Source organism: Pinus tabuliformis, chromosome 7 (assembly GCF_031772625.1).
Source record: "Pinus tabuliformis cultivar Carrire ecotype Pingquan chromosome 7, CPIR1, whole genome shotgun sequence".
Lineage (NCBI taxonomy): Eukaryota > Viridiplantae > Streptophyta > Pinopsida > Pinales > Pinaceae > Pinus > Pinus tabuliformis.
In genome coordinates, this window is record NC_142293.1 from 472,314,953 (window position 1) to 472,459,131 (window position 144,179).

Genomic DNA, 144,179 nt, shown 5'->3' on the forward strand with positions numbered 1-144,179 from the left:
TCACGGATCTCCCTTATCACAAAGCTGAACCGGTTGATGTTTCTTTCGGGCGGGCTTTAGAGACCTTCTTACCTTTACTCCTTTCCTATTTTCACAACCTCAGCAACCCAGGTTATGTGCTTCCTGAATTCACAAACTTCACGTTCAGTGCCTAATTGCTTAGGGAGGGAGGCACTTTTACCATTGCTAGAAACTTTAGCCTATTGCATTACTTAAATCGACGACCTACCGCTACCAACCAACCTGTTTTCTTTTCCGCCCTTACATAGGCTCACAGATCTGAACTTTGATTAGCATTCACGCACTTGCCTTTACTTGGGTGCATGGGCCATTGGAGCCTTTTACCTATCTATCTTACCTTTACTGGTGCACCTACGTGTACATGTGTCTACCTCCATTCTGGTGTACCTACCTGTTTCTTTGTAAGTAAGTAAGTGTGGCGAGGTTATCCCGTAGACCAAGAGGGGAGGAACAGAGGTACAAAACTTCCCAACTGAAATAGGGGGGCAAGAACACAAGGGGGTAGGGAACTCTTTAGGGAGCTGTAGGGAAATAAGGATGTATTAAGGGCCTAGTTTGTTGGGCTCCCCCCTAACTACTAACATAGATTGTAGGACAGGCGTATTTGATTTCTCGCCTCTTTGCTATGATTGTAGGCCGCAAGCGCAAGCACAACATTAGAATTCCTAATAATAAGTTTTTGCTGGATTGAGATGCAAGGTCTTGACATGTTACAGTCCTTACTTTTTATAGGTCCTTACTGGGAGACATGCTTGTACCATCCATCCTTATAAAGGGATAACCCAAGTGGCCTTGCAGGTCCTTACTGGGAGACATGCTTGTATAGCCTTTTGCCCTCCCGCCGCCCCACAAGCACGGAAGCCAGAAAGGCATGCATAATACTATAAAAGGAAGGAATATTGTATATAAGAAGGTTGGGAGAAGATTAGAAAGATCAAAGGTATGGTTTCAATATAGCAATAACACAAATTTTATTGAACTAAGAACTAAAGAGGAGGATATAAGAATTCATTAATCAGATTATAGGCATGCATAAGACTATAAAAGGAAGGAATATTGTATATAAGAAGGTTGGGAGAAGATTAGAAAGATCATAGGTATGGTTTCAATAAAGGAATAACACAAATCTTATTGAACTAAGAACTAAGGAAGAGGATATAAGAATTCGTTAATCAGATTATAGATACTAAGGTTGGGAGAATAATAGAACCAGAATATCAAAATCAGAATATTAGAATTGGAAGCTCAAAGAAAAGAAATGGAATGGAAGCTTAAACAACAACAAGAAGAGGTACAAAGTCGCTCGACCAATGGGAGAGGTATGGTTAGGAAAGAAGGAATACGGCTAATTTGTATTTTCTTTCTTTCGACTTGGTAAATCATAAAGCATTATAACATATATGATATGCTATCGCTTACCTACTAAATAGACTTAATGTGATCATCGTAGATTAGCAAATTGTTTCCCTGAAGGTCTGCAAAGGTATAACAAGCTTTGTGGTGGCATCATCCCCGGTCCCCCCTCCCCCCACTGGTAACATCCTGCTAGGGCGGGAAGTGCGTGAATGAAATTGTAAAGGCATCCTTGTAAGTTGGATAGCTATAACTAGTGAGGAACCTAAAGCTCGTTCGAAAGCCAAATGCAGAACCTAAAGAACTTCCAGCAACAAACAGATCCTCACATTCGAGTGGTATAGCCCCCGACATCCCTTCGCGTGCGTGATTCCATTAGTTCCATTTCGAGAAAAATTCATTCATGACCTCGCTCGCAGAGAGAAAGATCCTCCATTGCCAGTAGACCACCAATAAGTGGTTTCACCCGTAAGAGGTGTTTAACCCACCCAGTTGACTCGGTTGAAGCAGAAGAAGCATAAGTGGTTGGTTGACTCAGTAGCTTCAAAAATAGCTTATAAAGCAGTGGACTCAGTCTATTATGTAGCTATCGAACAAGTCTAAATAGTATGATATCCACTTGCAGGAGAAGCATAGGCATTACTAATAAATAATGTGAGCATAATATGAAATGAAGGTACCTAAGGGGAGTATAGGTTTCGTTCCTTTCCTTATATATGAGAGTATCCATACATAGTGGAACTTATTATCCTTAAAGGTATTTCTCATAATTTCAATGACCCGCCTTGTGTCCTTCTACGCTCAGAAGAATACCAAAGTTAACAGGCCAATTAGGCTTTGCTGGCATTTCTTTTGTTGTATTTTGATGGCCTCACTTTGTATTGCCATAATTCTGAGATCATCTTATATCTAGAAATCCTTATGTGGCCAATCAGTTATACCCTCCCCCTCCCGTTTGGACATTTCATCATAGTTACAACACGACAAGGTTGGGTTATGACATACCTTTATGGGATAACAAAGAGGGCATGGCCGATTGTCTGATTTATTGCTCTTTGGGAACGAAGTGGTGGTCTATTACTTTCCATTTTTTTGAGTGGGTCGAAGGCATATCAGATCCACCAGGGTCTCGAACTTGCATTTTCATTAAGCCAAATCGATGAATAAATGCAGTGAAGGTTCTTCGTTCTAATCACGCAGGGGGCAGGATAAGGAGGGCTTAAATTGTTTGGATTGACCCCCAAATGCCTATATTCAAACAGTAAGTAAACGTGTATGTCTGACCTAAAGCTTGTTTCAAAATGAAGTAATTGGATGTCACCCAAAAGGAGGGTTCTAAAGAAGATACCAAATGCGGTACCCAGTTGGTGGCGTCAAAACACTATTTATCTTAAATAAGTTGATAAAGCCTAGTAGTGTCTGCCTCACCATATTAAACTAAAGGTGGGGTGCTCAATAATAAGAAACAAAAGGCCGGGTTGGGTCAAAACACAAACACAAAAAAAGAGACATTAGCAATTTCTGAATACTATCCTCCTGGCATAGCATATGAAGTGGAGTGCTTGATAAGATTCAAGAGAAGGTACATAGTAGGTTTTCAAAAAGAATATCCAAAGGGTGAGGCACGAAGTGATAAGAGAATCCAAAAGTTTAGGAATGAAGTCAAGAATATTCCATTAAAGATGACGAGGGGTCTAAAGACTATATCTTCTATAAGTGGGGTGAAGAGACTAGTCCCGTCCAATATAAGACTAAAAGGTAGGGTGTATAGATAAGATAATCCTCGAGTTGAGGTTCGTAGAGAAGATAATTTGAAAGGTGATAGTATCATCCATCTAATCCTAAAGGTGAAGGGAGAAGCTAAAGAATCAACCCCTGCCCCAGAATATACAAAAACTCTAAGGTTCAGTAGGGGTCAGAAGAAGATCCAGAATAAGTTTATAAAGAATATTCCCATACTGGCACCCTAATGCCCCTCTATAGAGAGAGTTGTTGTGGCAGGGAAGAAAGTATGAGACCGATATAGGGCTGGCGGGGCTAGTGGTTCAACACGATCAGATGCAATGATGTGTGTTGGCAAGCATAGAATTTCTAACCACTAATAGGCTTGCACTTACTATCATCTTCATAGGCCACCTTTCGCTAGAAAATTGACCATATGAATAGGTCCAAAAGGTCTTGAACAGGTCAATTTTAGATGGCCTCTCGAGGTGGTAAATTCAGTACATAAAGGTGGCGTTGCCCCAAGTAAATAAAATAAAGTGCCTGACCTTCCTACCTCAGGAAAGCGCCGAGTACCTCAAGAAGCGGAGCACTAAATATTGCTTCCCCCATGAGGTGAGTGTAAGAAGGAGAAAACCTTAACCTCCTTATGAAGGTGTTCGGGGAGCCAACTCCTTCAGATTATTCTCTCCCACCCCATAAATAAAGGAAGTGGGTTCAAAGTGTAATTCTCTTTTTTTCGTTACTACGCTTTTGACCCTTGCCATCCCCTTTTTTGCAAGCAATCCTTCCATCCAAAGACAGACGGGAGGGGGATGTTGAAGCGCTTTGGGGTTACACCACTTAGAAGGGAATGTTAACACGCTACTAGGAGAAGGCTTAGAATGGCATGTACAGGTGCACGCATCCAAATACTAACTTAGAAGGGGATGTTAAAGCGCTCCCATCCAGCCATCCACATGGATACAAAGCCTACCTATTTGGGTGGTCAATCCTATTGATTAACCCGGCTATGTGGGGTGGGGAATTAATTGTTATAAGGTGGCATATGGGGGTAGTGATAGGGATAGAACGTTTCCAAAGTAAAGGTGGTAATTTTCCTAATAAAAGGTATTTATTGCTCGTCCTTCATAGGGCGAGGTGGCCTGCCCACTTCAATGGCCCAATAGATTGGAAATTCAGTAAGCAAAGGTAGCATATAGGGTGGAAAATCTACTCAATTCACCTGGCCTCATGGGGAAATGGCATTTGACACGAACACGAGCTAAACCCTGTACAAAACAAGTAAGGTAGGGGGTGGTTCGTGTTCTACTCGTAAGTAATGATTCTCCGGGCGCTAGCCCGGGCCAGCAAAGTGTATAAAGCCTAGGTGTTATAAGATAATAAATAAAGCTACTATAGTTCGGTTCATCTCTAGTTGAATAGCATATCGAGGGGGGTCTATCTTCACAGTGTATCGTGTGCTCCAGAGGGAGTGTACATGGCCAATTCAAACTCTCGGTAGGGTGGTAATTGGATCAATGAGAAGCTCTCGGTAGGTGTTCTGTAGGTAGATTGGTAAGTGTCTGAATTCAAAGCTCTCGGTAGGGTGGTAAGTAGTATAAAAGCTAAGTTAATTCAATCTCTAAGCTAGGAAATCGCTCGTTCATCATCTGGAGTTATTAAAAGTCTTTGTCGATTTCGTTCACAACGCCACCTTTTCTTTAGCGAATTTCCCATCTTAAAGACTAGGCTCATGCTCGTCAAGAGGCCACCTTTGCTGACTAAATTTCCCGTATGAGTAAGGCCGGGTGAACAGAGGAGAACTTGATAGGCCATGTTTCACTCTCTATCATCTCACAACGCCAGGTTATAACTAGAAAATTTACCACCAGTTGAAGACCAGGTGAACATTCTCTCTCTATCATCTTGATACGCCCACTTTGATTTTTTCATTTACCATCTCGATAGGACGCGTTCGCATTCTCTCTCTATTCTATCATCCCCAAACGCCACCCTTGAACTAGTGAATTTCCCACTTCAAAGCCAGATTCACATAGAGGAGAACTTGATAGGCCACGTTCACACTTTCTATGATCTGGATACACCACCCTTGCTTCCTGAATTTACCACTTCAAGGAGCCGTAAGGCCGCTCTATTGTTAAATAGAGGAGGGAAGGTCCAATAGGTCTTGCCCTTCATAGCGAAAGGATAGGTGAGGAAATGTAAATTGACCAGAGATAAGGCCAACTTATTGATTGATAATTCACATAGAAAATAAAGTTTAAAGGGCGCCTTTTTGCTCCCACAGCTCTGGTGAGAGTTATATCGATGGATTGATCAAGGTGGCTAGAGTTTGGCTACAATGTGTAGGTAGTGGCTAGATGTTAGGCTTGATAAAAGAACCCAAAGAAGTTGGTTGAAATCACTCGAAGCTTGTTGGTCGAACCCGACTAGGTTGGTCCAAGAAACAATGACGACACGGGCTAGCTCGTGGGGCAAGAAACAACGAAAATAGAGGGTTGTTGGTCAAATTGAATCAACCGGGGCGGGTTAGGAGAGAGAGAAAAAACCAATAGGTGGAATGCTTTTACATACATAATTATTACTGGATGGATTTAAAACCTCGGCGGATGCACCTTGGAAACTCTTTAGCTGGTTCGCAGGGGAGCTAGAACTGGAGAAGGAAGCTGACGCAGAGCAGAGGAAAAAGATTTTTAGAAGGAAATAAAAATTCATAACTGATTTGGGTGGGCCCATTCGAGCACGCTTTCAACTCTTTTTTGAACCTAATATGATCGTACTCATTGGGGCATCTAAAGTAGAGTTATTCTTCACACAAAATTGCATTTCAGAAACATAAGAACTATTATGAGAGGGGGGGACAACATCTCATTCATTTTCTTTCGTTGCTTGCTCGCTAGATTTTTCTTTTGTGGGTGGATCAAGGCGGGCACACACTTTTGCTAAAACATATTCTTTCAAAAATTCCCCTACTACTATGTAGTAATGAATCCCTCCGAGTCCTTCTCATCTGATGTTTTTCCTTTCACCAAACTTGTTTTTGATGGGGCCGAGAACCAACATCTCATCGGGGCAAAATGGATTTTTTTCTTATTGAGCATGGCATTTTCTTACGGTTTACCTATTAGAGGCAAAATGTCCAGCTGGCAAAGCTAGGATTGATACAATTGTTGATCCTTGCTCGCTAGTCAATGAACCAAGGGATGGATGGGGGGGATTAATTAGAGATCTCCCTCGAATAATTTCTTTTTAGGGTTGCTAATCCAAATATTATTCTGAAAATAAGCTTGAGGAGATAAAATCTAGAAGTTTATTATGCACGAGTTTGTGTGGATATGCACAATATAATGTGAAATAACATTTTGGAATATACCGATAGGCTAAGCCCTAGACCCTTGAGCCTATGCCCTTTGCCTTGGGAAGAACTTAATCTATGCCTTAATATCCTTTGGAACCTATGCCTCATACCTCACCTTGGGGCACCCTATGAATCGTACCTCTGTTTTGGGAAACTCATAAACTTTAGTCTATTGGAAATATACACTCAGTCTTCCTTGGTACCTGCAACCTTTAGTGGGACTAGACTTTAGAATTCATACTTTTGTGGAAATAGCTTTTGGAACCTATGCCGTACCTCGCCTTACTGACCCCTTTTACTACCCTTTACTTCCGAACGATCTTTGCCCTCCTTCTTAAGTCGTTGGGCAAGCCATACCCTCGCTCCTTGTCCAAGGAACCTTGCCTTATGCTTTCAGTTCGACATAGGAAGTCAATTAGCCCTGTTGTCGCACAGATTGACACGACAACGCTCAGACCGGGGGCTGTCACCCTGATCCCCGATCTCTCCGTTTAAGCCTGTCTCCTGCGGCTAAGGGGGGTAGACCCTATGAGGTGATGAAGACCCACTGTCGACCAGTTGGGTTGGGAGACACGAAGAAACAAGCACTAAATAGATTTTTGCTAAGTTAAAAGACCAGTGCCTTATGGGATTGATGGCTGAACAATTATCTATCAAATGTTGCGGAAAGATGAAATCATTAACAATCATTTACCATCCAATAACTTGAACGATGCAAGATATCCAGTAAAACCACAATGACTACCAAAATGAGAGAAAATGCTTAAACGATGATCCAGCGATTAAAGCTTCAAAAGATGAAATTCGATTTTAAACGCTAACCAGATATCACATTTATGATGATCCAAGCATGCTAAATCCCACAAAGATAGACATTAATTCCACATCGAAAATTTTGGCCTTAGCAGAAAAGATATGATGAATCTGACAAAAAATTTCCACAAATTTTTTATTTATTTATTTATTCTTTTTATGATTTAAAAAAAAAAATGAAAATCTAATTTAATCAAATAAAAATCAAATCTAAACTAACATGAAACTAAAGCTCAAACTAAAACTAATCTAAGTTAAAATAAAGTATAAAGCTCTAACTAAAACCCAACGCAAATCCCCTTTTTTTATATATATTATTTTTAAAATAAAACAAAAACTAAAATAGAAATAAAAAATTAAGACTAAAATTAAATCTAAATTTATGAACCTAAAAATCTAAAATCTATCTAAAACCCTAGACTAAATCTTAAACTAAATGAAATCAAAATTAAAACTAACAACTGACCCACAAAAAAAAATTTCTATAAAATTAAATCCTAAATAAAAATCAAAATAAAATGTAAAATCAAATCTAACCCTTTTTTTTTTAATATTTTAATATATATCTTTTTTAAATGAAACTTTTAGCCTAAAACTTAAACAAAATTAAGATCTAAATAAAATCTAAATTAAAACTAACACCTAATCTATGAAACAATATAAAATCTAAAATCTAAATAAAACCAAAATCTAAACTAAACTAAAAGAAACATAATAATTATTATTATTATTATTATTTTATTTTTTATTTATTTTTTTTATAACTTAAAATCAAATATAGAATAAAGCTAAAGTCTAAAGTAATTAAATTTCAATCTAAGCTTAATGGAAAAGTAATTTTAAAACAAACACTAAATGAAAATATATCTAGTGCTAAGATTAAAGCGTAACCAATCTCTTTTTTTTTTTTTTTAAATTAATTCTAAAACCAAGATCTAAACTAAGTAAAAATATATATATAAAGTCTAATTCTAACACTTCATCGAATCAAAATATAACCAAAAAGAAAAGTGAAAATCAATTTCTTAAATTTTATTCATTATTATTTTTTTTAAATCAAACCATACTAACCCAAACTATCTTAACGCAAATAAAAAAACTGGAGCGCAAGTGTATTGTTGTTTGATTTAACGCAGGTGTGACGGGCAATGAGGCTGCAGAAAGGTGCTTCGACGGCAGCGAGGGTTTCTTGACCGTACGCAGGTGGATGAGGACTGGCAGAAATGTGACTGCGTAGGTCGTATGTGCAGGTTGGACAGTGTGTATTTGCAACATGAAGAAGTGTGCAGGCAGAGAGAGACGGTGGCAGCGTGTTTTTTTTTGTTTTATTTTTTTTTATTTCTTTTGTTTGCAGGCGGTGTGTTTGACAGTCCTGAGGACGTGCAGATGAGATCACAGTGATACGATGATCCTTACATGCGTTGCTAGCAGAGATCAAAAAATTCATTAAACGTTTTAGAGCTTACTTGAGTGTTCTCACGAATTACTGTTATTACCTCACGTAGAACAGCTAATCATTTCCTCGTCTGCAGGAGCATATAAATGCGTGCACAAGAAACTCGGCCAGCATCTACGTCCTGTTGTTTTGTGCAGGCTCTAATGGCGATTTACCATGCAATATGACCAATGTATAACCCAGAAAACATAAGCGTATGATATGTTGAGAGCCAAGGGACGCAGACAACTTTGAACTAATAATCTTTGTGTTGAACTTACCAATGCGCCGATACAGTAAACCAATTGCCTTAGAAACCCAAAAAAAAACTACAGTTTTCCACAAAAATTATATTTGAAATTCCCGGCTCAAAAAATTGCCTGATGAAACCCCGAAAATTTCTAGATCACATGTACCTGTTATCTGCAAGAGAAAAGAAAAACCCCAACATAATACATGCATAAAACAAAATTTGAAACCCCAAAAAGTTGGTTAATTTACAGATTGTGACCCTTTAACAGCCAGATTTAGCAATAACAACAGTAATATTTTCAGAATATTAGAAGCTTCAAATTTGCTGTGAAAAGGCTTAGAAAAATCTCTCATGCAAACCAGAAAAGTAAATTTAAATGATTAACCCAGGGTAAAAATTAGCTGGGCTCTGCAAGGAAGAGCCTGTGGGAGTTGGCTGGTTCAGCCTAGAACTTCCCCAAACGCCCACCAATCTTCTTCAGTAAGGGTTTTCTGCACAGCTCACTTTAACCATCAGTAAAGAGAGAGAAAATAATACTAGATCTCAAAAAGCAATGGAGATACCTGCCATTACTCCAGAAACCCTAATACCATTCAAACCCTAGCAAGTGAACAAGATACCTGTGCTCACAATACTCTATAATAAGCTGTTATTAATGGCTGAAAAATAAAATATGCAGAAAATAAAATAGCTCACAGCACTTCCAGAGAGTAACACCAGCAAGATTTGAACCCCAAAGTCTTTCTTTATTAGCACCAGAAAAGTTTACAAGAGAGCTTCTTCAGCACAAGACTCTAAGATCGAATCTCTCAAATGACCCCTAGCACCCTATTTAAAGGAAAAGATCCCAACGGCTAGTTCGAGTGATCCATGTCGAAATGATCTCGACCGTCGATGAGAATCAAGATATCTCTTAATCTCATCTGTCGAATTAGTTAATTCATTAAAAAAATGAAATTTTGCATGTATTTACTCAAAATATTATTATTTTATTATTTTTTAGGGTTTTTTGCTTTATTTTATAATTTTTTATTTTTTATTATTTATTTATTATTTTATTTTTCAGTTATTTATTTATTTATTTTTTAATTTTTTAATTTTTAATTCATTTTTTAAAATGGATCCTCGAACCTAGCCTTTGGAAAAATCACCTAGGACCTAGGACTTAAGACTCATGAGGGGATTTAAAACATTTTCCAACCCTCAAGACACTTTACATCATGACTTTTACAATTTTACATCTTAAGGGGAAAAACCCATTTAGCATAGACCCTCATAAACCACCCAGTTCTGCGACACCACTATAATCTAGCAGATTAACACACTAGGATTCTCCTAAGATTCTAGTGACAAAATCCATCCCGGCTTTGGGGTTAGGTTGAAGGAAAACTCTACCGATCATGGATCGGTGAGACGAAAAACCTTCCGGGACGTAGATTATCACTTAGAAAATTAGGTCCACCTAGGCAATTTACAGACATGACTCATATCTACTAAGATTATTTACAATTTATACATGCAGACTGGGTTTACAACATAAATTGATCAAGCTGTCGATGACTGCAGAATGGCACGGACATGTCGATCGAGCACTACCCTTTTTGCAAAGAAAAGGGGGTGTACTGCTATGGGCAGTTGACCGGTAGTGGTCAACATCTGGCTCTACTTGGGGACACGTTGCTGCACTGTAGGAATGTGAGAATCCAAAATCTGCACCCATGCAACACACAACAAAACATAAATAGCGTCCATTAAAAAATCATCCATTAAGCACATGAAAGATATAAGCTCTTCATTTATTTAACTAATTTAGAAAAGCAAATCTAATCCTAAAACCAAAATGAAAATGCTGAAATGACAAGGAGTGGGGTTAGAAATACAATACAAAGGATGCCCCATGGCATCAGATATGTTCAATATAGTGTATACTGAGCATTTCCCTGCTTTCAGGCAAATCTGTCGACTGCATGTCGGATGTGCCATGTCCAATTCTACATATGGTAGGACTTTTTCCTATCCGAAAATCAAGCTGCTCGCGGCCGTCTGATGCATCAAATCTTCTTCTCATTTTCTTTCTCTTGCGCTTTTTCTTTGTGGCAGGTTGTATCACTGATGACATGAAACTTTCTGTTTCAAAGCTATCAGATGAAGTATGTAAGATATGTGTGACATGTCTTTCTTTATCCTGGATCTGATCTTTATCATTTTTAAGTCTATCTGGATCACCTTCAATTAACCATTTTTCAATCGAACCAATGACCTCCTCATAATAAGATGGAACTTGTTGCAACAAATGAGAAGGCTCCTGATCTGTTGATGTCCCCTGGTTTCTCTCATCCTTTGACCATTGTTGAAACTTTTGAACCTGTATTTTAATGGCATCCATCTGACTAGAGTGTTCAACCTTTATAGCACTGATTTGCCTGGCATGGTCTTCTTCCATATCTTTTATTACTTTATCGTTCTTTTCCTTTATATTCATCAAGCAATACTGCATGGAGTTTATTTCTTCTTTATGATTTGCTTGCATGGTGGCCAACTGATTATTATGATCGAACGTCATGATAGTCATTTCTTCGTCCGTAGTTAATAACTTGTTTTGCATAGAATTAATTTTCCTATCATGATCAGCTTTCATGGTCATCATATTTTCCTCTAAGCCTGATAACTTGCTTTGCATAAATCTAATTTCTGTGTCATGATTAGTCTTCATGGCCTCAATTTCTTTAGCATGCTGATTTTGCATAATCTCCATCTCCCTATTACGTTTTTCCAGGTGGGTGCATAAAGTTCTCACATCATTGACGTAATTAGTTTGATTAATCTCCATATTTTTTACCAGCAGCATTAGTTCTTGTATAATTTGCTTTTGATCTTCCTTTTCGTTGTCATTTGTCCCTGCTTTTCCACTATCATGGACTTGATCTGAAATAGTACAGGTGGACGACACATTCTGATATGAAGAATCGTCTTGGAATCTTTCACCGACAGCTGGACCTTTTATCAAATTACTTTCATTCTGTTGCACAATTTTAGGGGCAGAAGGCAAGCTGTTTGGATTACCATATCTATCTTTAAAAGCATTGACAATGTCTTGTAAAGAAGTGAAAGAATCCTTAGGAAAATTGTTAAACCAATTCAAAGCATCACCCTCTAAAGAAAAGACAAAAAGACGCATTTTGATATCTTCATGATTAAACTGAGGGGGTCTACAATATATGATCACTATACGAGCAAACAAGCCTAGATGCCTTTTAACAGCGATTGAATCACCACCCGAGAACACAGGTAATTTAGAAATGGCCTCCTCCGGAAAATCATGGAGACGGTCAGTAAAATGACATGGTTTAAATGAATAATCCATGATGAATAATAAGGGATCAAATGGATGATAGAACGAGATCTCTGCTCAAGAAAATCAATAGATGAAAGAAATGGAGTCGCCACTTGAACAATGAGTTTAATTCTAGGATCCAAAAAGGAAACACAAGCAGATATGAGGAAGGCTTCTTGTCTGGGAAAAATGAAAAATGGAGTCGCCACCCAAACAAGAAACAAACCGAAGAGATGCTGCTGATATGACGAAAAATAAGGCAATAAAAGATCCAAATGATAACCCCAAAGGTTGAATCTGCCAGCTCAAATGAGAGATGAGAAAGATGAGAAGATGAATGATAAATGTCGTTGAAATGCCATGGCTCGAAAAACTTTGTCCCCGGCAACGGCGCCAAAAAATGTTGGCGTTGTCGGCTCAAATGATAGAAAGATGAACAATGAATGATAAATAGTCGTTGAAACACCGAGAATAAAGTGTCCCCGGCAACGGCGCCAAAAAATGTTGGCGTTGCCGGGCCAGATGAAAAGATAAGAAATGAGAAGGATATTTGTCGTTGAAATGCCGAGAATAAAATGTCCCCGGCAACGGCGCCAAAAAATGTCGTCGCACAGATTGACACGACAACGCTTAGACCGGGGGCTGTCACCCTGATCCCCGATCTCTCCGTTTAAGCCTGTCTCCCGTGGCTAAGGGGGGTAGACCCTATGAGGTGATGAAGACCCACTGTCGACCAGTTGGGTTGGGAGACACGAAGAAACAAGCACTAAATAGATTTTTGCTAAGTTAAAAGACCAGTGCCTTATGGGATTGATGGCTGAACAATTATCTATCAAATGCCGCGGAAAGATGAAATCATTAACAATCGTTTACCATCCAATAACTTGAACGATGCAAGATATCCAGTAAAACCACAATGACTACCAAAACGAGAGAAAATGCTTAAACGATGATCCAGCGATTAAAGCTTCAAAAGATGAAATTCGATTTTAAACGCTAACCAAATATCACATTTATGATGATCCAAGCATGCTAAATCCCACAAAGATAGACATTAATTCCACATCGAAAATTTTGGTCTTAGCAGAAAAGATATGATGAATCTGGCAAAAATTTTCCACAAATTTTTTATTTATTTTATGATTTTAAAAAAATAAAAAAAAAATGAAAATCTAATTTAATCAAATAAAAATCAAATCTAAACTAACATGAAACTAAAGCTCAAAATAAAAATCTAGTTAACTTTAAAAATTAAAACTAAAACTAATCTAAGTTAAAATAAAGTATAAAGATCTAACTAAAACCCAACGCAAATCCCCCTTTTTTTTATATATATTATTTTTAAAATAAAACAAAAACTAAAATACACATAAAAAATTAAGACCAAAATTAAATCTAAATTTATGAATGTAAAAATCTAAAATCTATCTAAAACCCTAGACTAAATCTTAAACTAAATGAAATCAAAATTAAAACTAACACCTGACCCAAAAAAAAAAAATCTATAAAATCAAATCCTAAATAAAAATCAAAATAAAATGTAAAATCAAATCTAAACCCTTTTCCTTTTAATATTTTAATATATATATATATTTTTTAAATGAAACTTTTAGCCTAAAAATTAAACAAAATTAATATCTAAATAAAATCTAAATTAAAACTAACACCTAATCTATGAAACAATATAAAATCTAAAATCTAAATAAAACCAAAATCTAAACTAAATTAAAAGAAACATTATTATTATTATTATTATTATTATTTTATTATTTTATTTAATTTTTTTATAACTTAAAATCAAATATAGAATAAAGCTAAAGTCTAAAGTAATTAAATTTCAATCTAAACTTAATGAAAATGTAATTTTAAAACAAACACTAAATGAAAATATATCTAGTGCTAAGATTAAAGCGTAACCAATCTTTTTTTTTTTAATTAATTCTAAAACCAAGATCTAAACTAAGTAAAAATATATATAAAAGGTCTAATTCTAACACTTCATCAAATCAAAATATAACCAAAAAGAAAAGTGAAAATCGATTTCTTAAATTTTATTCATTTTTAATTTTTTTTTTTTTAATCAAACCATACTAACCCAAACTATCTTAACGCAAATAAAAAAACTGGAGCGCAAGTGTATTGTTGTTTGATTTAACGCAGGTGTGACGGGCAATGAGGCTGCAGAAAGGTGCTTCGACGGCAGCGAGGGTTTCTTGACCGTACGTAGGTGGATGAGGACTGGCAAAAATGTGACTGCGTAGGCGGTATGTGCAGGCTGGACAGTGTGTATTTGCAACATGAAGAAATGTGACAGGCAGAGAGAGACGGTGGCAGCGTGTTTTTTTTGTGTTTTTTTTTTTTTTTCTCTTTTGTTTGCAGGCGGTGTGTTTGGCAGTCCTGAGGACGTGCAGATGAGATCACAGTGATACGATGATCCTTACATGCGTTGCCAGCAGAGATCAAAAAATTCATTAAACGTTTTAGAGCTTACCTGAGTGTTCTCACGAATTACTGTTATTACCTCACGCAGAACAGCTGATCATTTCCTCGTCTGCAGGAGCATATAAATGCGTGCACAAGAAACTCGGCCAGCATCTACGTCCTGCTGTTTTGTGCAGGCTCTAATGGCGATTTACCATGCAATATGACCAATGTATAACCCAGAAAACACAAGCGTATGATATGCTGAGAGCCAAGGGACGCAGGCAGCTTTGAACTAATAATCTTTGTGCTGAACTTACCAATGCGCCGATACAGTAAACCAATTGCCTTAGAAACCCAAAAAAAACTGCAGTTTTCCACAAAAATTATATTTGAAATTCCCGGCTCAAAAAATTGCCTGATGAAACCCCGAAAATTTCTAGATCACATGTACCTGTTATCTGCAAGAGAAAAGAAAAACCCCAACATAATACATGCATAAAACAAAATTTGAAACCCCAAAAAGCTGATTAATTTACAGATTGTGACCCTTTAACAGCCAGATTTAGCAATAACAGCAGTAATATTTTCAGAATATTAGAAGCTTCAAATTTGCTGTGAAAAGGCTTAGAAAAATCTCTCATGCAAACCAGAAAAGTAAATTTAAATGATTAACCCAGGGTAAAAATTAGTTGGGCTCTGCAAGGAAGACCCTGTGGGAGTTGGCTGGGTCAGCCTAGAACTTCTCCAAACGCCCACCAATCTTCTTTAGTAAGGGTTTTCTGCACCGCTCACTTTAACCATCAGTAAAGAGAGAAAATAATACTAGATCTCAAAAAGCAATGGAGATACCTGCTATTACTTCAGAAACCCTAATACCATTCAAACCCTAGCAAGTGAACAAGATACCTGTGCTCACAATACTCTATAATAAGCTGTTATTAATGGTTGAAAAATAAAATATGCAGAAAATAAAATAGCTCACAGCACTTCCAGAGAGTAACACCAGCAAGATTTGAACCCCAAAGTCTTTCTTTATTAGCACCAGAAAAGTTTACAAGAGAGCTTCTTCAGCACAAGACTCCAAGATCGAATCTCTCAAATGACCCCTAGCACCCTGTTTAAAGGAAAAGATCCCAACGGCTAGTTCGAGTGATCCATGTCGAAATGATCTCAACCGTCGATGAGAATCAAGATATCTCTTAATCTCATTCGTCGAATTAGTTAATTCATTAAAAAAATGAAAATTTGCATGTATTTACTCAAAATATTATTATTTTATTATTTTTTAGGGTTTTTTGCTTTATTTTATAATTTTTTATTATTTATTTATTATTTTATTTTTCAGTTATTTATTTATTTATTTATTTATTAATTTTTAATTTTTAATTCATTTTTTTAAATGGATCCTCAAACTTAGCCTTTGGAAAAATCACCTAGGACCTAGGACTTAGGACTCATGAGGGGATTTAAAACATTTTCCAACCCTCAAGACACTTTACATCATAATTTTTACAATTTTACATCTTAAGGGGAAAAACCCATTTAGCATAGACCCTCATAAACCACCCAGTTCTGCGACACCACTATAATCTAGCAGATTAACACGCTAGGATTCTCCTAAGATTCTAGTGACAAAATCCATCCCGGCTTTGGGGTTAGGTTGAAGGAAAGCTCTGCCGATCATGGATCGGTGAGACGAAAAACCTTCTGGGACATAGATTATCACTTAAAAAATTAGGTCCACCTAGGCAATTTACAGACATGACTCATATCTGCTAAGATTATTTACAATTTATACATGCAGACTGGGTTTACAACATAAATTGATCAAGCTGCCGATGACTGTAGAATGGCATGGACATGTCAATCGAGCGCTACCCTTTTTGCAAAGAAAAGGGGGTGTACTGCTATGGGCAGTTGACCGGTAGTGGTTAACAAGCCCCATTAAGTTAGCCAAATTAAGTTAGCTTTTAGTCAGTCAGCTACCTAAAATTTCCTCCCACTTTAAAATATTGCTTACCCAGAGAGCGCAGGTTCGGTGATGCCAACTGAAGCAGAAAACACAAAGATCTCGCTAGGGACCTGCCTTCAATCTCTCGTTGCATGGCTTTGATTGACCTTGACGACTTATTGCGAAGACCTTGCTCATGCCTTCGAAGGTTCAACTATATGAACCCTCTTTTCTATCTTCTTTACGAATCAACCTTTTCTGCCCTATATTGCTTATAAACCTTATTATTGGCCTACCACTGCACAATTTATTGTCTTTGCACAAACAACCAAACAACGTTAAATGCTTACAGAATCTACGAACTTCACCACTTTGCGCCTTATTGCCTTGAGGGAGGACCTGGTTCAGAGCCTACAGAATGAATGTTAGTTGGACAGGTTGGATCATTTTTAAAACTGCCCTATGAATTAACTACTTCCTTAACTCCAGAGATTTCATAAATGGGGGTCGGTCAGCACTTATAACATTCTTATTTACCTTTTACTACAGGAAAAATTTTAGTTGGACTGCTAGGTACCCTATTATTTCCCCCTCATTTAGGAACTACACTTGGAAGGGCTTGCTTGCTTGGTTACTTTGACAGGATACTTGTCTGGGCTCCCGGGATCCAGTTTGGTTTACTGGCTTTGGATGCTAGGTTTGGATACTCGGACTTGGATACTCAATGTTGGCTACTTGGATCGAATACCGGTTCTAGAAAATAGACTCATTAACAGTTTTAGTCTTATATAATAACATCTTTTGGTGGTATAAGGCTAGTCATTGCGGGTGATAAAATGAATTTGTTCTTAATGAAGATTGGAATTTCAGAAACTTTCTATATAAGCGCGGGATTAATTCAATTTTGAAAACATCCTTTGGCAGGGGTGGGGTGATACTGTGAAAATTTCTAAACTGAAATTCTATCACTGCAGCAATTGATTTATTTCACCTACTTATTATTCTCAATAAGTTATTTACGAAATTCCTTCAGCAAATATTAAAATAAATTATATTCCAGTTATCACACAATTACCCAGAGAAAAATACATGCACAAGAATCAATCGCATCGACACAGTTATTTTGGACAATTGTCCTCGGAAAAACCCAATGCGGGAAAACCGGTGCAGTAGATGAGGGCTTTATTAATCTTCAGCAGCAATTTCTTTTACAAGGAATGATTTTACAGAGAAACTGAAATAAAACACCTGATACTTTCCCTCTGAGACCATCTGACACTTTGGAGACCCTGCTCCCACTTCTGCATCACCCCTGCATCACTCTCGTTGACCCAACGTGGCTTTGAGTGGCTTTGCGTCCCTCTGTGTCAGCCTACGTATGCCCTGCTTCTCTCCCTTGGACTACATCTCTCTTTCTGTGTTGTCTTCCACTGCCCCTGCATCACCTCCTCCTCGATCACTGCCTTCTATTGAAGCCCTCCTCTTCCTCCACCCTACAACTCCCTCTCAAATCAATCTCCTCTTCCTTAAGAATCGAATTTCCTTGAGATACTGAGTATCTGTCGGTGTGTCTCCAAATGACCCTCAAGTCTTCTCTTATACTTTCCCTGTTGATGAATCAACGTCCGAGATTAAGTCCCTAATCAACAACTAAGATTAAAACAGACTTGATCCTCGTCTCTTAGAAGCTTCTCATCCTTATCTTTATTAATACCCATTAATATTTTTATTTTCTTAAGTTTAGACTTAGGAACCCATTAAAAATATTAATTATTTTAATAACTCCTCATCCAGATGGAATTTCTCAAAAATATTTCTAGGTCTTGGAGATCTCATGTGCCTTAGCGTCTCCTCCAAATTTCAAGGCTAGAGCACATCTGATGCTACCAAAAATCAACACTCCCTCTTAGCGAGGAATGTGCTCTAACAATGTTTCACTATAGAATCATCACACTGATCTTCCGCATCAGTACCTGTGTTGATGCTTGGCTTGCTGCCACACATCCCCTACACTACTGCTTCGTGTACTGCTGCCCATGACATTGCCACTGTCATTGTTGCTCCTGAACTGCAACTCCCTCTCAACCTGTTGCATCATGTTGCCCATAGCACTGCCACTACTAACTGCTACACTACAACTTCTGATACTTATCCATTATTGAAATGGATTCTTTACCATCCCCATCTTCTCTCTGAATTGAACAAACTTTGTTCTTCCTAGAGCCTTGGTGAGGATGTCTGCCACCTGTTCTCCTACACCGCCCCTCGTTGGACACAGTCTTTATCAAAGTGACACCTAATATCAATGTGCTTCGACCAATCATGAAATAATGGATTCTCAGAGAGCTTGATGCAACTCTGATTATAACACATGATCCTAGTCGCTTTCATCTTTCTCCTAAATAGATTCACAAGCAATTTCATAAGCCATATGGCTTCGCACGAAGCTGTGCTAGCTACCATATATTCCTGCTTCAGCCTAGCTCAAAGCCACAAATTTATGTTTCCTACTGCACCAAGAGGTCATTCTTGATCCAATGTTGAAACAATACCCAGTTGTACTTTTCCGATCTACTGAACTTCCAGCCCAATCTGCGTCAGTGAACCCACTCGGCCTAATGTCATTGCCTCTAGTGTACAATAGTCTGTGCTCGACTGTTCCTTGTATATACCTGAGAACATGTTTGGTTGTTGCCTAGTGTGCCCTCTTAGGTTCTACCATGAACTGACTGAGGGTGTTGATAGCGTAACAAATGTTTGGTCTGGTATTGACCAGATACATCACGGACCCCTATGAGCTGCCTGTACAAGGTAGGATCAACATTTTTATCTTCTAATGCATCAATCCTCTTCCAATTGGTGATCATAGGAGTATCCATAGGTCTACAGTCCTGCATCCTAAATCTCTTCAAGATATATGTAGCATATCTCCCTTGTCCCAGGAAGATCTCACCCTTCTGTTGCCAAACTTCTAACCCCAAAAAATAATGCATCTGTCCTAAATCTTTCATGTCTAATTTTGTGGTTAGGTTCTTATTGCAGTATTTGATGAGCTTGGATGATCCTGTCAGGAAGAGATCATCCACATATAACACTAGGATTAGAGGCTCATTCTCTACAACCAGATAGCATAGCTTAGGTTTACGTCACTCTTGACGAACCCCATCTTCTGCAAGTAGCCATCAATTCGATTGTACCATGCCCTAGGTGCTTGTTTCAACCCATACAAGGATTTCTTTAATCTGCATACATGATATTTCTTCTCATGTATGTCAAAACCTTCTGGTTGTTTGATGTATACTTCTTCTATTACCCCGTTCAAGAATACCGTCTTGACATCCATCTGATGGATCTCCCACCCCATCTGCACTGCAAGAGATATCACGGTCCTAATAGAAGTATACCTGGCTACTGGGGCGAAGGTTTCTTCATAGTCTATCTCTTCTTTCTGAGCATACCCCTTAGCCACGAACCTAGCTTTGTATTCCTCCACACTACCGTAAGCAGCATATTTGACCTTATAGATCCATCTCGAACCTACCACTGATCTGTCCTGAGGCCTAAGTACCACTTCCTAGACATCATTGACCATTATAGAGTTGTATTCCTCCACCATAGCATCTACCCATACTTGATGCTAAACGGCCTCCTGAAAACTAGAAGGTTCCCCAACCTGAGCTACTAAGGCTTGGTATCTGTCTAGTTGTCTTCGCTCCCTTTTACTATTCCTAGGTGCACTAATGAAATCTTCTGCATCCCGTAGAATCTGTCGGAGTTCCCGGCTCGTTCTTCCACTGGTAGTAGGTACATCTATCAACTCCTCTTCTTCCTGAGATTCCTCCTATTCTAAAGCCTTGTCTTCAGGAGGGTTTCTAGTACCAGTTTCCGCTGGTTGAAGTGGTCTGACCAACGGCTCGTCTTTCGACTACTCCTTGAAGGCATTTCTTGGGATTTTCTGAAAGCTCTATCCTCCATGAACTTTACATCCTGCCGAACTACTACCTTCCTACTCCCTAGAAGATAGACTCTATATGCCTTAGCATTCTCGCTATATCCCACAAGATATCCTTTCTCAGCAGTTTGATCTAATTTCTTTCTCTTCTCTTCGGGTATACGACAATATGCTAAACTCCCAAATATCCTGAAATGACTGACTTCAGGTGTCTTCCCAGTGAAGACCTTCTCCGGAGTGATTTTGCCCAATGCCCTGTGAGGAGTCTTGTTCTGGACATAAACTGTCGTGTTGCATGCTTCTACCCACAGGAATTTAGGCATATCCTGATCATACAGCATTGCCCTAGTTGCTTCCACAATAGTCCTGTTTTTCCTTTTTGCTACTCCATTCTGCTCCAGATTGTAGGGAGTTGTCCACTCTCTTCTAACACCTTCCTTGGCACAAAAATCAGTGAAGTCCTTGTCAATATACTCTCCATCATTGTCTGAGCGCAACACTTTTATCTTCTTTCCTGTCAGATTCTCCACTAGAGCCTTGAACTCTTTGAATCGACCGAAAACCTCATCCTTGGTTTTCAGAAAGTAGATCCAAGTCTTCCTAGAATGGTCATTGATGAAGGTGACAAAGTAGTTGGCACCACTAAGAGATTTTGTGGACATCAGTCCACAGAAGTCTGAGTGTATCAACCCTAGCACACTCTTCGCCCTATTGTCACTTCTGGAAAACGCAGCTTTGGCATACTTGCTCAGAGCGCACCCTCTGCATACATCATCTCATTCAGTACTTAGTTCTGGAACTCCTTATACTATTTTCCTGAGAATTCTCAGAGCCCCATGGTGTAAGTGTCCCATCCTCCTGTGCCATAGCTCATTCAAGTCTTTGTCTCCATTACTGCCTATCAGTGCCATTGGTGATTCTAGCTCTAACCTGTACAACCTGTTACTTCTGATTCCAATCTGAGCCTTCTGTGTTTGACATATACTTTCTCCTTAATGAAAGAAATGTCATAGCCCTTGTTTTGAAGTTGAGATACGGAAAGTAAGTTCATCCCCAATCCCGGCACATGCAACACATTGGTTGCCTGAAGTCACTCTCCTGCTTCGGTTTGAAAAACTATGGTACCTCTTCCTACTGGAGTACACTTTGCCTCATTCCCCATGGTGATCTAAAAATTCATTCTTTCTTCCTAATAATCTGAAACGCATTCTCGGATTCCTGTCATATGCCAAGAAGCTCCACTGTCTATATACCAAACCTCCGAGGAGGCAGAGCTTGCAAGGTAAGCGGCTTCTTCTTCCAATCTGGAAGCTAACATCAGATATTCATCCTTTGTGCATTCTTTTGAAAATTTGCGCGAGTCCCCTTGAGTGGATGCCTCTGCATCATGCTCTTGACCCATAATCGATTTTCCTTTCCTATTGTCGGATCTCTGCTCTGATACCATGTGAAATTTCTAAACTGAAATTCTATCACTGCAACAACTGATTGATTTCACCTACTTATTATTCTCAATAAGTTATTTACGAAATTCCTTCAACAAATATTAAAATAAATTCTACTTCAGTTATCACACAATTACCCAAAGGAAAATACATGCACAAGAATCAATCACATCGACACAATTATTTTGGACAATTGTCCCCGGAAAAACCCAATGCGGGAAAACCGGTGCAGCAGATGCGGGATTTATTAATCTTCAGCAACAATTGCTTTTACAAGAATGATTATACAGAGAAACTGAGAGAAAACACCTGAGACTTTCCCTCTAAGACCATCTGACACTTTGGAGACCCTGCTCCCACTTTTGCGTTACCCCTGCATCACTCTCATTGACCTAGCGTGGCTCTAAGTGGCTCTGCATCCATCTGCGTTAACCTGCGTAGGCCCTGCGTCTCTCTTTCTGTGTTTTATTCCACTGCCCCAGCATCACCTCCTCCTCGATCACTACCTACTGCTAAAGCCCTCCTCTTCCTCGAGAATCGAATTTCTTTGAGATACTGAGTATCTGTTGGTGTGTCTCCAAATGTTCCTCAAGTCTTCTCTTATGCTTTTCTGTTGATCAATCAACAACCGAGATTAAGTCCCTAATCAACGGCTAAGATCAAACAGACTTGATCCTTGTCTCTTAGAAGCTTCTCATCCTTATTTTTACTAATACCCATTAATATTTTTATTTTCCTAAGTTTAGACCTAGGAACCCATTAAAAATATTAATTATTTTAATAACTCCTCATCCGGATGGAATTTATCAAAACGATTTCTAAGTCTTGGAGATCTCATGTGCCTTAGCCTCTCCTCCAAATTTCAAGGCTAGAGCACATCCGATGCTACCAAAAATCAACAGATATTACAAACAGATTAATTCAAATTGAACACAAGAAAAAAGGAAGTATATGTAAGTTACCCATAGTTTTGATTCAGTATCTTCTACAAAGTTTTTCAATTTAATAAAAATTCAATACGCTTTCAGCCCACTTTCACTTCAATCCGCATCAGCCTACATCTATTGAGAAAAGCGTTCCCAAATGCCACATATTACAGAATAGGCGTTCTCACCAAAAGCATAAAACATCGTCCGAGATAATAGGTCGTCAGACACAAGCAACATCGACCGAGATAAGGCCATACAGACTCATTAGCTTTCTTAATCGATTCTTACCTTTCGTACCCATAAACACCATATTCACATCCTGATAAGAGGGAATATCCGCAAAGAAGGCACTACTCCACACCCCAAACTCCCACCACAACTGCCTCATCTTACGGGAAAGGCATTGATTGGATTGGATTTCTCAACAAATTTTTCTTCTGATGAGGCCCAAGAAGGAGCAGACAAAGGCGAAAAATTAGGAGTCTTTTGGAGAAGGGCGCACCATAGGATGGCGACCAACAGACATTGTGACAGGAAGCCTTTGATTGATTAACTTAAGAACGTCCAATATTGGCATTACCACCAGCAATAGAAAACATCATATACCGCGAGGGGCGACGAAGGCAGGCGCCAAAAGAAAACAACAGATAGATTGATCCCATACGGGACATGGGGAACAAATAAAATGGATAAGCTCATATATAATGCAAGTGACCACACCTATACCTTGAACGAGCCTTATTCCAGTGGATCCACTTATGGCTACCATTTTTAGCACCCACATTGGAGAAGGTACAATGTCTTGTTGCAACAAATCTTTTCAAATATTATCATTTGCCATTTTCATCTAATAATATTACCTTTTTCTTATAGGTCCGACAATCCCAGCCTGCCAGTAAGATAAGCCAGCAAGGAGCAATCCCGGCAATCCTAGCTTTAGCATCCGGCCTATCTGTGTGAAACGTTGTAAAAGGCCATTCTTCAAAAAGAAAAAGTCAATTTCAAATGTCAGTTGGGCTTTAATTTCAAATAAGGTGAAAATTTGCGTTTTCAGAAAGCTCAAAATGTCAATCCAATCATTTTCTCACATCTCCTTTGTGTTCCCCTTGCTTATGCACTGCCAGCCTTTGATCTATCCATCGAATCCATCAAGTTATTCCTTCATCTCCAGGGAGCCCAAGATCTCTCCTCGAGAAGATTGAAGGCAAGAGGGATAGAAGAATAGATCAGTTCGAAGGATCGATTTGATTTAGTCTCCTACCTTGCTTCTTTCTCCTTTAATAATTTGATTACTTCAAGGTCTATAATGGGAACCATCTCTTGGAGATTCCACCTTTCAATACCTAATTTCTCATCTAGATAGGTCTGATAAGTCTTGACCATGCCACCTTTGCTTCCTGAATTTACCAGTTTTGCAAGGCCCATAATGGGGGAATAAACCAGCTACTTTATAGGTCACCCTTTCACTCGCGAATTTCCCATTTGTTTGTTGCTCAGTTCAACAATCAATGACGCCACCTTTCCTTTATTAATTTACAATCAACAAGACTAGGCTCATGCTCGTGAAGAGGCCACCCTTATGGTATGAAATTTACCACCTGTATAGGTCCTACGGTGCTTACCCTTTGATAGACCTTTCAGTATTGAAATTACCATATCTCAAGGTGTGTGTCATACAGCCAGTCTTGCTTGTTGGTATGACTAGATGGGGTAGACCCCCTTCCCCTTCCTTCCCATATTGTGCAGTGGCATCTCCCATGCCAGTGTCTATGGCTACTTATCAGTACATGAGATGGGTAATGATGAATCAATTGTAACTTGTTTCTTAAGATGGGTCAATTTTGAAGTTTATCACTATATATGTTATTATACAAAAATGGGCTAAGCACCTTCTCGAGGTGCACCGTAAGTAAATGATAATGTATTAATTTGAGAACGTTTCCCTTATTTCTATATTGTAGCGCTATTAGGTATAGCTATAGTTCGAGGATTATATCTAGGTCTAGGAAGATATAGGGCTATGGTTTCGTTGAAGGTCAAGAGGGATATGTAGGCAGCTCTAGCAAATGAAAACCTCCTTTATTGGGGCAACTTCCTTATTGGGACTATCTCCTGTTGATTGGTGACCTCCTTGTTCCAAAACATCCAAGAAGGCATTGAAACAAGACATTTATTTTTCATCGAGTATCAACATTGAGTGGATCGACTAGCGGCTAAGGTGGTTGGTTGGCACAAAAATCTAGGACTACCTGCGATTATTATTAGCAACCTACTATTTTCTATAGAAAATTACCTGTTGGGTCTCTACTATGATCGACTATTGACTATGACTAGAGCTCCTAGCATGGAGTACACTTATATCACAAAAAATCGCAGCAATGACTAGCACTTACAAGATACTATGATTCCTAGGAAGAAATGCATCTATTGGCAAGCTCTAAGTTGATGACTTCCTGACAAGAACTCCCTTCTTCACTACTTCAATTTACTAAATGTATTTTCTCTTCGCTTCTCTCGTCAATTAGAAAATACAAGTACTCTCGGCATAAACAATTGAATTGACTATAAGTGAATACAACACTAGGATATGTAATCGACTATGACTGACATCTCCACATACGTGGGTTAACCTCTTGGGAGAAAGTAAAAGCATTAACCTCTTGTATCTATAGAAAATCCTGTAGATTCACAAGCTCATGCAATGTACTAAAGTATGAGACAAGAATCTAATTCTACTCTTTACAGCAGAAGCACATAAAGATCAAGAAAAACAATAATTGACAAGAGGAAGAACATCAATGGCACATAACACAATAAATATCCGGGGAAAGCCACAGCTCAAAACCCCACTATCTGTATTGCATTAATCATAAATCCAAGATGATAATACAATTCTTGTTCTCACAAGAACAATCCCAACACTCAATAAAATCAATCTCCAGCTCACAAGCAAGCTCAAGCCAAATCCAGGCCTCTTCTCTGCTCTCCAAGCCTCTTATTTCCTTGCGCCCTTGGTCAAAGAATTCGGATGAATACAATATGCTCTGCTCAACCTTGAGCTTAACCTGCACAAGTATTTCCTATCCTCCACTTGATGACTTCCTTTGGCCAATACTTAGCCAAATTTCCAAGCCACCAAGCTTCTAATTCTTTGCACAATTCCTGAGAGAATTAGCTCGTATTTAAAGGGAAATTCCTCATCCATAATTGTGCAATCCCTTCTAGGTTCAGTTCCTGATTGCATGCACCATTTGTACAACTCAGAAAATTATACAACAAATAGTACCCTATCCCTGCACTCTAGTCTCAACTGGGTCTTTCTCAGAATTGACATGCATGATTTTCTGATGAGGGAATCTTCAATTAACTGGAGTAGCACTAGTTGAGTGCACTAATGCATCAACTGACTGTTAACTCACTATTAGTTCCTCGAACAATTTGGAACTAACTTAACTGGACTTAACTCAGTAAACTGAGTTAACTAATTATAACTCATAACTAAGAATAAAATTCGATTTTAATTCTCAGTTTAATTCAAGGACAAATTAAACTAGAATTTCTGGATTCTATTTTTATCATTTCTTGTTGCTATTTTCAATAGTATCACCAACATATAGTTTCCAGCATTGAGTACCGACATTTCTTTAGCGCCAATGATAACGGGCTATGAGTTGCAATGACCTTAAGTAATTATCTTAGGGCCTTATTCCATGAGACCAGGGCCTTAGTACAAAGGGTATCCCGGTTATAATCTGTGCATTCCATTCACGTCTATTCACCTCAAAAAAACATCCCTCTCCCCTAAGTAAGCAAGGTGCTTAACCACCTCAACGCAAATGATTGCATCCCACGACTCATATATAAACATCCTTGCCCTTGGAAGGACGAGTGGCTTCACTCCTCTCCCTTATGGTCAAGAAACTAAAGTTCCTGAAATGACATAGTTTCAGTTTAGTAATAAGAAAATACAGTTATGACGTGTTCCGAAAGGAGATTCTTTGTCCCTCATAAAAAGGTGATTTTATTTACTAAAAAATAGCGATTGATAAGTTTTGAAAAGATTTGTTCTAAGCAAACTGAGTGCCTGCGCTGAATCTAGTAGGCCCTCATTGATAACTATCATCCTGGTAAGCATAACCCACTTCCTGGTGGCTCTCGTTGACCATGGTTCTCGGCTACGCTCGGCCATAATAGATAAACATTGTAAAGGGGGCAAGGATAGGGGTCGTCGACCCCAAGGGAGAGGGCCTATTTCGTAAAGAAGAAAATTTATTTTCTTGGTCTGATGAGAATTATGCTTTTTGCTACCCAAAAGAGTGGTTTTATAGATTAAAACCCATGATAGGAGGACCCATAGGGACTCTTAGGTATGCCCCCCACCTGATAAGTAACTTAGGGTGTTTTTAGAATTTGATTCAACGAGACTGAGTTATGGCCTGGCCCAAATGTTGGTGCTTAAGATGGTAGCCCTAAGCAGATCCACTTGAAATGGGCCCCTTGAGATATAGGTGTTGCGGCAACATGCATTATATATGATATGATAAAAATTGGAAATATTTTCTCTGGCGATAAGTACTTCTTTAACCTTAAGTAAGGACTACGAAGATTGGAAGCAATGCTTGTAAATGACACCTGGCAATCCTAGGTAAACGTACTAAAAATTCGTGTTTCAGTAACAAATAAATCCACTTTAAGTGCCTTGACCTTATGAGTGAACAATTGTGCCTATGCTAACCTGAGGCACTAACTAAATAAATGAAATCAAATGGAATCAATAAATCAATCCACTATGAGGTGACACCTCTCTCTGAATGTCACAACCTTTTCCTAGTGTGAATGAACCCATGTGGCGATGATCCTAAGGTGCATTGTAAAAAGTAAGCATCGTAATTCTTTATGTCTATTCAAAGTGGAGCATTCTTGTGTTTCCATATTGGTACGTGAAGGAAGATAGAAAGCAAGACCTTAGGGCAAGTACTCCCCGAAAAATAGAACTGGAAATGAGAACTGACTATGAGTGGCACTGACCATAGCTTCTATCACTAATCAGACTTTCTAACTTCACTGATTAGAGCTTCAACAAAAAGAGCTTCATTTTCGCACTAACCCCATAGCTTGTTTTCTAGGTGATGAGTATCAAGCCAAGTTGGGTAGCTAATCTTAATGACGACAGACATCCAAGTGTCGAGTAGCCAAGGAAAGCAATGACCCAGGCTGGCTATGATCGACTGGCTCTGACAGGTATGATTGGTAATGACTTCCTGGCTATGGCGACCACCTCTTGGTTATCAGCTTCCCGGCACTAACAACTGGAAATTATTCCCTTCTAGCGATCATCAACTATAGGGAGCAGACCTCTCGACAAACTGGCCAGGTTGGGTGGATGTGTTGTAATGTTTACTTGGGTATGCGATGAAGGTGCCTCAGGTATGTATGCAGTAACATGGGGGCATTATCTGTTGGGCATCTTTTAATGGTAGGAGTATTTATAATGGTTCTTTCTATTTTTTATTGTCTATTATAAACAACTTGGAATGGTTGAGTTTGTGGCATGGGTACACCTCACACTGGCGCTAAACCCTCCTTCACTGGCAACACTACCTTCCCCTCACTGAATGTTTCTATAATGTCCTCTCTATCGCGGAATGTTTCTATATAAACTTGCCCTCCCACCTAGATGGCTCAATGTGTATGGCACATGATGCTCAACAGATGAATCTTATATAACTCGCAGGATTAGCTCGCTGTTGTTAGGAAGGTATACCATCAAAATAGCAGTTGTTCACAGCATGCACATAGCCATTGTTCACAGCACATCGTATTATGTTGTTCTTTGCCCCCCCTTGCTTTCCTCTCTATGGGATAACTCACTACTTCATGCAGCTCACTTATCTGATTCTTTTCCATTTGGCTTTCCACTTTACTGAATGGCAATGCCGTGTCATTCACTTACTGCATGAAGTCGTACACTTTAACATGCACTTAAGTTGTTCCACTAACCATTGTTAACTGAGCCATTCACTGATGGCCGATGGGCGAGGGTATTCAATATGGCATTGCATCAGCGTTTGAAAACACTTGAAAAACTAATCATTCTTGGTATGGCACTCTCCTTCCTCCCTACTCATATCTTTGCAATGGAAAGGTACGATTCAGCAATTGCACTGCCTTATTTTATTTATATGATGTGAAATCAAGTAAGATACAGTTTTTTCCGAATCAGAGGACCCGGAGGGGGTGAGGGGGTGAGGTACGAACCTTGAACCTGAGGTGAGATACGAACTCATTCGCCAAAAGTGGTCGAGGGCGAAAGATGAAATCTAAGGTGCGAGGGTGAGGGAAAAAAGGGCTAAAATGAATGCGAAAAAAATGGATAGAATTATCAAGAAAATCGAATGAATTTCAAGGGAAAACGCAAAAAAAGCGTAATATTGGTAACTGTCAAAATGTGTTTTTAAGGGTGGTCTATCGCTAATAGCCAACTTCATTTCATCTAACTTGATCGAAATTTGTTATTGCACGTCGAAGTAATGATCCCAAAATAGCACGATGTGGGGTGACCGGTTAGTTTCTCTTTTTCGACAACTCAATAGAGAGATCGCACCTTCATTCAAACAATGAAATTTTGTTATTACATCTTGAAGAATGACCAGCTGCCCACCTAACTAATTTAGAACATGCTTGTAAGTAATATACTTTTGAGTAGGCATGTATGGCAGTGATAAGTCATGCAAGGGTCTTCTCTTGATTGAATTTGACTACGGAGCTTTCCCTTTCGTAGGTACTACTTGAATTCTCAGGATCCTTCGTGTAGCTCAGGTAGGTCAGGTACTTACCGGGGCTGGGTATTCGAAGGGTTGGGATATGAGTATCAAGGTAGGTTGGATGCTTTCAAGCCAGAAAGTGTTTCATAAGGAGAGCCCCAGGGGTCTTTATACTACGAGAAGGTTGCATGAACTAGCCACCCGCTATCGGAATAATCATACCATCCCAGGCGGGAATAATAAACGCTACCATCTTGTCCCAGACAAAAAAAACAAAAAGTTGTTGAAAATAGGTAGATTGCCTATCGACTAACTAAATAAAGGGCTCATTGAACAGAAATGGGCATAATAAAGGGCTCATCGGACACAGAGGAATGGGTACATAATTGCGCCTTCTCTCATTTTTGTTTGTTATTTACCCACCCACCCCAATCCCCCGAAGTCGCTTGTCTGCATCGGGCAAGGCTATCGCAGTGAATCAAAAAGTGATCGGAGTTACCAAGGGGAAATACTTCGTCAGAGATTTGTTGTATTGTATATTTAATTACGTCATTCTCCTATAGACAAAACCAACTCCACGAAGTGGGCAGGCAATCTCACCTGAGCATCTTACCTTTTCAATTGTCCTTCATTCAAGATAGATAAAACCTTACCATTTATTTCTACCCTACTATTGGTTGTTGGTAGTTTCGCTACAAATTTGCTTGAAACTACCGAATCATATTCAAATCACCTACCCTCAAAGCCCAGTACATATTCAGTACTTTCGCTACAAATTGGCTAAGAAACTACTGAAATAATATTCATTTGATTTCTACCCTACTATTGGTTGTTGGTAGTTTTGCTACAAATTTGCTTGAAACTACCGAAAAATAGAAATCTTTGGTACTTTTGCTACAAATTTGCTTGAAACTATCGAAATAATATTCATTTGATTATGTTAATTGAATTGCGCTAGTGTCATATCCATATATCCTCCATTCATTTCATTTAAGACATTTTGTCCTATATCCGCAAAGTAGGCAAGCAGGTTGATCCCGAAGGGGCGTAAAGTAATAGTATCTCGGTGAACGGGTGAGCCAGAAACCGCTAAAATGGGCATTTGCATGTGTTCTATTGCTACTTGAACCCTTCAAAGGTCATAATGTTTGTGACCACCTAAAAATGAGATTTATCTGAAATAAAATAGCAAATGAGGATGCGAAGCATGGCTCGACCGTAAGGGAGAGGAGTCCCTAATAGGGCTCGATTAACAGGAGAGGAAACACACCAAATGAGATGGTTTTAGAACCTTATCCAACTTCACTTCTTGTCACCTAGTGAGCCAAACCAGAAGTGCTCTCTCTACCTATAACCAGAGGCTCTCCATTTAGTTCATTATGATTGGCTTTCCTGTGCTTATTACCTGCTGGATATTATACTGAATCATGGCTATCCAGAGAGAAACAATAGGACAGGGTAGAGTTCCTTACATAGAAATTCCAGTTTCTTGTCCCGATAAGTAACCCTCTCTTACCCCTTGAAAATGACATCTTCTTTTTCCAAAATGGCCAATGATACCGTTTTTTAATTACAATTCCACCACTTACTTCACCTATTTTGAGGGAACCATAAATGGCAACTTACACTAGGGAATTTATTAGAATAACCTAGGGGGGAATAACAAGCACTATGCACTTATGGCTATCATAGAAAAACAATAGGAGGACTCATGGCTATCAGAGAGAAATGATAGGAAAGGTATATATAGTTGATGAAAAAGAATCTACTTTTTATATACCCGATGAGTTGGGATTCATATCCAATGAGATGAGCAAAGGTTTCAATTGATGACCCACAAAAACCAACACCCATGGAGATTCAAGTTTGGCATTCACGCAAGAGGGCCCATTGGATTGTCTTCTTTGTGGCGTGCTGATACTGCAGCAGAGAGAGTTCTTCCACGTGGGTACAGGTGGAGAGATCTTCCAGGAGAGATACATTGATCGAGCTCGATTGATTGGCTTGATAACGTATGTCGAGAGAATGAAAATTATAACTTACTGCCAAAGGAGGGAGATGGGAATATATAGAAACCCACTTCGGATATTCTCATATATTATAGAAGTTACTGCACCTAGACCTTTTAGCGGCCTTATTAGTCGTTTAATACGAGTAACAAGCTCAATTGACAACTGGTTTAGAACATGAATAAAGGATAAGATCAGGTTTAATATGAGCAACAAGCCCAACTGACAATTGGTTTAAAACAACTGAATATGGGTATAGAACGGAAAGAAGATTTCATTCGTGGTCTTGGCTTCTTAGTGTGATACCCAAGAAAATTCAAACGGATCAAGAGAATGAGAGAGATGTTGGTCTTGCAAGGCACTGGTCTTGCCTAAAAAGAATATACTAATACTGGCCTTGTTGACTCATCATAATCTACTTACTATTGGTCCAGCTAGCACAGAATCAATAAAGGAAGATCGGGCAGAGCAAACAACAAACAATAGAGCAAGCCATGGTTCGGGGAAAGATCTGGTTAGCATGAATATCGATGTCGGGCTCAGTAACAACTACTATTGACTAAACAAAGCATAATGCTAGTTCGTTAATTCTTGGTCCCTGTGAGGTCCATTCCTGGTTCAGACCAGTATAAATGAACAAACGAAGATGAACGTCAAAGCATGTTGGTTCAGACATAAGCTCAGAAAGAGAAAAATCTGTTTCTAAACATACTGACTTGGGAGAGTCGAAAGAGAGACTCTAGAACAGGCTCATGATATACCAGAACAGGAGAAAGAGGAAATACCGACCTTGGAAGTAGTTCATAACAAATATCGAATCCGCACTGAGACCTAAACCCCTTAAAACATTGGCTTGAGAGTGTTAATCCTAGTAGATAGATAAAGACTCTGCATTGACTCTCCCCCTTTTAATGAGTCTTCGACTTGCTTGCCTCATTCATCAGTCAGTCTCGATCCGGTCTCAGGGGAAAGAGCATCAGTCGTTGTCTCTCGCCTTGCTTGATCATTTGTGCCTCCATCTCCTTCGGGTCGTAAAGAACACCTATACTTAAACGAGTCATATAGAACAATTGCACTTAAATCCAACCAAGCCCTGTTTGATACATCTGTCATTATAACCCCCGGTCAGTACCTCCTCAATTCAATGAGTGTTAATCTAGTTAATTAGTACCTCCTTTCGGCATTCTTTCATTAATGAAAGAAGAGTGAATAAGAGGAAGGTTAAGAAGCTTGTGACCTTGCTTCAAAAAAATGATAAGAAAGAGGCACACAAAGAACTCTCCAAGCAAGGTTTCAAGAACATCGAAATACGAACCTAGAAACAGACTCAAATACCAGTCTAGGAACAAGCACAGAACGTTGATCGATTCCTAGCTCAGATAAAAGAGAAGTATTGGCTCAATGAGAACCAACAAATCATAATGAGATGAATTAGAACAAGGCTTATAACCAACAAATCAATGCTCAAAAGAACCAGTTTATCAACAAGGCTCTAAAGAAAAAATGGCCCCTACCTTAGAAGAATGGTCCCATTGCTGCCTGGGAACATCTTGATGACTCCGACCCAAAGGCAGATCCTGATACCAGTCGTCATGCCTAACCTTATAACCACATTTTCTCATAACTAGAAGTGAGTCCGGCTGGTACTGATCCTCTTTCTAGTCTTCATAGTAGTCCCAGTTGCTGACTCATAATCATAGGATGGCTTTGGATAGCAGAGAAGCATAAAAAGAAGATGATACTGGCTTGGAAGAACGAAGAACTAGTCCAGCTGACACAGTAGGCCACATCAATACCTGGAAAGAGGCCTAGATGTTCAAAGCGAACGTCAACAGCAAGTACCGCGACCTCGGAACTGGCAGAGGGAACGGCCAACAAGAAATGTTGACTTAGAGTTCGAATCAGGCTTGGTTGAAGGAAGAACTGGAACAAACCGAGAAGCACAGTACCGAAAGAAGAATCAAGCTTGGAAGTAGAACAAGTAGAGCATCCCATCGATCCGAACCCTAGGTGGAAACGGGCTCGAAACAAAGAGCATGAACTCCTGGCCTCAGTACTGACTTAGCAAAAGATTTGGTTACTAACCTTGGTTCGGATGAACATAAATTCCTGGTTCAGAAGGAGAAGGAAGGAGAAGAGCAATCGTTGGTGATACTGATCTGAGTGATCATCTTGACTTCGAAACAGCATAGGCTTGGACATTGACTTAAAAGCATATTGATCAAGACTCAACAAAGTCTCCTGCCTCAGATGTGGATGTAGATGTAGACGTAGATCATTATCTCAACAACAAGTCATCCTGTTGGCTAGGAAGAAATATTGATACTTGTTGACTCTGTCTGCTTTGAGAACTTCCCAACTCTTACTGATTTATATGATTTATAGACTGAAACACCTCATCATTTGTTTCCTGGTGGTTGCCCCTACCTAATGACTTGTTTTCCTTTTCAGGCTCTCAATCAAATGTAGGACGAAGATCAATGCCTAGCCTAGGCCCTCCGAACACCTCGGTAGTACTCTGGTTAGGGAATGAGTTCTTCTGTTGGTTTAGGACAAAAGAACATAAACCCCGGCCTCAAAAGGAAAGGCAGATCTCTCAAATCGAAGAGAATTCCTATTGACTCAGAACATCCCGATGAATCATTAACAGAAGAAGACTAAGACTCAAAGGATGTTGGTCTTGGTCCCATTCCTGACTCAGTCGAAGAGTCAGGCTTATACATCTTTAGATCGAAATGACTTCCATCCCTCAAAGCTTAAGGATGAAATGAGTTCTCCCCTTGGACTAAACTTGCATTGACTTCAATTCCTACTTAAACGACTGATGAGTTTCCAGCTCTTGGCTCGAAATGAACAACCCCGCTAGTTCTAAACGAATGAAAACGATCAAACTGGTGGTGATCATCTTTGTGCAAAAGAAGGATAGGTACCTGACCTTAGAACAGAGGCTCGTAATGAATATTGATACCTCCCAGCCTATACCTTATCGAAGAGAAGATTGAGTTCTTTACTAGCTTGACTAAAACAACCAGTATGGAGCTATAAGCCTTGTTGTTCCCGGACTCCGGACTTTAATGACTAATGGTTGACCTACCCTCAACATTGACTTTTCCCTTTGAAAGCCTCTAATAATGAGAAATACCCCCATGCAATTAACATTTACTCTCTATGCATCGACTGCTCACTCTCAACTTTCCACTTTGATTGATAGAGATAGCCACTTAGGCTTGGAATGAACAACAATAAAAACAACTAGCCTTGGTTCATAAACAACAATAGATCGTACTGGTCTTACCAATCTTGATTCCCCCCTTTAGGCATCCAATCAAGATGGATCTCCCGACTTAGAAGGAAAGGCTAACTTAGGCTTAGAAGCAAGACCTGGTTCCGGACAGAGAACAATTCTAACTAGCCCTGGCTCGAAGCAAGGGGAAGTGACTAGCCCAAAGCAACGAGGAACAAAGACTATCGGTCTGGCTGACCCTAAACATCCCTTCCTATTCCAGCCTCCTCAAAAGGAACAAGATCACCTTTGGCCTACTACGAACGATAATTGAATACTACTGATGGTTAATATCAAGAATATCTTGGTCGCAGAACTAGCACAGAATAAGAATGCTCAGAATCTTAAGCACATGCATGTCTAATAGACTACCCTCTCTTCATAGTGCCTGGTTGAGTACACCCTGACGGTCTTTCCCACTTTGAAGCTTAGTATCTTCGTATCACCCCCGGTCTAGCTGTCTCGCTCAACTCGATACTGTGCTTGCCTTGACTCGCTCGGCCGTACTTGCGCCTTCATTTTTCATTTTCATTTGAATAAATAAGTTAATCTGAGGGTAGGGCTCATCAAACTCAATCGAGGGCTTAGGCCGGGGAATTGAGAAGTCATTCCAAAGGCGTAAGCCACCACCTTCCATCATGCTTTGAAGTAGGGACGACACATCTCGTTCTTCCCTTCATCCTGAACTAGCAAGAATAGTTGTTTATTCTAAACCAGTTGTACCGGGTATAGATAGTATGCCTAGTGGTTTCGAGTTTGGGCTTGCTCTTTGTTCTGCGCTTTCTAAGTCATATTATTCATATGTGTCAAACGCTTCCTTTTAGTGTCATTCTATCCATTATTTTACAGCGTACTGAACAAGAAAAATCTAAATAAAGAAATAAATAATGAATTTCAGACCTTATTATATAATAATACCCCGATGAGTGAGTGCCATATGGACAACTGACGCACAGACAACAAGACACAAGTGATGTTATTCCCCTGATGAGAAGACCAACCAATACACGTGAATGAGTAACTCACGTGGTACCTAAGACGAGGCGAGGACCCAACTCAAGTAAAGACAAAAGAGTTGAAGCAGGGCTCGGTACTCCCGTCGAGAGGGCAGTCGGAAAGCAGGCTCAACAAACCACTTTCCTGGGGAGAGAGAGGTCAGTCGAGTTGGTTAAAGCCTATTCTCGTCTCGAATAAGAGAGTACCCTACGCATTATCCAATGCATTCCTTTCTCGATACTCAATGTATAATAGTAGGTACTACACACTGAACAACAACAGAAGTCGAAGTCGTTAGTCCATTGTCCGTTAGTCTGGGCCTGTCCCTACTAAACTAGTACCCACGAGATTGATTGTTCCTTCTGAACTTCTTCTCTCATAGAAAAAAGATATTCAAGTTGCTAAGCCCAGGTATCCCTCTCTTGAACCTATGCCTAGACCAACAACATACTCTGTGCTAGCCAAACCATCAACACGATCTACTGAACTAGAGATTTTCTTTTCTAGTTTAAGCCTACATTTGTAGATGTTTTTCCTGAACAATTAGTCAATGTTCATTCGGAAGCAGGAGCTTTTGCTTGTGATGATGAAATTTCAAATGCTCTGTTAACTTATCCAAAGATACCAATGCCTTAGTAGTTAATCCAATGAACTAAGTGTGTACCGGTCATCATCATCTTAACTCGGACTCAGCACCCTCGCCCTTGCCTTCATTTCCAGACACTGAGGCCTCTCTCTTATCTCTAACCGGATCTCCTCTACCGAGCAAATGAGAGTCCACAATGTACCGAGGTACCAACAAGTGAGTCAGTGAGTATATGAATCAATGAATCTCAGTCCATCCTTATTCCTTCTCTCATTCTATCTTGAACATTCTTATCCTTATTCCTTCTTCTTGTCGAGTGATACACCTCTTTATGCACTGGTGCACTGGCCAGGTAGTTGTTGAATCCTAACCCGAACGAGTTACGAACTCCAACCAAGCCCAACTATATCCTTTCTTATGACGGGGCCTGATCTTCTATTCTCAGCTAGTGTACCTGGTGAGTAAGTCCTAAGCAATTGAGTCAGTGTTCGAAGCCATCTTGAGGTACCGACCGAGCATTAGTCTTGCCCTCTCCCGACCATTGAGTGATCTCATGAGAGAGTGTACTGAGTCAGTGATCTCTCACTCTCAAACTAATAGGCTTTTATGTACCGATAATATCGATCTCGGCCTAGTAGGCTGATCTATCAAATGAGCTAGTAAGGGAGACACTTATTTATGTCAGGTCAGGGGTACAGAGAAGTCTACTATTCTTTAATGGTATAGACGGGGGTCCAGGGAAGTCTACTAGGCCCTTCGTTCTAGAGATCTCATATAAGTAGGTAAGCTTGCTTGAATTGTTAAGCACCTCGGTATAATAATAATAATAATAGAAGGTCAATAGAAGGACGAACGAGAACATCATGACTACATAGTAAAAGTAGGCTCAACAAACTATATATTGACTTGAACTCCAACTAAAAGTCCGAAGAAGGCTGAGAACTAGCAACAAAGCCCATCTCATAACGGTTTTCAAATCCACTGGAACCACCCGACCTAGCTTTTATATCTTGCTTTAGGGATGAAGTGGTTGTATATTGCTGAGGGGATACATCAATAGGGGGACCAGTTTCTTAAAGCTAAGGGATTTCTCAATTCAACGAGTTACCTAGAGTTACCTAAATACAATTTGACTTATCCATTTCAATGGATGAATATGACTCGGACCCCAGAGACACGAGGATTTACTTGAGACAAAACCACGTTGTAATAAGCTTTTTGGATTGGCTGGAACCACTTCACGAATATCAAACTTACTCTTTGGGTATCATATGCACTTTGAATAGGTTTGCCACCCGCCACTACCTCATTATATTCCCCCGGCGTTAAAGGAATCACCTTACATACATTCTATAAGCGATTTCGCTTAATAAAACCGTGCGTTCTAAACCCAGATGGAGAAATATGCCTTTGAAACAATAAGTTAGGTACGACTTATACGTGTCAAGCTTCAAAAAGATTTGTTAGTGAAAATGGGAAGGTTACTAGTGGAGCCTCTGACACCATATATGAGAAAGGTTGCATTGTCCGATAAGAGTAATGTTAGAAGAAAACTTCCAAAGGCTGTGGCTACATACACAATGTGTATCTGAAGGTCCTTTTGTTCAATGGTCAAGGCTTATCAGTCTAGGTCTTAAAGCTTTCATTTCATTGTGATTCTTTTTTGGGGTTTCATCGCTGGTCAAGTGTAGAAGGGGGGGCTTCAATGAGTTCAATGCCAAAGTTAGTGACTCTAAGAATTTCCTTTGGAGCAATGTATTTCTTTTGCCTTGCTTTGGTGTTTGTGCCCTTATAGGAAGGGAAGAAGCATATACACATGTCCACCAAAGGTACACAATTAACATTTAGTGGAACCTACTTGCTATCCATTTCTTACGAACTTACTCCAACCATAGGGAGGTGATAACCTCAAGGCCACAGTACCTGCTGCTCTTCCTTAATCGCTGTTTTTTGGCTTTAGTTATTGCTTGCTAGCTTTTTATGCTGGCTCGTGGTTGCGTTATTTGTGAATTTCTTTAGACACTATTCACTTTTTTTATTTCGATTTCAAAAGTGCAGGTGTAGAAACAAGAAGAAGAAAGCATGTTCAGTCTCCAGAACAAGGGCATATTTTTCTACTCTCTACAGTTGAACCAAGTAGTTTTAAGCAAGCTAGACATGATGAACATTGGATTAAGGCCATGGAAGAAGAACTAAATCAGATAGAAAAGAATGATACATGGGAATTGGTCCCAATACATAAAGATAAGAATGTAATTGGTACAAAGTGGGTCTTCAGTTTTAAGTGAAATGAAGATGGACAAGTAACCAAGAAACAAAACAAGATTGGTAAGCAAAGGATATGCTAAAGTTGAAGGAATATATTTTGAGGAAACATTTGATCTTGTGCTAGAATGGAATCAATCAGGATGATCCTAGCCTATGCAAGCTCCAAGAAAAGAAAGGTATATCATATGCATGTCAAATCAGTGTTTCTAAATGGTGAATTAGAAGCAGAGCTCTACATAGAACATCCAAAAGGATTTCTACTGTCAGATAATAAGGATGATGTGTGAAAATGAAAGAAATAATTGTATGGTCTTAAGCGAGCCCCTAGAGCATGGTACGCAAGGTTGGACAAGTATCTTTAGCAGCAAGGTTTCAGAAAAGGAAATGCAGATAGTTCTATTGACATAAAAGTGGAACAAGACAACATGATCATCATTGCGGTATATGCTTTTTATATTCTCTTTGGCGGTGATGATGATAGGTTGAGTCAGAACTTCTCTAAGGATATGCAGAAAGAATTTGAAATGTCTTGACTTGCAGAATTGAGTTTCTTTTTGGGACTTCAGATATCTCAGCAGGATGAAGGTATTTTCATTTCACAATCCAAGTACATCAAAAATATGTCGAAGATATGAAAATCAAGATTGTAAACTAGTAAGTACCCCTATGATCACTGGTTGCAAACTAAGTAAGGATGATGAATCTCTAGAAGTGGATTCAAGGCTTTACATATCAATGATTTAAAAATGACTCTATGTGATAGCTTCAAGACCAGATGTGATGCATGCAGTTGGGCAAGTTGCAAGGTTCCAAGCAGCTCCCAAAGAAAATCTTGTGCAAGAAGTGAAAAGAATCTTAAGATATCTTAAAGGTACAACAGATTTTGGGCTATGGTATCCAAAAGGACATGAGTTGACTCTGGTTGCCTATACAGATGCAGATTGGGCAGGTTATGTAGATGACAGAAAAAGTACAAGGGGTGCAACATTTGACTTGGGTGATTGTCTAGTGGCATGGTTGAGCAAGAAGCCATATTCAATATAATTATCTACAGCAGAAGCAGAAGATATGGCAGCAACAACTTGTTGTACTCAGATTATATGGATGAAACAAACATTATAGTATATACAGGTTAAATATGATGAGCCCATTCCTATATTGTGTTATACTCGGACCAAGGTAGCTACCTCCATGTTCCCAACTCAATGAACTAAATGACATGGATAGCTTTAACACAACTTGTTAAGAGTCCAAAACCTATACTGAATGACCCAGTCTATTGCTTTGATTTCTGGCCATCCACAGTCGTAGCCAAGCAAGGTAGATGAGAAAGACAAGAAAGAGAATTCCCTCCTTCCTTTGGCTCCTAGGCTCCTTCCAAATGCTTTGGATCGATCGGTGTAGATTCAAATTCCACGTTGATGTGTACAATAAGACCACGTTGTAGGTATTAGTAGAAAGAATCTCTCCTTCCTTTCCCCAATTTGGTGGTGGGTCTTTCCTTACCAACCATACCTTCCCTTTCCTTATCGCCTTGACCTTAGATGGGTCTTTACCAGAATGGGTATTTCCTTCCTCAATTACATGAGTTGATTTAAGCCTTTCTCTCTTATTGGTTGGGGTATTTTTCTAAGCCTTACGGTAACCCAAGTATTGGCTAAGCATATAGTAGTAATAGGGGAGGGGGTGAAATAAGTATGGGGTGGAATCATCTATCTATAGTACGGCATGGAATGAGCCATCTCTCGCAAGGCAGTGAGTGAACCCAGGGTGGATGCTTCACGGGATGGGATGGAGTGAAAGAAAGATTTATACTTCAATGTTTTTTTACATTGCACCTAGGGGATGTGCTTTTTTTATTGATTCAATTTGATTTGATTAATGAGTCTGTTGCTTTCCCAAACAAGAGCTAACCAAGCAATGAGGAAAGAGTTTGAGTAGGATGAATGAGTACATATACCAAAGTCTTCTGCGAGGGGTGAGAGCCTTGAACCCTTTCCCCTTAAGTCAAGTCCCACCTACATATGTCGATCCCACAGAGGTAGGCCTTTCACCTTGAACCTTTTGCCAAGAGCCTCTCATCTTTAGCCAACCAGGTCCACAAAGTGATGATTGATTTTATTCATTTCCAGTATTCTTAGAGCAGTGGGGCAGTCCAACGGACGATGCCAACAGATTGAACCCCAACAGACAGAGCCCACGGAGCAGATTGAACCTCGACAGTGGGGCAGACAGACATGTTCCTAGGATGGGGCACCTATATGAATCAATAGTTACTACCTAGGCTGGATGCTATGACCATGCTTACATACGTTGATTAATCATTTGAGGAACATAGTCCATTCAATTTTGAGTAGCAGAATCCAATTTATGTTGAGGAGATTTTCAAATCAATGTTGAGGAGTTTTAAGAGGAAGGAGCTGGATTAGTCTTCCCCTAAGAGCCAACCAATCGATTGGGAGTTTGAAAAAGAGGATTACTTGAAGAGCATTGATCTCTTTAGATATTGATTGATCAATGGCAGTTTGGGGCAACCACTACTTTTTTTTTCATTGGCCCGGAGTTTAGAAAACCTTATCATTTGACATTCTTATTTACGCTAAACACTTGGTTAACGAGGTACAGAGGGGATTTGGGTCACTGAAAGTGAGGTTTTTATTAATGAAGATTGTCCTTTCATGAACTTAATATATAATTGGTTGGATGGAATCATTTGCTTTTAGGTTAAGCAACTTTATGCTTGTTGGCTTTAATTAATCATTTTTGGGGTAGACTTGCTTTCGATCCAAATAGAATTATAATGAAAGGAAGGGGAAAGGAAAAGCATATCAGTTGATTATGCATAGTTGGATAATTACGTATATAATAATATAACAAAAATTATTACTTGTTGATTTGGGGTAGCATCAGATGTTCTCTAGCCATGAAAATTGGTGGAGAGGCTAAAACACATGAGATCTCCAAGACCCCGAAATGGTTTGGCCAGATTGTACCTGGTTTGGGAGATATTAAAACAATTAATATTTTTAATGGATTTCCTAAGTCTAAACTTGGAAAAATAAAATATTAATGGGTATTCATATAAAAATGGGTTAGAAGGTTCCAAAAGTCATGGATCAAGCCAAATCTAATCTTAGCCGTTGATGAGTGATTTAATCTCGGTCGTTGATGGACCAATGAGAAAAATATAAAAAGAGGCTTGAGCGTTAGTTGGAGAATACACCAGAGTGATCAATCATTCATTTTGCTAGAGCGGGGTTGCTAAGCAAAGTTGAATTAGTGATTAGCAGTGAGGGGCGGTGAGTATCAGGCAAAGAGGCAGAGACAGTACTGAGAGACCATCGCAAAAGCAGAGAGAGCGAGAGCAGCAACCAATCCAGGCTACGCAGAGCCCAACAGAGACAGCGTAGAGGCTAGAGGGACTACGTCATCCACGCAGAGGCTATTGGAGTGACGCAGAGGGTCCCAGAGACTGCGTAGTGCCTCAAAGGGTTGACGTAGAGGGTCCTCGGGCTGACGCAGAGGCCAAAAGGGCCAGCGCTGAGCTTCAATTGTGCCGGAGAGGGTTTCGTGGAACAGGTTTTCTGAATACCTGTTTGCGAATATAGAGGTATTGTTGCCGTGTATTTTTTCTTTGTCGGTTGAGCCAGTTAGGCACCCAGTTGTACTCAGAAAGACTGCCTAATAATTTAACCCTCTGAATAGCTACATCGATTTTCCCGCATTGGGTTTTTACAGGGACATTTGTCCAAAAATAACAGTGTCACTTATGTGCCTATTTTCTTTCAGTTGATGGTCTGTAGATGTTGTGACTATATTTTGTTTATTTCGGTATTTAAATGCTTTACATAACTTGTTCATAATTTACATGTAGAAGAAATAACCAGTAGAATACAGATTAATTTTCTAACGGACAAACTTAGAAAATTCAACATGGTATCAGAGGGTGGTTGCAGATCACAGGAGAACTGAAGGCATCAGCTGAGCATAGCATTTGCAGTGGAATCAGCTCTCCCTAGTGACAGTAGCTGATCCTTGTAGAAGCGACAAAGGAAGGGTTGATGCAGAGGGACTGCATCATCAGTTTGGGCCAGAGAGAGGTCAGCGCAGAGGCTGAAGAGGGAAGAGAGAGGCTCACACAAAGCCAAGCAGAGGCCAGGAGGGCTGACACAATTGCTTGAGGGAGCTGCTTTGCAGGTGTCGGGATTGCGCAGAGCCAAGAAGCTCAATCCTTTAGTTGTTGAGGCGAAGGAAGCTGTGGGAATTTTGTGAGAATGAAGCTGGTGGGGTACTGTGGTTAGAACAGTACCTAACAGGGCAAGACCAAGGTAGAGGGAGTTGCTGCCGAGGCAGATTTCTAGCCAAGGAATCTGGATCAGTGTTGCAATTGCACAGATGATCGGAAATGAGCAACTTGACAGTTGGCAGAAGGATTTCCAGGAGGGAAATCAGGACTCAGAGGGAATCCAAAAGAGAACTTCCAAACGGGAAGTAGAGAGACTCGGAGGAGTCGAACTGAGAACTTCCAAATGGGAAGTAGAGAGACTCGGAGAAGTCGAACTGAGAACTTTCAGACGGGAAGTAGAGAGACTCAGCAGGAGTCAAACCGAGAACTTCCAAGCGGGAAGTAGAGAGACTCAGAGTTGACAGAAGAGGAGCGAGATGGTCGTGAATGGGTTGAAAGATCAAGACAGGCTGGACGGAGCGTCCAACTTTGTGGTCTGGAAGGCCAGGATCTTCGCCTTGTGAGTGATGGCTATCCCAGTTGACCCGATAGCTAATGAAAGGTATGAGGCAATGCCTAAGGCAATGTGTATCATCCTTGATGGGGTCAAGGATCATGTGGTCCCACATATTACCGAGAAGGAAATGGCAAAGGAGATGTGGGACACTTTAAAGACATTATACCAACATACTTTCGTGCAGAGGAAGATGCTCCTCGAGAATCAGCTAAGGTCATACCAGATGCAGAAGGGAGAGCAGATAGATGTCTTCCTCGGTCGGTTGAAGGAAATCCGTGACCAACTGACTTCCATAGGGGCCACGCCAGATCAGGAGTTGATGGTAAGGACCGCACTTAACGCAGTCTCTAAGGAGTGGGAGACATTTGTCCAGAGCATACTGGGCAAGACGAGTCTTCTGGATTGGGAAGAACTGTGGGTGGCTCTTTGTCAAGAAGAGATCAGATAGCTAACCAAGTTGGGAAGTAGCAACAAAGCGGTCAGGATCAAGAAGGAAGAGGGAGAGGATGCGGCTCTAGCCTCTGCAGGAGAAGAGGAAGAAGAAGGGACCTCTCCATGCTTCCATTATGGGGAACGGGTCACTATGCAAACTAGTGTCCGAGGAAGAAGAGTAAGGGAGAGGCTTCTTACTCGAAGGCAGCGCCAGTGAGGGCAGAGAAAGAAGTCGAGGAGGATGATGATTGTGCCACGAGGGCTCATGTGCCACTTGAGAAGAAGTGGGGAGACATCGAGTTGTAGTCAGGAGGACTACAAGTGATGAGGGGAAGGATCCTCGAGGTACCCAACCTCTTGGATTATACCTAGCTACAGGAGCCCCGAAGAGGAGTAGCAGGATTGGCGGATGTGGGTAGAGACGGATGTGGATGAAGCGACAGAGAGTGCTACAGTGCAGGAGTCCCCGGGCAGCGCAAGGCTAGCAAGCTGCAACAGTGCGAGAGGCACGGGAGTGTTGCACCAGTGCAGGATGGCACAGAGAGGTGTGCAATGGTGCGAGATGCAGGGAGTTGTTGCAGCAATGCAGAGTCTAGTAGAGGGAGCACTTGTTAGCAGCAGAAAAAGATTTAGCATCGGGAGTGTTTCTAGCCTGACAAGGATGTCAGAAGTTGGGTGGATCAGTTACTTACTTCTTAGTAACTAAGTTGCAGTGCAGTAGCAGTATACAATAGCACAATGCAGCATAATGAGAGGGGATGCAATGTTGGTAGGATGGACCAACAACAACACGGATGCAAAGGGAGCTGTCGTACGGATGCAGCAGTGGCAGTGGCAGGGCCATGGGCAGAGGGAGCTGCAGTACATGATGAAACAGTGCAGAGGATGTTGGGTGGGGAGGCCTAGCATCAGCACAGGTACTGGTGCCGGATAATCAGAGTGATACTCAATGAGGAGTATTACTAGAGCACAGTCCTCGCTAAGAGGGAGTGTTGATTTGGGGTAGCATCGAATGTGCTCTAGCCATGAAAATTGGTGGAGAGGCTAAAGCACATGAGATCTCCAAGACTAAGAAATAGTTTGGACAGATTGTACCCGGTTTGGGAGATATTAAAATAATTAATAATTTTAATGGAGTTCCTAAGTCTAAACTTAGGAAAAATAAAATATTAATGGGTATTAATATAAAACTAGGTTAGAAGTTTCTAAAAGTCATGGATCAAGCCAAATATGATTTTAGCTGTTGATTAGAGATTTAATCTCGGCGATTGAACGACCAACGAGAAAAGTATAAGAGGAGGCTTCAGGGTCAGTTGGAGTGTTCTCAGCCATTCATTTTGCTAGAGCGGGGTTGCTAAGAAAAATTGAATCAGTGTTCAACAGTGAGGAGCAGTGAGTACAAGGCAGAGAGGCAGAGACAATACTGGAGTCTGGGAGACCAACGTAGAAGCAGAGAGAGTGAGAGCAACAGCCAGTCCAGGCTATGCAGAGCCCAGTAGAGGCAGCGCAGAGCCTAGAGGGATTGCATCATCCACACAGAAGGCAGAGGGAGTGACACAGAGGATCCTAGAGGCTACGCAGTGCCTTAGAGGGCTGACTCAGAGGGTCCTGGGGCTGACGCAGGTCAGTAGGAGGCTGACACAGAGGCCAGAAGGGTCAGCATTGAACTTCACTTGTGTTGGAGAGGGTTTCATGGGACAGGTTTTCTGAATACCTGTTTCCAAATATAGAGGTTTTGCAGTCGTGTATTTTTCTCTGTCAGGTGAACCTGTTAGGCACCTAGATGTACTCAGAAAGACTACATAATAATATAACCCTCTGAATAGATGCACTGGTTTTTCCACATTGAGTTTTTCCGGGGACATTTGTCCAAAAATAACGGTGTCACTTGTGTGCTTGTTTTCTTTCAGTTGATGATCTCTAGATGTTGTGACTGTATTGTGTTTATTTCAGTATTTAAATGTTTTAAATAACCTATTCAAAATTTACAAGTAGAAGAAATAAACCAGCAGAATACAGATTAATTTTCTAACGGATAGACTTAGAAAATTCAACATTACTACCTCTGTTAGTAGGAATACGCACATTTTAGAGGTACTTATTCACATTTGGTATTCAATCGGTAGCGTTCTTTTCACTCAGTGGTCGAAGAAAGAAAAAAGAAAGAAGTGATCCAACCTCCTTCCATCCATTGGACCACCCACCCGATACATACATCTAACCAGGAAGCTCAATAAGCCTAAACCATTGGTTGTTGTTCATCCATCACCTACTCTTCCCCCATGTTATAACTCTGATACCACTTGTTATAGATCTGATCTGAAAATATAAGATAATAGAAATAACCCAATAAATAACAAAATCCGAATATAGAAATACTTCACTTTATTAATCAAAACCTTAAGGTAGGGCAACACCATACATTCACTCCTTAAGGAAGGAGAACACTCCACAAGCCATATGCCTGTTCATACAATAATCCTTAACACCTCTCAATGTGGAGTCTCTAGCCTCTATATAGGCCTCATACATAAAATACCATGGGTCATTATCATGGTTCCCTCAATACCATCTATCTAATACCATGGGCCCATTACATTATTACTAACTACTTGTGGTCCCTTACATGATACGGGTTAACCACCTTATTTATTACTATGGCCCATCCCATTATTACATTATTCCCTTGGGTACCTCCCTTTGTACCCCATATTATCCCCCCAGGTATATAACATTCCACCCCCCTTAGCATGTTTTGTCCCCAAAACATGGGAAGAACACAAATAATAAGATCTACTTAAAAGAGTAGTCCACTGGTACCATGCACGTGCATCTAACCATCCAATAGAAAGGTGAACCCTCAATCTTGTTGGTGCCTCGCTCGCTTGAGATGGAAGTTGACTGTGGCAGCTCTTCTGTGTTGATGTGTAGTAGGTGGATCTTCGCTCCTCTCTATCTGTCATGCGGGGGTTGTTGTCCTTGTGGCTAATTGGTTGCCATCTTGTTGGTTGTTGTCTTGCGGGGTGATGTGGGTGATGATATGTTGAAGTTTTAACCCACAGTGTCTTTTTCTTTAATTCACCCCTTACTGGAGCCTGACTGTTATCTGGTGCATGTTGTGGTGCCTGCTGTGGTGTCTTATCTTCCAATATTACTTCAACCACTGAGCCCTCATCTGATGTATCAGCACCTGTATCCTTTTCTGCTTCAGCCTCTGTTTGTGTTTGATTTTCGATCATCAATGGCTCATCATCTGATATGTCAGTCCCTAGAACATCTTCTGCTTCAGCCTCTGTGGACTCTACCTGTTTATTGATGGAAATATCCTGTAATGTAATTTTCTTCTTTTTATACCAGAGCTTCAGGAATTTCTTCTGCACGTTAATATTTATAGTACCCACCGATTCCATCCACGGGTATCCCAAAACAACATCCTCATTAGCCATATCTGAAGCATAAAAATCAGAATGCAATACATACTTGTCCATAGAAATCTTCAAATCTTTATAAACTTGCACCTGCTCATTATTAACCTGTGTGTGCTCCATGTGGTTCGCTGGCACTTGTAATTTTTTTGCCAAGTTGACATTTATGAGATTTTGCTTACAACTCGGATTTATAAACAATGATTTTCTCCTTCTGAATCAATCCATGAACCTGCAATAAGGATATACCAGTAGAAAATAACCCTTTACGTGTCTCATTTTCCTTTATTCTAGCACGAGACCATTTGTCTAAAAAGACTTTCAAATTCTGCCTCTGAAAGTTTTGTCAACTACATGTTGTCAGTGAGAAATACCATCTGTAAGCCTCATCTTTGAAACCAAGCCACACTGAATCCTTCCAAATTTTTGCCCATATTGACTTTTTTTGTTTTATAAATTCTTCAATAGTAGGGCCATTATCTTTTTCTGTAAAACATAGAGCCGCCATGAAGAGGGTTTTGAAAAAAATTCACTTACTTGGCGAAAATTTGAAATTGTCACTGTTTAGTCAATATTGCTCAGAATCCCTATTATGACCTGTTTTCGGAAATGGAACAACCATTATGCATCTGCCCATGTGATAGAAATCCCAATCCAGGCACTCGAATTTCAGATCTGCGTTGCAACTCTCCCGCCATCAACAAAAATTCTGAAAAAAAGCGCTGATTTTAAATCAGCAATATCTCCCTCATCCGGACTCCGATTCGACTTTCTTTTTTTTTTTTTAAATCGGGTATTTTTTCACAAAGAATCCAGATCTGCAATTAGATTCTGTAAATCTTGCACCAGGACATCCAGATCTGCGCCGCAAACTCGCCACCCTGAAAAATTGTCTACAACACCACTGATTTGTAGATTAGCGATATCTCCTTCATCCGGACTCCGATTTGGCCGATTTTTTTTTTGAAATCGGGTATTTTTCACAAAGAATCCAGATATGCAATTAGATTTTGCAGATTTTGCACCAAAAAATACAGATCTGATCTGCAAACTCGTAGACCCAAAAAAATTCCTGCAAAAAAATAATAAAAAAAAATTTCCACTTTTCCCCAAGAAAGTGCTCTGATACCACTTGTTATAGATTTGATCTAAAAATATAAGATAATAGAAATAACCCAATAAATAACAAGATCTGAATATAAAAATGCTTCACTTTATTAATCAAAACCCTTAAGGTAGGGCAACACCATACATTCACTCCTTAAGGAAGGAGAACACTCCACAAGCCATATGCATGTTCATACAATAATCCTTGACACCTACCTCTCAATGTGGAGTCTCTGGCCTTTATATAGGCCTCATACATACAATACCATGGGTCATTACCATGGTTCCCTCAATACCATCTATCTAATACCATGGGCCCATTACATTATTACTATCTACTTGTGGTCCCTTACCTGATACGAGTTAACCACCTTATTTATTATTATGGCCCATTCCATTATTACATTATTCCCTTAGGTACCTCCCTTTTTACCCCATATTATCCCCCCTAGGTATATAATAAGTGGTATCAAAGCACTTTCCTGGGCAAAAGTGAAGAATTTATTTTATTTTTGCAGGAATTTTCTGGGGCGGCGAGTTTGCAGATCAGATCTGTATGTTTTAGGGGAAAATCTGTAAAATATAATTGTAGATCTGGATTGTTTGGGAAAAAATACCTGATTTCAAAAAAAAAAATTGGCCGAATCGGAGTCCAAATGAAGGAGATATCGCTGATCTAAAAATCAGTGGTGTTGCAGACATTTTTTGGGGCAGCAAGTTTGCGGCGCAGATCTATATGTTTTGGGGAAAAATCTGCAAAATCTAATTGCAGATCTAGATTCTTTGTGAAAAAATACCCGATTTCAAAAAAAAAAACAGTCGAATCGAAGTCCGGATGAGGGAGATATCACTGATTTAAAATCAGCTCTTTTTTCATAATTTTTAGTGACGGCGGGAGAGTTGCAGCGCAGATCTGAATTTCCAATGGTTGGATCGGGATTTCTATCACATGGGCAGATACAGAATGGTTGTTCCATTTCTGAAAACAGGTCATAATAGGGATTCTGAGCAATATTGACTAAACTGTGACAATTTCAAATTTTCGCCAAGTAAGTGAATTTTTTTTCAAAACCCTCTTCATGGCGGCTCTATGTTTTACAGGAAAAGATAATGGCTCTACTATTGAAGAATTCATAAAACAAAAAAAGTCAATATGGGCAAAAAATTGGAAGGATTCAGTGTGGCTTGGTTTCAAAGATGAGGCTTACAGATGGTATTTCTCACTTGACAACAAGCAGTTGACAAAACTTTCAGATGCAGAGTTTGAAAGAGTCCTTTTAGACAAATGGTCTTGTGTAGAACAAAGGAGAATGAGACACATAAAGGGTTATTTTCTACTGGTATATCCTTATTGCAGGTTCATGGATTGATTCAGAAGGAGAAAATCATTGTGTCTGTAAATCCAAGTTGCAAGCAAAATCTCATAAATGTCAACTTGTCAAAAAAATTACAAGTGCCAGCGAACCACATGGAGCACACACAGGTTAATAATGAGCAGGTGCAAGTTTATAAAGATTTGAAGATTTATATGGACAAGTATGTATTGCATTCTGATTTTTATGCTTCAGATAATATGGGATACAAAGGGAGGTACCCTAGGGGGGATAATATGGGGTACAAAGGGAGGTACCCAAGGGAATAATGTAATAATGGGATGGGCCATAGTAATAAATAAGGTGGTTAACCCGTATCAGGTAAGGGACCACAAGTAGTTAGTATAATGTAATGGATCCATGGTATTAGATAGATGGTATTGAGGGAACCATGGTAATGACCCATGGTATTGTATGTATGAGGCCTATATAGAGGCTAGAGACTCCACATTGAGAGGGGTCAAAGAATATTGTATGAACATGCATATAACTTGTGGAATGCTCTCCTTCCTTAAGGAGTGAATGTATGGTGTTGCCCTACCTTGAGGGTTTGATCAATAAAAAAACATTTCTATCTATTTCGATTTTGTTATTCTTGGGTTTATTTCTATTCTCATATATTTTCTAGGTTAGATCTATAACAAGTGGTATCAGAGCTATAACACCCCATCTGTTGGCCATAAATATTCAATCAATAAAATCCAATAAATCCATGTTGTTTGGCTGAAGACTCATCATCCTCAAACTCCTGAACATGCCCTATATAAATCGATTGGACTCTGCAACTAAACACCGATGACTATGCTCCTCAAATGATGAATCAACGTAAGGAAGGCATTATTATATCGACTGGAGGCTAATGGCTTCTGTTGAAAGGTGGCTTATGGTGGACTGGGCTGAAATCTTATGACTCAGGCTTATGTTGGGCTTCATCTTATGGCTCATGGCTTAAGGTTGCATCATCACAAGACTAGGCTTTCATTCGTTCGTTGGACCACCCCTCTCAGTCGGTAGATGTTGGTCATCAATAAAAAGCTTTCCGGGAATGCATATCCCAACTCTGCTCTGTATGTTGGGAGCAAGCAGTGTCTTTCACCATTGCTTCACTGTGTAACTCCTATTCCTTCCTGCTTTCTGCCCATTGTACATACCTTTCCCGAACTATCCCTTCCCCTCTGGTAAAACATTCTAACCCCGGCTGCCTTACTCCTGGGGTGAAAGTATAGAGTGGATTGATATGAACGTATGTATTGAATGGATTGAACTGAACAGGTATGCTTAAATAACTATCCATTAGTGAACATCTCTCTCTAGTCTTTTGGCACCTTGTAATGCATGGGTGTATCAACATTTGTTTGGGTAATCAGTGCATCTCACACGACTACATCATTCGTCTCTTTTGGCCACTCCTCCTGACCAACAACACCAACAAAAGAATTTAATCAATATCCGTGCACCTACCTCACTCACTCACACTCTCGAGTGGGTATCGATCAGTCCGTTGGACCGCCCCACCCCCGAAGATGTTGTCCATCAATCAAATCAATCAATCACTATCGGGTGCGACTTCCCTTCCATGTGGATTAGTCCCCATGGAGTAACCTTTGCAGATTAGGCCCTTCGATTAGGCCCTGTGATTAGCTCTATGTGTATCAGTACGAGAGGAGTAGCACTATGTTTCGGTAGCCATAGGTGAGTTAGGCACCCTGTCAGAGTTCTGTATCGTTAAGTGTCATTGTAGTAACTCTGGTTCCGTCTCGATAAGCTTGCCATCGTGTTGGTTGTTTCCTTCTCTACCCTTGCAAACACTAATAAACATCGACATCGAACTCGACATCCATATCGAAATTGAATCCATTTGCATATCAACGTTGTAGGGTGGGTGCATCCGCTATGTCTGGGTTTTGTAGGGTGTCTGTGGGTCCCTTGCCTATGTATGTCTGTTGGCTATGAGAGGTAGTAACTATGTTTCCATCTCGTTCGTTGAATTGAAGCTATATAGTGCCATCAGGTAGGTTTGTTATGTCATGGTCTGAATATCTCAAGTTGGCTATTGCGCCCAACATATCTTCGTTAACAATGACCCCAGGCGGGATCATCAGCGTCACTAAGTGATACCTCCGCTTTGAGGCCAGTATTACATGTGGTGCTTCCATTGTTTTGGGTGGGTACATACGGTCTAGGGAAATTCTCTCTGCTCGATCTCTATGCCTCTGCTTCCACGGTTTCTCCCTATCGTAGCTTTGAGGAGGTCTCGGAGTATTGAATCCATCAGGAGTCGAGAACTAGCATTTTTTTGTAGCCAAATCAATGATTTCATGCATTTCAGTTTATTCCATCCAACCAATATAAGCAGGCACCCATATCTATAGATAACTTTCAATAAGCATGTATATAAATAAGATCCAAATATGAAACTCAAGGTATGGTTACCCAGTCTGAAGGCAGGCAACTTTCGAAAGTGTATGAGTCTTGGGATGTACTAAATGAAACTCCCTTCTATCTGGCTGGATGTCTTGACTTTGTTGGACAAATTGGGCTTTCACAAGCAAGCACCTAGTTTGTAAGGGTGAGGTCTAAATAAGAGAAATAATAAGTTTGATTAGTAGTGCCATCCCATCCTACACTCAAGGTTCAGTGCTAAGAATAGAATTCTAAATAAGGTGAGGTGGGGTGCTTAATAAGAGAAACACAAAAGTAGAGGTTCTTTATAAGATACAACAACTAAAGGAACCGAAGGTGGGTTTCCCAAGAAGTGGTTCCGGTGGATCCAATTAACCTAATCAAATTTCATTTTCTAAATCAAAACCTCTCTGCTCCGCGCCTCGGTCGAGTCCCTTCGGGTCCTCGTTTGGAGGGTTCCTGAAGTATATTCACAATCCATTAGGGTCAATAACTATATTTATTACCAAAATAGAGTCTTTAAGACATTTCGGATGATTCCTCCCAATAAGTAAGGAGGGGCAAGAGGGGTGAGCGTTACTTGTATCCTGGTTTTTATGATTCGATGATAAACGATGTTGTGATCGGAGTGTAGAAGACTCTAGAGTGGGTTGCGTGGTGTTGTTCAAATCTTCATTAATATTGGGTTTTCTTTGCTGCTTCGGCTCTTGTTGGTTCGTGTGGTCCTCTCTTGGTTAGGTCGACATCAAATCCAAGTCCACTAGGATGTTTCCTGATACAGTCGCTTGTGGTGGTAGCACTCTTGGGAAACAGTCCTGATCGAGACCGGATGGGCTCCATCTTTTGATGAAGAGATTCAAAAGAAGATCTTTGCTCCATGGGCCAACAAAAGTGAGGTGGTTTGTTAGGTAGGCGCTCTTTACCTACCAAGGGAACTCGAACCCTTATCCCTTCTTATTTCTTACAATGGAACTGCCAGCGCAATAACCACTAGGTGTATCGTCCCGTGCCTGGCCATTCCACGTCATGTTAGTTTCGATCAGTAGGTCCAGGTTCCAACCCCACCTTACTGAGCATTCAAGTCAGAAAGTAAAAGGTAAAAGATATCAGGCAAGCATCAAGATCAAAGATCTCAAGAAGGTAGAAAGATCGATACAGACGGGTAGCAAGAGAGAGTTCAATATCAGGTTGAAGGGATATATAGATATATTAGCCACTAGGTGGAACTACATCAAGTGCACTAATTGATTCATGATGAGTGCAATGGTATGATGTAAAGGAAGGTCAAAGCTATTGTTTGTAGAGGTGCTCTTCCTGGTCTCTCCCCCATACCCGCTAATCTGGCCATTCTTTCCATCCAGACAGTTATCTATTCATTTCCAACCCTAAACCTTAAATGATTCCTTCGTCCGTTGGACCCCCCACACAAGCGCATCTAGTCATCGAGCTAAATAATCCAACTAGCTATCTAGCTAACAAGCGAGATAAGCCCACCACCAGCCAGAAATCCAATTCTCCTAGTTTTTCCATCTCTCCTATCCATGAGAAACTTTGTGAAATGGCATTTTGAAGTTGAGGAAAAGTGACTTTGTATGTTCTGTTGGTTCAAGTATCAAACATAGATCAAAAGAAGAGTAGTTTCCTCTCCTTTTGAGTCGAGACAGCTTACGCTTCTAGAGAGCTCAAATGTAAAAGAAATCAATTTATTTCATCTGTCAATGGAAGCAATCGAGATCAATCACAGGCAGGTAGGAAACAATGGGCTTAAAGGGAAGGGCTATTGGTGAACAGTGCATTCCATTCGTTGTTGGTCACATGGGTCTAATCATGGTTGTAGGTATGTCACAAGGGGCTTAACACGTCTACTGGTAACAGTTTATCAATGAACATTAGTTGGCCACATGGGGTAACATAATCTAGTCAACATGGGTAACAACATAATTGATCCAACACCTCCAAGGAAACATGGGTTCATCCCTCTCGTTCGGTGGTTTGATGGGGAATTATACCACCCGTATCGTGTCAAAATGGGATAAACTCAATATTTCATATCGTGGTAACTTGGGTAACTAAATATCTCTATGGTGGCATATGGGGGAACTAAATCAATCTGTCTGGTATCGTGTCACCTTGTGGAACTCAGTTTATCCAATATCGTGTCAACTGGGGGGAACTGCCCTTTTTTATTTACTACTTACTTCCTTATTAGATTAGATGTAGCATGTCATGCTTTTTGAGGGTCCACAAACTTTGAGCTTATATACTTGCTCACTAAACCTTTTTGACTGGATGGACGGGCTTGCTTGGGTTCGTTGTTACTTAGGGAGTTATTCAAAAACATACTAAAAGAATATTGTATGAATAATATAATATACAAACGGATATCCAACAAAGAAGAATTATATATGTAATTATGCCACTTGCTTCGCACCTTGGCTCGTCTTCCACCAATGTGTAGAAAGGAGACAAACAGACCATCCCTTCCTACCTACCTTAAGCAAGTTCACTTCGCCCCTAGCCGTTGACTTACGATATGGGACCAGAGGAAATTCGGCGCCTGAAACTCAACAGATTAAGTCAGTGGACACTTACTTACTGTGTCATGCGAGAAACTTAGATTCCTCATTACTTACGATGCATCATCTCATCAGTCACCATTTTGATTAGATCATAGTGAGAAACAACCTAATCCACTTTCAATGAGCTAAGGGTATGTTCTTTCAGACGAATAATTCGTGAATCCATTGACTAATAAGGGTAACCAAAATTAGTGTGAGTGACTGAACGAGGTAAAGAAAGAATGACTATATGAAAGGATTGATCCTCTGAGAAACGAGAAACGAATATACCCTTAGAGATAAGGGGTATTGGGAGTAGCCCATTTACGAGGGAAATATCAAAGCACTATATGAAATTATTTATCCCCTTTCAAATGCCTTTGGAAGCATCCTTCCCTCTCCCCAGGCATCCATCTGATGTTGATTCATTCGGTACATACAACATTTAACCTACCTAACACTGATACCCTAAATGGATCAATCACTAAGGACTGAACTAAGGGTGGACTAAAGATAGATAGCTAAGGGGATAACCTTCTCTTTCTTTCTTCCCCTAACTCAATTTCATCTCCTATTATATATGAGATTATTCCATCATTCCCTATTTCCACTAATAAGATAGAGATAGAGAGAATATATATTATATATGAGATTATTCCATTTCATATTTCCCATAAGACATAATATAGAAATCTCTTTTTCTCTACCGAAAACCTTGAATATTTGGAGATCTCCCTCCCTCACTAAATTCCATCTCATGCCTTATAAATGAGATTATCCATAGTGGAACTGATACGTGCTCTTTAGCTATTGTATATTCTATGCTATAAAGTATAATCTATGATGGGTAAGATCTATGCGGCTATGTTGGCTTGTGGGGGGATATTTGTATGGCTACGTGGTGGGTGCTATGGCTGGTAGAGGTGGGCAGGTGCTATGCTCCTCATTGGGCCGGTGGCTATGCTCATTCAGTGGGGCTATGTCGAGTGACTATGATCGTCACTTCCTTCGTCTATGTTGGGTGGGGCTATATCAGGTATCTATGTGAGGTGTGTCTCTACTTTCTATGTAGGGTTTCTTCTGTCATCTATGGTGGTTGTCAATAGGCAGCCTCCTCCCTGTCAACTATGTGGGGTGGCCCCTTCCGGTGTCGTAGCTTCCTGTGCCGTGTTGGTTGGAGCATTCGACAGATGTTTGCTATTGTCTGTGGGCCCATTCCTCTTTCTCCCGGTCGATGTTGCTTGTGTCTGGTGGAGCGCCCCTATCGAAATATGTTATTGGTCAAGTGAATCAATTAATTCAATAAATCAATGCCAATCCCAAAGACCTCTCCTCCACGCATGCATCCGACCTTTGTAGTGAATGCGCCTGGCCACCCGTCTGTCCAATTGGGCCCTCCTCTCTCAAAAGCCATTCAGTATCGATCAATCAATTAAATCAATATCTCTCTACTCCAGGCAAGCATAGGAAATATGTATGGCAACGAGAGGTAGAACTAGAGCTATAGTTTTTTCAAGGGTAGAGGGTCGAGATAGAGGTAAGAGAGTAGAGAGATTTATTGTGTATTGGACCTCTCAAAAAGGAGATTCTATCAGACGGAAATGGCGAGTGAGGTTGTTTTCAATAACCGGGAGCCCATCGGCGTAACCAAGTTGAGTAGCCAAGTGGCCCAGTCGAGTAGCCCATTTGAATAGCGCAGCTAGTAACCAAGTTGAGTAGCCGAGTGGCCCAATCGAGTAGCCCATTTGAATAGCGCAGCTAGTAACCAAGTTGAGTAGCCGAGTGGCCCAGTCGAGTAGCCCATTTGAATAGCGCAGCAACTACCATCCCAGCTGAGTATCCTGATATCCAAGCAGAGTAGGTAAGCCCAGCTCTGACTCGCTGACAATGATTGGCTGACAATTACCCCAGTTGGAAATGACTAGCAATCTTACCTACTATGGCAATGAAAACAGGCTTAGACTCTTGTTGGCTATGCCTAGCAAGGCTCTTCAGGAAAGTACCAGCTACCTGCTATCAGCTATGGCAAAGACCTTCAAGTAATGACTCCTCCCAGCAATGACTATTGTCTATCAGCAAGGACCTTCATGTAATGACACCTGGGAATCCTAGGGAAACTTTCTAAAAGAGCATGTTTCATAAAGAAGAAAATTCATTTCATTGTTCCAATGAGAAAAAAAATTATACCTTGTCCCCAAAAGAAATGCAATATTATTGATTAAAAAACATTGAATGAGGTCGTACCTAACTAGCGTGAATGGCTCAACCCAAACTGTATGAAAGACACTCACCCATATCTAAATGTCTCTCTGTGGGGTATGAACCTCACCCACCCGGAGAATTATATATAACACAAGTTGTTGTACACCTCGCTCTTGTTGCGAAATATCACTAACCCTGCCCCATTCCATGCAATCGCCATGAACAACAACAAATAGTCCGCCTCGCCCCACCCACTGGCTAGGCACACGTCTAAGCATTTTTTTGTATGTTGTATGTTTGACATTTTCTTTCTCTCGGCAATGACCTTAAGGCTATGACTAGCGGTGATCATCCGCAATAAGAACGGATTAGGACTACCCGATACTACCGTATTGTATATGGAAAAAGGCAATGACAACCGGCTATAAGCTATGACACCCGTAAATGATTTGTTGTCGGAAATGAGCTTAAAGCAGTTATGATTTACTATGACCTGTTGTCTATGATAAACTAAGATTGGCTATGATCGACTGGCACTAACTAGAGCTTATTTCTAGCAATGGCAACATAGTTCTACAATGACTGACTGGCTAGAACTATGCATGGCTATGCCTCTGGCTATTCTCTTCAGAAGATGAATTATTCCTCTAAATTCGTTGACCTCAATCACTATCTCGTCTTGTGGCATATGTCCACCTCACAAACTCCTTCATGGTAACTTGGGAAACATAATATCTTACGACAAAAGATTCAATAGAGCAATTGAAGCCATCCTGTTCAAAATCAAGATTTTATGGCGAAAAAGCCTAATATGCTAGTTAAGTAAGGTAACCAACATCTCCAATGTATGTCTTCAGGTTGAAACGATGGGTAACTACTCTCCTTCCTCTCGGCTATGGAAGTGGGACTTTGAAGGGTGCAAGTGCATCCCATTGATCATAGAGAGACGTCCAGAAAGGGCATGTTTTAGTAAGAAGAAAATCCATTTGTGTTTCCCGATTAGGGATTCCCATCCGACTCAATAAAAATGATGACCCAAAGGGGACTCGCCTGAGGTACGTAGAGCGTAGAGCGAGGGGTTAGGTATGAACCGCTCGTCCGACCAAAGAAGGACGAGGGTTCTATAAATAAAATAAAATAAAAATGAAGTAAAAGCCGATAGATTTGGGCCCTTTCTTTTTAGCCCTTTCCAATCTCCCTCACTCAAAAAAGTGAATCTAATATTATATCTGAGATTATGCAATTGATAGGTGACTTCTTGGCAGATTTCTCTATTCTCTTCCGGTGGGGAAATGGGGTAGTAATCTTTCAGGTATCGCGTGATGAACCATGTGTATTTTGGGATGTCAGCCAACAGCTTACCAGCAAGCAATGGGTCTTGTAGTTTGGTAATGGGTGTGCTAAGGATGATATGCCCCCTGTTGTTCCATCCAGATAGCGGCATCAGAAGAATGAAATTCAGTTTTCAAATGAATCCGTTGAACTCAATCGATATGCTCGTAAGTGATAAAAATGAACTTCCTCTCTTCGTGTGGTGTCGACTTGGGAAACTCAGTCTATCCCGCTCCAAGGCACTGTGGGGGATATTGTCTTTTATAATAATATGTTGAAGTCTTTCAAAACTTGTATTGGCCATTCGTTATACCCCACAAAATCTTTAGGAATCTATTATTTAGCAACCCACCAGAACTTTTAGTTTCTTATTCTTGAGCGAGCACCCCACCGAACCTTGAGATTCTATTGGACGAGAATCCTCTTTATAACCTTATTATGGATAGGATTTGACCCACCCACCAAACCGGGTGCCAGTTGCACCTAAACCTAGTGCCATGAGACAAACCTTTACTGTTTTAGACCAGAGCTTACAGAAAATTATTGTTACAACAAGGAAGGGGCCATCAAGACCCAGATCCCATAATAGCTGAAATCGAATGAGCTGATTGAATACATCAAATAAAATAAATAAACCTTAGGTGCAATGTACGCCATATACCATGTATTTCCATTATACATGTCAACTAACATGAATAAACTGAGATAAGAGTAGTTTTAAAGAATAGAATAGGGTGGTTTTTGGGAGAGAAACAGATTCTAAGTTCAATCTCCAATTTCCACCACTCTACTGGAGCGAGGCAATAATATTGTTCTACATCTACATAGAAAATGTGTACAGAATGACAATGCAGCCGTGCAATGTAGCACGCAAACACAAAGATCAGTAACTAAATTACAATTTATTCATAGTTTATTTAAACATAAATAATTACATTTACAAATGGGGATAATTTTTTTTCCAATTCTTCAACCCAATGCTACAATTTATTCATAAATTTGAAAATTGAAAATAAGAAGATGATGCTCAAATAGAAATAGAAACTATCAAAAACAATCAAATAATTCCAGTTTTTCAGCTAGCATTATTAAGAACCAATAATTGACAAGAGGAAATGACCCAAGAGTAGTAAGACTAAGTGTGAAACAAGATAATCTGCAACAAAAATAGCCAAACTGCGCTGCGCTCCCCTAAACCCAACTCTAATTTACATGAATATATTTTATTTAAAGATGGACTTATATGGAACACATGTTATTCAAACAGTTTGTTTGTCCAAAGTCCCCTTTTAGTCTATGTTTCATCATGATTGATTTAAAAAGCATTCATAGGCTAACCTAATCCCCATAGCTAATATATTTAATCACTTATCGCTAATATCTTTAATCACTTGGGAAGAAAATTAAAATAGCTTTTGTATTTTTAATCCCAAATAAATACTAGACACAACCAAGTCAGTCGGAGGATATTGAGGAGCATTTGCACAGTACCTTAAAAACGTTGAAAACATTGCTTCATAGCAGTAGTGATGATTCCTTCCTCTGCGGTAGTGCGTACTTTGCCCTTTGCACTCCGTCCTCTGAGGAGCATTTGCACAGTACCTTAAAAACGTTGAAAACATTGCTTCATAGCAGTAGTGTTGATTCCTTCCTCTGCGGTAGTGCGTACTTTGCCCTTTGCACTCCGTCCTCTATCTATATGCTAGCAGAGAAGCTAGAAAATGATGGCAGCAAAAATAAATAAACAACATCAAAATCCGTAAATAAATGAATGAATTACTTACAAGTTGCAATTACTGTCAATTTAAAGAAATCAAATCGTAATAACACCACAAAGAAGCACAAACATGAGGTGTTGAGAAGGAGCTGCAGTGTACCTGTATATCTTGTAGAATATTATTCCGTCACTATGCAAGTTCTTTATGTAGTCGAAGAAAAGCTGGAAACAGCAAATCGATAAACAAACCAACAGCATTAATGCGAAAAGTCTAAAAATATTTAAAGTTGCTAAAACGAAAATCAGAGAATTAGATATACCAATTGCTGTTAAAATAGGGAAATCAAATTTATTTCACCTCGTCCATCTAATCAAAAGAGGAATGGACATTGTGGTGGCCAGTTTACTTCAGCTATCGGACGACCCAGAAATAAATACCTCCGCTTTAGGAATTTTCCCTCTCTGCTTTTGTTCAGCAACTTCTCCTTCTGTGAATTGCTCTCGCTGTAGCACTCTGACGTTAGTCTCACAAAGCACAATAATAATAGCTTTTACCTCCTACATCAGAGAAAATTTGCCAAATAACATCAGAGAAAAAAATTATGAAAAAGATAGATACTTCGGATGTCACTTGGTCAAATACATGGACGACTGGCAGATGTTTCTCGTCCAACGGCTGGAGTTTCTGAACAAAAAGGAATGCTCTTCCATAGCTTCACTGGAATCTGGAACTAGAGGATCTCAAACTATGGCGTTATGGCGCCTTTAAATGTTTATACTTTGTAATACCGCATTGATGTTACCATGAATCCCTTAGGGACAATACTTTATAAGTTATACGTTTGATAATTATTTTTATAGAAACATTGCCCAAATATATTTTGGATGATATTAGTTAATGTTATTATATTCATAATAAAAGAAATTTGTTTTTTATACATTATAGGATGGATTTAAGTTTATTATTTTAGGTTTTTAAAATGAATTTTATTATATATTTTTATTTGGTTATAAATAATATTTTTATTATTTTATTTATATTATATAAAAGAATTAAATATTTTTTATTATTTTAAATATCAAAATACATTAGTTTAATTTTATGTATATTAAATAATTGTATCAAGAAGTTTAATCATGTTATGTTATTAAAATATTTTCACTCAAATCAATTATATAAAAATAAAAATTAAATCAAATTATTTAAAATAAATTTAACATATCTATATAATTAGTTTATGCTTTAAAATTATTTATGTTTAGTTAAGAGTGTATTTTTCGAATGTAAGGAAACAAATTAACAACGCAATACAAGTATGCCTCTTTAGGGACCACCAATGAGTAATTCCAGGTTATGATAAGCCATCTTGACTAGGGATTATCAAACTTTTCCTCAAGTTTTACATTCAAAAAAGAGGCTTGCACCTTGAGGGATTTGATCCATCTCTAATCTAAGCTTGATAAAACCAGAGTTAAGATGGATCTATGTTGGTTATATAAAGAATAAGTTAACACATAAATCAAAAACACTTATATTATAAATGGAAATTAAAATAAAATAAAAAGATATATTTTATCTATTTAACTATTATAGGAAAACCCAAATTGACATATTAATTTTTTTACTTATTAATTTATTTCATTAAAAAATCTTGATAATGATCAATATTTTAAAATTAAAATATTCAATAACTTCTCACTACTAACATAATGTCATTCCCACATAATATGTTATGCTAATTAAACTCTTTTTAACATTTGTTATTTTTTATGCTAATCAAATTCTTTTAACATTTGTTATTTTTTATAAATAACTAATACCAAAAAATAGATTACTTTTTATCTACTTGCAAGGTTATTTTAGCAAAAACTCAAATTAACATATTATTTTTTCAACTTATTTCATTAAAAAAAATCTTAATGATAATCTCACTTTAGAGTTGAGACATCCAATAATTTCTTACTAAAAAATAACATAATCTCCCTCTATGAGCATTAAAGAGAGCATTAAATTCTTTTGACATAGATTAATTTTATTATATTAAAATTATTATTTATTTTAATATAAATTAATTTTATTAGAATTATTATTTAAATATTAATAAAATTATATATATATATATATATATAATTAATTTAATAACATTTTTCATATTGTTGAATTTTTCTAAAATTTTGTTATCATCAAATTTTTTATATAAATTATTAATTTTTATATTAAAAAAATATTTTATTATCTTAAATTTATTATTAATCAATAATATAAATTAATTTTAATATATAATTATTTAAATATTATTGAACATTATAATTTTATTTTTGAAATATTTATAATATATAATTTTCATTATTTTATTTGTGTTAAACAATTATTTTATATGATTAAAAATATTTTATAAATATACATAAAACTATTTAATGTTAACTTATATTTATAATAATTATTTTCGTATACAGCTTAATTTCAATTTTAATATTATTTATAACAAATTATTATATAAAATAAATATATAATAAACTAAATTTAAAATAAAATAAAGAGAATTCTTTTCTCTAAACCATTTAACAGAAATTTAATTAACTTATTAAATTTATTTATCAACTAATTTGTAATATAAATATTATTAAAATAAATAAATAAATCAATAAATCAAAATCCAATACAATTTTATAAAATATAATTAGGTGAATTAATTGTTCTCTGCTAGACCAAAATATTAAATCTTAACATAACAATAAAATAAATAATAATCTCATTATAAATAAATCATTTATTTATCCATAAATATTCTAACACTCACATAAATCCAATTTAGCTAAACAAGCTAATACTACATCTATTGCATTAATACACTCCTAACAATTTGAATTTTTGATGAGTAGAAAGCTAAATCTTTAAATTATAACTTCTTATATTTTTAAACCAAAAATTAGCGGGCATGTCTGAACATGTACCTCACCGAAACTTAGCGGCCAAGTCTGAACATGTAACCTACACCACCCTCAATAATGCCCGAGCTAGACCAGTTCCCACCGTACACGTGAGAGACAACCTTACAGCTTTGCGTTCACTGAACACGTGGCGTTCATTGTACACATCAGATAAAAATAATACACACCGTACACAATACCGCGTATGTCGCCATGGCTCCAATGGAGGGAAGATATATTCCGAAATAAAATTGCTATGGTTAAGTAGAAAGAAAAGAGGTTAATGACAGGAAAAATTGTAATGTCATATCAATGCTCTAATTTATTAATAGATTTGAAAATTCTGTCTGTCTGCGACTTTTTAGTTTTAGTTTGCCTCTACGTCTGAGTCTTTCAGATTCCATAAGTTTGAGTTCTGAAAATGATGAGTCTTGAAACTATGTTTCATTGCATTATTAAGATTAGTAATTGATTGGAAGAAATTACCCTAGAGGAATAGTAAGACTAAGTATCAAACTGATTAATTTGCAACCAAAATAACCAGAGGAATAATAAGACTAAGTGTCAAACTGGTTAATTTGCAATCAAAATAACTAAACTCTACAAAGCTCCCCTTCTGTTACATATAATTTTCATAAACCCAAGGATAATTTACATAAATATAATAAACCCAAATATATTTTACATAAATATATTTCATTTAAAGATAACCAACCTGAAATGTGAGAACTAGAATTAGCCAGAATAGTGGGTTTGTTTTTAGAATTTTAAGATTATATAAATGCATAACATTAAACACAACATGGTATTTCTGAAACACAACATAAACCGTTTATTTGTAAGTTTTTTTAGTCTATGTGTTTATGTTTTATGAGGATTATGATTGATTTAGAAAAGTTTTACTTACTAATCTAATTTTTATAATTATTTTTTGAATTATTTAATAATAATAAAAATAGTTTTTTTTCAAATAAATATTATTAAGAAAATAATCATATATTAACCTAATTTTCATAATTACAACTATTTCTTTACTCATTTTGCCAAAAAACCTAATTTTTATATTTTTAATCCAAATAAATACTATCAATTATAACACAAGCTATAAGATATTTGAGAAACAACTACAGAGTACCTTAATGCTCAATCCTTCTTTGCAGTGCTCACTGTTTGCACTGTCCTTTATCTATATGATAGCAGAGACATTGGAAGCAAAAAAATAAAATAAACAAAACAAATACCTAATTTAATTTAAAATATATATATTAATAAATTAATCATTAATTCAAAGGAATAAAATCAAATAACACCACAAATAAGCACAAATAAAAGAAAGGAAAGCTGGAAAGTTCCCTATATAATCGAAAGGAAAGCTGGACACAGGACATAAGCAAAAAGTCTAGAAATAATTAAGGTTACTAAAACTAGAAAATTAGACATGCGAATTGCTCTTGATATAGGGAAATCAAATTTCTTTAAAAACTATGAAAAATAGATGCTTACGCTAATGCCACTTGGTCAAATGAATCAAAGGCTGACGGATCAATTAAATAAACAACAAAATCTACTGCGACGAAATCTCCCTTTGCATCTATTTAACTGTTGCCGCTGCCGCTGCCCCTGACATATGTTGCTTAAACCACTTATGTGTGCTCAGGTGTTTCTCGTCCTGTTCTGAATAAAAAGGTTATGCTGCTTCCATCTCTTAATTTTGTTATTCTAGATTTACTATTAATTATTGATATAAATTAAATTTTAATATATAATTATTTAAATATTATTTAATCTTATAATTTTATTTCTGAAATATTAATGATATACCATATTTATTATTTTATTTCTGAAATATTAATGATATACCATATTTATTATTTTATTTCTATTTTTTTCCAACAGATTATTTTGCCTGTATTATATAAAATAATATTAATGATATACCATATTTATTATTTTATTTTTATTTTTTTCGGCAGATTATTTTGTCTATGTTATATAAAGTAATTTGATAATTATTATTTATATTTTAAAGATATTTTATAAATGTATAAAACTATTTAATGTTAATTTTATATTCATAATCATTTTATTAATTTTAAAATATATTTATTTTAATTTCAATTTTATTACATGAGTGAAAATTAAAATGAAATATAAAAAATATTTTTTTTTAATTATTTAAACAAATTTAATTGACCTATTAAATTTATTTAAATATTAATTTATTCATTAACTAAATTGTAATCCTTAACAATATCTCATAAAAAATTAATATAATATATATTATTAATAATGAATAACAATATATTAACAATGTTGATATATTTATATGTAAATTTGATATTTTTATTTTGTTTTTCTATACTGTATTTTTGTATTTCTCTATTTTAACTACGAATTAGTATTTTTGTTATACCAAAATATTATTGAATTATAGATACATCTAAATAAGTTCAATACAGACATAATATCTCAATTTATATTAACGAATATGAAAATACTATAATAATATATTATAAATAATTAATTATATAAATAAATTATCAAAATTATTTATCTTAATTTCTTAATTATATTCCTTAATTTTTTAATCATTAATTATTTATTAATTTTAAAAAATGAGGATGTAAAATCATTGATTTCAAATATATAAATTAAGACATTACCCCCAACGTTATTGGAAAAGTGCTCAAAAAAAACATTCTAAATAGCTATGAAAGTGATTAAGATAAGGAAACAAAATAGTAATGAAAATTTGAAAAAAAAAAAAAACGAACTTATATGTTGACTTTAAATATGAAATGTTTATAATTGATTATGGAAAATAGACCATGATGTCAAAATAACTTTTATATAGGTGTACTTTAATGATTAAATGATTGATAATTAATTAATTAAAAAATTAAAATGAAAAAAATCTAATTTATTTATTAATATTATAATAAATATATTTATTAATAAATAAAAATTAATAGTCATAATCCTTCTTCTCTAAGCTGATGATATTGTTTTTCTAGCAAGGTGCCCATCTGATCTTGATAAGCAATTTAGGCTTCTTAAGGATTTCTGTTTTACCATGGGTATGACTATTAACACTGACAAAACAAAAGTTATGATTATAAAATTCAAGAAGGACACTTACGCTAATTTTATGTATGACAATAATAACTTGGAGGAAGTGTATTCTTACAAGTACTTAGGAATTGATATTCATCACAAGCTCAACTAGAACTATAGCATTGAGAAAAGGATTAATGGGGGGTGGAAAGCTTATTTTGGTTTTGAAAATAATTGCAAAATAACAAACCTCATAATGTGGGATAAAAAGAAGTTCCTCTTTGAAACTTTAGTCACTCATGTTATCTTATATGGATGTGAGGTCTGGGGTTGCAGCATCTCTAGAGAATCTTGGAGAAAGATTGAGCAAATCCAAAAGTGTTTTATAACATATAACCTGAAAATTAAAAGCAATACACCCTATCCTATTCTCCTTATAGAAGTAGGTATTTCCCCTATCGAGAGCCTAGTTATGACTAGGCTTATGTTGTACAAGCACAAACTCAAGATCATAGACTTCCTAAGCTAGCTTTAAAGACACGAAGGCCTGGTTAAACCTTTGGGAGATCAACGAGAATGATGCTTTGCAAAAAATTAATAACATTAAAAATATTATTACTTCTAAGTTCAAAGACAAAATGTGGTGTGAGAAAGATTTAGCAGCTAAAAGAAAATTAAGTTATTATAAGAAGGTATCAACCCCACCCTAGAAGATCAAAAGTATCTCTCTGTTTTAACTAGCTCAAAGAAGAAAATTAATATAGCGAAGATTAGAACGAACTCTCATGAGCTTCATAGTGAAACAGGTCCTTGGGCAGTTCCTAAAACACCATGGATGGAAAGGATCTGCCATCTCTGTGAGAATAGGAACATCGAGGGTGAAAACCACTTCATCTTAGAGTGCCCCACTTACCACCACATTAGATCTCAGTTTACTGACCTTCCTAGCCTTTTACGATGTCAAAATTATAGTGAGCTCGGGAGGCTTCTCTCCAAGCTTTTTGAGCATAGGAATAAAATCTTGAATCAAACTAAATAATTTGTTTCTTTAGGTCGGATAGACCAAATTTTGGTCATTAACCACCATCATCATCATAAAATTAAATTATGTTTTGAAATTAAAAAAAATAAAATAAATGTCAAATCTTATTAGCATAATTGGTTGAGAATGACCCTGGTCAGCAAGGCCATTGAGGACGTGATTGTGCCCTGGGCTAGGGGAGGAAACATGCTAAAAAATCTAGTCACCTAAGAGTTGGTGTTTCCCAAGCCAAGTGTGATCTCATGGTGACTTTGACGGTTTAGACGTCCTTGGGTCACGACTCCTCAAGCTACAGGTCAAGCCGGGAGGATCACAGGCAACTTGACAAATATATATATATATATATATAATCTATTAAATTATTTTTCGTTTAATTATTCTATTTTATCTAACAATTATAAATTTTAATCCCTAATTTAATTAAGTATATATTATTTTAATAAAGAATAAAATATTTAATATGTAATATATACAATAAATGTTAAAGTAAAATATCATATTGATGGATATTATTTGTTCCATGTTCATATTTAGTATTAATAAAGTTTTTTAAGTTTGAGTTTCATTTATGGTTAGTTTTCAAAGAAGAATGAAATTAAATCTTGTATATATATGAAGATAATATAGTGAGCATTTTAAAGTTGTTAATCTTAATTTTTTATAATAAATTTGATGATAATTAAAAAACAATGGATGTGGACAAATTCCATATATTTAAAATAGTAAGTTTAAATATCACTTTATTATATATTTACTTTTGTGAATAATTGATAACTTATTAAAAAAAAAAATTGATAACTTCTGAATACCTTTTATTTAGAAAAATAAATTTTATACTATAATTTTATAAGATTTTATTTTATAATTTACTTTTAAATATTTATACTTTTCCATTATCTAACTTCTCTTTTCAGATTATAAAATAAATCTATTAAACATATTTACAATATATTAAAATTTCTCTATAAAACTAAATTTTTATTATTATTATACTTACTTTTAATTAAAAATGATTTTATCATTACTCTATACTTTAAAATTATAATATATATATAAACTATTCCAAAAACTTATAATCTAACTTAATTTAAAATTTTATATCTAACTACCCTATACACTTTATATTAAAGTCCTCTACCATATTTAAAACTCGCATGTCTTTATCTTTATATCATATTATATTAAAAACTATATATATATATATATATATATTATAAAAATCATGTATATTATTACCTTAATATATTAATAATCATTTGTATTTGATTTAACAGAAAATCAATCCTTAAAATTTTAACTTATTATTTATTTTCAATAACAAAATAAATAATTAACGAGCATACACTACATTAATACATGAGTAACGATTTGAATTTGATTACATGAAATTAAATCAATGATGCCCGAGTAACATGTCTGCTACACCATCCTCAATGATGCCCGAGTTGGTGGATTAAAAACGTGGTGTGACCTGGGTCCCACCGCACACGTTAGCGATTGAATTCTAACGCGTTTCACTCTACATGTCAGATAAAAATATACAAACACCCTGTACGCACTCATACTACACCGGACACGTCAGCTAAAACGGAGTTTTAATATTATATTATATTATATGGATACACCTAATTCACCAGGAAAGGACGCATTCAAGTTTAACCACAGCCAGCGACAAGTTCTTAAATATCACCACGTTGTTTCAGCATGTTGTCCACCAACAGTGTGAGTATACGAGCAAGCGGTTGGGAATAGACAGTACACCTTTTGTCAAACCAAAGTGTATTAAGTTCGATATCTTTCTTTGGTTTTATATATAATATATTTTTTCCTATCCTATAATTAGGATTAACATTTTTGTTGTAACAAATTATTATATAGAATTACATAACTAGGGAATAATTATATAGAATTACATAACTATGGACTAGCATTTTTCTTATACAAATTATTATAACGAATTATAGATGCACCTAAATAGGTCAATATAATCATAATATCTTAATCTATATTAAGGAATATAAAAATATTATTATAATATATTATAAATAATTAACTATATAAATAAACTATCAAATATTATTTATCTTAATTTTTTAATTATATTTTTAATTTTTTAATCATTAATCACTAATTATTTATTAATTTAAAGAAGATGTAAAATCATTGATTTCAAATATATAAATTAAGACACCATCCCAACATTATGGGAAAAGTGCTCGAAAAACATTCTAGACAGCTATAGAAGTGACTAAGATAAGATAAGGAAACAAAATAGTAATGGAATATATATATATATATATATATATATCGACTTTAAATGTGAAGTGTTTATAATTGATTAGCCAAAGTAGACCATGATGTCAAAGTTATTTTTATATGGGTGTAATTTAATAATTAAATGATTGATAATTAATTAAAAGGGAAAAAATTATAATTTATTTATTAATATTATAATAAATATATTTATTGATAAAAAATATATTTTAAAAAAATAATTATATTTATAAATGTATAGATAAAAATTAAATCTATTAATTATTTTTCTTTTATTTCAGAATTAAGAATCTTAATCCCTAATTTATTAAAGTATATATTATTTCAAAATTGATAATCTTATTTTTTTATTAAATTTGATGATAATTAAAAAATAATGGATAAAGAGAAATTCTATATATTTAAAATTATAGATTTAAATGACATTTTATTATATATTTACTTTTATAATTGATAACTTCTTAAAAAAAATTAAAAAATAAAAAACTGCCTAAAAAATTTAATAATAAAATTTTATTTTATAATTTTTATTTAAATATTTATACTTTTCCATTTTCTAACTTCTCTTTTTTAAATCTGTAATTATAAAAAAAATATAAAACATATCTATAAAATACTTAGATTTCTCTATAAAAATAAAGTTGTGTTATTATTATATTTATTTTTAATTCAAAATAATTTTATAATTGTTTTAATCTGTTTATTATTATTATAGTTTCTTCCATTCAAAATGATTTTAACATTACTCTATATATATAAACTATTTAAAAAATTATAATTCAATTTAATTTAAAGTTTCATATCTAACTGCTCTATACATTTATATATTTTTTTTACAATTTAAACTCTCACTGTCTTTATTTTTATATCATGTTATATTAGAGATGCCATTGCTACTCTATATTCTTCATTTTAATATGTGCAAAAATTATATATATATATATATAGTTAGATTTTTTATATATTAATATAAATTAATTTCTATTATAATTAATAATTTATTTTTAATAAAAAATAAATATGATAAGAATCAGGGATATTATTGTCTTAACAAAGAATTAAGTCTTAAAAATATAACCTATAATTTATTTTCAATGAAAAAGTAAGTAATTAACGAACATACACTACATTAATGCATGAGTTAACCATATGAATCTGATTATAAGAAATTAAAATTTAAAAATATAACTTGTGTTTTTAGCGTAATTTTTTGGAATTATTTTCGTGGGTTTTCCAGTCTAAGTTTTCTAAAATCTTGCAAGAATTTATTGGAATAGCAAGCTTGATGGTAATCCTTGCACAATTGATGCGCATGAGCGCACGGCTCACACTGTCGGGGCAGAGGACTTTGCGACTTTTTGAAGATTCCGGTGCCGGAATCCGGTAGAAAAATTTGAGCTGAAATCTTGATTTGTATTATTTAAAATAATTTTTTAACTGTATATATGGATTCAGCAACATTAAAAACCCCTGGGGCACTTCTATTGTGCAGAATTTACCCATCAATCTTGTGATTTCAATGAATTCCGGCCAGATTTTAGAGAAATTAAACCCAAAAAATATAACGGAAATACCTTCCAAAAAGTCTTACTAAAGACAACTGCATTTGTATTGATATTGAGCTTCTGTATATATGTTATATGTGATTGATTCCGGCTGTATATAAATGTAAATATATGTACTCAAGGCTAATATAAGCTTCCTCGGGGGACTCGTCCCCCCCCTTTTTTAAAAAAAAATCCTTGCAAAATTAAAGTGCTTTAGGGGTTTATGAGGGTGCTAAATACATATATACAGTCAAGAAATCAGTTTAAATAACATAAATTAAAATTTCACCTCAAATTTTTCTACAAATTCTAACATCTGAAAATCCAAAAAATCACACTAAAAACAAAAAAACTACTACTAAAATTAGTGGGTAGGTCTGCGTTACACCTTCCTCATTGATGCCAGAGTTAAGTCGATTAAAAACATGGTGTGACCTGGGTCCTACCGCACACGTCAGCGTACATAAAAATACACCAACACACTGTACGCACCCATGCTACACGGTACACGTCAGCTAAAACGGAGTTTTAATATTATATTATATGGACACACCACCAGGAAGGGACGCATTAAAGTTTAACCACAGGCAGCGACAAATTCCGAAATATGACCACGTTGTTCCAGCATGTTGTCCACCGGATTGAGAGTATACAGTTTACCTTTTGTCAAACCCAAAGTGCACTAAAGGAAGGGGCCAGAGATCCAACCAACCGGAGAACAAACGGTTTACATTCCAACAAGGAGTTCAATTCGGATCCGTTTTTTTGGATGGAGTAATGCTGCCAGATGAGGATAACTAACAGGCTTGCAGAACTAATTAATATGGGCAGGCAAATATTAAGCAGATAAACCAACACATCGTACTCACCCGTACCACGTATTTCCGCCCGCCGTACACGCCAGCTAAAATGAATAAACAGAATGGAGAGTGGTTTCCATGAATCGAGTGTGGTTTTTTTAGAGAGTTAAAGGTCTCAGGTTCAATTCCCTGGCTCCTCCGATGGAGGGATAATACTGTTCTAGATTTGCATAAAAAAGCGTATACAATGGTTTTTAAGAGAGCTAAAGGTCTCAAGTTCAATTCCCAACGCCATGGCTCTTCCGATAGAGGGATAATGCTGTTCTAGATTTGCATAAAAACAGTGTAGACGATGGCAGTGCGGCCACGTATGTCCGTCCACCGTACACGTCAGCTAAAACGAATAAACAGAATGGAGAGTGGTTTCCACGAATCGAGTGTGGTTTTTTAGAGAGCTAAAGGTCTCAGGTTCAATTCCCTGGCTCCTTCGATGGAGCGATAATACTGTTCTAGATTTGCATAAAAATAGTGTAGACAATGGTTTTTAAGAGAGTTAAAGGTCTCAAGTTCAATTCCCGAAGCCATGGCTCTTCCGATGGAGGGATAATACTGTTCTAGATTTGCATAAAAACAGTGTAGACAATGGCGGTGCGGCCATGTCTGAGGAAGCCAAGGATTCGGAAATAAAATTGAAAAGGCTAGGTAGAAAACGCTGTAGAAAGAAAAGAAAAGTGTAAACGTAATACCAATGCTCTGCTCTAATTTATTCATAGATTTGAAAATCTTCTACGTTTGAGTCTTCTACGTTTTGGCTTTACGCTTTAGCTTTCTCATTCAGATTCCATAATTTAATAGAGGAAATGACTTGTGGAGGAATATCGCAAACCCTACTCCCGTCTTACATATAAAATGTTCGTAAACCCAGTTCCAATTTACGTGAATAAATTTTATTTGAAGATATCCAAAATGCAATTAATGGGTTTCGAATCAACCAGAATTTGAAGATTGTAAAAACGCCCAAAATGGAACACACCGAAATGTTTGTTTGCTTGGAGTCTTGATATTATGTTTCATTATAATTGATTTTGGACACTAACCTAATTATCAACTCAACTTGGCAAAAGAGTTGAATAGCTTCTGTTTTTTTAACTATAATTTTTTAAATCTACAAAACAAATTTATACCGTAAATGTTATGAACTGTAACAATACAAGCAAAAAGATATTCAGAAGGAAACGCAGGTTACCTTAGGGATATTGCTCCATAGCCGTGACGCTCACTCTGCGGGTTGCACAGTCTCTATATGTTAGCAAATAATCTGATAGCAGAAAGAAATAAACAAATAAAGCACCATCAGAAAATAAATAAACAAGAAAACACACCTAACCTAGAAACTCTGCAAATAATTAGGTATCGCAACTGCTATTGATATTAAGAAATCAAATTAAATTTAAACAAATAAACCCAAATCTCCCTTAGCTCATCCATCCAACCAGAAGAGGAATGTAGATTGTCTTGGCCTCTTCAGTTCATCGATCTAACGACCCAACAGTAACTCTCCCTCGGGACCTTTTCCTCTCTGCTCTGGCTGTCTCTGGCTCTAACTCACAAACGTTAATTTGCCTCACACACACCATGCATAAGCACCATTAACCCAGAAAGTCTGAAAGGTCATCAAAACAAAAACGAGAGAATTAGGTATGGCAATTGCTATTAAGAAATCAAATCAAATTACAAACGGACCCAGATATCCCTCACCTCATCCATCCAACCAGAAGAGGAATGGAGATTGTCTTGGCCGGTTTGGTTCAGCGATCGAACAACCCAGAAATACCTCTGCCCAGGGATCTTGTGGAAGAACTTTTTCCCCTCTGTTCTGCGCTCTCTCTGGTTCTCACTCGCAGACGTTGATTTCACACACAATCCACAGATAAACACAACAATAACGATGACATACAGCACAAAAACACAGGCATACCCACACACAGAAAAAGGAACGGACATGCATACCCACACAAAGAAAGGAAAATGGGAGCGCTACACATTCAATCATGACAAGCCAGACTACCAACGCCTAACAGAAGATCAGAGAAAAACGAGATAAACTCAATGAAATTGGGGCATGAGATATATATAGGGAACCATGCCATCTTTTCTAGCTTTTCCTAACGGCCAGCTTTTATCAAATCCTACGTGGCTCTCTAGTGTCAAGCTTTTTTGCAGTGAATATGCTTTCGAGAAAAGCATAATGATACTGTAGGGTATGGCTCAATTCAAAATTTTAAAATCGTGAGAAGGGTTTAGTATCCTACATAGTGTCGTTCACGCTCTCTCGGAGTTGTACAAGTCCCTTCTAACCAATAAAGAGATACATTAAAAGTGATTTCTAAATTAACACATTAAATCTTTTATTTAAAAGATAATAAACAAAGTATTAAGAAAAAATAAGTGCGAATATGAATAAGAATTTATTTTTTTAATTAATATTAATAAAATGTTTCTAAAATCATGTACTTTATTATGTCCTCATGTCAAAATGAGATTATAAAATTATATGGTTTTTAATATTTTAAATTATTATATATAAAGTTTTAAGTTTCAATTTATTACATCTTTTTATTATTGAGAATATAAATTTTGATTTTTTAATTTTAACAAAATATAAATTTTGTTTTTTTTTTTTTTTAATAATTTTTGAATGCTTTTTTTTATTATGGATTTTGATGTTGTTTTTGTTTTTTTTTAATAATTTTTGAATGCTTTTTTTATTATGGATTTTGATGTTGGTGATCATTGTTTATAAGGGATTTGAAGTTTATAATAATTAGGTTAAAAAATATATTCTTTATATCTCTTTAATGTTCAATAAATATGGTGGTTCTAAATTTTTATCACAAATATAATGATTAATTTTAACTCTTTAATTTAATGATTTTTAAATGTTAATTATTATGTAATCGTAATGGTTGCGTGTGAACACAATTGTGTTAGTGAATTTCCCTTGGGGACACTACACTTCAAGCTACGATTTACATCATAAATATACTCCTAACAGTTAGTTATAAAGAGGCATATAAGTTATTTATTCTTGAATTATTTGACAAATAGATTATTGATGACTTTATTTTAAGCTACTATATCTATCCATGAACAAATCCTTCCGCACTTAGTCATGTTTACATGTTATACAATGAATTTAATTTTATTGTTCTAAATTAACTATTGGCTATTAATTCTTAATAGATTAATCTTATGATAACTAACTATTTAAATAATCATCTTTTAAGAGTAACTCAACAAATTTGTATAAATAAAAGACTACAACATAGGTTACATCCTCATAAAATTCATATATATCTAAAAGATTAGTTAAGTAGCCTAAACAAGATCTTATTACATGCCAAAAACAAAAAAGACCTTGTCCTAACCCAAAATCACCCAATACTTGTTTACACTATATGTATTCAAGGAAAATTTTAAGGACTAATATTAGTAGGTGGGCTAATTTTCCATGTTTTTTTCAAAAAAAATATTCGCCAATTTTCATTTTTTCTAAAAAAAAATCGCCTAAATTTTATAGTATAAAATTATTTTACCTTCTAAATCGCAAAATATTTATAGAGACAATATAATGAATCTTTGGAAATTTGAATATTTTTAGAAAAATATCACTAAACATTTTACAATTTGCATGTTAGGGATTAATAACATTCGCCAAGATTTCTAAATTTTAAGATAAATTTCCATGCTTAAAATTTTCCCTATATGTATTCTATAGTAAATTCCTAGTTCATAAAAGTCTTAAAAAATATTTAATTCAACAATTTGCATAATGACTATCAACATCCTCCAAGCCTACACGTTTTGGTATCAACCTCCTAGCTCAAAAGCTCCCTTTCTTAATTGAACTAGTACACGATTTCTTCCTCTTTGATCCCTTCTCTAGGAAAGATTGTTGAGATTCATGGATTTGATACCATTAACTAATTGCATTTTTGAACAATTAATTGTCAAATTCCAAAGGCAACTACTTTTGACTACTACCAGTGCCGGGTATTTTTTTTTAAAGCCACTAAAGACCCCATGATATGATTTATACTACGTGTGTTGTAATTGGGCTCTCAAGTTCATGAATTTTTGTTTCTAGATTAAAGAGAGATGCTCAGTTGCAAATTAATATGCTCTTTATGGCTTTGTAGAGCTCTCTGAAATTCTTGAAGGTCTCTAGAGTCAAAATGTTTCCCTAAATAATAGTTGTATGCTATCAATAATTTGTGAGCCTTGTGAATAAGAACCTATGTGTTCCACAACTCCTACACACCTTGGTGCCTTCCCTAGCACTAAAATGGAACAAGAGGCACCTCTCAATGTCCCAATTAAACACTTCCCAATAACCACTAAATCAACCTAAGTCCCCCCTAGAATCCAAAAGTTGAATTCTCTACGAGGGAGGCAACTCGCCTAACAAGTCTTGAGCACAAAGAAACAAATTGCAGAATAGAAGAAAGGCAGTCACAACATTTACACAACTTAAGATGTGTGTAAACTTTCCACAACCTTGAAACTTAAATGTGAACATCCCACAACAAGCCAAATTTATGTGGGGAGGAAAAATAAGAATATGCAAGAGCAATGTTGATGGTATGTAGACACAAGAGTCTTATTGCTTATCATTAATGTTCAAGTGTTTGATGTTTTTTCTGAGATTACATGCCATGTGGTGTACCAAAAATCCATTGGTAATAACCATATGTCGAAGTAACAACAAAATATGTATCAACATACTGACAATAATTAGGGGATAAATTGGTGGGATAATGCAACATTAACCTTAATATCCCCTAATTTTGTTATGAATTGGAATTTTCCCATCAATTTTCCTCTTGATTATGTTTTTGGAAAAGACATGGTAGTATTGAACTTTTATGCCTTCTAATTGTCTACATCAATCTAGAATTGATATTAGAAAGTTTCCTAGGGGTACTAGTTATTTGTTCATATGATTAATAATGCTACTAGAGTCACAAATCATGATAATTGAATGCATTCTTATTCTTTTAGCGATTTTAAACCCTTTCCAAGGAGCATATTCCTATGCTTTATTATTGGAAGTGATGCCTAATCCCTAAGTGAAACAAGATCTTATCATCTCTCTAGGGTTAATATGACACTCCCCCTCTCCCCCACCCACATAGACATGCCACCTTAGGATTCCCCTTTGATGTTCCATCAAAAAATATAAAATGAGAAAGCTAAGCCTTCATCCAATTTTCAAATTCAAATATAGTTTACTTAAGTTACCAATATGATCTAAAAACTACTTTGGATAGATTTTTACCTTAAATTTGAAATTTCCCAAACCATTCATCTTCATCTATATTGAAACATTTATGAGAGTTGACATATTTTCCTTTGGAATGATATTCAACTAACACACTCTTCGATTTCATTACCGTAATGGGATATGTAGCTCGTAATGAGAAATGGCATAATCCATTTCTAGGCATAGGTATTTTTGCCAACTTTTCAATAACTACAACTTTTCAATTTTCGCCAACTTGGGTAATGCCCTATAAATAAATTCATTAAGGTGGCTATGAAATGTAATCCATTTATCATTTCTTGTTTAAAGGCACCAAAAGAATAAAATTCCCTAATCATACATTTTGATTTCCACAATTCATACATATAGTTAGTCACCTATGGAAAACTTTACAATATGGCTCTCCCATTAGAGGGAAAAACTATTATAGATGTTGTCATCCCACAAGTTATCTCCTTCAATTGAACAATTTTATTATGGTTTTACGTATTTAATCTATGTCATCATACTTTCTAGGATCCTCCAAAATGACCCTCATTATCACCATAATTATTCACTTCATTAGTTAGTCACCAATATTTTTTTCCTTATATGCATAATCCTTAGATAGACCTTATAATGTTTCTCATCGTGTTCTTGTATGGAGATAATTCTATGATTCTGCAATCATTTTTTGTGAGGTTATTTACTCGTAAGATACCTTTAGAGTCCCAAATCTTCCATCATCTTCTAGAATATTCTATTGCTTCTTGTGATTTCTCACTTGTTTTCGAACTTTTTTTTGTATCACCCAAAGTGTTTATTTAGTACTCCTTCTCAGAACCCTTGTTTCTTTATAGTTATTCTTATATCTTCTTGATTCGTTATCCTTTCATGTACTAGTTGTGAACTATATGGAGGTATATTGCTTGTGCTAGCAATCTCTTAATTTGATTAATAAGTCCCACATTTTATTGAATAATCAATGTCTTCTTCACTGCCATATGTTATCTAGGCAATCTTATCTTATTATGTGATTTTCTAGTCTATCATGTACTTCCTATCAATGTTCAAAATCAATAAGTCCATTTCATGAGTAATCCCTATCACTGATAGCTTAGCTTATGCGAAAATATCTTCTAACAATTTACGCTATAATTTCTCTTGATTGGATATCCAAAAGATCACAATCCTTGGCACAAACTAGTTGTGAATTAATGATATGAATATTGACAACTCTCCCCCTCTTGAAAGATGTGACATCCTTAAAGCATGTTATATATTATCTCTTCATTTTAAGGTACTATCTTTCAACCAAATACTATGATTATACAGTGATATCCATTCTCATTAATCCAAAACAACTAATTTATTTTACACCTCAATAATTACTTTTAAATTAATAATATATAACATTTATTATAATCAAAATATTTAACTTATTATTAATAATTTTAAAAAATCAATAAAATAATCATTAAATATCAAATTATAATATCATCACAACACATTATCCAATAATAATATCATCACAACACATTTATATTTGAGTAAAATATTATTGTATATTAATTTTTTTCATTAACATATTTAGCATAACATAATACTACATTACATTACCATATAGAGGAAGAATCATGGCTAGGCTGGTATAAAAGTCTTTATATATAACTATTTACTTTCATGTTGGTAAACAAGGAGTAAATAAATAGCATATTCCTCTCACTTGACATTTATTACTAGTCTAACATAATGAAGGTTCACGTTATTCCCAAATCACCCCATGCTCTTTACACTCTTCGGCTTCTAGCTGGTGGCACTACTTTTCATTTTAAATATGCCCCTAGGCAGAATGCAAAAATGAATGACCCACTTCAACGTTAATCCTTAGCATTTCAAATTTATTTCTCTCGGGTCACTTTTTTTTTTTAACTCACCGTAAAAACTCGAGTAAAAGCGGATTGTACAGATGCTCTTAGCGATAAAAATAAAACGTTGAAAGAGAAAACTTCATGGCTTTCCTATTCCAACGCGTCAACGTTCATATTAAATCTTTTTAGATTTAAGTCTTTTTGTAAAGAGTTCAAGTCTTGGCATAGAAATTATGCAGGCCAATGTTAACATTAACTGGTCTCGAAACCCAAACCCACATTAGAATCTGTGGCATAATAAAGAGCTACTTTAAGCCTGGATAGCTGGGTAGCAAAGATTTTTTTAAAAGTTGCTTTGCACTCTACATAATTGAATTCTACCTCCATTTTTTTCCTTCCATGATCGACTTCTATCCAAAAACATTCGGTGATCCTTGATTACAGATTAAGGTTGCTCAAAACTTCCAAAATGCTTTGAAATATTTCAATTCCCAAGAGTCTGGCAAGAGTCTGGCATTCCACGGAGAGAAAATTGAAAGGAATTGTGTCAAGATTCAGGTATTATCTGATGGATGTGAATAAATATTTATTTCAGTGATTTTTATGAATATGAAATGATATTTTAACGTCTATGAGATTAAAAATAGTCTATGGGACCATTAGTTCCTTGCTTTTCGCCTTTTGCAATTCAATCTTATTCTTATTCAAATTGATGATGAGCTGGCCTAACCTTCCAACAATCCCCTCATTGAAAAGACAATGCCAAGAAATCGATGCTAACATATTCCCATAACTTTCTCTGTTGTCTTTGAATGCATCGCATTCCAAAATGAAATGTTTTTCCGATTCCACTGCCCCAGAGATGCAAAATGTACACACCCATTTTTCTCAAGCTTCTTTAGGCGTTTTCCACCTCATGTTTGACACCAAAGTTGATGCGAGTTGGTTCTTAATTAAACAATAAGAACCTTTACCTTCCACGGAATGCTAGCTCCAATGAACTCTTTTTGTTGTAGATCACACGTAGGGTTGAATTCCTCAATGCATTACTTCTTCTCTCTATCCAACTCTTTTCCCCACACCGAAACTTTTCCATAACAAAATTCTTTAGCTCATTGCTATTTGTGGGACAAACATTAAGGTAGATATTCTAGTTTTTCATCCATGTGTAGTTTTGTTTCATCCATGTTTTCTTTCTTTCACTTATGCATTTATTAAAGATAACATTAGACCATCAACCTACTCCTATTTGCTCAATTCTTTTTAGATATATAATAGAGGATAAAATGTGACCCAAAATAACTTTTGGCCATAGCTTTTTCTTTTTAGATGTATAATAGAAGATAAATTGTGACCCAAAATAACTTTTGGTCATCGTTGAACCATAAACAATTGACAAGGATGGGCTAGGGAGAATCGTGTGATTGGTGTGTTGTGATGGACACTTTTAAGGATAGTGTGCTCATCAAATTCGATTGAATGGGATCACCGAGCTCAATGTTATTCGTCGTGAATGAAAAGCAAGTTGTCTTTAGTGCGATTTTTTGGAAACTTTTCGGGTGATTTTTTCAGTGTAATTTCTTTAAAATCCAGCAGGAATTTATTGAAATCACAAGTTTGATGGGTAACCCTGCACAATCCAAGTGCCCTAGGGGTTTTTCAAGGTGTTGAATCCATATATACAGTCAAAAAGCGAGTTAAATAACACAAATCAAGATTTCAACTCAAATTTTTCCACCGGATTCTGGCACCGGAAAGTCCAAAAAATCGCACTAAAAACAACTCCAATGAAAAATAATCCCATAAAACATTCTTTATAGATAAGTCAAATTGTAATAAATAATAAACCATAATAAAGGATTTTCATTCCATTATTAATGATATTGTTAAAAATAAATATGATTTTTTTAATATTTATTTAATCATTATATTTGTAAGTGATAAAAAAATATTAAAAATTGAAAATTAAGCTCACGTATTGTCTATTAATATGTAGACCCACGTTAGTCTTGATATACCTTGGATTCGGGCGAACTTTGATTTAAGTGGGAATGAAACAAATCGGGCATTCCCAAGAATAGAACCATGGCGTCTTGCACCCAAAGTGAGAATTTTTATTTTTTAAATAAAAAGATATATATTTATGGTACTTTTGATCATTTTTATCAAGCATATTTTCTTTCTTTTTTCTTTTTATTTTTTAGTTTTTTATATTTTTTTACGAAGAGAAGATTAAATAATATAACTAATAATGTTGTTGTCATGGACGAATAATTGGCAAAACTCAAAATTGGGTTGATTTTAATTTCACCACAAACAAAATTATGAATAAATCTAATTACGTATTTGTTAAACACACACATGGCATAGACAAAATAGGAAAGATAAGCATGAGATTGCATCTATTATTTGACATCCCAAGATCTCTTGGACTCTCGTGGTTTTTCACATTCTACACCAACCCATAGAGGATTAGGTGTCCAACATTCCCCCCCTTAATCCGAAGGGTTATGTATGAGTCCAAGAAGAGAGTTATAATACAAAATGTGCAAAAATGCATGGCAGCACTAGGTTGAATGTGCTCTCTGAAATGTTGGTATAAAGGGCGGTGGTTTAGGGATGACCGCCAACACTGGAACGCTTAGTGCAGTTCCAAGAACTCTTCCAAGTTTGGCATGAAGCTCAGGTCTTCTACTAGAGGAAGTGCTCCTGGTGTTTTGAAGAGGGAAACCTTCAACCATGAAAGGGAGGTCTCACCCCGCATAAAATGGAGAACCTCATCCTGAAAAGGGAGGTCTCAACCTGTGATGGTTTAAGGATGACCAAAAACTCTGGAATGCTTAATGCAATTCCTGGAACTCTTCCAAAACTGGCAAGAAGCTGAAGTCTTCTGCTAGATGAAGTGTCCCCAGTTCTTTGAAGATGCATCACCAACTAAAGGCATGTTCAAGGGAATATTTGTCTCTAGCTACAACTCCAAATCCAGTATGGCAAGTTGTGGCTCAGGCTCGCTTGATGTGGCTTTGAAGCTTGTAGATGACCATCATTTCCCCCCTGTCAGATACAAGGTGAGATGATGGAGAAAACTCAACTGCAAGATTGTTCAATACTCTAGAACAAGTTCGGACATATGACTGAAATATCTTCTTGGTTGTTGATGCCCATTGCCAAGAAGCGATCCATCCAAGATAAATCTATGTTCTTGTTGTAGGTTTGTTTCTGAAGCATCTGTTTGAAGAATGACTGGTTTTATGATAGTGCTTACATGGATGAAGATCAAAACAATGATCTTTCATATGGCCAACTCGGTCACAGTGTTGGCATTTCACATTCTGTTGCTGTGGAAGAGGAGCAGAATCTAGAACAGTTGAAGGTGAACTGTCATGAAGAAATCCAGCACTTTGAAACTAGATGGGCTTTGAGTAATCTGGAATGTGAAAGGAAACCTCCTTATCATATCCAAGACCAGTTTTGTGCTTGTTGTGGACAAGTTCTTCCCAAGGTCTGATGACCAGCTTCTGAAGTGCAGGCTGACTTTCTGCTTCTGTATGAAAATATGCTTCTGAAATGAGCACTTGATCTGAATCAACATTATTGACTTGATGACTTGCTAGCTGCTGATAGGATCCTGTTTCAAAGTGAGATAGCGGATTGTTCTGAATAAGAACAAGTTCAGAAAGATGCCTTTTCTGTTGTAACTCATCTTGCTGAAGTTGAGACTCCAGTTGCAAAAATTCAATGTTTTCTTGTGCATTTTGCAAACTGTTTTTAATGTCAGAAAGAACGTTTTTGATAATTTTGATTGTATCATCAACAGAACTAAGTATCAAAGTATTCAGTAACTCTAATACTATATTAATTCTGGCCATTTTCATTGAAAAAAATCAAGTGAATCTCACCCGTGCTGCTCTCAAGTATAAAGAAATCGTTTCAACTGTAAATCAATTCCTTGTCTCTGCCAATCACAATCTATGCAATCGACTTCTTATGTTCTATTAACAACTTGTTTCACCAACATATCTTTGAGTGCTTTCCGTCCTCAAAATGTCAACGCGCCAAGGGATGCACCAGAATTAGCTCCAATACATCTTAACGCACAAATCCAGTCAATGAACTCACTTCAATAGTCATAATAATATTCACAACTCGATCAATCTTCAATATTTGTTTCTTCTCCAATAATCCCTTAGTCCAGCATAGACATTAAAACAACTCTTCTGCCTTCCTCTTCTGGCTTGTCCAAATTCTCTTTTCTGTTATTATGTAAAGTTGTGCTGGTTTCCAATCCTTTATTCAATTTCAAATAACAGGCATGGCATACACGATATGTCTTATTTGTATTTGGAGGAAATGATGCCTTCATAACCTTCTTATGACTACAGGAATGGTAGTATAGTAGTCCACAATGGTGGCAGTTGTGGCTATTTCTGGTCAATCCAAAAGACTGTCATGGCCAGAGGGGGAAAGCATCAAGAAACGCCCCTTCAATTAAGGATTCCAGGGGAAACAGTCAACAACCACTGGATATTGCAAAACCAACGTTCATACCTCGCAATCACATGACAAAGAGTTGAGATTTGGTATACCTCACCTCCTTTACAAAGTTCATATAAGAGTTCAAGTCTACCGTAAGCTTAGGCACAAACATGAAATTTCGATATGCCCCAATCAATAACAAAAGTAAAACAATGATACAAGTATTAGGAGTCGAATCTTTGAAAAATCCCCAACTTAGACTATAGACAATCGTTTGAATTCTTCTGCTGTCATATCCATGATCATTCTATAATAATGCTGCCAGAAATCTTCGCAGCACAAGCCTACAATGAACCTAGTTGCTCAGAGCCAAGGTAATTGATACTATGAGCAGAAAGGAGACCGGGCGCTACAACTCATGCACATAAAAGAAAATTAAACCTACGCTTAGAATCATTGCAGGTTCATTTGGAGTTATGGGCGCTCACAATTATGATAGTACCTGGGCCTTGTTTCAGAAAAGCTGCTAATTGGATCAACAATGCTAATTCCAATGCACCAGTCCATGCAATAATAGGCATGGCAAGATATTCTCTTGATAAAATTGTAGATAACCTGAGTAATTGAAATTAAACGCCACCATGGAAATGCAAATCACAATGCAGTATGTTGATGTGACAGATGATTAATATATGTTAATGTCGCTTGAGCTAGAGTTTGGCCTGTCTAAATTTTGAAATACATGTAGCAGACTCACACGATTACAAATATAAAGCCTTACAATATTCATCGCATAACCCTCTCCCCTGGAAAGCCTGCGGGGCCATCTACGGCTTTATCCGATGACTGTCTCTGTGTGGTGAGAGGTATTACAGTGGGCAACAGATTTAATTACAGTGAGCAGCGATTTAAAACCGGGAGGACATTCTGACCAGCATATTCAATGCAGAGTCCTCCAGCCATTTGATGTTGAATGCATAATGGAATGATGCGGTTCATGCGGTTCTTTAATGTGATGTCTAGCGACCCCAAAGGCTCCTAAACATGATCAGCATCAGCCTCCAGCTATGCATTCGTGCCACAGTCACAATGCTCCCTGCAGATGCACCAGCTCACCGCTCGGTCTTCACTGTACCAGCCACACCATGCCAGAATCTTCTCCTTATGATAATGCGCCCAGATAACTCGCAGTCCATTTAAACATGCCGTAAAGAGTGGAGAAGAAAGATCAGTCTGCCAATGCGTTACAGAATTTCAGGGGATTAAACACAAACAACAGAGTTTTGTAGGTAGTTTTGGTGAGCAGAGGAAACTCTTCCGACAGGAGCAGAAATGTCAGAACTAACATGCAGAAAGGCCACTAAAATAAGTGGCTCAAATATGGGCAGGGCAAGAGAACGCCCGCTCTAATACCATGTTAAACACACACATGGCATAGACAAAATAGGAAAGATAAGCATGAGATTGTATCTATTATTTGACAATGATATACATTTATAGTACATTCGTGTGACCGTTGGGTTCCACATTCCAAGGTCTCTTGGACTCTCATGGTTGTTCACATTCTACACCAACCCATAGAGGATTAGGTGTCCAACAATTCTTGAACTTTTACCTAGAGGTCACACAGAGTGGAAACCTGCTTTGATACAATATGTAACAACCCTGATTTAAAATATACAGATAATACATCAATTTATATGATTAATAATCGACACCTAATTAATTATTCAACTATTTAAAATATAATTGTCAAAAAACATGAGTAGAGATGACTTACCTATATCGGCGGTATTCCTTACTTGTGCTTTTGGAGTTGAATGTTCTTTGAATTCTACTAACCGTAAAAAAGATTTTGGGGACGATTCTCCACCCAAACATAGGCTCAGTTGCACATAATCTTTCTATAACTGGTCATTCTCGAGCCCTCAATCAATATACTATTGATAGGGAATCCTTTGTCTCACAACACTTTTCTCTCAAGAGAATGGATGAAGGAATGATGATTCTCATCTTCCTCATAATCCATTAAAGAGACCAAAAAAATAAAAGGGGTTCGCATGCACACATTCCATGTGTCGACATGAAACTTTTATTTCTTTATTTTAAGTTTTACTTAATTTAATATATTTTTTTAATTTAACTCTTTTTATTTTATTCACTTTTACTTTTTATTAATTTTGTTAATTTTTATAGTTTACTTATATATATATAACTTCAGTTTATTATTTACTATTTTATTTATTTATTTATTATTATATTCTCTTCATTATTTTTTATTTATTTAGTGTTCTTATTTTTTATTTACTTATATTTTAATATTATATTATTTTTATTATTATTATGGGACATTAGATACACATACAATTTCTGCAATTTCCTTCTTCTGTTTCAGCACTTCACATTCGTGGATCTCCTTGGAGGTCACCCACCTAATATAAGAACAACAAATTAGTATGAACCTTAAGTCAAAAATTAAAAAGCAATATAATATATATGTCTCTCAACACGAACATTTCATATCACATACTTTGCAAATGCTGACAATCGACTTATGGCATTCATTAAGTCAACGATAAGACATGAACCCCCCTAATTTCCAATGGCATGATATGCTATCAAACAAATTTCTCAAAGGTCATTACTAATTTTTCTCACAACAGAATATTAAAATATATTTTGTACTTAATAAAAATTACCAGTAAAAGTTTAATGATGATGTTAGATATAACCTTCACGAAATTATGAAAATCGTGTGTTTTAAATCTTGTCAGATGTACATCAACTATAAAAGGTTTTTCCAATGATGACACATAGCCAATAGGTGTCCTCATTGAATGGATGACTTTTTTAGTTGGTCTAGCTGTATTTTTTTTTAAATCCATGGAACTTCTTTATATGTTTCATTTTCCCTATTTGGGCACAAATTTCCTATATCAAATTTGGTACATGAAAGAGCAATATCTCTCCTTGAAGGCAAGATGTCATTCTCTTTGCCTAGTATATGTCAAAATATAGATTACGGGACATTTTTGAAGATGTGTATACGATCTAATAGGGGAGCTATTAATAGATCCTTCTAGTAAGGGAGCTCATAAAAGGTGGATTTCCTTTTCATTCCCTCTAGGATATTAACTACAACTTGTCTTCGTTCTTCAATTGAATTATCTCTATCAAAAAATCCTCCCAAGCTTTTGATTCAACATCTTCATACTTCTTAAGTCAATCACTTGGACCCATAATCATGGGAGGGCCTCTATTTTCAACTTTTCCATCAAATTAATTCTTTTGGTGATTTCTAAACTTATGATCTGGTGGTAGAAAAACCTTGTTGTTTGCATAAATAAATTTATGTAGATCTTTAGAATAATGCCCTTGAAATTATTTTGCACATCTTGAACATGTAAATACCCCGTTTGTTTGAAGCCCTACAATTTAATAAGTAATGTTAATAACATCAAAATAATAATATAAATGTAAGTATGAAAGTTGGGATGAAAATAAATTATGAGTGTAAATACGTAAATATTTTAACTTACCAGAACAAACACTAAGTCCTGGGAAATCATTAATAGTCCAATATAGCACATCATACAACACGAAGGACCTATTTTATGGAGGATGTGATATGTCATGCATTCTTGTGCTTTTCCATAGCAATTGCGTCTCATCAATAAAAGGCACAAGATAAACGTCCATTTTTTTTACTTGATGTTTTCTTGGAATAATGAGAGTCAACATAAGGTGCTCCTTTATAACACTCATCCATTGGGGATATTGCATACTCTCAATCTGACTGGTCAAACACTATAATTTGACCTCAGGAAAGAGAATGGGCACACTTCATCAATTGCAAGACCAACCCTAATACTACAGGGTTCATCTTTGAATTTTCTTGGCCATTTTTCCTCTATGTGTTTCATTGCTTTGGGGTCAGTCAGAATTCACATGAAACCATGTTTACTCATGTTCTTTGCATGTCAGTCCATCAATTGTGTGAGTGAATTGCAATGAAACATTCGTTGAAGTCTAGGTATAATTGGCATGTGACGTAAAACTTTCTTTGGAATTGTAGGACCTTGTATACTTGTACAATAGCTCTTCTCTTTGCATACAGGGCATTCTACCTTGTCTTGATATTCATCTTTGTGTAAATTGCAATCATTTTTACATGAATGAATCTGCTTGTATTCAATCCCCAACTCGACCAACAACTGATGTGTTTCTCTGCAAGTTGGTGGTAATACATTTTTTTTAGGGAATATTTTAGTTTCTAGCGCCCTACAAGATTGCTTGCAATTAAATCAATTGAATGTTTGAGTAATAATTCATGTTTAATAACATCTTTCACCTCTCTAAACACCACATCGCGGTTGTACACAACCTTCCTTGTTTATGGGTTCCAAAACTTATAACCTTTTAAACCATCCTTATACCCAATAAAGATGCACCTTTCATATTTACTATCCAACTTGGTTCCTTTCTCCTTTAGAACATGTACATATGCATCACATCCAAATACCCTTAGATGTGAAAGAGAGGGTTTCTTACCAGTCCATACCTCTTGTGGAGTCTTATGCTCCAACACTGATGAAGGTGATTTGTTGACCAGGTAACATGCAGTCTCCACCAGCTTTGCCCAGAATTCTTGTCCTAACCCGACACCACTTAGCATGCTTCTTGCCTTTTCCATCAATGTCATGTTCATTCTTTTTGCAACTCCATTTTGTTGAGGTGTGTATGGAGTAGTATTTTGTTGTGCTATACCACACTTCTTACAAAACTCTTCAAAATTCTTTCTTGCAAAACTCTCCATCGTTATCTGTCCTCGACACATTTATCTTATTATCTGTCTGGTTTTCCACCAGAGTCTTAAATTCTTTAAATGTGTCAGAGACTTCAGATTTCTTCCTGAGGAAATATATCCATGTATTCCTTGAGAAGTCATCTATAAATGATACATAGTACATAGACTTACCCAGTGATGGAATCGACACAGGTCCAAACACATCACTGTGCACAAGCTCTAATATTCATTTCGCCCTCTTAGCACCAGAGGGGAAACTCACCTGATTCTGCTTCCCATATACACAATTTTCACATAAATCAAAATCCAGAGAGAAATTATACATACCTTCTACCATACCATTACCATGAAATATTCGAAGGCCCTTCTCTCCAATATGTCCAAGCCTTTGATGCCATAACATGGTCTTTTCTCCAGAGACCACTAGATTTTCTGCTCCACTTTCAAGAACCACGGAACTGTTGCACCCATCAATAACAATGCTACCCTGAAGCTTGTATAGAGTTCCAATCCGAACTCCCTGCATCAATACGAGTGCTCCTCGAACCATCTTGCAGGTATCTTTCTTGAACACTGTTTTTACACCTGCATCATCCAACTTGCTTATAGAAATTAGATTTTTTGCCAATGCAGGAATATGCAAAACAGCCAAAAGTGTTCTAATCCTTCCACCTTTCAACTTCAACTTGACTTTTCCGCGACAGACGATTCTAGCCTTCCTGTCAATCCCTAAGAAGACATCACCACGATCATATTGATCATACTCGCAGAACCACTCTCTGTTGGGAGTGAAGTGAAAGGATGCAATTGATTCAATCAACCATGCCATGTGATCTACATGTGTACTTGAAGAAGAAGCCAAGTACACATCCGCACCTTCATCTGAGGTGGTTTTCGCCTTTGTAGAAGGAGCATCATCATATCCCTTTCCTTTCTCATAAGCTTTAGATCTACAGTCATTTTTGAAGTGCCCTTCTTTTCCGTATTTCCAACACACCTTTACAGTTTTTCCTGGAGATTTAGATCTCCCACTCAAGGAATTATTTTTGTTTCTGTTCCAGGAACGTACTCATGGAGACAAGGCATCACCATTTTGGCCCTCCATATTTTTTTGTCTCATCTCCTCCAACAACAAGGATGAGACTATTTCATCAAACTGCAAGGTAGTCACATTGCTACCTATTGCAACAACTAGAATATCCCACGAATCTGGTAGAGAACACAACAAACTAATGCACTTATCTTCATATGAAATTTTTATATCAACAGATAACAACTAGCTTACCATAGTATTAAAGGCATACAAATGCTCTGTCACCAAGTCTTCGTCCTTCATCCACAAGGTATACAACTTTTTCCGTAGGAATATTTTATTCACCAGAGACTTAGATTGGTACAAAGTCCCTAACTTGTCCCACAAAGCCTTTGTCAAAGCTTCCCCTGATACATTCAACAATACTGAATCTGAGATACACAACCTTGTTGTGCTCTTTTCCTTCCGATCCAACTTCGCCCAGTCTTCAATTGACATTGTCGTTGGTTTAGTACCTGAATATACTGTGATCCTTAATCTTTATCCACCAACAGAACCTCCATCTTGACTTTCCACAATTCAAAACTTTGACCATTAAACTTATCGATCTTTATCTTTCCACTGCTCGCCATCTTCTTTCACCACAAGAATCGATCCCGCAGATCTCCCACTGAACAGGGTTACCACAGACCCGAGTAAAACCCTTCAGCAACAAATGCGTCCCCTTGAATCCAAAACAACTCCGATACCAAATGTAGGTTTTAACCCCGTAAAAAAATTACTTGCATACAAATTCTAAAAACAGAAAATATACAATGGCGAGAGCACAAAACATAAAATAGATATACACAAAGATTTTCCCCTAGATCCCAAAACCGGGACTACTAGATTTTTTTTTTTATTATATTTCTTTCAATGTTACAACATATATATATATGTGTGTGTGTGTGTGTGTGTGTGTGTGTGTGTGTGTGTGTATATGTATATGTATATGTATATGTATATATGTATATACATATACACATATATATATATACATATATACATATATATATATATATATATATATATATACATACATACGAAAGCATCCATAAACACCAATCCATTAACCCTGGATTAAAACATAATCGTAGTCCCCTTGACTGGATCTACAAAATACCACCGAGAGAAAACCATCATGCCCAAAACCATGTGTGAAAATCACACACAAAACCATAGGTAGGTCCACCCACCTAATATAGGGTCCAAAAAAAATTCCCTGAGGCGCTGCCCCAGACCCCATAGAGGGGGCTACCACCCCCCTCAAACCCCCTGACCAACACGTGGGGCTAGTCTTGGAAAGAATATAACACAGACCCAACGTCAAACATGATGCAACGCTACATTCTAAGGTTAGGAATTTTCCAATCATGTCTCATTTCAAATTTCATTACCAAGAGTGTAATTGGTTTGGTCTCAAAGTGCATATTTCTTCTGACTATGATTATTGGTAGATATAATCAATTGTTATTCGAGCATACTTGGATTTCAGTGCATAAAATCTCCTTTGTGAAAATGACTATGGTATGTTGCATAAAATGGTTTTATATTTAGGTTGGAATGATCATTATCACATAGTCAATTAAGTACAAGTCCTGGTGTGCATTTATTTAAGGCACACAAACCTTGACTTTAACCCTACGAAATTGATCCAATTTGGCATACTCTTGCACAACATAAATTTCTATGTGAAAAATTAATGTTAATTGTGAGTAAAAAGGTAATCTCCAAGTTGAATCATTCAATTTGGCCTTGAAATGAAGGTTGGGCGTGCATTTTTGTGAAGCAAGCCAAAATTTCCTTACTTCACTAAAATGCACACCCAAACTTCATTTATTGGCCAATCTAATTGATTCAAATTATAGACTATTTATTTAATTATTTTACACACTTTTGAATTATTATATGTTTACTTTGACCCTTAAATAATTATGCTTCAGATTTCATACAACATTCCAAATTTTGCTTCAACTTGAATTATGTAAAAGTCATGTAGAGGTTTTTCTTCAACTTGTTGTTGGGCAGAACAATTGTCCTTTTAATTTAGAACAATAGTTCCAACTCTTCACATTAATTGTCAATCTGGGTAGGTTTTGTTATTGCAAGGCTATTATGTGAATTATATGCGAGGGAAAATGATGATTAGTGCTAATGAATCTCAAACTCAATCGTTGTAATCACACTCTTAACAATTCAACACTCTTGTTGTTACACTCTCAAGAAATAAACACATAATGCAAAATAAAGCTGCTTTGTCACACTACCACTCTTATTCAGAAAATAACAACACTTATGGAAACCATTCTCTCAAAAAATGTTGAAACACACATTCAAATGAAATGAACACACCATCAAAATGTAACAAGAATTAAATAACTTTCACACTAACAAAAGGACCGGTCCAAGGCCTTTGTTGTTACACAATACAGAGGCTAGGATTATGCAATCATTAAAGCATCAACAAGACTAATAATAACAATAATAACAACCACACATGAATTATAACTGAGAGGAGATAGATCAAACAACCATAGCACCTTCCTAACCAGTGATGCCTGCTAAGAAGGAGGGCCCTTCCTTCCTAGTAGGGGATGGTACATTGTACAGTTAAAATTATGCAACTACGGCTAAATTCCACTTTGGACAGCTCATATGATGAAGATATTAATTTCAATAGATTCCTCTTTTCGAGAAGACCAAAATCGACCTAAAGATCACCTTATTTGGACAAGAAAAAGTTGATTTTTTTTAATTTATTTATTTAATCATGTATATTGGACTAGGTCGGCCCTAATCACATGTACAATTGGACATGTCTACCACAACATCAAGTGGACCCTCATGAAATTCTATATATAGAAGATACCTCAAGCTCATTTGGACACAATCATTAAGCACTCTCTTCTCTCTTCTATTGTTTGGTTCGACAGGTCTGATGGAGGAAAGCTCGCGCAAAGGGTTTGAAACTACAGGGTTGAAGCTCATGCATGTCTAGTGTTTATGAGGCAAGGACACTCGCACGTAACTAAGGTTTTTCGTCCTTGGACGCTAGCACATTATGGTCCTAAGAGCGTCCAGGAAGTCTAGGAAGCTCACATAGAGTGTCTAAGGGAGCATCCAGGAGGCTAGGGATTTTGCAGTTCTGTTTGGTCCCCAGACGCTCACATCCAGTTCTCCAGAGAGTGTCTAGATCAGTCTTGGATGCTCGTACTCAATATCTAAGGGAGTATCTGGGAGGCTAAGGCTTTTGGAGTTTTGTTTGGTCCCCAGACACTCGCATCTAGTTCTCCAAAGAACGTCTAGATCAATTTAGGATGCTTGCACTCAATATCTAAGGGAGCGTTTGGGAGGCTAGTGCTTCCACAGTCCAGATCTGTCCCAAACACACTCATCTAGTCCTCTAGAGAGCGTCGAGATCCAGCTTAGATTCTTGCACTCAGTATCTCTGCATGCGTCTGAGACCAAAAGATGAGTTATTAGTATGTAGCAGTGTTCAACACAGTGACAACAATAACCAACAGTTAACTATGGTTAGTGACAATGCATTATAGTCCTCAGAATCAGGATCTTTGAGTATAAGTATATTTAAGGTCATGTTATGGATATTCTAGTTGTTTTGTTGCATAGATAAGGATATGTATCATTGTACTTGTTATCACCCCAAGAAACTCACCTAGGTTGTAAATCAGTGATGCTCAGGAACATTAAAAATTTAACAGTTTTTGTTGGATAAAATGATGGATAAATGGAAGATGTGCAGCACCTTTAAGCTGAATAACCACTCCTACTATGATTTACCCCAGGCATGGGTGAAGACCCCCAGACTACAAGGCTTTCAACCACCAACTACTCACAGCTTAAAGTTAAGGTGATGATGGAGAAGACTGATTGCACCAGCAGATGCACAGAGCTCTGCGATGGCCAGCTGCAATCAGTTAGAGGATCAGCACGACTATTATTCAATAGGCAGTGAGGATGACAGCTCTCTGCTATTTGAACAATAGCAACCTGCAAACAAGTTTCAATAAACTACTAAATTTTAACATAGAGGTGGGATGACAGCCCCTCCAATGCCAAAAATTCACAGCACATCAAATAAATGCAAGCAGGCGCAGTCTAGAACAAGAAGAAGAAGTGGAAAGTGAGCAGGTGATAGCAAAAGAAGCTTGTATTAATAGAAATCAAGACCAGAAGCTGCAGGTCTCATAGTATTTACAGTCTCCAGAAGTTAAAAGGCTACAATAAGCTCTCATTCATCAAACACTCATCAATCCTTTACATCTGTCTTCTGGGTATATATGGTGTTACACTACAAAATATCTCTGCTAAACAATGCGTGGAGGAGCCTATAAATGCCCACCAACCATATTTACATTCAAGAATGGGCCTCTGGTACAAATCTGGCAGTGCTTTGAATAGGTTTGTCCCTCTCTGGTGCTCTGCGATCCTTCTAGGGCAGGTGAGACGAAGTATGGGAAAATCCCATAACCACTGAATGCTTTGATTGGATCTGTGGCGTCCTATTTCCTCCTCGGCCATACTGCTGATTAAATGTTGCTATTGAATTATTGAACGGCTCTAATATGACTGCCTGGCTTGGCGACACTGAAACACTGCTACACTGTTCATTCCCGCCCACAATGCTTTATCTGGACTTGAAAGTCCCAACCACGGGTCAATCATGACTGATAAATGTTGATCTGTTTTGGGCACATCTTCTTTCCTGCCAGGCCATACTGTCGATTGAAGACAGCTACCTACTGCGCTGTACTGCTGCATGCTTGCATTAATCATTTCCGCGCCATTTATAAATACTGCCCACCTTACTATTTTTTAAATGTCAAAGGCCCTCACACATATATCTTTTCTATCGGGTCCGCCCCTTGTATTTTTATATTTCATTAAACACAGAAAATGCGCCCAAAATCATTAAAAGTGGCTTAAGCGCGGATTTGAAATTTATAAAAAGGACCTTAGTACACCCATCGGATCCGGCCCATCGCATCGGCAGATAACTGAAGGTAAAGACCTTGTCCACTTTGGCATCCCGACAGCGAAATGCCGATGCGATATCAGCGAACATTGCGGATCCGAAAACACTATAGAAGACAATGCTGTATGGTCGCCGGGTCCGGCCCATCGGCGGTCACTCATATATGCACAGGCCATGCTCCATTGAAATGCCGATAGCGATATGCCGATGCGATATCGGCGATCGCTCATCGGTGATACCACATCACTGCCGCTGCCGCCTCCAATTGCAACCCGCCGATGCGATCTGGACCGATGATCGGCCGGATCAAACGGCTGTCGCTCATTTGAACTGCTAGGCCTGCGATTTTAAATTTTTGCTTGTCTCGGAGTGTTTCAGGCCTCCCGATAGATCATTTTGGCCCAACAATGAGGATTTTGACAGCATCGATGGTTCCTTCGGGATGATTATGAAGGTATTTGCAGCCTTCGAGAGTGTTTAAATTCATTTTTTATGCCTTTTGCATAGCAGCGCTAACACTGGCTCCTTCTGGGGATGAGATCCTCCCTGTGAGGTCTCAAGAACCTGCAAATCAATGCCTTTCCAGCAGCAAACAAATTAACCAAAATTCCTAGTGTTCCATTGGGCATGGAGTCTATTACAGCTACACTAAAACCGATAAAAGCAGAATATTTACAACTTTTAAGGCCAAAAGACCTTAAATCACATAGTTCTTCAGAAACCGCCCATTAACTGGGCCATCAAAGACTCTGTCTTCTCCCATACTTTTCAGTATGAAGGTATTGTTCCCTTGAATCTGTGAAATGATGAAAGGACCTGTCCAGAGAGCATCAAACTTCCCATGATTGCCTTTCTTTTCTTTAAAAGCATCCCATTTCATGACCAAATCCCCAACCTGAAAGTTGTTACTTTTTGTGTTCTTGTCAAAGGCTTCCTTGACCTTTTGTTGATGTGATGTAGCCTTTTCAATCAGCTGCTCTCTGATCTGGTATAGTTCTGTTAAATCAGTGATTCTATTGGCCATATCATCCTCTTCATTCTGTGCTGTTTGGAGCAGCTTTGCCACGGGGAGGGTAAGTTGAATTGGAAAAATAGCATCAGTACCATATACCAGCTTGAAGGGAGAGCAACCTGTGGATCTTTTGATAGTCACTATGTCTGCCCAAAGTGCATATTTGAGCTTGGCATCCCAATTCTTCTTATTTTCCTCTGACAGCTTCTTTATAATCCTGATCAGACTTTTATTAGAGGATTCTGCTAGACCATTTCCTTGGGGGTAATAGGGGGTGGAATGCACAAGTTTAATGCCCATTGAATCACACATTTCCACCAACTCTTTTGCCTTGAAGGCTGCTGCATTATCTGTTATAAGCTTATGTGGGCAACCAAATCTGCTGAAAATGTTTTCTGATAAAAATTTCATTACCACATTATGATCAGCCTTCCTTGTTGGGATTGCTTCAATCCATTTTGTAAAATAATCAGTGGCGACTAATATCCACCTGTGCTGGCCACTGGAATGTGGGTTGATTTCACCAATGAAATCCAAGCCCCACTGCTGAAAAGGTCCTTTCGCAATGATTGGCTTTAGGGGCAGGGATTTCAGCTGCTGCTTACCTTCAAATCTCTGGCACCTGTCACAAGATTTAACAGAAGCAAATACATCAGAAAATAGAGAGGGCCAATAGTACCCGGCTCTGAGAATCTTTTGGGCTGTAGTCCTCCAATAATGATGTCCTCCACACATGCTGTCATGGAACTGCTGCATAGCTTCTATTGACTGTTGTTTATCCAGGCATCTTAAAAGCACTCCAGATGGATCCCTCCAATAAAGCAAGCCACCATTGATGCAATATTTCGTTGCCTTGAGCTTTAACGTTCTTGCTTGACTTTGAGAAAATTCTGAAGGAACTTCTAGCTTTAGCAGGAAATTAATTATTGCAGCATACCAGCTACATGAGGCTATGTTCTTGGCCACTGACTGTCCTTTCTGCGCTTCGGTTGTTTCATGTTCTTCTATTTGGCCAATTTCTGCTACATTGAACAAGAAATCAATGTCCAGAGATCTGCAATTTTCTTCAGCCAACAGCTTAGCAAGCCCCTGACCTCTTACCAGCTTGGTGGGCTTCAGCTCTATGTTGAATTCTATTATTTTTGCAATCCACTTCGCTCTTCTTCCATCGGCATCAGGCTGCGTTAAAACATCCTTTATTGCGGCGGAAGGGACATATGCAACTATTTTTGAATGCAATATGTATACTCTGAAAGCCTTTAAAGATTTGATAAGCGCATAAGCCTGCTTTTCAATAATATCATACCTTAGTTCAGCATCCCTCAGATTTTTGCTGAAAAAGGCAACTGGATGCTCTTGACCTGCTTCATCTTGCTGCAACAGGACAGCTGCAATGGTATCCTTGGAGGCAAATGAAAACAGGTGAAACTCCTTGCTATAATCAGGGCTTATTAAAGTGGGAGCTTCCACAATAGCCATCTTAATGGACTCAAAAGATCTTCTGGCCGCATCAGTCCACTTTACCTCTGCTCCTTTTTTTAACATGGAGGTTATGTGCTTGACTAGCTCTGCAAAATTAGGAATGAACCTCCTTACAAAGTTGATTTTGCCAAGAAAAGACTGTATATCTTTCTTTGATCGTGGAAGAGTCAAGGCCTGAATTGCTTTTACCCTTTCTGGGTCGATCTGAACACCTGCAGCAGACACTACATGCCCCAACAGTTTGCCTTCTTCTAAAGCGAAATGAGACTTTTTGGGATTGAGTGAGATCCCAAACCTTCTGCACTTCAAAAACACCTTTCTCAAATGCTGTAAATGATCATGGTGGCTGCCAGAATAAACAGTTATGTCATCAAGATAAATCAACACGAATTTATCCTTTTCACCCACAAAAGCAATATCCATAGCGCGTTGAAAGGTGGCTCCAGCATTCATTAGCCCAAACGGCATTTTTGCATACATGAACGTGCCCCAAGGAGTAGTAAATGCTGTCTTTTCTTGATCGTCTGGATGCACAGCGATTTGATTGAAGCCTGAAAACCCATCTAATAAAGACATCACTTTGGCACCTGAGACCTGCTGCAACAAATGCTCCATTTTGGGCAAGGGATAATTATCTTTTTTGGAGCACTTATTTAGATTCCTGAAATCAACACACAGTCTGATTTCTCCATTCTTCTTCCTTACAACAACCAGATTGGCCACCCATTTAGAATATCTGAGAGGCACTATAATTTTGGCCGCCAACAACTTCTTAATTTCTTTCTCGACCAGAGGAAGGAGCATAGGGTTCATTGGCCTCAGCTTCTGTTTGAAAGGAATAGTGCCTTTTTCAAGCGAAATTTTATGCTGTATTATACTCCTGTCATAGGTTTTCAGATCACTGTACTCCCAAGCGAACACATCAGCAAATTGCCTCATTAATTTGCAATATTCAGCATTCTGATCAGCAGATAGCTTAGTGGACAAATTTATGAATTTGGGCTGACCTGGACCTCCTATATCATGCTTGCATACTTGAGACTGATCTTCTTTTTGGGCAGCTCTGTAAGGCACATCATTGTGGTCAAACAATTTCTCCAGAGGAATTAGACCCTTAGGAATATGGTTACTAGGAAGCTGGACTATGCTATTCTTGCCAATTGTATTTCTAAGCTGGGACTTGGGATCTTCTAACAAAGCATCATCGTTTCGGTCAATTTGCATTTCAGAGAACTCATCAATGACTTGAAGGAACCTACTTAACTCATTATCATCATCAAAAACCTTCCAATGGTGGACATTATCAGGCACAGAGGGCCTATACTTCATTTGTACCTCATAAACTAGTTTGGGAGGCGTTGGAGGGATGAACCAACTAGCAGAGACAGCAAGGGAATCAGCAAGCTAATTTTGGGCTCTAGGAATATATGAAATGCAGAAAAAATCAAAGAACTCTTTGACTCTCCATACCTCATCTCTATAAGCTTTCAGCCTTGGGTGCTTTGCTTGGAACGTTCTGTTTACTTGCTGAATTATCATATCAGCATCTCCAAAAACCTTCAGATTTTTTATTCCTCTATCTTTGGCTTCATAAAGGCCCAGCAGCAGTGCTTCATATTCTGCTACGTTGTTTGTCACCTGAAAAACCAGCTTTAGAGATAACTGAACTGTTTCTTGTTGTGGAGATACTAGCACCACCCCTGCTCCTGCAGTCTCCTTGGTACATGCTCCATCAAAAAACATTTCCCAAATCTGACCACCCATATCATGTTCAGCCTGAGCTGCCGGTTTCCGGATATGCAATGCAGCCTTTTGAGATTCTTCTATTTGGAGGATGCAAGCCCCAAAATCAGTGTCCACTGCATATATGGGATGGTTTGTAGGATTCTTCTCATCACTAATAACATATGCCAGCTGTGCTTCTCTATATAACCTCCTGCTTTCTCCTCCAAACACTGGGACAGTTGCATAAGATAGATCATTCTGTAATGTCCCTCCTAGTCTCTTAATCCACCCTCTAGACAACAGCATACCAAACTTAGGAGGAACATCGGCCACCACTATATCCATCATCATACTTTTCATGGGCAACTGGGTTAGGGAAATGGCCAGATCCTTAATTAATCCAAGGCATTTCACCTTCCTTGAATCAAATGAGAACAAATCATGATAGGGTCTGGTGATATCAAGGCCTAGCTCTTCCATGACAGTTTTAGGCATTAAATTGTGACTGGCCCCTGTGTCTAGCAGGCAATTGTGGAGGATTTTATCGTGGATAGTTAATGAAACGTAGAAAGATGGAGAAGTATCATCTGCAGGTTCAATCATGGGGCTGAGCACAATAGCAGGCTTGTCGTCTTGCAAATTGACAGAGTCAATGGAGGATTGGTTAGGCTCTAGCTCAAGGGCTTCAAGGATGGGCTTTCTAAACAATTCGCTCTTGACCAACTCAGCCAGAGGGACAGCTATTTTCAATTTCTGAATTTCTGACTCAAAACTAAAAGAAGAGGATACTTTATCAGCAGTTTTTACCTCTTGAACTGGAGCTCTGAGGGTGACAGGATCAGCTGCTAGTATTCTTTGCCTGCTATTTTGTGGCACTGTTCGAGCAGCTGCTTCTTGCGCAGTATTTTCTTTGACATTCTTTGCATTGGATCTTAGATTATATCTTTGCTGTTGTTCATCAGATTGCAGAACAGCGCCACTGTCCCACCTCTGGCTGTTTTTCCCTTGCAGCAATGACTCTTCATATTCGGCCAATGTTAAAAATGCAGCATTCCCTTTATCCTCCAAGCAGTGAATTTCATCCTCGTCTTCTTCGGATCGTTCACCCTCCATGACTGCATTCTGAAAGGGAGCTTTTACTTTATGATCTTCTCTTGCTTCTTCACCCCTTTGCATAATCTGCAGCTGTTCATTTGCTTTTCTGAAGGGGTTTGGATTTCTTGGGACAAATGTGTTTTGCTGCCTTGTTTTGCCTGAGGTCTGATCAACCTTTAACTTAGAAATTTCAGCAGCCAATGACTCTATCATTTTGGTCATTTTGTCTAACTTAGGCTCGGAAGTTGATGCAGTGGAAGAAGAAGCCTCAGCTCTAGGCCTTCTTCTGTCACCTTGACTCTTTAACTTTTCAGCTGCCATAATATTTGATTCCACCTCCAAGGCTGCCTCTTGCATATCACCCAGCGTAGCACATCGTCTTTCTCTCAATAATAAGCAAAAGTCAGAATCAAAAGCATTGGCATATGTGAGTTTGGCAGCAGTAGGGGTAGGCTTTACCTCAGCTGGTATTTTACTATACATTCTATTAAATCTTTTATTGAAGTCAGGCAAAGACTCACCTTTTTCTCTTTTCAAGTTTCCAAACTCTGTATGATAATACAGCAAGTCCTTCTTATCTCCCCATTGCTTCAAAAATGCATCATCTAATGCTTCTATATCTGTTATAGATCTCTGGGGTAATTCTCTAAACCACTTCCTAGCCTCTCCATCAAGACTCTGAACAAAAACTCTCATCCATACATCATTCTCACTTATGTCTAAATTATCAGCATAACTATAAAAAGCTTCAAGATGTTCTTCTGCTGTAACTCCTTCTGTTCCAGTAAATTTGGGCATATATTTTTGATATTCTCCTGTAGGCATGGCATTTAAAGGTGTAGGCAATATCAAAGGTCCATATCTAGCAGCAACAATCCTTTCAATCCTAGTAGGTGCTTGTTGTCCTGCCATGTTTGGAATATGCGGAAGAATACTAACAGATGGAGCAGTAGGAGATAATGTAATGGATGGGAATGATATTGGGATGTTTTGGACAGTATGGGAAACTTTCTTCGGACTCAGATTCAAATGGGAACTAAATGGAGAAGGAGCTTTATGAATCTCTGTATGTATTTCTCCCTTAATAGTACTAGGCTCTAAATCTTCAGATTGTGTATCTTCAACTAAAAACTCCTCATACAGAGATAAATTAGATTTCTTGGGCTTACCTGATCCCGATGCTCCTTTCTGCAATTTTTTCTTCGGGTTAACAATCTTTTCAGGGTCAGGCACTGGAACAGCTGGAGACTTCTGCGGATTTCTTCTAGTATGCCTCACAAACTGCGCCAGAACTTAAATATGGAGTCGCCAAAGGATGGCCTTCCCCCAGTGGAGTCGCCAGACAGATGATTACAACCAAAATCTGTGTTCAAACCTTGTCTGTCATCAAAGTTTGAAGCTGTGTCGTCTCCCAGGGAAGTTGAGCTTCGATTCTCCTCTCCCCGGCAATGGCGCCAATTAATGTTATCACCCCAAGAAACTCACCTAGGTTGTAAATCAGTGATGCTCAGGAACATTAAAAATTTAACAGTTTTTGTTGGATAAAATGATGGATAAATGGAAGATGTGCAGCACCTTTAAGCTGAATAACCACTCCTACTATGATTTACCCCAGGCATGGGTGAAGACCCCCAGACTACAAGGCTTTCAACCACCAACTACTCACAGCTTAAAGTTAAGGTGATGATGGAGAAGACTGATTGCACCAGCAGATGCACAGAGCTCTGCGATGGCCAGCTGCAATCAGTTAGAGGATCAGCACGACTATTATTCAATAGGCAGTGAGGATGACAGCTCTCTGCTATTTGAACAATAGCAACCTGCAAACAAGTTTCAATAAACTACTAAATTTTAACATAGAGGTGGGATGACAGCCCCTCCAATGCCAAAAATTCACAGCACATCAAATAAATGCAAACAGGCGCAGTCTAGAACAAGAAGAAGAAGTGGAAAGTGAGCAGGTGATAGCAAAAGAAGCTTGTATTAATAGAAATCAAGACCAGAAGCTGCAGGTCTCATAGTATTTACAGTCTCCAGAAGTTAAAAGGCTACAATAAGCTCTCATTCATCAAACACTCATCAATCCTTTACCTCTGTCTTCTGGGTATATATGGTGTTACACTACAAAATATCTTTGCTAAACAATGCGTGGAGGAGCCTATAAATGCCCACCAACCATATTTACATTCAAGAATGGGCCTCTGGTACAAATCTGGCAGTGCTTTGAATAGGTTTGTCCCTCTCTGGTGCTCTGCAATCCTTCTAGGGCAGGTGAGACGAAGTATGGGAAAATCCCATAACCACTGAATGCTTTGACTGGATCTGTGGCGTCCTATTTCCTCCTCGGCCATACTGCTGATTAAATGTTGCTGTTGAATTATTGAACGGCTCTAATATGACTGCCTGGCTTGGCGACACTGAAACACTGCTACACTGTTCATTCCCGCCCACAATGCTTTATCTGGACTTGAAAGTCCCAACCACGGGTCAATCATGACTGATAAATGTTGATCTATTTTGGGCACATCTTCTTTCCTGCCAGGCCATACTGTCGATTGAAGACAGCTACCTACTACGCTGTACTGCTGCATGCTTGCATTAATCATTTCCGCGCCATTTATAAATACTGCCCACCTTACTATTTTTTAAATGTCAAAGGCCCTCACACATATATCTTTTCTATCGGGTCCGCCCCTTGTATTTTTATATTTCATTAAACACAGAAAATGCGCCCAAAATCATTAAAAGTGGCTTAAGCGCGGATTTGAAATTTATAAAAAGGACCTTAGTACACCCATCGGATCCGGCCCATTGCATCGGCAGATAACTGAAGGTAAAGACCTTGTCCACTTTGGCATCCCGACAGCGAAATGCCGATGCGATATCAGCGAACATTGCGGATCCGAAAACACTATAGAAGACAACGCTGTATGGTCGCCGGGTCCGGCCCATCGGCGGTCACTCATATATGCACAGGCCATGCTCCATTGAAATGCCGATAGCGATATGCCGATGCGATATCGGCGATCGCTCATCGGTGATACCACATCACTGCCGCTGCCGCCTCCGATTGCAACCCGCCGATGCGATCTGGACCGATGATCGGCCGGATCAAACGGCTGTCGCTCATTTGAACTGCTAGGCCTGCGATTTTAAATTTTTGCTTGTCTCGGAGTGTTTCAGGCCTCCCGATAGATCATTTTGGCCCAACAATGAGGATTTTGACAGCATAGATGGTTCCTTCGGGATGATTATGAAGGTATTTGTAGCCTTCGAGAGTGTTTAAATTCATTTTTTATGCCTTTTGCATAGCAGCGCTAACAGTACTCTCTTTTGTTGAATTATTTGATGACGATCTAAGATGAAGAGGAATTCCAAGGGTTTTCCCCATAATGGGTTTTGCCCTAGTCTCCGACCAATCCCGGTGTCTCTATGTGTGTATGTTTTTCTTCTATTTTTCCTTTATATTCCGTTGCATATATGATGATGATATTGTTCTTTCTATATAGTTGCATATGTTGATAAATAATAATGTAAATCTGAATAATGTTATAATGTTATGGGGTGAACTCAATGTGTTAATGAAGAAATGCAATTATCAAAGCAAAGAACAATGTAGCCCTATGAAAATTAACATGGTTTCAGAGTTGGGCTGAAGAAAAACCATGGAGATCACCCCGATGATGACACCATTGATGGAAGCAAGAAGAGGATGGTGGAGACCTAAAAGAATTCTAGGGTTTGAAGAAAACCCTATGCAACTTGGTTATTAAGGTTAGGGTTTGAGAGAAAACCCCGTTTATGGAAAAGACATGAGATATAGCATGGTCAATGTAAATATGCTCAAGCACTTGTGAAAGATTTGATGAAGCCCTAGATGGGATAATCCCTAGTAGGCCTAGTTGGTTGATTGAAGGCAATATTTTTATGTGGAAAATTGACATTTATGGCTCTTGAAGGTTGGTTCAAGAGGGAGAGGATCACCTCTCATTGACGATAAGTATCTCTTGACTTATGATGCTTCTTACTTTTGTTTAGACTTATGGGCCTGACTATTATGTTTATTGTTTATACTTCGTGCATATGTATTTGAGTATATGGATGTTTCTAACCTCTTAGTTTAGATGTGATGAGTGGATCCCTCTTAAGGATCATTTGAAATGCAGGAAAGGTGGCTAGAGCTGGAAAATGTTAAGAGGCACTATATGAAAGGATGACAAAGTGCTTCAACCTGCCCATGTCTAATGAAAAGGTGCACAGGTATTTGAATACCATAAGGTATGCATGGTATGTTGTATTTCAGTTGTAACATTGATGTCTAGGTAAGCCCTAAGGTATGATGAGAGTGTCTCTTTCTTTAATGGCTCATACATGCATATGAAAGTGACTTGGATCTATGTTTCCCATGATGAAATGATGCACCTGGTATTGATCTTCTTGAGTTCTATGAGGCTATCTAATGTTGATACACTCATATACTTGATGTTTGGCTAACATCTATTTATTGGATATCTTGATCCTATAAATAAGGCTAGCACCTTGACTCTGGTAGATGATACTCTCGATTCTTGTCGTGCATAAGACATGACAAATTTCACATAGAAGGTTAGCTCGTTAATTATGATACATGACATTATTGATAATGCTTTCCATAAGCATGATGAAAGCTAATGGAAAGAGAAATTGACACTCTTGTTGTTTTGGTAAAAGTTTTATTGAATGACCTAACTTGATCCTATTGATCATGAGAAGCATGGTAAACTTAATGTTAGAGTATAGCTATGAGATTGATATTCTAGATCTCTTACTACATGTGGTCATGACTTGATGGCATATGTTTAAATTGAATGCCCTAACTTGCAGGATTGTCTTGATAGAAAGTGTTATTGTGCTCATATGATGTCACATTTGTCTGCTGCCCTAATCTTTCTAGTCTAACCCTTGATGAAAGATTGATGACATGATGTTGATGACCATGATAGATATATGGTTATGATCTAACAGATCTGTTGTTGCATGACTCTAGTAGAGACAGGTTGGTGACATGAATGAAGATGAATGAAGTAGATTCCCAGTCAGAGGGAGAATCTCTTCTCAAGATTCTTACTCATATTACTATTTACATTATGTAATATTGAAGTATGATTTATTTTCATATGAATTGCAACAAGTCACATATCTGAAGCCCGTACAAAAATTAGGGTTTTTTAGGTAGATCAGACAGTATTGGTCCCCAAACACTCGCACAGAGTGGTCAAGAGAGCGCCCGGACAGTCCCAGACGCATGCATAGTAACTAGAAGAGAGTGTCTGGGAGTTTGGAGTGGTTATGGGTAAGTTTTACCCCAGACACTAACACACAGTCTTCTTGGGAGCATTCGGATTAAACACAGACACCCTCACATAGTGGCTTAGAGAGCATCCAGGATGCTAAAGACGCCCCCATGCTAACTTGAAGGGAGAGTCTAGAGGTTTGACTATAATTGACCATCATCTAAATTTTTTTGAAGCTATATGAACTCTAAATCTAGGTGTCTCTGACATATTCTGCCACTGTAAACTTATTTCTGAAGATGTTTAAATTGTTGATCACAATGAAGTATGTGCATGAAACCATATATTCACCTGGAAGATATATGTATTACAAATGTGTTGCAAATATCAGTAAGAGCTGAAACCATGAAAAGCTTGAATGTTTGCCATAATATGAACATTAAGACTAAAATTGTGTTTGCAGGTGACCGAGACATACATATAGATATGTCATTATGTTTATGGTTTGTGCTACAAGAGTTTAGCATGATTTGGCTAGCTGATATAGATGAGCTGTATTTGGAGCTTTGACATGATGATTTACAACGACTTAGAACTTTGAATTGATGATTGTGATATGTTTTGGACTACAGATCTCTCTACGACAACAAATTTGGACTTGACCTAATGACTAATGATTTGATTTGACAATTATTGATTTTCCCTAATATCAATTCTATGTGGGCATAATAACCTTCAATGACTTATGTGAGTATTCAATTTTTTTTTTTTGTATTGGCCTCCTTGTTCCTAGCAAAATGGTTGAAGTATTGATAGTTGTGATTCAGTACGAAGATGAAACCTGCATGACCTATCCTTGGTGTTTGCATTCGCATCTAGTGACATAAATGACTTGTATTATGATTATGAGAATGACTTGATGAAGTTTTGGATTGATATTGTGTGATAGATGACATACTTGTGGTGGGCTCCAGTATTGTAGCAATAATGCTACAACTCCTAGAGCTTCCTTCTTTAGTTTTATCAACCCGATAGTTCGTAACAAACTTGGAAGCGACGGTGCTGTATGCACAAGTACTAGCTCTTGCCGCAGCTTTCACTTGGTCAACTCGCACAAGTCCGCTAGGGGCTCAAGCCAACTTCTATGAGCTCTTAGAAGAAGATTTTTGACTGATGGACGAAAGCTAATCTCAAAAGAAGCTAATCTATTTGCAGAAAGGAACTGAAAGCCAACAAGAAACGCAAACCCTAGCAAACCCTAATTCTACCAACTAGTCTTACTGATGCAAAGATGGGGATGCAAACTACTGAAAGAGATGCCATTACTTCTATGAAGGTGAAATGCATGTGCCTAGACTACCTCTATCTGAAGAAAACATCTTTTTGTATTTTTGTTTCAATTATTAGAATTATCATGCATGTGCTTTTTAACTAGCTTTTTACTGTGCAGAGGTGGATCAAGGAGGAGGAAGGCTTGAAAAAGGTTGGGAAAGTTCAGAGAGGGTCTAAGGGGTCCCTAACACCCTTCCAGAGAGTTTCACAAAGTTTGGCTACCAAGAGACCGCGTTTATGAGCTTCTACAGGAAGTCTGCAAGGGTTCTACAGGATGTTTCAGAACTTCTACAGGATGTTCAGTAATTCCTACAGGATGTTATACAATCGGGTTTTTGGGTGATGGGTGAGTGGAAGAGGCTGCATGGGTGGATAGGGAGGTAGGAGAGGGGTTTGTAATGACTTAGTGACAGAGAGATGAGATGATGAGGGGGTGTGCTAAGCTAGTTTGTCTAAAGGAGGGTAGAGGGAATGGAAGGCCGAAAAGGGAGGATAACGTGGGCAGTAGAGTAGCTGAGAGACAAGGGGTCTAATTGGGAGATGAGTAGTTGGCCTGGGCAAGGCTTAGAAGGATGAGAGGGTGAGGGAGTAGCACTGCACAGTGTAAACTGAACCAAATCATCCACGTCCTGCACATAATCAAAACATTCTTAACTGTTTAATGGAACCAATGAACAGCAACGTTATTTCTAAGGAAAACCATGTATGGTACTGAAGCAAAGAAACATTCCAAGAGGTCTGAACGCATGGACAACTTCTACAAACGAAAATATTGCACCACAGATTGCATGTATTCGTAAACCAATGTTTTTGGTGGGTAGCACTGTCTGCAATTCCAGCCCCTAGAAAGAGGTGAAAATGAGTGTGCAAGCAACCCTTTTCTGGAACTTTTATCAACTCCAATCTCTTCACTTTATTCTAAATAGCTGAAGCAACTCTATCTTCTAACAATGACCTACTTAACCACACCAAGAAATCTAACTCAACAAACTGCGTTTCAAATGCATGTAAATAAAATCATAATGCTGAAAGAAAAGATAACAATACAGAAGAAGGAGGCCTTAGGCTCTCAGGTTGGGCCCAACCCCGAGAGCTATGGCTCCTTTAAAAGCTCAATACTGAGATCAAATCTGACTGCTTTCCATTAAAAAATAATAATCATAAGTCAAAGAGCATGCCAATAATGGCTACAAAAGAGCAAAACTAAGCTAGCAGCTCGTAGTGCAGGATGTGCAACAATGTTTCAAAAAGTCCTTTTCAAAGGCTAAAACCTTATCATTTATACATCACGAGGCCCCAAGCTGGCCTCCTAAATCAATGGGACTTGGCTGACCAAACTAGGAGTGAACTGTTGCTTCCTCAAAATCCGTTTGGCTATCTTCTAATCCGGTTGTGGTGGCTGTTGGAGCTCGGAGTTGGGGGTGAAGATCCCGAGGAAGGCCATTTAATGCTGTGGACAACCCTCCTACGAATCCTCAACCCCATCTTGGCTGTCTCCTGGTCCTTATCTGCTCAGTTTTGTTCCAATCATGTGTCAAAAAACCTGAAATGAGCACGTGTTAGCCACCTAGGAATAGTGATTGCCCTTATTCGTACAAATGACATAAACATACTAAAAATGATGCATAAGTTATGAAAAATTAAGGATTGAGCAAAGGTAGTTAGGCCAAATGAGCCCAAAATGTTACCAAATTTGGGGCTCATCATCACCCCCCAGCTAAAATGATTGCTCATCCCTGAGCAACTAATCCAGCTCCTCGTCCTTCATTGCTTTCACCGCCACCCTCACATCCCAGGCTTCTGAAGTGGTCTCCTCCTCACTAGCATGGAACCCAGCCTTCCTTTCCACCTCTGGCCACTGCTTATGCTCTTCTTTTTCTGTTCTGCCTTCAATCAATCCTAACAGCAGAGGTGGGCTTAGCTTGAGGCCAATCCAGTTGGCTTGGAGGTTCTGTATGGATTTCTTGTAGAGGGGCACCCGTGCTAGAGCTTCCCTCATTCGAGTTGGAGTATGATATTCTCTGATTTTAAGGTTGTGGGACAATGTGTTCCATCGGCGAGTGCAAGCATGAACACAGTTGTCCCCTAATAGTCGCTCCATATCCTCGAAATGTGCTATGGCCTATGCCTGCTGATCCATGTATTTCAATAAAGTTTGAGGGTTGGTGGCTAAGTGTTGGTGGGCCGATATCAATGCAGTGGGATCCCCTGGCTCTGCTCTAATCAGCAGTGGCTCATGTAATTCTCGGTCCATGACCTCTTTGACTTTTGTTGCCCTCTTTTCTTCATGGTTCAACCATGAGGCAAATGCCATCAACTGCATATCCCCTACAACTCTGTTGGGATCCCATGTAGTCACGTTAGGAAGGGCCAAATTATGGAGATAGAACTCCGAGAGTTTGGCCTTATCCTCTTATGAACTGCTATTGCATAACGCTGTGAACTGTTGGGGGTCTTGGAGTTGGGAGATACCCCTCTATGCCAATGCATTAATCTGAAATTGCAGCCACTGGTCTCGTAGGTACAGGCCATAGGATTTGGCCGGCTGTCTGCATTGTAGAGCATCCATGGCCCAACTGGCCATGCAAGCCAGTTGTGCCTCTTTTTGCTGCAACTGCTGTTTGAGAGCTTGTATCTCGATTTGTGCTTGCAGTTCCCTTTCCTGTAGATGCGAGGTTGGCTCCCCAAGACCAACTTGCAGTCCTTCTCTGCCTTGATGTTCTGTTGTAGTGTCCCCTGAGGATGTGCCCTTTTCCTTCTTCAGTTCCTGTAGCTGCAGTTTAAGTTTCTCGTTCTCTTCCTGTAGGAATACCTGCTGGCAGTTTGCCACGTGTTTAGCCATAGCTAATTCTTTTCTTGCCTCCTTGAGTTGTTCCTCCAAGGGGCCTATATCTGCCACTCCTTTTGATTTAGCTATTTTCATCCACGTGTGGGTTCTCACCCTTTCTTCCTCCAACGCAAAGAAAAGCGGCACTGTGAATTTTTGTGGAATAATTTTCCCAGCCTCCAAAAAGTTATAGTACGAGCTCAAGCTTGGCTGGGGACTAGGTTCCGGAATATGCTCTTTCTCTTCTTCCCTTGGTGGCTCTACTTCGTCTTCCCTAAGTGGTGATGAGGGTGCCTCTCCCTCCATCCTCTCTGTCTCCTTAAGCCGGGCCAAGGTTTCCTGTAGAGCGGCCTCAGCATCCTGTAGCCGGGCTTTTGAAGCCAACCTGTCCATTCTCTCCTTCCAAGTAGTTGTCTTCGGGCTCCCCTGCTCATAAGTGACTGATATTTTTGAGGGGGACCTCTCCCTTGGCGAGTTAGGGGTATCTTCTATAGTAATTGGGCTATTGGATGGAGGTTGTGGCCTGCCTGTTTTGATTCTCACACTTCTCCTGGCTTTGAAATACAGAGGGACCTCCCTCTTTCGTTTTTCCTTCGGCTTAGGAGGTGTACTAAGGGCGGCCAGCACGACTGTTGCCTCCCTTGCAAGAATTTCGGCTCTCTTCTCCTTTGGTTTTCCTTTCTCAGGGCTTCCTGTAGAAGGCTCTGTATCAGCTGATTTCTGGCTTCCTGTAGAAGTCGTTTTTGGTTTTCCTGTAGAAACAGGTGGCACCGTTTTAGCCTGTTTGACTGAGGGTGTTTTACCTTTTGACTTGGTTGAGGCTGCTTTCGAGGTGCCTTTACTGACGTGGACTGGTTCAGTTCTTTCCATCCTACTCTGTAGCCTTTTCTCTCTGGGTGTCAATGTGGATTTGTCACCCTCCTTTTCGTCAACCTGGGGTTTCTCTTGCCTCCCCTTTTTTTCTTTCTTCGGTGCTTTGGCCGCGGGTTCTTGGCCTTTCCCTTTCTTCTCTGTGTGTACTGGCTCCTTCTCCTCGCTGCTGGAGGAGGTGAGCTCCTCGGTCAACATCTTGATATCGCCATCCTTAGTCAGATTTCGGAAGGCTTCCCACGAGAGAGGGACTGTGTAGGTGTGGAGTGCATCCTCCACGAGGAGCTTAATGAGCCCATGATGGGCTACCTGGTCTGGCGTGCCCTCTTTTAATTTGGTGGCACATTCAGTCATAGACTGCAGGAGGAAGTAAGGAATACTTAGCTTGTTTTCTGAAGGTAGGTCCATTTGGTGCCTCAATTCTGTGAGTAGCCAGAAATGGTACCCATATACAATGCTGAATCGTCCTTCGCACGTGATGTATTTCATAATTTGGAGGCTGACCTCACTCCAAAGTGGCTGTAGGCTAGCTCTGCGAACCCCGTTCTTATCCTCTGAGAATTGCTCCTCCGGTGGAAAGAACTCCTTTTTAGCCTTTTGGACTAATTTCCTCTCCTCCTTGTCCCACGGTACCCCCATTGGCAGGTCAGTAACTCTGCTGATGAACTGTGGGGTGAGTCTGAGATTCAAACCCCTGAAATTAACAACGGCCAGCGTTTTTGATTTTGGCTTCAAAGCTCGCAGGAACTCCTCTGCCACCTCATCATCATAGCCTTGAAGCTTGTCGCAGAACGAAATCCATCACGCACGAGTGAATAATTCTACCACCTCTGGGTTCTCCCGTAGTTTCTTTGAGTCTGTCGGTTCCTTTCTAATGAATCCGCCCGGCATGGTGAAAGCCTGTTATGTTAGCCGGAGGTGGCGGGTGCGTATCAAAAGATGGCCTTTCGGATTTCTTTGGGAGAGAGCGTAGAACTACGCCTCTGTCACGCACACAATTCGTGAATGCTTGACTATCTATAGATGAGCTTTGATAGGGGCTCAATTACAAACCACATCCTGTAGAAAACCCCGCATATACTTCGACGACAACTTTCATGCAAAAGGTAGACGACGCTTGCAATTTTACGCTCAGACTGTAGTTTTACATTTTTGAGGACGTCGACTTTGCCACCCTTCAAACCAATTGCATGGGAGGAACAGGTTCAGGCTTACCTTTTCCAATTCGCCACCTTTGACGTGAATAGATCAACTTTCCTCCGTAGCGGCGAGCTTCCTGTAGCGCAGCTTCCTGTAGAAGTTGCGCACAGGTTCCGGAGAGCACGTCAGTGGTTCTGCTCCTTCTGTGCCACCACCAGACGTCTGAACGAGCCGAGGACTTGGAGTAACGAGCTTCAGAGAAATTCGGACGCTACTCGACTGCAAAACGGCTGGTGATAAATGAGTGGAGTGACGATCTAGCCGGTGGATTTGAATCCCGACCAAACTCGTGGCGCGGGGGTGAGTTGTCCCTGCCGGACCGTTGGACGACGTCACTTGCTCATTTCACTGCAAGTCTCCCTGACTGCCGCATCATTCCCTACAGATCTGCCGCCGCCATTTCCGTTAAATCGCCGCTTCTCCCCGACTGGACGCTTCTCACGTGTCCATTACCCGTTTTGCTTGCCACGACCACCACTTTCCAAATCTGACTAGACCATCTGACTGGTCATGGTGGCCAATTGAATGGCTACCCGACTGCTCAACCTGTTCATTTCCACACTTGCAAACATTTTAGAGTATTATTCATGTAATTTGACGAAAAAAAGGGTGAGGCACTTACCTGTGCGGTCGCGACATTATTTTCAGGTTTCAGGATGAGGGTCATTGGATTTGCTTGTTGCTACTTCATACACAGGCACAGGGGTCCCTCCTTGCAGACTGCTGCTGATTACGAAGCTTGTTACTTGGCTGCGGGTGGTGCATGTGCCCGCTCTATGTGTTGCAGGCGCCTTGATGGTGTACACTCTAGCTGGATGAACTGCTACGGGATTCCTATAGGATGTCCTGTAGCAGTTTTTCCTCCTCGGGTGCATGCCGAAACGGTGGAGACGGTGGCATCACGGTCACGATCGCAGGGCCCTCGGATGGCTTTGATAAGTAGTGCATGGTGTCTCTGCATCTTTTTTCCATTTGAGAATCGCTTCCTCTGATAATTCAATGTTCTGTTTTGACTGTGCAGGTATTTCCATTGCATGGCAACTGGGGTGGTAGAAGGAGGCGACAGCAGTGCGTGATGGAGAAAACATTAGCTTGCATGCCTCCGTGTCGGACCTTGGGCGTTAGATCTCCCCACACAGTCGGTTCTGGGCCGTCCAAAGATTCTACAGAAAGTTTCCTGTAGAAATACAAAACTTCCTGTAGACAGTCCTGTAGCTTCCTGTAGAAGGCTAAACGGTGATCAAATCAAGCCCAGACCTTGGAAGAGATGAGTGTTTCTGGAGGGAGTGCTGGTGAGGTCACCTGGTAGCATAGTAGGGACCCTTGTCTTTGAGTTGAGGGCCTTTTTTCTGCATGGAATACCTGCAACCTGCATGCATTGCCACATTGTGAACTTGCTTTCCCTGTTTTTTTGTTTGTTTGTTTGTTTTTTTTTTTTTTGAAAGACAGCAGGGGCGCCTCCATGAGGTTTTCACCCTTACCATATGCCTTGAGCGCCTCAATGAGGTTTTCACCCGTGCCATCTGCCTTGGGAGCCTCATAAAGGTTTTCACCCAAGGATCTTTATTATTTATTTATTTATTTATTTTTTAAGATCTTCAGGGTATGCCCAAAACAGAGGCAGAACCCTTTCCCTATGACCAGCACTGATTTTTCCACAGTTTTGATGAATTCTTGCCTTGACAGAGGTTTTCTGTAGATCTTTAGTCGATGCCCATTGACAAGCATAGGGATGGCCTCCTCATCAATGGTTTGAATAAGAACAGATCCATTGTCATTACATTTTTCCACTGCATATGGCTCCAGCCATCTGGTTCTCAGCTTCCCCTTGAAATCCTTATGCCTGGAATCATACAACAGCGCCCAATCTCCCGGCTGAAATTGCTTGTCATTGAGGTGTTGGTCATGCCATACCTTCCTCTGAAGTTGAACCACTTCTGAGTGGAGAAGGGCCTGCATTCGGTGCTCGTCCAATCCATTCAGCTGCAATAACCTTTCTTGTTGGGCATGGCTAAGATCCAGGTCCAGCTGAGCTGCCATCCTCAAGGTGTTGTATTCAAACTCAATTGACAGCAAAGCTCTCTTCCCATAGACCATCTCATAAGGTGTGAAGCCGGTTGTGGTCTTCCAAGTGGTGTTGTAAGCCCATGTGGCCTCAACCAGGCGATCTGCCCAATCTTTCCTGTTGCTGCTCACTACCTTAGTCAAGATCCCTTCCAATGCTCTATTGGTGACTTCCACTTGCCCATTTGCTTGAGGATGATAGGGGGTGGAAGTCCTATGCTTGATTTTGTGATGAGCGAGTAGGTCTTCAATTAAGTTGGAGGTGAACTGGCTTCCTTGATCGGTGACTAGCTCTCTTGGGTAGCCAAATTTGTAGAAGATGTTTTCTCTTAAGAACTCGGCCACCTTTTCTTCTGTCGCTGCTTTGATTGCCTTGGTTTCTGCCCACTTTGTTAGGTAGTCTGTGCACACGATGATGTAAGACCTTTGCCTCGAAGGAGAATTGATTGGACCCACAAAATCCATACCCCACTTCTCAAATGGCTCAAGAGTCACTTGAGGTTGGAGAGGCATTTCGTCCTTTGGAGTCGGTTTCCCCATCCTTTGGCATCGGTCACATTGGCTGATATACCTTCTGACATCTTGATGAAGCGTGGGCCAATAGTAGCCTGCCTGCAGGATTTTGAAGGCAGTCCTTTTGGCTGCAAAATGTCCTCCACAAGGCCCGTCATGACAGGTTAGGAGGATATCAAAGACTTCCTCCTCCCTTACACAACGCCTTAAGATCTGATCAGGACCAAGCTTGAACAGGTTGCCCCCGATCCAAGTGAATGAGGCACTCTTCCTTACGATCCTGCTCTTCTCCCTTGAGGATAGGTGCGGAGGGAACTGTGCTGAGACAAGGTAGTTTGCTATATCAGCAAACCATGGAGAGAGTATTGAGATAGCAAATAGATGTTCATCTGGCATCTGGTCATCCACTGTTCCATCCTCTCCTGCAGGTAAATCCAATCTAGACAAAAAGTCAGCAACAACATTTTCTTTACCTGGTTTGTCAACGATAGTCAAATCAAACTGCTGCAACAAAAGTAACCATCTAATAATACGAGCATTCACATCTGGTTTATTCATTAAATATCTAATTGCAGCATGATCAGTATGCACAAATGTTTGATATCCAGTGATATAATGTCGGAATTTGTTCAGTGCATGGACCACGGCCAAGAATTCTTTCTCAGTTACAGTGTAATTCAGTTCTGCCTTGGATAAGTTTTTGCTGACAAAGTAGATGGCATATGGAAGCTTTTGTTCAACTTGTCCTAAGGCTGCCCCTATGGCTTTGTTTGAGGCATCAGTGTGGATGTGGAAAGGTAGGGCCCAGTTTGGACCTCTCAAGATTGGGGCAGACACCAACTTGTCCTTTAATTCATTCAGAGCCTTCTGACAATCGTCAGTCCATTTAAACTCAACATCTTTTGCCAAGAGGCTGAACAATGGCGAGGCTAGCTTGCTGAAGTCTTTAATGAATCTCCTATAACGCCCTGCTAATCCTAAGAAACTTCGAACATCTCTTACCTTCTGAGGAGGTGGAACCTTCTTGATGAGAGCAATTTTGTTAGGATCCACCTGTAACCCTTGGAAAGAAATGGTATGGCCTAGCACGGTCCCTTCAGTCATCAAGAATTCACACTTTTCAGGACTAAGGGACAGGTTCATCTCAATGCACTTGGTTAGGACTTTTCCCAGATTGGACAATGCTTCCAGGAAGTTGGACCCATAAGGAGTGAAGTCATCCATATAGATTTCCACCGAATCATGGACCAGCTCAGAAAAGATGCTCAAGACGGCTCTCTGGAAGGTGGCAGGAGCATTGCATAATCCAAAGGGAAGAACTCGGTAAGCAAAGGTACCCCAAGGACAAGTGAAGGTGGTCTTATCTTGGTCTTCTGGGCTGATTTGGATCTGGTTATACCCGCTAAACCCATCCAGGAAAGAGAAAAACTTCTTTCCTGCCAATCCATCCAACACTTGATCTATGAAGGGTAGAGGAAAATGGTCTTTCTTGGTGGCCTTGTTCAGTTCTCGGTAGTCCACATAGATTCTCCACTTCCGTTTTTCTTGGGAACCAACACCAAAGGGGACACCCATTCGCTATCAGAGATGGGGTAAATGAATCCGGCATCCAACAGTTTTTGTAATTCCTCCTTGACGATGTCCTTAAGGGCTGGATTCATTCTCCTTTGGGGTTGCCTAACCAGTTTACAGTCTTCTTTGATGTAGATGTGATGGGTACAGACCGAAGGATGGACTCTTTTCATCTCCTTATAGCTCCAAGCAAAAGCATCTAGATGACTGGCCAACAGACTACACAACTCCTTTTCCTGGGAAGGAGATAGGGAGGAGCTGATCTTTAACGTTCTCTCAGGGCCGAACTCCACATTTTTTACTCTGGGAGTGACAGGGTCGGTCACACAAAGGTCCACTAAGGTGCTGGCTTGGGCATCCTCCACCAATTCCTCTAAGGACAATGCACTGGGAGGTGGAGTCTGGATCAAGGTCTCAATCAAATCATCCTCTGTTGGGAGGCCTCCCCTAGTGGTGTCTAGGGTGCACAAAGGTGCTGAGTACACCTCATCCTCTTCTCCTTCCTCCAACCAAAGTGGTAAGTCATGCTCTAGTAAGGGTTGGGCAGTAGGGTACAGGACTAGCTGCTTGGACATAGGACCATTTTTGAGGGTCATGTTTCTTGCACGGCAGCTTATGTAAGCATCTGCAGTGGCTAACCAAGGCCTTCCCAAAATAAGAGGGTATCCAGTAAGCTTTGCCTTTGGTTGCAGAACCAAAAAGTCTGCAGGGTACTCCCAAGAGTCAACAGAGACCAAGACATCCTCTACAATCCCTTCGGGAGTCACGGTGGAGCGATCTGCTAGTTGTAGGACTGTCGAGGTCTTTCTCAGGGAACCCTGAAGGTTGAGTTTGAGCATGGTATCTCTGGTCATCACATTAATGGCAGCCCCCAGATCAATCAATGTGTGAGGTATGATGGTGCCGTTGATGTGGACATCCACTACGGGACTCCCAGGATCCAGATACTTTGGGCAGATGGCCTGCCCCAACATAAGATCAGACAGTTGTCCTATGACATTGATGGTTGAAGCATCTCTTTTTCGCCTGCCTGGGTGTCTGAAGCACTTTTCCTTAACCAGTTTGTTGTATATCGGTACATCTTTGATGGCTTGGAGAAGTGGTATTCTCACACACAACTGTTTGAGTTCTCCCAGAAGCTCATCCTCCTCTGGGTTGGGTTGTGTGGTGGCCGTTAGTCTCTCAGGAAAGGGTGGAATGACCTTTGGTTCACTTTCATGTTTATCTTCCTCGTCCTCTGGGGGAGGAGGTTGGCGATCCGGAAGAGTCTTTCCAGATCGCAGATTGATCTCCTGGATCTCCACAGCATAGGTAGGGCATGATGTTTCCCCAATATATACCTGTTGGGCCTGTCTGTTGTTGGGGTTCGGGTTCGGTTGAGCAGGCATTTGGGGTTGCCTTGGAGGAGCAGGAGGTAATGGTTGTGGTTGAGCTGGTGGTGGAGGTAAAATGGCGGGAGGAGTATTGTACTGGGGCCTCCACCCCGATTGAGGTGCGTTCCACTGAGGCTGTGGCTGGGCATGTGAGTGAAACGAAGGAGTAGTGGGTTGAGTATGGTACTGAGGCGGGTAAGACCATGGAGGACGCATAGACCAGGAAGGATGAACAGGAGGTCCCCAGGAAGGCATAGGAGCGGATTGGTTGGGGCTGTAATAAGCTTGGGGTGTCCCTTGCATCCCCTGTTGGTAAGGTCTAGGTCCATGTGGCCTCCTTTGGTTGAGGAAATAGAGAGGTTCAGTGGACGCTTCTGTCCCTTGATACATGGCTTTAAGCCCAGGTAAGGTTGGACATTGGTTTGTGGGGTGGTCCTCCTCACAGACAAAACATACCTCAACCGAATGTAATGGGCACTCGTTCTTAGGGTGTTTCCTTGTACACCTAGGGCAGAAGATAGCCAAAGCCCTCTCAGCTTCCTCTTTCTTCTGCTGGATTCGGAATGTATTAAGTTGCATGGCGATGGTCTGTCTCACCTCACTCTTGAGGTCCTCTAATTGATTTGCAAACTCATGTTTGGAGAAAGGAATACCAGCTGAGAGGAGGTTTCCTCTACCTCTTTTCCGGGCTGCCCTAGAGTGGTTTCTAAACACAGTCTTTATGTCCTCATAAGGCAGTTGGTAAATATCTCCTCCAGCTAGCATGTGAAGGGTATCTAAGAGGTCTTCCGGGACTCCTCGGAGCAGGACCAACTTAAGAGATTCAGGGTCAAGTGTGCACCTGGCCCGTTTATAGCTAAGTTGGAACATTTCCTCGTAATCTTCTAAAGACTCATCATTCCCCGTCATCCGAAAGATTTCTCCCTTGGTTTCCTTAGACCTACAGTAATCCCGGTATTTGGTATTGAAAGCTTGTTGCATCTGGACCCAAGTGGTGATACTGTTCCCAGGTAAGCCCATGAACCAGCGTAATGCTGCATCCTTAAGGGTAGAGGGGAAGAGTTTCAGTTTTTGCTCATCTTCGGTATAGTCATAGGTTCGACAAAGGACGGCAAACTCAAACAGGAAGGTAGCATGGTCTTCAGTAGTCAGTCCATGGAAGTGAGGTAAACGGAGGGGCTGATGTTCTTCATTTTCATGTCTCCATTGGTCTCTCGGATGGGGAAGGCACCTTCAATTCTCTCATCTTCTCCCATATTGTCAGCCATAGCTTCAGATGGAGTGTTCTCTAACTCTTCTTCTGCTATAGGATCTTCGTATATCTCAGGAGGTTTGCCTATAGGTTCTTCTGGATCACTGTCACCAAAGAAGAGAGAAGGGTGGCTCAGTGATGTGGTGGGGGTGTTGGGTAAGAATTTGCCTGTTTTATCTCGATTTCTACGAGGCATGAAATGAAAATACTTCTGATTGCTTTTGTTTTTTTTCTGGTACCTGCAAAACTAAAACAGATTGAACTGCCACTAACTATCTTGCTGAAATGAAAATGCGGAATTGAAATGAAAGCAGGAAAGGACTAATCTATTTTGCTCAAATGAAATTGCAGGAATGAAATGCTAGTCTACGCTTGCGGAATTGAAATGTTAATCTACGCTTGCATAAATGAAATTGCTGAATTGAAATGCTAATCTACGCTTGCAGAAATGAAATTGCGGAATTGAAATGTTAATCTATGAAAGCAGGAAATGTCTATGCTACTTTTGCAGAAAGGAAATTGCAGAATGGAAATGAAATACTACTTAGCAGAAGGCGAGAGTAGGAAAGTATAAAAAAAGAAACAATCACCAACACTCTGACGCTTCCCCGGCAACGGCGCCAAAAAGATGGTGGGCTCTAGTATTGTAGCAATAATGCTACAACTCCTGTAGCTTCCTTCTTTAGTTTTTTTGAACCCGGTAGTTCGTAACAAACTTGGAAGCGACGGTGCTGTATGCACAAGTACTAGCTCTTGCCACAGCTGTCACTTGGTCAGCTGGCAGAAGTCCGCTAGGGGCTCAAGCCAACTTCTATGAGCTCTTAGAAGAAGCTTTTTGACTGATGGACGAAAGCTAATCTCAAAAGAAGCTAATATATTTGCAGAAAGGAACTGAAAGCTAACAAGAAACGCAAACCCTAGCAAACCCTAATTCTACCAGCTAGTCTTACTGATGCAGAGATGGGGATGCAAACTACTGAAAGAGATGCCATTACTTCTATGAAGGTGAAATTCATGTGTCTAGACTACCTCTATCTGAAGAAAACATCTTTTTGTATTTTTGTTTCAATTATTAGAATTATCATGCATGTGCTTTTTAACTAGCTTTTTACTGTGCAGAGGTGGATCAAGGAGGAGGAAGGCTTGAAAAAGGTTGGGAAAGTTCAGAGAGGGTCTAAGGGGTCCCTAACACCCTTCCAGAGAGTTTCACAAAGTTTGGCTATCAAGAGACCGCGTTTATGAGCTTCTATAGGAAGTCTGCAGGGGTTCTACAGGATGTTTCAGAACTTCTACAGGATGTTCAGTAATTCCTACAGGATGTTCTACAATCGGGTTTTTGGGTGATGGGTGAGTGGAAGAGGCTGCATAAGTGGATAGGGAGGTAGGAGAGGGGTTTGTAATGACTTAGTGACAGAGAGATGAGATGATGAGGGGGTGTGCTAAGCTAGTTTGTCTAAAGGAGGGTAGATGGAATGGAAGGCCGAAAAGGGAGGATAACGTGGGCAGTAGAGTAGCTGAGAGACAAGGGGTCTAATTGAGAGATGAGCAGCTGGCCTGGGCAAGGCTTAGAAGGATGAGAGGGTGAGGGAGTAGCACTGCACAGTGTAAACTAAACCAAATCATCCACGTCCTGCGCATAATCAAAACATTCTTAACTGTTTAATGGAACCAATGAACAACAACGTTATTTCTAAGGAAAACCATGTATGGTACTGAAGCAAAGAAACATTCCAAGAGGTCTGAACGCATGGACAACTTCTACAAACGAAAATATTGCACCACAGATTGCATGTATTCGTAAACCAATGTTTTTGGTGGGTAGCACTGTCTGCAATTCCAGCCCCTAGAAAGAGGTGAAAATGAGTGTGCAGGCAACCCTTTTCTGGAACTTTTATCAACTCCAATCTCTTCACTTTATTCTAAATAGCTGAAGCAACTCTATCTTCTAACAATGACCTACTTAACCACACCAAGAAATCTAACTCAACAAACTGCGTTTCAAATGCATGTAAATAAAACCATAATGCTGAAAGAAAAGATAACAATACAGAAGAAGGAGGCCTTAGGCTCTCAGGTTGGGCCCAACCCCGAGAGCTATGGCTCCTTTAAAAGCTCAGAACTGAGATCAAATCTGACTGCTTTCCATTAAAAAATAATAATCATAAGTCAAAGAGCATGCCAATAATGGCTACAAAAGAGCAAAACTAAGCTAGCAGCTCGTAGTGCAGGATGTGCAACAATGTTTCAAAAAGTCCTTTTCAAAGGCTAAAGCCTTATCATTTATACATCACGAGGCCCCAAGCTGGCCTCCTAAATCAGTGGGACTTGGCTGACCAAACTAGGAGTGAACTGCTGCTTCCTCAAAATCCGTTTGGCTATCTTCTAATCCGGTTGTGGTGGCTGTTGGAGCTCGGAGTTGGGGGTGAAGATCCCGAGGAAGGCCATTTAATGCTGTGGACAACCCTCCTACGAATCCTCAACCCCATCTTGGCTGTCTCCTGGTCCTTATCTGCTCAGTTTTGTTCCAATCATGTGTCAAAAAACCTGAAATGAGCACGTGTTAGCCACCTAGGAATAGTGACTGCCCTTATTCGTACAAATGACATAAACATACTAAAAATGATGCATAAGTTATGAAAAATTAAGGATTGAGCAAAGGTAGTTAGGCCAAATGAGCCCAAAATGTTACCAAATTTGGGGCTCATCAACTTGTTGGCATGATAATAAATAAAGTCAAGACTTGCTATGAGCTCTACCTGTACCCTGGTTGAAAGAATTGATACTGCGATATTGATGACTTTGATAATAGTTTTGATTTGACTTCTAAACTCAGATGAGATGACTTTGCTTATACAACATTAATTTACATAAGGTTGATTATGTTGGCTTAGTAAGGCATTATGCTTGCAGAGAACATTGCATGAAGCAAGCTCCCCAATCTAGATATGTCCATAATTGACAATTAATCTATGAAGTCAGGACGATGAGTTCCAAGGTATGGCTTTGATTTTGATCATGGGTTTGGTTTTACACACTCATAGTCTACTCTTGACAGGTGATGAGCCTATGATGATCTAAGTAAGAGGGAGATGACTTCTGAAGCTTGAAATGATGTATCATGGCATGATGAATCAATTTCTGAAATTTGGGAAAGAAATTCTATATTGCAAGGTCGTGGAAAAATGTTTTTCAATAATGGAAATGCAAATCCTTGGATACTCTGATTTGAAGTTCAAGATGTTATTGAACTTAACATGGCATCCGACAGTTGATTGAAGCATTGATGTCCCGCTTTGAATACACACACACACACACACATATATACTTGATGTGTATAAAACCTGAATAAATTTATGATTGAGCAGCTTCATTAACATAAAGTTGCCACCAAACATCCTTTGAAATGTTTGCATGAGATGTTCTATTTTTGAGGCTAAGATATTTATCTTATGATATGTGACTACAGGGATCTATTGTTGTTAATAAAGATTATTTTTGATGAACACATATGAGTTGTACCTTAATATGAGATTTTCCATGATATTATTGATTACAGGTCCACAGCTTTACACTCAATTGAGATTGAGTATGATGTTGCTAGCATGGCTAGTTGCGAGGCAAAATGTAGAAGCTCCTTAGAGATTCATTTGATCAGGATCTGAATATGGCATGGATACATTCTGATAACACAAAATCCCATATATATAGTTGGGACTGAGATACTTCCATATATTGAGACAATGCAGTTGTTCGAGACAAGCTAAGCGTTGTTACTGACACCTCCTTGAGAGGGAGGATAATTGTGGTATTCTTTTGTGATTTATATGATTATTTATGATCTAACATGATATTTGATTTAATGTCATGTATGAACAGGAAACAATTGTTATTGAGACAAGCATATACCAGATTTGAGTATGATGAGAGCATTGTTGATCGAGGACACTAAGCCAACTCTTCCTCCCTCTCTGAGCTCCCAGGGTGAAGAATTGAGATAGAGGGATCCTGGGGTTGAGGGAACTTTGGACAATATGGTATGACCCCTATCAGTTACCCATAGGGTTGGATATGTTGCTCCCCTATATTCATAGGGTCGAAGAATGTTTCTCCCCTATCTGGTCTTTGCAGAGTATACCCTAGTTGGCATCATACCCACAAGTAGGGCTTGTCGGGAATACGCTCCTTGTCTGGCCAGCGAGTTGAGAGTGTACTTGGGGTGTACAACCCAAGTCGATTACGATGCAGGTGTTCTATCAGATGATTATTCAGGGTCATCGATGGGAAGATCAATAAGCAATAAGATGGGTTGAGATAACCCTATGCAGTTTCGAGTTGAGGTTGAGTTCCCTGATGTGATCCCAGGGTCAAGACATGATCCCCTATGTGTTTGGATATCCTATTGCTCGATATGGGGTTGTATACGTATAGCTCCCCCATGATACTATGGTTCGAGATGTGCTCCTTTATGTGGTTACAGGTTGAGATGTGCTCCTTGATGATATGCTCTATGATGATATTTCGGGTAGTAGCCAGCTGGCAGAGATTCCACGTAGTAGCCTGATGGATAGAGGGCGGTAGCTTAAGCTCCCATCCGGTAACAAATTCTTCTTCTTTTAGATTAGAGAATGTTCAGCATATGAGCAGAAACAATCAAGAGATAAGCAGGAATAAGCAAGGGATAGATCAAGATGTACATTGATGATTTATGATGATGAGATAATTGAGATGGGCATGGCATGTTGACTACATAATAGATATGATCAGTGATGATACATGATGACACTTGAAGATACCAAAATGACATATTGATCGATGGACATGTATTGGTAGGTGGAATTCTCCCTAGTTGAGAGGGAGTGTTAAAATTAGGCAATTGTGGTAAAATTCCACTTTGGAGAACTCATATGATGAATATAATAATTGTAATAGATTCCTTTTTTCAAGAGGACCAAAATTGACCTAAAGATCACCTTATTTGGACAAGCAGAAGTTGGTTTTTGAATTTATTTATTTACTCATGTATATTGGATTGGGTTGGCCCTAAGCACATGTACAATTGGACAGGTCGGCCTCAACATCAAGTGGACCCTCATGAAATCCTATATATGGAAGATACCTCAAGCTCATTTGGACACAATCATCAAGCATTATCTTCTCTCTTCTATTGTTTGGTTCGCACGGGTCTGACGAAGGAAAGCTCGCGCAAAGGGTTTGAAACTACAAGGTCGAAGCTCGCACGTGTCTAGGGTTTCTGAGCCACGTACTCTCGCATGTAACTAAGGTTTTTCACCCCTGGATGTTGGCAGAATATGGTCCTGAGGGCGTCTGGGAAGTCTAGGATGCTCGCACATGGTGTATAAGGGAGTGTCCGGGAGGCTAGGGCTTCTGCAGTTTTGTTTGGTCCCTAAACGCTCACATCTAGTTCTCCAGAGAGAATCCAAATCAATGTCGGACGCTCACAGTCAATATCTAAGGGAGCGTCTAGGAGGCTAGGGCTTCCGCAATCTAGATCTGTCCCAAACGCATTCATCTAGTCCTCCGGAGAGCATCCATGTCTACCTTATACGTTTGCACTCAATATCTTTGCATGTGTCCGAGACCAAAAGATGAGTTATGAGTATGCAACAATGTTCAACATTGTTCATCACAGTGACAACAATAACCAGTAGTTAACTACAGTCAATGACAGTGCATTACAGTCCTCAAAATCATGATCTTTGAGTATAAGTATGTTTAAGGTCATGTTATGGATATTCTAGTTGTTTTGTTGCATATATAAATATATGGATCATTGTATTATCTTTTTTGAATCATTTGATGACAATCTAAGAAGAAGAAGAATTTCCAAGGGTTTTCCCCATAGTGGGTTTTGCCCTAGTCTCCGACCAATCCTGGTGTCTCTATGTGTGCATGTTTTTCTTCTATTATTCCTTTATGTTGATGAATAATAATGTAACTCTGAATAATGTTATAATGTTATGGGGTGAACTCAATGTGTTAATGAATAAATGCAATTATCAAAGCAAAGAACAATGTAGCCCTATGAAAAATTAACATGTACAATACACAAGTTAGTAAACATAAGGGTATGGCACCATGAATGATTGAGATTTAGTGAAACATACAATATTACAATGTTGGTGCTCTCCCCCTCTATCTATGGCTTTTTGTTTCTATATGTCTATCTCGTGCGGGTAGAAAGCGCACCTCTTTATAATTTCAAATTATAAATGATAAGATCATCATGAGAATCTCTCAATTCTAATGTGATCTAATTTGAGAATACATATTAACAATTTGATAACAATTTCCAAGGTTAGGACAAAGTTGTAACAACTTTTTCCAAGTTACATTAATTATCAATAGAAAATCCTAATTGTTTCAGCAAAATTTCACAAAAAACAATTTGAGCTCCAACAGCCCCCCAACATAAAAATGTTATGCTCTTGTTATGCTCTTAACCTGCAAAAAGATACCCAAATACAGAATATGCGAAGAAAGATACCCAGAACATAGAATAATGAGAGACAACAACAAATATTTTATTATTCAGAAAGCAATGTTCATTGGCCTCTTCGAGGGGGCAACCTCCAATAGAGCAGAGCTCGATACAAAAATAAGACACGATGCTCCTCGCAGGGAGTCTCTATCCTTTATATATGACTCATACATGCAATACCACAGATCAATACCATGGGTTTTATTAATACCATCTATCTAATACTACGACCCATTTGCAACTAACTGTGGTCCTGTCATTAATTGCGGGTTAACCACTTACAATTATTAATATGGGCTTTATTGACTCTTGACTATGACTCGATCCCATTACATAAATAAGGGGGTTAGGGTGGGACCCTAACATGCCCTCCCCCTTAAGACTAGCCTTGTCCTCAAGGCTGAAGCTGCGGAAACTGTTGAAGAATAGTGGCTGGTTCCCAAGTTGCATCTTCCGGAGAGGTGTCTTTCCACTTGATGAGGACTTCCCTAATCATGCGGCCCCATAGGTGCCTGTCTCATGTGTCTAAGACCTGTTTAGGTTGGAGCCAGATTGACCCTTCTTCGTCTAATTCAGGTAGACTGGTTTGAATTCTGCAATTGTTCCCAATCACTTTCTTGAGGCATGAGACATGGAAAACTGGATGGATTTTTGCAGTAGGTGGCAAAGCCAACTTGTAAGCCACTTCTCCAATGCGCTGAAGTACTTGATATGGTTCGTAGAATTTTGGGTATAATTTCTGACAACCCTTGTCTTTGAGTGATGTTTGCTTATATGGTTGCAGCCTCAAAAAGATCTGATCCCCTTCTTGAAATTGGCGCTTTGAGCGATGTTGGTCTACCTGTTGCTTCATGTGGTTTTGAGCTTGATGAAGATTCTCTCTAAGATGAGCGAGCATGGTTGCGCGGTGTTGTAGGATTTGATCCACTGCTTGTACTTTTGAGCACCCCTTGATATAAGTAGGGGAAGGAGGGAGTTGACCATATACTGCTTCATAGGGAGTCATTTTGGTGGTGGCATGATAGTTGGTGTTATACCACCATTCAGCCAGAGGTAACCATTGTACCCAAAGATGCTGCTTTTCTGAAGTGAAACACCTAAGGTAGGTTTCCAGACATTTGTTGACCGCTTCAGTTTGACCATCCGTTTGCGGATGATAGGAAGTACTGAGTTTTAGTTGAGTGCCTTGTATCCTGAAGAGTTCCTGCCAAAAATTACTGGTGAAGATCGGGTCGCGATCGGACACAATAGAAGTGGGCATGCCATGCAATTTGAAGATCTGATCCATGAAATATTGAGCGATCAAAGTTGGTGTAAACGGGTGGGGTAGGGCGCAGAAATGAGCATACTTCGAAAGTCTGTCCACAACCACCATGATGACTTACTTGTTTCCTGACTTTGGAAGACCTGTAATGAAATCTATAGAAACCTCCGTCCAAATTGATGTCGGGATGGGCAACGGTTGTAATGTACCTGGTGTGTTGATGGTCTCCCCTTTGTGGCGTTGACAGACATCGCATTCTGCTACGAAAGTAAGGATGTCCTTTTTCATGCATGTCCAAAAAAATGATCTTCTGGTGCGAGCATATGTCTTCTGAAAGCCTGAATGTCCTGCAATGGGGGATGAGTGCAATTCTGCCAAAATGCGACTTTTGAGGGTGGATGTTGGTGCTATTATGACTCTGTCCCTCTAGCGAAGAATCTCATCCTGCCACGAGTAGCCCTTGGTGGAATTTGGATCTACCTGCAATTGAGAAGTGAGTTGGGAGAGCCCGGGATGTGAAAACCATTCCCTGCGAGCCTCTTCAATCCATTATGGAATGGGGAGGGAAATTGCTAGCATAATACTTTCCTCCTCAAATTGGCGAGATAATGCATCTGCTACACTATTGTCTTTCCCTTTCTTGTAAATGATCTCATAATCATATCCCAGCATTTTGGCGAGCCATTTATTTTGTTGTGGGGAGGATAGGCATTGCTCCAAAAAATATTTAAGACTGTGATGATTTGTACGGATTTGGAAACGTCGCCCCAATAAGTAAGGTCGCCAGGTCTCTACTGCATGTAAGATGGCCATCATTTCCTTCTCATAGATAGATTGGCCCAGATTCTTCCCACTTAGTTGTTGGCTTGTGAAGGCCAAAGGTCACCCTTCCTGCATTAAGACCACCCCAATACCTGTACCCGAAGCATCACATTCAATGACAAAAGATGTTTTGAAGTTAGGTAGTGCTAAGACTGGAGTGGAACACATGGCATTTTTGAGAGTTGTAAATGCCTGTTGTGCTTCCTCATTCCATAAGAATGAATTTTTCTTCAGGAGTTGAGTGAGGGGCTTCGCTATGCGACCATAGTTGCGGACAAATTTACGATAATAGCCTGTGAGACCCAAAAATCCTCTCAAGCTCTTCAAGGTCTTAGGTTGAGGCCAATCCTGCATTGCCTGGATCTTTTTGGGGTCCACCTTGACACCTTCACGCCCCACAATGTGGCCCAAATACTCAACTTCTTCCATGCCAAACAAACACTTGGACATCTTGACAAATAATTTATGCTTGCGGAGCAGTTGCAAGAGTAGATCTACATGCTGAAGATGTGCGGCCCAAGTGCAACTATAGATGAGGATGTCATCGAAGAAGAAAAGGACAAATTTCCTGAGATATGGTTTGAGAATGTGGTTCATAAGGCTCTGAAAAGTAGAGGGGGCATTACAAAGACCGAATGGCATGACCGGGAACTCATAATGGCCTTCATGAGTTCTGAATGCAGTCTTTGGAATGTCGACTTCCTTCATGCGAATTTGGTGGTAGCCCGAGCGAAGATCCAGCTTAGTGAAGAATTGAGCCCCATTGAGGTCATCCAGCAAATCGTCAACCACCGGAATGGAAATTTATCTTTGACTGTCAACTTATTGAGGGCCCTAAAGTCTGGACACATCTGCTACTCCCCATCTTTCTTGAGCACCATGACCACCGGTGATGAATAAGGACTAATGCTGGGACGAATGACACCTGCTTCCAGAAGTTCCTTGATTATTTTTTCTATTTCATTCTTTTGGGTGAACAGATATCTGTATGGGCGCACATTTGGGGGTTGGGCCCTTGGAACCAAGGTGATGCTATGATCATGTTCCCCTCTCGAGGGTGGAAGCTCATGAGGCTTGTCAAAGATCGGCAGATGGTTATTTAAAATCTGTTGCATCTCAAGATGAATCGGTAGAGACTTGGTTTCGACTGCCTGGATGGAATTAAATTGAGCTATAACTCCATGATGGCCCTTTTTTAGAAATTTTTCCATCCTATGCGAGCTGATGATAGAGGGAGCTCCCGCCTGGAGTCCACGGAGGGTATGTGTGGAGTTGTTCTGCTTAAAACTCATATATAACTCCTGGAAATCCATTGTGATTGGCCCAAGAGTGCGGAGCCATTCAACGCCGAGGACAATGTCTCATCCTCCCATGTGTATGGCAAACATGTGGGTTTTCAACTGATAATCCCCCATTTGAAGTTTGACATTTTCACAGCGGCCTTCACATTTCGTTGTGCCCCCATCCGCAATTTGGACTTGGAAGTTAGAAACTGCTCGTACAAAACAATGCACTGCTTCTACGACTTTTTTATGGACGAAATTATGTGTACTTCCACTATCAATCAAGACTACTATTGGGCGATGTTTAATAAAACCTCTGATTTTGAGAGTTTGATGTGAAGAAATCCATGCCAAAGCATGCAGCGAAATAACTGGTTCGTCAGAGACATTGTCCTTTTGGTTTTCCTCTTCTAGCGCCTCATGTTCCTCAAGTGGTGGATCTTCCTCTGATGAGCTGTAGTCAGTGGCATCAATTTGAAAAAATTTGGGCTCCTTGCATTTATGACCTGGGGAGTATTTTTCATCACAGTAGTAACATAATCCTTGCTTTCTTCTTTCAGCCATTTCTTCAGGTGACACCTTTTGGACCTTAAGTGTTTGAGTCGTGTTGGGAGCCTGTGGGGGGCGACCTTTAGCGGAGAAAGTTGGGCGACTATACTGGGCTGCTAATGCACGTTCCACGTTACGAGCTACCTTGCAAGCCTCCGTCCATGTGGGAGGGTGGTGCAGTAGGACTTGGGATTTTATGGCTTCTTTAAGACCGCTGATAAAACATTCTGTGTAGAACACATCTGAGAAACCCCAAGTGCGAAAGACTAAGGCTTCAAAGGCTGTAATATATTCATCCACTGTGCCAGTCTGTCGGAGCTTAGTAAGATGACCCAAAAAAGAAGATTCTTGGTCAAAGCAGTCTGTAAGAGCCTTTTTGAATTTGGTCCAAGCCCGAAAAGGTCCATTGCAACGTTGATGCCATTCCCACCATTGTCACCTTTCATTGTCCAAGTACATGCTCCCCACCATAAGTTGAGTCTCATCATCTAAGATGTTATTCAGATTGAAATACTGCTCCATTTGTGCTATCCATGCTGCCAGGTGAGAACCGTCAAATTTATGCATATCCAACTTGGGAGGTCGCTGACGGGATTGTTGGTGGTTGCGCCAGACGTGAGGAGAGTGGCTAGACTCACCCTCACTATGTCCATTGCCATTATACGCCTCCTCGTGGGCTTCCTCCTTGCCCTTCTGGATTATGCTCGGGATCATGCTATTTAGTTGGTCAAGCTGAATTCGGAGGGATTGCAAGGATTCTTCAAGTTTGTCCATCCTTTCATTGGCCATAGCTTGAGCTCTAGTTTCTACCATGCACCGACCTGATGTTCTTGAAAATTGGGACCGCCTAAAAATTTTTTTTCACTAAGAATTGAATGGTACCACCGTGCTCAGCTCGTCGTCTTGATTCTGATGGACCAAAGCCTGCTGTTGCTGCTGCACCTCTTTGCACGCTGATCTGACAGAGATGATGTGTGATCCCCAGATAGAAAAGGGAACTATGGTCTCGAGGAGTGTCAGGTGCTACAGATCGCAATATACATAAGGGTCTGACAGTAGTACTCGGCCCAATGTTTCAGGGCTCTAACTAAGGAGGATCAACCGTACCCTTAGCCGTACAACCCAACTACCTTATCGTACGGGCGAGTAATCTATCCGAGTGCTGTTCTCGGTGTACTGTAGCAGCAAGACGGTCGACGGTCGACGATTTATCTATGGCGAGGTTGCAGAGGAGCTAAGGGGCTTCCGATATACCCAGAAGGTACTTAGAAGACAGTCCGTACGCGGTTCTGTCTAATGCGCTACTACTCAAAGGGGTACCCACAGGGGTTACAAGGGAGTCCAACAAGCGTGACCACCTCTTGTATTTCCTGCGTGCATGCCTCCCCAAATCCGCAGGTTTATGCGCTCAACGACAGATCCCGTGGTTTAAAGACGCCGGAACACGTCTCTAGCCAAAAAAAAAATTGCTAAGAAATGGAGATCCCACTGGCCCTGGAAAGTGCTTTTATACCACTTGTTATGCTCTTAACCTGCAAAAAGATACCCAAATACAGAATATGCGAAGAAAGATACCCATAACATAGAATAATGAGAGACATTATTATTCAGAAAGCAATGTTCACTGGCCTCTTCGAGGGGGCAACCTCCAATAGAGCAGAGCTCGATACAAAAATAAGACACGATGCTCCTCGCAGGGATTCTCTATCCTTTATATATGACTCATACATGCAATACCATGGATCAATACCATGGGTTTTATTAATACCATCTATCTAATACTACGACCCATTTGCAACTAACTATGGTCCCGTCATTAATTGCGGGTTAACCACTTACAATTATTAATATGGGCTTTATTGACTCTTGACTATGACTCGATCCCATTACATAAATAAGGGGGTTAGGGTGGGACCCTAACAAAAAATGTGGCTTGTCCTCGAGCCACTTAGTCCTCCTTCTATCCCCATGGATTTGGTAACCTTTATCCTTACTGAGGTTGTCTTCAAGCCTTTGGTACAACAACTGTAGGGGCAGTCAAGGAGCCTGGTTGCCCTGGAGCTCTTAAAACAACCTAGGAGGGGAGTGTCACATCCCCCCTCTCCACAATGACATGCTCGAAAAAAGAATCCTTGCCATCACTATTGCTCTAGGGTCAAGTTCTATGTCCTTGGCCCTTGTCCCCTTCTTGTTGCTACACCCGCTCCTTCCTCTGACAAGCAATGGCTAGATTTCGATCCTTTGGCCTTTTCCACGATTTACTAACATTTATTAAAATTGTTGCATGTTTTACATCATTGGAACGACATCTTAGTTGTGACTTAGTTGAAATTTATTATGGTATATATGTGCACTTTGATATGATGTAATATGATTATGGTTTTGTTTTGTATGTTGTAATATTTTAAATTTTAAATAAATATTGAATATTGCATGAAATAAATATTAACTTTTCATTTTGAATGTTTTTTTTTTTTTTTTGCTACTGGACATGGGTCTACCAAAATATCTAGTTGATCTTGAGATCGATCCAGATTATGTTAGATATGGTTCAAACATTCAAGATGATTATGATGATGTAGTTCGAGAGGACCCTGAGGCAGGCAACGACGATGATGACATTGACGATGATGATGATGTTGATGATCATGATATACACGATGACGATGATGAGCAATCTGCTAGCAGTATCCAATGACATTGATCATATAGACTCCATCATGGATCATTGTTGATAAATTGTTACGATGCCCCTTTTCATGTTTATTATCATATGCATCGTTTTCACCTGTAGTACCATATTGAGTTGTATCATTTTGACTTCTATCATTTGGACATGTATTATCTGGATTTGCATTATGTGTAGTTGGACACAAACCAACAACCTTTTTTTATTAATAATATTAAAAACCGCTTATAGTTAAAAAAAAAAATCTTGTTATTTTATTCCAATATTGTGGTGTGGTTTGTAACTATAAGAAACTTAAAAGAGCCCTCCTATGGAAATCTCTATGATGTGAATTTGGGCCTGCATTATGTGTAGCTAGTCATGATCAACAATTTTGTTTATCAATAATATAAAAATACCGGTTATATTTAAAAAATAAATAAAAATTGTTGTTAGTTTCTATGGATGTCCATTTCCCTAAAAATCCTTTATAAATGGTATGCTATAAAATATTTCAAATGCAAGACTTACTCTATAATCATACAAGTTATTTAAGAGGAATGATATAGTACTTAACTAATTTAATTGAAATAAAGAATACTAAAATAATAAATGGAAGCTATAAAGGAAGCATCATGAGTTGTTAAAATGGAAGCAGAATGTGGCTCTAAAATGGAAGTAAAATTCGACATTAAATTGGAAGCCATACTTGGAGCTATTATTGGCTCTAAATAGGAAGCTAAATTGGTTGCTTAATAGGAAGCAAAATTGGAGGCTAATTAAGAAGCAAATCCCAACACTAAAAGGAAGCAAACCCTGGACCTAAAAAAGAAGCAAACCTAAGCACTAAACAAGAAGCAAAACTTCCAACTAAAAGGAAGAAAACCATGAGGCTAAGAGGGAAGCAATTCTAGAAGCAAAAAATGAAGCAACAATGGAAGCCAAATTAGAAGCAATATTGGAAGCAAAATTGGTGTTACATAAAAAGCAAAAAAGAAGCAATTTAGGTAGCAACAAAGAAGTAATAATGGAAGCAATACTAGTAGCCAAACTTGGCGTTACCTTATAAGCAAAAACATAATCAATTCAGGTAGCAAACAAAGAAGTAATAATGAAAAAAATATTATAATCCAAACGCCGTCCCTAAGAAGTAAACAAAGAAGGCATTCAAGCAGCAAACCAAGAAGTAATAATGGAAACAATACTAGCAGCCAAACTTGGCATTACCTAAGAAGAAAAAACAAAAGCAATTCAGGTAGCAAACGAAGAAGTAATAATGGAATCAATATTAGAAGCCAAACGTGGTGTTCCCGAAGAAGCAAATAAAGAAGCCATTCAGGTAGAAAACCAAGAAGTAGTAATAGAAGCAATATTAAAAGCAACAAAAGACACTATAATGGAAGCCATATTAGAAGCTAAAGAAGATGCCATAATGGAAGCAAAGCTAGATGCAACAAGCGTTGCCATATTGGAAGCAAAACTTGGTGCAAAAAAGGATGTTACAATGGAAACATAACTTGTTGTTAATTAGGAAGCCAAAAAATAAGCTATTTTTTATGCCATACTAGAAGCAAAGCAAGAATCACAATTGGGAGCAAAACTCGAAGTACAAATGGATGCAACAATGGAAGCAAGAATGGAAGAAACAATTTTTGTCGCTATTCCCGATGTTATGCATGGCTCCCAAGTGAAGATGTGAGTTTGCATCGGTTTCTCAATGCCAACTAAAGCCAATTCCCCTGCTCAAAAACATTGGATTCCAACTCTATTTCAGGTGCTAATGGCTTATTTTGTTATAGTGATGTGGAACAACTACACGCCTTTGAGGAACATGACGGGGAAACCTATGTTTGCAAATTGAAGAAATCCCTCTATGGTTTGTAGCAAGCCCCCATGACTTGGTATGCTTGGATCAATGGATACCTTATGAAGCTATGATTCACTAGAAGCAGTGTTGATCTGAACCTCTACTTCAAGGTTTTCCAATGTATGCCTTTGATTTTGGTTTTGTATGTTGATGACTTATTCTTTACAAGAGCAGAGCCTCTGATCATCCAGTGTAAGAGGGAGCTTTCCTCCGGATTTGAGATGAAAGATCTTGGGTTGATATGTTATTTCCCAGTCTTAGAGATGTGGTAGAGACCTAAAGAGATCTTCCTTGGCCAAGGAAAACATGTTGTCAAAATCTTGGATAGATTTGGGATGGTGGATTGCAAATCCATGGCCACACTGATGTAGGCAAACTTCAAGAAGTTATGTGGTGAAGTTGTGGGACCAAATCTAGCGGATCCTTCTTTGTATCAACAATTGATTGGGCTTTGATGTTTCTAGTCAACACAAGACCAGATATATGTTTTGCTATTAACACCTTGAGCCAGTTCATGGTGGAACCTTTACATGCTCACTGGGTGGCCGCAAAACATGTGTTGAGATATCTACATGGGACAATCAACTATGGATTGAGATATACGTCCAACGATGAGTTGAGACTGCATGGATATATAGATGCAAATTGGGTTGGGATAATTACTAACCAGAAGAGCACTTTAGGGTGTTTTTTTAGCTTGGGATTTGTCATGATTTCTTGGATGAGCAGGAAGCATAAATTTGTCACTCTCAGTACAACCGAGGTAGATTATATTGCAGCTAGTATGGCTAGCTATGAGATAGTATGGCTAGGAAAGCTCTTTGCAAAACTATTTGAGCAGGTGCTTGATACGATTGTGATATACTGTTACAATCAAAACGTGATCAGACTTTTATAGAATCTAGTATTCCATGAAAGGTCGAAGCACATCAAGATCAAGTACCACTTCATTAGAGATATGGTACTGAGAGGAGTAGTGAGGATCCAACACATCTCAATTGATGAGAAAGTTTTAGACATTCTTATCAAGCCTTTGCCAAAAGTAAAGTTCTTATTCTTTAGAGAGTAGCTTGGAGTGCATGAGAATGTATCCCTCCCCTAGAGGGAACACTCTTGATCAAGAACACTAAGCATATGCTTTCCCTCGGTATTTCGACTAGCCATGGACTTGGTGAAGGCGAGATTGAGCTGCAAGGCTCCTAGGTGTGAGGGTACTCCTTAAATCCATGGACTTGGCTAAGTATATGCCTTATTATGCATCCCACCCACAAGTCACCTTCGTGTCTTTATTGAATAAAGGGCCATGGACTTCGTTAAGCTTTTTGGGATTGCCACCCATCTGGACATTGGGTGAGGAGTGTTAGGTGTGTGTGATATTTACCAAGGGCGGATGTGCCTTCCATGGACTTGGTTATGGTAAATTGATCTCCCCTAAGTATTGGATGTAGGTGTTCTACCACTTGACTGCTAAGGATCGAGTCAGGTGAGGGCTAGTTAATGGACATAGGGTGTGTGATCTTTACCAAGGTGATTTATGATTGCCATGGACTTGGTTGTGGTAAATTGAACTCCCCCTATTATTGCATGGATCATTATTCTTCTTTTATGGATCGAGTCATCATTTTCAAGCTAAGATGAGATGAGATGAGACGATATAAGATTCTCCTATGTTGAGACATGCACATCCGAGTTGAGAATTATGGTGTAGCCAGAAATTCCTCCCTAGCTGAGAAGTAGTGTTGAAATTTGGGCAACTTTGGTCAAAAATTTCATCAGCAATTAGTGAAAAAGTCATTTTTTTAATAACTTTGACCAGGTCGACCTTAAAGTCTACAAGTTAGCCCCACTAGAAGAAATTGTCCCTCCAAAACGACATATAAATTACCTATTGTTGGAGGTCATTTGGAGCATCACTTGCTCATCACATCACAAACAATTCGGTCTGAAATTGCAGGAGACATTCCACACGTACGAAGGAGGAGAGAGAGAATTCTTACCTGTGTTGACATTTTTGTTTTGGGTTGCTTTGACTTGCGTTGACCTAGGCACTTTGATTTTGATTTGACTGAGCTCTTTTATGTGGTTGGAGGCTAAGAATTCAAGGAGACTTTGAATCTATTGACCGAACCTATCTAGGTACTTTGATTGGAGTTGACCGCAGGTTAAACCTCTGTTTTGATCGAGATTTTCTGTTATTGATTTGAGCAGATATTTGACTAGAATATTCTGTTGTGTTGATTGAATTTCTCTCTTTGCATTGATGGAAATTAGAGCATTGACTGAGGGTTTGACTGAGGAATTAAAGGGTTCATTTACTATGGTTGATCGAGCCGCCATAGGCCAAATTTCGGCCCTCTTTTACATATTGGTATCCTTGACTAGATTTGACTTTCTGTCTCATTATAGACTGATTTTGGATTGGTTGACTTGGAAAGTCAAAGCATTGACTTTGATTGGTTTATGGATGTACTATTTGGGCTATGTATCTCACATTGAACATTGATTGACTAATAAGAAGAATAATTGATTTTGGGTTTTCCCCCTTGAGGGGTTTTTCCCTGGTCTTTGACCAAAATCTTTGTGTCTCGTTGTGCTTGGTTATCTTCTATTGTGCATTTATTGCTTAGTATTCTATCTATAATTGATTATCCGTTACTGAGGTGATTGAAGTTGGAAGAAATTGTTTTAAGTCATTATAACGACATATAATTGTGTGGAAAATTAACATCTTGTTGACAAAAAGGATGCCAAATTCTAATGATGCCACTTTGTTTGCTAATTGATCCATTATGAAGTTGCTATGTCACACGGCATGGAACATTGCCATTCAAAAATTTCAAATGGGATAAAATCCTTTTAAATAAGATGATGAACTTGAAATATGTTGCAAAGAAACCAAGATGATGATACTTAATTATACTTCTGGTGGCCATTATTATGATTAGATTTCGAAAACTGAGCAATAAGGATTGGAATAGCCCTTGAAATAACACATAAATACTTACATTAATCAACAAGTAGATTTAATAATCATTCAAGATGCGTTGTTGCCACATGCCGATGCAAAACTCCATTTCCTTCCACAACCAAAATGTTTTCCCTCGAAGAAGATGGGCTCAATAATATATTTTATATAAATAGTATAAATATATTATAGCAATGGGGATAAAGTACGTAAGCAATGGAAATAATTAGTATAAAAGAAGCGTGCTTAAACCAACCAAAGTTCAATGGTAGTGTGGATATGGGGTTATGGGTCAAAGTCATTATAATGAGATCATGTGATTGGTTCTAGGTGCTAGAAATATGACATGAAAGACATGTTTTTAAGAAAGTTTGAGATTACACCATCATATGCAAAATTTCAGAGAATGTATTTTTTAATAAGAGAATGTGAGTATAACAAATAACATGTATTGAAATAAGAATACACATGCTAAAATTTTATCAATTGGCAGAAAGAAGTTGAGAAAAGCTATGAAGAATGATACTTCAACTATAGGCAAAGGCATTAGAGAAGAATCACGATGAGTAAATGATTTCAATCACATCCATATTTGTTTCTTGTTCTAGGTATTTTTTTATTTACTCTTATAAAAAATCTATTTCTATTTATGTTTCCTAAAGGATGTTGAGATGAGCTTCGATGACGTATGAAATTCATGATATCGTTACTATAAGCACCTACAAGTACCTCATTTATTTGAAATGAAAAGTGTCACATAATTGTTAAGGAAAACTGTAGATGGGAGGAATAACAATGACAAAATTGCTAATAACATCAAGGAAGTCAATATAACACAACATTTTACTCATTCTCATAATGATAGGTAATTAATCAATCTTCCATAATTATCAACATAGCAAGAAAACAATATTTTAAAAGAGGTTGTATGGAAAATCAAATTCCCTCAAATTAATACTCTGAACATAAATAATATGCTTATGAAGAACACTTTTTTGGTGGGGCAAAGACTCATGGTTTAACACCTTCTTTACTCTATAATGACAAAAGTCTAAATCCAATTCACAAAGCAAAGTAGAAACTCGTACATAACTACTTGATTGATTTAACAAAAGCAAATAAATAAAACTAGTAGTAAACCACAACACACAATTAGAGAAGCGGGGAGAGGGGGCTGAGCTCTGATGGCGACAGAAGGTATGAGGGTCCGGTAGTAGGCACATAGGCGGGACCTAGGGCCGAGGCCTAGGGTCCATCAAGCAAAGGATCGGAACGAGGCGACGGTCTTCTTTTTCCCTGGTGGTCAGCGACCAGGAAACGGCAGGTGGAGGTTGGGGGTCGCTGAGAGACAGACACCTGGGGGCTTCCTGGCAGCAGTAAAAACTGAAGGTTTCACCAAAGGAGAAAGGGAATAGGAACCACGCGGGCAGAGTTTTCATCGAAAATAACAGCCGACCAGCAACCTGAGTCCCACGACTGTAACCATGGTTGTTACACAGTAATTTGTCACCATTGGTCACCGTCCCTATTACCCCTGTTTCCGTACTTTGGAGGACTCATTCCGGGACCTGTGAGCAGTGACATAACCTGAAAACACTTGCATTATGTTCCCCTAAGTATGTACTTCATGTTCCCTGAAGACACCTCCTGCAAAATATCCCTGAAAAGTGCCTTTTTTCCATTAGCGCAGGTCCACAATGTATTACCCGCGCCAATCAATGAGATCCTCAAAAGAGGGTGCGACCATTGGCGCTCTGTCTTAGAACAACACTCGCACCAACCAAGTTTGGTAAAGATTTTTGACAAACGCGCGCCTAGCTGTTTTTTCCCTTCAAGTCATGAAGTCTTTTGAGGATAAAGCTCATCTTCAAGATGTCGAGAGTCATCATCTATCCTTGACATCTATCCATAGCGGCTTTTTGGAGATAATGCCAATCCACAATGGGTGTCCTGATGCATTGTATCTTCCTCCCCTTCTCCATCTATAAAAGTCTGTCCTCATGCATTTGACAAGCTAGTTTTTGAGAAATGCTAGTTGTGATAATGCTTGTCTTGAGTGATAGTAAGAGTCTTGAAGCATAGGGAGGTTATGCTGCTGGAAGTCTGAGAGAGAGAAGGTCTATTGTAAGACGTGCATAGCTGCTCGCCCAGCCAGAGGAGAGGTTCAATGTCAGAACTTTGGTTGTATCTTTCTCTGTTGATTATTCATTAATAAACGACTACTATTATGGTTCCGATCTCATTGTTCATCATGATAATGTTTGATCTATTTCCTTTCTGACTGAAATATAGTTGTATTTAGTGGATTTTATGCTTGTATTCGCTTTGTTCTTTGCATGTGCAGGTATCCATTCGCGGGGATCGCAAGGATTGTGACCTGCCGGAGCAAGGGAACGGGAGTATCAACTCTTCTTCGACATTAGCGTTGGACTCCAGGTTGGTTCTCATAATCCACTTTCGATTTGCAACTAGGAACTTGCATGGTAGCGTGAATTGATTGTTGCTAGATCCATTTTGGTCTAGTGGGATCGCCTCTGTGGGAGGAAGATATAATGCTTCCTCCCCTTCTCCATCTATAAAAGTCTGTCCTCATGCATTTGACAAGCTAGTTTTTGAGAAATGCTAGTTGTGATAACGCTTGTCTTGAGTGATAGTAAGAGTCTTGAAGCATAGGGAGGTTATGCTGCTGGAAGTCTGAGAGAGAGAAGGTCTATTGCAAGACGTGTATAGCTGCTCGCCCAGCCAGAGGAGAGGTTCAATGTCAGAACTTTGGTTGTATCTTTCTCTGTTGATTATTCATTAATAAACGACTACTATTATGGTTCCGATCTCATTGTTCATCATGATAATGTTTGATCTATTTCCTTTCTGACTGAAATATAGTTGTATTTAGTGGATTTTATGCTTGTATTCGCTTTGTTCTTTGCATGTGCAGGTATCCATTCGCGGGGATCGCAAGGATTGTGACCTACCGGAGCAAGGGAACGGGAGTATCAACTCTTCTTCGACATTAGCGTTGGACTCCAGGTTGGTTCTCATAATCCACTATCGATTTGCAACTAGGAACTTGCATGGTAGCGTGAATTGATTGTTGCTAGATCCATTTTGGTCTAGTGGGATCACCTCTGTCCGCAGAGGGGATTTACCTCTCCAACAATTTGGCGACTCCACTGGGGAAGCTATTTGTTGTTTGATTCATAAACCTTGGACGGAGCCTGAAGAACGGCCAGGTAGCCTTCGAAACGCTATTGCTTTGCATTAGCGGAGTAGATCAACGCCACTTCAGTCAATCTCCGGTTTGGTTTACGAACCGAACAGCTTGGAGTTTGTCATGCACCTTGATCTCTCTTGTTTGCTTGCTTAGATGAGTTTTCTGAGCTGGATTTTTATGCTTGGTCTGCCTGTCTGTATATTTGATCTGTCTGGTTTCTGTTAGTCAAGCCGTGAACTGTTGGTTTTTATTTTTTTAGTCGGCAAATTTGATTAGCGCATTTTTGGGCCTGACAGTCACGCCAGTTGGCGCAGGTTGCACATTGACAGACCGCACCAATCCTTAATTAGCGCAATTTTCTTCCTGACAGTCGCGCCAACCCTGTGAACTTGTTCATTTCGCTTGTTTACAGCCTCCCAAGCTTGGTTTTCCTGTTTTGTTGAATCATCTGAATGTATCAGAGTCTTTTTTGATTGGTTTTGAGTCTTTTTCTGGCAAATTATTAATTTGATTTCCTTTGATCATTACTTGGAGGTTTGTCTCGATCTTTTCACAATTTTGCATCTTTTTGCTTTTGTTTTTGCTAAATTGTGTATGAGTGTTAATCGCCTTTGAGTGTTTTTAGTTTATGATCTTTGGAACTCTCACCCGTTTTTCTTGGTTTGCACTTGATTGGTTCTTAGATTACATTAGAATCATCGTGTGTTTGAGAATTCTCTTGTATAGATCACACTTGCATAATTAGAATTCTCATTTTCAGGATATGAATGAAAAGTGTGCATAGATTACATTTGCATACTTTGGGTGTTTGCCAGTTTCTGTTTCGGTCTTCTCTTGATCCAGTCAACTTTTTGGATACTCTTTTGCATCTGTTTGGTGGTTGTTGAAGCTTGTTTTTAGGTTATTCGAGCAATTTAGTTCTTTTTGCTTGATTTCCATATGGCTTCGTTTTGAGCCTAGATCACATGGCTCATTGAGATTTTGGAGTTTTTCTTGGTTTGAAGGATTGCCTTTCTTTTCAAAGACTTGATTGTGTCCATTGAGTGAAATTTTCTTTTTTGTTCTCTGTTATCGTATCTCTCAAAATTTACTTAGTGCATTTTGCCAATAAAGAAAAACGAACAATCTCTTTTGCATTATATTAGTTAATGGAAATTAAAGTTTTTCGTTGTTGTTAGTGACTAATGACTTTAAAGAAAAGTTTCTTTTATTGCCATTAGCTGCATTAGAGTTATCATTGTTTGTTTTATGATCATTTTGTTCGATTGAAAGATCTCAACTCTCTCGTAGTTAGCATTCATCGAATGAAATGATATATTTTGGCATATAGTTTGCATCTAGGAAATTTTGAGATATTACATACGGTAAGGCTTGAAAATCGAAACCTAATCAAAGATCAACTGTAAAATAAACCGAATGAATCTAACAACGCATTGGAACATAACGCACATATTCTAAAGGTCTAGGCTAGAGACGTGTTCCGGCGTCGTTAAACCTAGTCACTATTGTTTCACATTACGGTTGGGTGATTCCTCCTCTTGTGACTCGATAGTGGTCTAGCACGGACTGAGCTCCCACGTACCGTCGCGTATATAAGGGAGACCCCACTAGGTTATCATCCTTTATCCACAGGAAGCCGTGTCTGCCGCCTTACAAGCCGTAATGCACTGAACACAGCATTCGGGAAGATTGACTGCCGTACGGGAAGTCCTTGGTTTTCATCTGATTGCCAAGGTGTATAAGCAGTTTTACGGATTGTTTGGTAAAACCTTTGCCTAGAGTCTCCACAGTAGTCACTTTTGATCCTTTTCGGACTCCTTAAAAGAAAAGGTGCCAGTGAGCGTCTTGTCACTTCGTGCTCATTAAACATTCGAAGGAGACTAGAGTCATCTTTTTGTCCTTTTCTCGACTCTTAAAACATGAAAAGGTCAAGTTCAGTTCCTTTGTCTTAAAATTTATTCGGCCATGATACACATTTACCCAGTTAGATCTTGTTTGTGTTAGCTTGAGTAGGGTTCTTTCTCGTTTTCAATGGCAACCTTCCCCGAGTCTACCGGCCAAGGTGTTCCCCCGGATGGAAACCCTAGTCCATTTCCTTCTTTTGGAAATGTCGGTGCTCCGTATATGGCAACATTGTCTTTGCCTGGGTTAACCATCGGTTTGCCCGTATGGTTGTTTTTGACCTCGGTAGTCCCGAGTGTGACGACTCCTGTTCTATCGTCTCCTCCACCCGAACAACATCATGTTGATTCCAAGGTGGACCTCTCCCCTTCTTCGCCTATTTCTGCGTCCTCATCTTCTACTTCGCCTGGCGAAAGTCTGGATTCAAGTAACCAGGTGGCTAAGAAGAAGAAGAAGAAGACAAAGAAGAAGAAGACTCCTAAGCGAGAGGTTAAAAGTACAACTCAAGTCGAGCCACCTTCTGCTCCTCCGCGGAAGGTCAAATTTCCTTGTAAGTTGTGCAAGGAGGACCATCTTCTTCGCGATTGTCCTGGCATTCCCAAGGTCTTAGAAGTATGGTCTCGCGATACGGCCCACCCCTCATCGTCCTCTGGAGCTCACGACGATGCTACCCTATCAGCCGGAAATGGTAAGGGAAAAGGGAAGCTTCGAATCCCCTGTAGACTTTGTGAAGGCAATCATCCCCTTCACCTTTGTCCGCTCATGGATAAAGCCTTTGTTGTCTTGGAAAGTCTTACAGCTTCCTCACCCCAACTTCCTGTTGGTTATCAACGTCTCTCTGCAGCCATAGATCGTTCCCCTGCTGACAAAGAGATTGACCAAGATTCCTCTCTGGTCCAGCCTCCTCTTCCTAAACCTGGCTCTGCCAAGCCTGTTCCAGACCAACCATTGATCGGAAAGAGTGTCGACTCGAGTTCACCACCCGTCGACCACTCTGTTTTGGAAGAGCATAATTCCCATGTTCTTCTCGTCTCCTCAGATTCTCCTGAATCCGGAAATGACTCTCCTATCCCAGCTGTTCCCGAGAGTCCTGCTTCGGTTCCTTTAGAGCAAGGGGGCAATCATACGATTCCCCCACCAAGTAGTTCAGTCGTTTCCTTTGACTGGAGTCATTTGACTACCTCCCGCCTTCCATCCCATGTGCCTTTCTGGGTCACGGTACACGCCTATAATAAGGCGATACCTGGCACTGTTTTGGATGAGGGTGCATCTGTTAGTCTTATGCCTGCCACTACTTGGAAAGCGTTGGATTCCCCACAGCTTGTGCCAGTCGCACCGAATCTGACGACTTTTGACGGAGGAACTAGTCAACCACTAGGGATTCTTCCAAAGTTCCCTATTACTTTGGGAGGCAAAACCGTCTATATAGACGTATCGGTTACCCCAGGTGCTTTAGATTTCAGTCTTCTCCTTGGCCGTGACTATGTTTATGCCATGGGGGCCCTTGTCTCTTCACTTTTCCGTGTGGTTTGCTTTCCACACGATGGAAGAATTGTGACTATCGATCAATTATCGTTCGTTCGTCCCCGGGTGCCTCCTGCGCAGTTGTCATCCCCTCCTGGTTTTCATCCACCAGTTGCATCTGCCCCACCACAGATCAACTACGTGGCCACTTATCTTGTGCCTGTATCCAGTGATGCCGCCGTCGTGCACAGTGTCCTGGGGGCATTGGGTCCTGACTTCCGAAATGTTGTCCTTCCACCGGGAGTGGCACTCTTGGAAGCCCCGACTTTCTGTTCATTATGATGAAGTTCGGTCGGAGCACAATTTGTTTTCCTATTTCAAGCTCCTTAAAAAATGAAACTAGGCTCGGTCGGAGCACAGTTCGTTTTCCTATTTCAAGCTCCTTAAAAAATGAAACTAGGTTTGGTTGGAGCATAGTTCCTTTCCTGTGTCAAGCTCCTTAAAAAATGAAACTAGGTTTGGTTGGAGCATAGTTCCTTTCCTGTGTCAAGCTCCTTAAAAAATGAAACTAGGTTTGGTTGGAGCATAGTTCATTGTCCTATGTCAAGCTCCTTAAAAAATGAAACAACTCCCTTTCCAAATCGAGTCTTTTGATTAAGATCTCGTAAAATACAAGTCGAGTCTTTCATAGATCTCGAGAGTGAACCTTCATTCCATCCACCTCGTTGAATGCAATGAAGCTTGAGGGGCATGTACCTCGATTTGCGTCATTATGTTGGGGGCATGCGAACTTATAACAAGCATAGTTTTTCGTTTCAAGCTTGTGTAAACATGAAACCGAATCTAAGCAGAGTTCTCTATGGTTCAAGCTTATGTAAAAATGAACCCATACCTGATTTACATCTCGTGATTGCCTTTTATCTGCTAAATTCTGTTAGATGAGCCTTGGTTGTTTCATTCCATCGCCACCATCTCTTTGGCCGATCATATGCTTTCACTTGGTTGTTTATCCTTTCCTGAGGAACCGCAGCGATGAGTGGTTTTATTAGCCAGCCTCTTGACCATTACATGTTTTGAGTAGTTCCACCATTATCGGAACCAGTTGCTACCCTTTATACCACTCGTTCCTCCAGGACGAGTCTCCTTTTAAGCTCTTTTCTGACTCGTAAAAGATGAAAAGATAGCCGAGTATTTTTTCCCTTTTTGACTCGTTAAAGAGAATAAAAATGGAGGTCTGCTTTCAGCTCTTTTTCGACTGTTTAAAGACGAAAAGATTGCCGAGTTATCCCTCTTGACTCGTTAAACGTAAATAAGAGGCGGTCGTCTTTAAACTCTTTGCCGACTGTGTAAAAACGAAAAGATCGGCGGACCTTTGTCGTTTTAGGTTCGTTAACGATTTCGAAACAACGTGATTCCGATCGCTTTTTTTACTTTTTTCAAGTCGAAATCACTACTTATGAAAAGTATTGTCTAGTCAATTTAATGTCTTAAATTGATCTACATAAATTATCAATCCGGGTATCGTAAATTGATGAAGTGTGGTGCACTATATGTGCTTAGTTAACCTTTCTCTTACTTTGTTGTTTTATAGTTTATGTTTGTTTTTGGGGTTTTGTTCTTGTTGGTTTTCTGAAGTGTTTCATGCAAGTGGAAATCCTATTCTAAGGTCTTAAGAATACTTTTAAAGGACAAGTATGGATAAAGATTTCAAGACAAGGCCTATGTCCCTAATG